The sequence below is a fragment of the Diadema antillarum genome, unplaced genomic scaffold (genome assembly GCF_040938485.1).
Source record: "Diadema antillarum isolate AM-2024a unplaced genomic scaffold, OU_Dant_1.0 seq00000049_RagTag, whole genome shotgun sequence".
NCBI lineage: Eukaryota > Metazoa > Echinodermata > Echinoidea > Diadematoida > Diadematidae > Diadema > Diadema antillarum.
The window spans coordinates 397,405-506,106 of record NW_027271158.1 but is presented as its reverse complement, the minus strand read 5'-3'; the positions used below and the strand labels follow the sequence as shown (position 1 = coordinate 506,106).

The window sequence follows — 108,702 nt, the reverse complement described above, 5'->3', positions numbered from 1 at the left end:
AGGCATGACCATACAAGTTTCATCTGTGTTTAGAGACATTGGCCGTGTGATGTTTGCATTCTCATTTAGAAAAGGGAGTCATATCTGCCATCTTTGGTACCAAATTCTGTATACACTGAATAACGAAGATACAGCAATGAATACATATGACCTTTGACCCACCTTTGCACTCCCAAGATTGCATCTGATGAAATAGTGGTTATTTTGTGAAATGATTCTCGCGACATCGTCTATACGTGTGAAAAATATGGGAAAGATAGAACAGGTATTCACTAAGATACAAGATGAAACCTTTATGACCTTTGACCCTAATTTACATACCCAAGATGTTGTACGATCTAGTAGTTGTTATTTTATGAAATAATGTACGTGACATGAACTAAACATGTGCAAAATATGGGGGTGATAAGGCGTGTTTTTCTTGAGTTATTGCAAAGAAAGTTGCAGAAAGAAAGAAATATCTCAATACATAGAAGATAAGCTTTAATTTTAACCAATTTTTCATCGTAATCCCGACATTGTATGAAAAAACGAAGGAAACAAAACGATAGCGCAAAGTCTCAGCTACAACATATTAAAATCTGGGAGAAATTCACCGAAGGGTAAGTAAGCTAGTGTTCGATAAAGACAATCATGCCAATTTTCACATTAAAGAAAATTCCCTCCCATAGAGATAACACGTCATAACGAAGATACAAAAAGAAGTACATATGACCTTTGACCTCAATTTGCACAGACAAGATGGCATCTGAGTAAAAAGTGGTTATTTTGTGAAATGATCCTTGTAACATGGCCTTTGCGTGTGCAAAATATGGGAAAGATACAACATATATTCACTAAGATACAAGGTGAAACACTTATGACCTTTGACCCTAATTTACATACCCAAGATGGTGTTCGATCAAGTAGTTGTTATTTTATGAAATAATGTTCGTGATATGAACTAAACATGTGCAAAATAATGTGGTGATAGGGTATGTTTTTCTTGGGTTATTGCACATAAAGTTGCAAAAAGAAAGAAATATTTCAATACATGGAAGATAAACATTAATTTCAAGTAAGATTTTTGACATGATCCCGACATCGTTAGAAAAAACGGAGGGCACACTTACGATAGCCCAAAATCTCAGCTACAATATATTAAAATCTGGGAGAAATTCACCGAAGCATAAGTGAGCTAGTGCTCGATAAAGATAGGAATGTCAATTTTCATTTCCATAAAAACTGCACTCCCATAGAGATTACACGTAAACTGGTCAAATTTGACAAGGTTACTTTCAATCCATTTTTACGAGGTGATGCCGTCATCGAATCAAAATTATGTTTCTACAATTATGAAAGAACAATTCATAAGCTACAACATACTGAAATTTGGGTGAAAATTGGCAAAGGATAAGTGAGATACGCTTGAGTAAACTTGAAATTTGATGACGTCATTTTGAAAATTAACTTTTTTTACTTTATTAAGAAATTTGATATCTTTTAATCATTTTGTCAGCATAGCCAACCCATGAAATGATATGTACAACTCATCAGCTTTCAGAATATGTCAAGAAATTGGGGGGTCACCGTCCATCCTGACGAGTAAAATCCGATTTAAAATTGGCGGTTTTTTGGCATAGTTGCACTGTGTATCCCCATTGACGCACGCGCGGAATTTTGATTTTGACGGGCCCGTATGACGTCATATTGAGTCGGATCGACTTGAAACTTGGTAGAAATATTCCTTGACATTTTGGACATTCGATCCGTGTGAAAAAACTGAAAATTTCTATTGCATATGAGCTGTGCATGCGAATATGTGCGCGCGCGTACGCGTCCGTCCAATTTTTTCAATTTTTCAAAAAATGCTCCAAATGGTCTGAAACGTGTGCAAAAAAATTTTGAGCTCGATTTGAGCATACAAATATTTCAACGCGCGCGTACGCGCGCGTTTTTGAGATAAAAATGAATTTTGAGAATATGAGTACAATTCACTTGACTTGAAATATATGTGACGTAAATTTCATTGAAATATTCCATTCCATTAATGAGATATGCATGAAAATGTGTTTTCATATAATGACGTCATAGTGACGTCACGGTCGACTGATCACTTTGATTTTACTTGCGTTGTCGTCTTTGTGACATGATACATATATGGTATAAGTTTGACATTGAGAGGCAATGCACTTTCTGAGCTAATCGATGCACAAATTTTGAGGAGATAGAAATAAAGAAAGAATCCGTACAGAAACAATAGGTGATCCGAGAGGATACTCGGATCACCTAATAAAGAATCAGTACAGATACAGAAGGTGATCCGAGAGGATACTCGGATCACCTAACTAGAGATTGTAATTTGTCATCACTGACAAATTAAGGTGATCCGATTTTTTTTATCAATGATTCGAGTCCTGGGCCCCGTTTCATAAAGCTGTTCGTAAAGTTACGAACATCTTACGAGCGACTGGTGATCAGTTCTTGTGCTGAATTATGGAAATTCTAATAAGTATAGCACATCAGAACTGATCACCAGTCGCTCGTAAGTTGTTCGTAACTTTACGAACAGCTTTATGAAACAGGGCCCTGATCGCAATAGGCATGACCATACAAGTTTCATCTCTGTTAAGAGACATTGTCCGTGTGATGTTTGCATTCTCATTTAGAAAAGGGAGTCATATCTGCCATCTTTGGTACCAAATTCTGCATACACTGAATAACGAAGATACAGCAATGAATACATATGACCTTTGACCCACCTTTGCAATCCCAAGATTGCATCTGATGAAATAGTGGTTATTTTGTGAAATGATTCTCGCGACATCGTCTATACGTGTGAAAAATATGGGAAAGATAGGACAGGTATTCACTAAGATACAAGATGAAACATTTATGACCTTTGACCCTAATTTACATACCCAAGATGTTGTCCGATCTAGTAGTTGTTATTTTATGAAATAATGTACGAGACATGAACTAAACATGTGCAAAATATGGGGGTGATAGGGCGTGTTTTTCTTGAGTTATTGCAAAGAAAGTTGCAGAAAGAAAGAAATATCTCAATACATAGAAGATAAGCTTTAATTTCAACCAATTTTTTATCGTCATCCCGACATCGTATGAAAAAACAAAGGAAACAAAACGATAGCGCAAAGTCTCAGCTACAACATATTAAAATCTGGGAGAAATTCACCGAAGGGTAAGTGAGCTAGTGCTCGATAAAGACAATCATGTCAATTTTCACATTAAAGAAAATTCCCTCCCATAGAGATAACACGTCATAACGAAGATACAAAAAGAAGTACATATGACCTTTGACCTCAATTTGTACAGACAAGATGGCATCTGAGTAAAAAGTTGTTATTTTGTGAAATGATCCTTGTAACATGGTCTTTGCGTATGCAAAATATGGGAAAGATAGGACATGTATTCACTAAGATACAGGGTGAAACACTTATGACCTTTGACCCTAATTTACATACCCAAGATGGTGTCCGATCAAGTAGTTGTTATTTTATGAAATAATTCACGTGACATGAACTAAACATGTGCAAAATATAGAAGTGATAGAGGCCGTTTTTCTTGAGTTATTGCAAAGAAAGTTGCAGAAAGAAAGAAATATCTCAATACATCGAAGATAAGCCTGAATTTCAACCCAATTTTTTGACGTGATTCTGACATCGTATGAAAAAACAAAGGGCACACTTACGGTAGCGTAAAGTCTCAGCTACAACATATTAAAATCTGGGAGAAATTTACCGAAGCTTAAGTGAGCTAGTGCTCGATAAAGATAGTCATGTCAATTTTCATTTCCAGAAAAACTGCACTCCCATAGAGATAACACGTAAACTGGTCAAATTTGACAAGATTACTTTCAATCCATTTTTACGAGGTGATACCGTTATCCAATCAAAATATTGTAATTTTACGTTTGAAAGAACATTAAATAAGCTACATCATACTGAAATCTGGGTGAAAATTGACAAAGGACTAGTGAGATATGCTCGAATGAACTTGAAATTTGATGACGTCATTTTGAAAATTTACTTTTTTTACTTTATTAAGAAATTTGATATCTTTTAATCATTTTGTCAGCATTGCCACCCCATGAAATGACATGTACAACTCATCAGCTTTCAAAATATGTACAGAAAATGGGGGGTCACCGTCCATTCTGACGAGTAAAATCGGATTTAAAATTGGCAGTTTTTTGGCATAGTTGCACTGTATATCGCCATTGACGCGCGCGCGGAATTTCAACTTTGACGGGCCCGTATGACGTCATATTGAGTCGGATTGATTTGAAACTTGGTATAAATATTCCTTAACATTTCAGACATCCGATCAAAGTGAAAAAACTGGAAATTTCAATTGCACATGAGCTGTGCGTGCGTATATGCGCGCGCGCGTACGCGTCCGTCCGATTTTTTCAATTTTTCAAAAAATGCTCCAAATGGTCTGAAACGTGTGCAAAAAAATTTTGAGCTCGATTGGAGCATACAAATATTTCAACGCGCGCGTACGCGCACGTTTTAAGAGAAAATATGAATTTTGAGAACATGAGTAGAATGCGCATAATTTGAAATATATGTGACGTAAATTTCATTGAAAAATTTCATTCCATTAATGAGATATGATTGAGAATGTGTTTTCATATAATGACGTCATAGTGACGTCACGGTCCACTGATCACAATGATACATTAGATTTGTCGTCTTTGGGACATGATGCATACATGGTATAATTTTGAAATTGATAGGCAGCGGACTTTCTGAGCTAACCTCTGCACAACTTTTGCGGAGAAATAAAGAAACAAAGAAGAAGAAAGAATCCGTACAGATACAGAAGGTGATCCGAAGGATACTCGGATCACCTAAAGAAGAAGAAGAAAGAATCCGTACAGATACAATAGGTGATCCGAGAGGATACTCGGATCACCTAATCAGTACAGATACAGAAGGTGATCCGAAGGATACTCGGATCACCTAATAAAGAATCCGTACAGATACAGAAGGTGATCCGAGAGGATTGTCGGATCACCTAATGAGGAATATCCACTCCTTTCGTTTAGAAGGTATAAGGAATGAAGAGAAGGATGTACCGTTATCATTACTCTCGTCTATCTATAGAGAATCATGGCAGGACACACACACACACACACACAAATATAAATATATATATATATATATATATCTTGATATATATATATATATATATATATATATATCTTGATATATATATATATATCTTGATATATATATATATATATATATATATATATCTTGATATATATATATATATATATATATATCTTGATATATATATATATATATATATATATATATATATATCCAACTTTAGGAAGACATTGTGTAGATAAGCAATGTCAGCAGTAAAGTTAACTATACACAGCCCAGTCGCTGTACGTAGGTACGTAGCGACGCCAGCGTACTTACAGCGTCTCGTCGGGCTACAGTAAAGTATGAGATTGAATGGGATATGACATGAATGATGGATACAGTAATAGGAGACACTGTAGTCTCCCCATAAGATGTGTCTCTTTAGTAAAGTAATTATGAGCACTGACATGATATGAAAAAAGTAACATTATTTCCGCTTGAAAAGGGTAACTCAGAATACCCCTACGTCAAAAGACTCACCTATCATGATAGGACCTACTCCCCCCCCCCCCCAAAAAAAAGATAAAAAATAGACTATCCCCATTTCTTTAAGTCGATCTTCACCGACATAATTGCACCAGCGTTTTGTGCAACATGCCTCAGCTATAATGATTTATGTCATTTGTATTGTCTTCTAACCTCCATTCTAATGAATTACGTGGATATGAAATTAACAGAATGGCAGTCACTTAACTCCTTTGACTTACCAATACCAATACCAATACAAAGGTATAAACCTTTAGTGAAAGCAGACAAGCCTCTCCCTTCCCTTTCTCCTTTCAACTATCCTATCTCTATGCAAGTCATCCCTCCCTCCTATTCTCCTTCCGATGTACATTATAATATTATGTTATGCTACGGGGGCTGCACGCAAATCAAGCTACGCTTATGCTGTAGCCCCTCTGTATTATTCATTGTAGTATGTTTCGTTGTACTTTTGCTGTACATTGTACACAGGCAATGAACAAGAAAATACTTATATATATTATCATATTTATGCTTGTACATGAATGTGTATATGTACAATGATGATACAGAAACCAATAAATCAAATCAAATCAAAAAAATATTCGTCGGTGTGTTAGCGCGGATCTACAGTGTAAAGCAAAGGAGTTTGAGCTCATTGAGCCAGCATGCCAGGAATGGCGTTTCAGTTAACTTACTCTCAGAGTAGACGGAGACGTCGGATACACTCTGCGAACTGCGAGTAGACTGATTGGACAGAGTAAACCCAAGGTATGGCGTCGCCTAACTGCGACGAGCCCGAACGGGTTATAACCGTACAATGGAGCGCCTCGGGTGTCGGGGTTTATACTAAAGATCGTATGGAGTGTACAATCTTTGTTTATATTACTATGCGACCCGGCACCCAGCCTTTACAATATCTCTGCCTCAGTGTATTGCGCAATATAGCTCGGCGTTACAAGGAACGGGGAATCCCCGTGAACACGGGGTAAACGAAGAACGTATTGGAAGCAGCTGTGCATGTATAATAGAGGTCATATTTCTTAATTGACTTTTTAACATCATAAATGTGTTTTTGATGATATTTGTCCCTACGTATGAGAAATTGCACATTGAAGGGTTGTAAAGCTTCTCAAAGGGACACTCTTGAAAATGATGGCCTTTGGGTTTTTTTCAAAAATACATCTTGCAGTGTTGATCAGTTCTTCATAAGATGAATACATAGATGCAGGCAGTTATTCTTGATTAAAGGGGTGTCATCATCACCTTATTGCCTACAAAGTACTTTAAAAGACTTTGTTTTGTCAAACAGATTAACTTTATGTATTTTGAGCTGTTTAAGTGGTAGCCAAAACAAAACAAAAAATACATTAAAATACCACAGTCATTCAAAGTTGTGTGATACTGATGATTGCTATGTACCAAGATCTAGTACCACAAGAACATAATAAAAAAACAAATTGTAGTCAAGCAGAGTTACGGGTAGAGGCGGAGGAGGGTAGGAGGGGGATAGAGGAGGGGGGGGGGGTATAGGAGGGGGTGGGGAGGAGAAGGGGGAGGGAGGAAGGGATCTGACACAATAGATCAACATAAACCAGCAGAGCTTGTATGGGATGAATACTTTCCATTGACTGGTGTGCGTTACGTGCATTCTCTATAGGGCTCACACGGGTAAATAATTCCCCATGGGAGACGTGTGTTAAAATTCAAAATTCAAAAAATTCTTTAAAAAAAAATAGCTGGGAGAAATGAGGTATTTCATCTTCACTAACCTGGATAAGTGAGATATACCCTTTCATCCATCAAAATTTCCAAGGGGGGTTCTTCGGCTCAAACTCTGTCTGTCTGTCCAAGGGTCAGCAAAGCCAGACTACGAGTTCTTTTCACTAAAAAAATCACCTATTTTCTGTACATGAAGCCACTGAAATATAGTCCCCTCAAATTCCAGCAGAAAAGCTTTCATCTTCCAACAAAAATACAGTTTGTAGAGGAATTCATACTCAATATTTACAGCTTTAGGAAGACATTGTGTAGATAAGCAATGTCAGCAGTAAAGTTAACTATACACAGCCCAGTCGCTGTACGTAGGTACGTAGCGACGCCAGCGTACTTACAGCGTCTGGTCGGGCTACAGTAAAGTATGAGATTGAATGGGATATGACATGAATGATGGATACAGTAATAGGAGACACTATAGTCTCCCCATAAGATGTGTCTCTTTATTTAGTAAAATGAGCACTGACATGATATGAAAAAAGTAACATTATTTACGCTTGAAAGGGGTAACTCAGAATACCCCTACGTCAAAAGACTCACCTATCATGATAGGACCTACTCCCCCCCCCCCAAAAAAAAAGATAAAAAATAGACTATCCCCATTTCTTTAAGTCGATCTTCACCGACATAATTGCACCAGCGTTTTTTGCAACATGCCTCAGCTATAATGACTTATGTCATTTGTATTGTCTTCTAACCTCCATTCTAATGAATTACGTGGATATGAAATTAACAGAATGGCAGTCACTTAACTCCTTTGACTTACGAATACCAATACCAATACAAAGGTATAAACCTTTAGTGAAAGCAGACAAGCCTCTCCCTTCCCTTTCTCCTTTCAACTATCCTATCTCTATGCAAGTCATCCCTCCCTCCTATTCTCCGTCCGATGTACATTATAATATTATGTTATGCTACGGGGGCTGCACGCAAATCAAGCTACGCTTATGCTGTAGCCCCTCTGTATTATTCATTGTAGTATGTTTTGTTGTACTTTTGCTGTACATTGTACACAGGCAATGAACAAGAAAATACTTATATATATTATCATATTTATGTTTGTACATGAATGTGTATATGTACAATGATGATACAGAAACCAATAAATCAAATCAAATCAAAAAAATATTCGTCGGTGTGTTAGCGCGGATCTACAGTGTAAAGCAAAGGAGTTTGAGCTCATTGAGCCAGCATGCCAGGAATGGCGTTTCAGTTAACTTACTCTCAGAGTAGACGGAGACGTCGGATACACTCTGCGAACTGCGAGTAGACTGATTGGACGCAGGGTAAAACCAAGGTATGGCGTCGCCTAACTGCGACGAGCCCGAACGGGTTATAACCGTACAATGGAGCGCCTCGGGTGTCGGGGTTTATACCAAAGATCGTATGGAGTGTACAATCTTTGTTTATATTACTATGCGACCCGGCACCCAGCCTTTACAATATCTCTGCCTCAGTGCATTGCGCAATATAGCTCGGCGTTACAAGGAACGGGGAATCCCCGTGAACACGGGGTAAACGAAGAACGTATTGGAAGCAGCTGTGCATGTATAATAGAGGTCATATTTCTTAATTGACTTTTTAACATCATAAATGTGTTTTTGATGATATTTGCCCCTACGTATGAGAAATTGCACATTGAAGGGTTGTAAAGCTTCTCAAAGGGACACTCTTGAAAATGATGGCCTTTGGGTTTTTTTCAAAAATAAATCTTGCAGTGTTGATCAGTTCTTCATAAGATAAATACATAGATGCAGGCAGTTATTCTTGATTAAGGGGGTGTCATCATCACCTTATTGCCTACAAAGTACTTGAAGAGACTTTGTTTTGTCAAACAGACTAACTTTATGTATTTTGAGCTGTTTAAGTGGTAGCCAAAACAAAAAAAAAAAACATTAAAATACCACAGTCATTCAAAGTTGTGTGATACTGATGATTGCTGTGTACCAAGATCTAGTACCACAAGAACATAATAAGAAAACAAATTGCAGTCAAGCAGAGTTAGGGGTAGAGGCGGAGGAGGGTAGGAGGGGCAAGGAGGGGGGGGGGGGGGGTAGAGGAGGGGGTGGGGAGGAGAAGGGGGAGGGAGGAAGGGATCTGACACAATAGATCAACATAAACCAGCAGAGCTTGTATGGGATGAATACTTTCCATTGACTGGTGTGCGTTACGTGCATTCTCTATAGGGCTCACACGGGTAAATAATTCCCCATGGGAGACGTGTGTTAAAATTCAAAATTCAAAAAATTCTGTAAAATAGCTGGGAGAAACGAGGTGTTTCATCTTCACTAACCTGGATAAGTGAGATATACCCTTTCATCCATCAAAATTTCCAAGGGGGGTTCTTCGGCTCAAACTCTGTCTGTCTGTCCAAGGGTCAGCAAAGCCAGACTACGAGTTCTTTTCACTCAAAAAAAAATCACCTATTTTCTGTACATGAAGCCACTGAAATATAGTCCCCTCAAATTCCAGCAGAAAAGCTTTCATCTTCCAACAAAAATACAGTTTGTAGAGGAATTCATACTCAATATTTGCAGCTATTCAGTTTTTTGCCAAACTGCATCATTGGTGTTTAATTAATTTTTTTTCTTCATTTATTTTGGTATCTTTGGTACAAATTTGTGATGGGGTCTGGGACGTTCCTGTTTATTTACAGGTGTGAGCCCTATAGGTGTATCTAAGAAGCAGCAAACATGTCATGTGTTTAGTTTATTTCGAGCATATTTAATTTTCAATGCACATTACGTTAGTTACTGCATTGCACACTATGAAATGAAAGACAAACAAGCACAGAATATTAAAACACCCGTCACGGCCAAACAGGAGTCGAGGGAAAACACAAAGGAAGGTGTAGTACATGAAATGCGAGATATTCTCTCAATGACCAATGGACCGTGTCTGATGTTAATGTACTCGAATTCTATGCATCTTTGTTCATATAATATTGCCTTAACAAAAACAAAGCTTGACGAAGACATGCTCTGCAATGTCTTACCTAGCAACAGCTACATTGAATGCCAAGTAAATTGCCGCTACAACAACAACAACAAAATTAATTGGAGGGAACAGGTGAAGAAGATCGGTGCAAGGCTGTGGAAAAGAAAACATTCATGAAGTTTGACATAGTTTTTTGCTGCTCATTTGGTGAATACACCAGTCAAATTGATTTTGCGTTCATTCAGTTTAGCAGGTTTTAATCATAAACAGCCGATTTGTTGTTCAAAGTCATTCTCGAGCAGTAAAATTTGTACATGTACGTTATAGCTCATATCGAAAATTTCTTCATTCAAATTGGTAGCATACTTCAACTTCGCGAAGTGGTCATTTGATTAAGCAAGAGACGGGGATGTGATTGCGTAGTGCTACTACTCCAACATTTCGAGCAATCAAATTAGCATGATAGTTGCTTCAGTTATATCTCATAATCATTGTTATCAGAGTCATGTGTTTCATCTATTCTTTTATTTTTATGCACTCTTTTCGTGCCTATGTCTTTTCTACTTATTCTTTAACTTTTGCATATAGGTACATGCATAAGTATTTACGGGTTAACAAGAAATCTTATTGAAAACATTATGTAGTGATCTGGGTTCTTCCTTTGCATAGTACGTCTTGTTGGAAAAAGTGTATAATTTGATTTTGAAAGGTGCTCGGAACACTTAGATAATTAATGATTTATTGATCAGAAAAGTTCATTTGACAGGATGAAAAGGAAACCAAAGCCCAAATCTTTAATGTCGATTGAGTGAAAGAAGTAATGTTAGTAGAACACATCCGTGAAAGTTTGGGGAAAAATCAGACGATCCGTTCAAAAATTTTAAATTTTCAAAGTATTGCTGGATAAGGAGACTACTACACTTCATGATGTCCATATAGACAACAATATCAGTAAATTGTATAGGGAAAATTCCACAAAAATTCATTTTTCATGAAAAGTACACATTCCGTCGATTTGTTTATACTGCTACAGTGTATATTAAGGGCAATAATTTATACTGCTTTCTAAAAGAGGAAAGCAAGTGTGCTTTTTCATGAAGTTAGAAAAGTGAAAACATTTTGAATTTCCTATATAAAGTAAAGTACACTATTTAGTCTCCTCATGAAGTCATTAATTGCAGTAGTCTCCTTATCCAGGGATGACGGCACGAAAACTTTAAAAATCCATGAATTTTGATTCGATTGTATGCTTTTTCTCAAACTTTCACTGATGTGTTTTATAAATATTGCTTCATCCCGTCAACCCACATCTATATTTGGGCTTTGCTTTCTTTTAATGTCGGGTGTGTCTGCCAGTAGCATGCAGGTAATCGGTTTGATGCCCCTCGACGGCGCCATAAACCTTGCTCTATCTTCGCCCGATGTACGCATGCACCTTGCGCATGGATCCAATGTGACAAGTTGGCGTAAGAGAAAGGGATATTCAATGTAACTGATACCGACCGGTTAAGAATGTTACAATGAAAAAGGCTTTCATTTTATTTCATTCTATATGAGAATTTATTTTATTTCCGACAAACAAAAATACAACTCCTGCAAAACAATCATTTAAATGTACATAAGTGGCGCAATCGCACAAAAATCAATGCAACATGGTAATACGTAAAAAATACTGTGAACTAAAGTAAAATAAAAATGGCTTTTATGATATATTTGCGAACAGAAGAATCACGTAATTTATTTCTTCCTTGTAGCTATAGCAACACAATTAAAGTCGTATGAAAAAAAAAATGTATTTCAAAATTTTCATTTATAACATTTACTTGTTACCATAGGAGTAAAGGCGTCCAATAGTGATAACTTGCAGCAGGTTATTCAGAACGCGAATGTTCACATGCAAATTTGTATGACCAAGAAGACAATTCTTTTCATTGCGACTAATCTGAATGCTCTCGACCGGCATCCTTATTTAATGATGAAAATGATAAATTCTTTAACCGAAATGGGAAGAATGAATTATTAAAACACGAATTTTTTTATGTCCAGCTGCATATCGCTATTTTTTTCCTCGTCTTTGAATGACCCTGCCCTTTGAAAGGGCGAATTCAAAAGACCTCCTACGTCAAAAGACCCATCCATTATGGTACAAACAAAAAGACTAGCTCCAACTTCTGAAAGTCTTCACCTACACCAAGTTTTTGTGCAGCATACCTTAATAGCTATAATGATTTATGTCATTTATTTTATATTGTCTTCCAATGCTATTTTTTCGGCGACTCAATGAATGACCCGACTATCAAATTCAATGACAAACGAACGGCGAAATGTCTGTAAAAACTTATACATTACCACGATTACAGCAACGGTACTGGTACAGGTGATAATGATAATTCAAAAAAAGCACCCGTTAAAAAGAACCTGCATTAGCCATTGTTAAACCCAAGCAGAATGAGCTCAAAGCACACATGGACGAACGAATAGATTCATTTAATTAATGAACATTCTTTCCTTTGCAGAAACATTTATATTTTGTTTCTGTTTAACATTTCAGCCAGGTGATACTGACTAAATAAGTTCATGATCATAATGAATAATAGCACACATTTTGAAAACATCATAAATAAACAGCATCAACCGGATGAATCCATTCCTTTTCTGTGCCTAGTTATATCTACACGTAGACTGAAATGGATCTGCTCAAGTGCCTTATTTATATGTTTACATTTCACAGTTCTTTAGAAGACGAAACTTGTTTATCAGTATATGGTCTGTTTTGTTTGTTTGTTTGTTTGTTTTTTGCTTCATATGCAGTGCGATCTACAGTCTATCGCACTAAGCAAATTACCATACCAATTAGGATGAGAGGGATTTTTTAATCTCTTTTTATTCCAATTGAATCTATGAATGCAATAGAACCAATATCAAAATAAAACGAATATAAAATGCATAGTTGCGTTTATTTGCCTTGGTATTTCAGTGTATGCTTTTTCATTCTTTTCAGTTGATATCTTTGTTATTTACTTTATAAATCATCTTGTCTCTTCCACATTTTGATTATGCTGTAATGCGCAGGTAAGCACATTCCCACAGAAATTGCACAATACTAATCTACAATCATTATCTTCATTATCATTTGGCGGAATTGGACATCCAGTACGGCGATAATGTTCTGCTACAAGCTAGCAACTGTAAATGGTGTTAAGTGACAAAAAAAAAAATGATGTGGAAGCCAGATCATGCTAAGCACTAGATTAAACATGACACGCGGAGAATCATTCAAATCTTAAATATGCTGACAGACAGTAAAACATAAATCCATGAAAGAAAGTTCGTCTAAAAAAAAAATGAGATTTGATTTTGTTGACAAAAACTTGTCTTTGAATTAGATGCTGTACAAACCCTCACTACGTAATCCTATATTGATTTATCATTGAAAATCTTCCTTTCTGCAAATGTAAGATATTCACCAGCATGATTTCAACACTATTGCCACACTGAAATTTGAGTGCTGTCAGCTTTCAAGGTCAATATTTTAGTTGGTGAAGGAATGTAATTAAACCCCCCAAATTGCGACCATCACTCCAAGTGCTGCCGAGGGTGGCATATACCAAACTGTATACAGCCAGGATCTAACACCAAAAGATGACAATGACATATTTTGTGTTACTCTGCAAAATTTGCTAAGTTTAAACGATATAATACATAACAAAGTACTAACATAATATCTATACAATTAATCTAAATATAACCATCTTCTTACACTTTGCACAATCTGAAGAAAACAATGTGTAAGTAGCTGTGTGAGTATCGTAAGGGTTTCTTGTGAGTTTCATGGGTCTTTGTTGTAAATCAGAATGTGTGTTATACTATCACACATTACATCCCGGTAGCACAAGAATGATATGAAAAAATGTACCAACATGACACAATCATTATGCGAATTTCTATAGGATTTTGAAAAGACCATGCTTGAAACCGTAGTTATAGGCACGCATCAGTTTGCATGACTTATTCTTTTGTCTGCGTGCCCTCTTATGCAGACACCAGTAGCAAGTTGAAATTTTGCCAACATCTTGCTGTTTTAATTAATAACTTCTGTATAGTTCATTTGGTTCCCCCTTTTCCTCACACATTGAAAGTGGGATATTACATGTAATATGATTGCATCCATAAAGCTTAATGTCTCTGTAAGATACGGTCTCTGTCTTTCATAGACAACGGTCTTTTTTTTTCTTTCTTCCAGCATCTCGCCATGGTACATCAAATCTTGATCATGAAATCAGAAACATGGCATTGTATCTTGGCTTTGAAGCAAATGACTGGTTTTTCCTCTATTCTTTCCTTCAAGGAATGTGTAACTTGTGGAAACCTGTGGTGATATTGAGAGCTTTTCTCAGCCGAAATTCCAGGTGTTCCTTGCGTCTGTACATGGGGAGATGTAGCACAACGTACCCCTGGCAGGTGTTCACTTCCGGGCACATGTCCTCCGGTGGTCCCCCGCGACAATCTTTTTCCCCGCCCATGGGCCACATTCGAGGACCGATCACTCCGAATCCACCAACAGGTACATGTGTGGCTCCAGTGAAGAATCCTACAGGGATATAAAAGTACCCATACGCATATGCTCATATACAGATACAATGTACATATAAACATATTAACATAATTATATATACATTTAAAAAAATATTCATCATGCTAAAAGATTCAATTCATTTGACACCTTTTTTCTATTTAAAAAAAATCCAAAATTAGGCCTATATACACATCATTTTATATAAAAGAGAATGCCTGATAATCACCTGTAATATTCTCTTGGAGAGGTGTAAAAGCAGCTTTATTTCACCAAGATGAAACTTTTTTTCACAGATGTAACAATTGTTGCTTTTAATGCAATTTCTATCCATTTACCTCATTACTCTGTATGCATTTCCGCAAAGAGAATGAAGGAAAGGAACTATAGAAGCCATAAAAGATTCTCCTTCATTCATGCCATCATTTTACAAACCATTTTATTTCAACGCTTCGACTGTAACGTTTTGTCATGGTGACTTATGATGATAATAATAATGATAATGCCTTTATATGACGCTTTATACTTGTGTTTCTAAGCGCACACGTGCTATTCATACAAAGACTATAGAAAATACAATAACATTAATTACAGTCAAAAGACGATGAACAAGAAAAACGATACGTGTGATTCAGTGGTACAAGAAATAATAACTGTGTGCACCTCCAGCAAAAAAAAAGAAAGATAATAAAATAAAAAAAAATATATATATATATGTACAACTGATTAAACAGATGAGTTTTGAGAAGGATTTAAAATGATTCAATAGATGATTTGATTTGATTTGATTTGATTTGATTTATTGATTCCTGTATTATCATTGTACATGAACATGCATGTACATGTACATATACAAATGTACATACATCGTTGGAGCCATACATATATACATAATCATCAGTTGTTAACAAAATAGTTTTTCTTCATTGCCTTTACACAATGTACAGCAGAAACATATCAGTAATACAAGCGTACAATGAATGAGGCATTTTGAATATGAAGAGGGAGTTTATTCCAAAGGGTGGAGGCAATGGAGGAGAAGGCTCGGTCACCATAATGGGTTTTTGTACGTGGGCCACGAAGTAATTTGAGAGAAGAAGATGAACGGAGGGGTCTGGCAGAAGAGTTTGAGCGAAGAGAGACTAGGTTTGGAAGATACGTCGATGCAAGATTACATATCGGGTGCTTATGGTGTTGCCCAGTGCCGAATATACAACGACGATGAAAATGATAAATTCAATTATTCGTACAGTTTTACAAAGACTCAGTTGAATGATAACCCACAGCAATAGCCAGGAAGAGAAAGGCAGACCATAAACAATCGTCTGATGTAAAGATATTAACCCTCAAGGGTCTAAATGAGGACCACAGGAAAAATTGCTTCAACCAAGCAGATGCTGGCTTTTGATTTAAAAGAACACTGTGTTGCTAACCATGGTTTTACTTTCTTAATCTGTGTACGACTGCAAACGACAAACTGAATCTTTGTACTCTATTTATTGCAGTACCTGCTTAAAGATTGAGGAATAAAACTCTGCGGAACATTTTTATTGGATTCCCAACTTGACACTGTCAGTTCCAAAGTAGTATGACATGGTATTTCACAACAGAATATTGAAAGACTTGTGCAGGGGTGTTTGGGTTTTTTTCGGGTTTTTTTTTCAGAATACATACGTGGAAGTCTTAACCTTAGCAAAGCTATTGACTGTTGTGATATGCAGGGAAAAACTAAGGATTGTTTGAAAGCTCCTTAGTAAGACCAACTTACTCAAGAATTCTCTCTTCTCTTCCTCTAGAAGACTGTGAAAGACTTCCCAGAACATCTTGATGACTCGATGTTCTCTGGTGTATCCTTGCTCGAACCGAAAGCTCTGAAACAAAGGTTTTCATGTTTGTATTTATTTTTTACTTAAAGTCGATGTATTTTGTACATTTCGACAGGTCACTTTTAGCAATAAAACAAACAGACTCTGACGACGACAATTCGTGAGAAAAAGAAATACTGGGCGTAAAATTAATATTCACTTTACTGCAACATCAGAATCACTCACACACACACACACACACACACACACACACAAACTGTGAATGATTATTGTCCATAATGATGGCTTTAACAGGTGGATGCATTTCGTATGGAGATTGAAACGTGATTCGCTCGTAAAACTATGAACATCAGTTTTGAGCCACTACAAAATCTGTCATCATTCATGTGGGTATTCCACATTTACATTAACACTGCAAGAAAAACAGTCGACATGATTACGTACAGAGGATGATGAGATCATTTTATGATTTTACATATTTTACCATTGATGTCCTCTATGTTTACGTGAGTACGTAAAATCTAACATAAATTTGCTCTATGAGCATATTGCAGGCACTTTGACAGTGTATTTCATTCTTTAAGGATACTGCATTATGTATCCAAAAAGTTTTAAATTTCTTAAATTTGGGAACTTTATTTGCAAGTTTCTTAAACTCCTTGAACCTCACTACACCATATTCTCGACAAAGACCTGTTTGAAGTCATGGTTGACCCATTTATGACTAAAAAATGATAACTGAACCGAAAACATACAAAACCATAGGGGAAAAGACCTCTTCAGAGGGGGCAAACGTGTCGGGGCAAATGACGAGAGAACATGACGAAACAGAACGTACCTCCTCAAACGTCCTCCAGTCGTATTCTCCACCGAGGAAGAGCGCTCTCATCTCCTCCCACTTAAAGAGCTCCTGGAAGCGGTTCATCAGAGTTACTTGCAGAAACCCACTTTTGAATGCCTGCACCTGCTTTTCAGCCGTGTGGTATCTGGAGTACAGCTCGATGTACTCTTTGCTGTTGGTGGGGTTAAGATCGTGGACAACTTTAGAATCACTAGTCACAAGAACATTACATCGGAGATTTAATATGTCTTAACATGAACGGGGAAGTTTCTCCAAACATAATCTGCGGATTCAGTGAATTTTGCTGGCAGATGTAGTGAAAATCCGAGAAAACTTGACGATCCGTTCAAAAAATCACCTATTTTTGAAGTTTTCTCTGGGATTATACAACCGTAAGTAATTTGAGATGTCACAATAGGACACTACATGTTTCGTATGTACGTCCACATGAAACAGTATAAATTCAAGTCACTTTCAATACGTCGAATTCTTAACAACAATTTCATGAACAGTCTGAAATGTCTGTTGCTATTTGTTTGTATGATTGAAGTTGCCTGTATCAAAAGGTTGCGCCTGAAATTACGTCGGCTGTCTGAAAAATTGAACCCAAGGTTAAAGAAACAGAACATTACTTTGCAAACCTACACATTGTCTTTTGTCACCATCACTGCTTCACCACCTTCTTTTAGCTCCTTGGTCTCTCCACTGGAGTCGTCTACAAGAAACGTCATCTCCATGGCTTTAAGGTCTTCTTCAGACAGCTGTGATAAGGACTGAATGCTCTTGGCCATATCCGGTTCTAGAAGCTGCAGGTCCTTGGTGCTGGATACTCTGTGAGACATTAATTGATTTTGTTTTATTATTACAGCTACAAAACCTAGAACTTCATCCATTCAGATAAAAACATACAGATAACAACTTACAGGTTACGGATATAGACGACACATTTCATCTTGATTCACACGTTATTTCCATAAGGGTTTCATGAGTATAGAAATTTATTTTGCTTCTTAACCTCGTACACACTGATGCTTTGTATGACATCTGTTCTTTCTAGAACAATTATTTCACTTATTGGGGTGAGTTAAACTGCAGAAAACTCCTAAGTTTTGTTGTTGTTTTTTGTAAATTTTTATGTTCTATCGCATATATCCAAATATTCTGCCTCTCATTAGTAGATCTCTCAGAAACACAAGACTTTGTAAGAAGTGGACACGCGTGAGATGAGAGGGAACCATCTCTTCATAATAATGCCGTTCTAGTATAAATTTTCCCGCACAATTTCGTCACATTTGCATTTTTGATACATAATGATTCGTGCAATTGCGAACGAATTCGAATGATCACTGAGATCAACATTCAAAAAAGATAACTAGTTCTTTCAATTCAATTTCATCAGCGTGAAATTTCATGATTTTTCTCACATAAACGCGTATCAAGCGCGTTCAAAATAAAAATGCTCGTGAGACGCATTCAAATTCGCACCATCACCGCCCTGATGAACGTTAAGGAATTCGAATTCACGAATTCTAGTCAAGCAATTTATAGCATTTGGGCAATGTTTTTGTTCCTGCTTAGATGTGCTATTTGTAGCTCTTCATTTAACGTTTTAATATACAGTTGTATTAACAGACCTTGTGATAAAACCTTTGCATTAGGCCTATAGTGAAATGTTTCATTCCTTTAATCTATAGCTTGTACATAGAACGCCACTTCAGTCATGGACCTAATAACATGGACTATTCGCGGCAGTCTTTCTTTGATGTAATGATCATCTCCGACACATGATTATGTACATCTTAATGAGTACATTCAGGTGTCTTGACAATAACGATTGTGTAATCATGTATCGTCACCAAAGAATCGTTTCCCTCATTTCAGTCTTGTTTCTCTGATGTGCCTTTTTCAAATGTCTTTGAATAAATACAGATGATGAGGAGCGGCAAAACCTGAGATCATGACAAATATTGTGTCAAAAGATGGGCAATTGTTGATTCGCACATTTTCGCACACGCATAAGACCTTGCCTAATGGCAAGATATACCTGTTCTCCACCATTACCATTATCACGCTGTCACCCCGTTCAGAGAGCTGAAAAGTGCCCGATGTGCTCCGATGTACCCCGATTCGACTGTCGATCTGCAGTCAGTCAACTTATTAGCATGCAGAACCGAAGAAATATACTGTGGACCTCGAAGAGGCTCCTAACCTCACGGTTCTTTTGCAGCAATGCATTGTTATAAAAAAAGACGTGCTGATTTTTCCAAGGCTTTTTCTTGATGTTGTTATGAGGTCTGGTGCATAGACTAGCATCATATGCAAGGTACACAGTATAGTAAGCAGTACCCAGCACTTGAATGTAGGCCTGCAATGTGGAGTACTTCTAGCATAGAAAGAGCTAACATGTTGTCTTGGAGTGGAGATCTCCGTAGCAGAATGCAATATCTGCCTCCAAAAGGAATTTTCAAGGTGGGATCAGAGAGAATTTGGATGTATGTTCGATTTGCCCGGCATGAACAATTCAACATTGCATTGTGCATGCAATCTTGTGACTGTACTGCAGCTTGTATGGTGATGAAATCGGCGGGTGTACCCAGTCACGGCAGTTCGCGCACTGAAATGCTAGTTTGAATTCGTTATTAAAGTGACTTTCCAAGCCTCAACTGCTAGAATGGCATCATATCAGATTCCCCCTCCTCCCCAAATGCAATGCAAAGGGAATACAGAGACGAATTGGCTGAATTTTGAGGAAGCATGGAATGATTATTGCATTGCCACTGAACTTGATAAAAAGGATGTCAAAATCCACGTTGCTACACTGAAGACGGTGATGGGCCAAGATTGCCGCACAGTGCTTACCGGTCTCAAATTATCCACGGAGGAAATGAAAGACATCACCAAGATTCTGAGTAGCCTCAAAGAGCATTTGTTATGAAACGAAATGTACTATATGAGAGGTACATATTTCACACAGCAGAGCAACAACCACAAGAGACTGTTACTCAATTTGTTGACAGGCTGCGTAAGCTGGCAGCTACCTGCAAGTTTGGAGAGCAACGCTTGGAAAATGAGATGATACGAGACAGACTGGTCATCGGCTGTAGGGATCAAGGGCGAGAGCAAGACTGTTTCGGGAAGATGAATGCACATTACAGAGAGCCCTTGATACCCTGAAGATCAGTGAAGCAACCACACAGCAGTTGAAAGTTATCAATAGTGGTGAACATGAGCAGCAGCGAGAACTAAACTTTGCTAAGAACAAGCAAGGACGTCAGTCAAAGAATCCAAGAAAGGAAAAAGATGACTGGAAAAAGAAACAACAGCGAGAACAACAGCTCCCGTTGGGAGGAAGTGCATGCCTGTACTGTGGAGGCAAGCATAAAAGAGGAATGAGGAACTGCCCAGCATATGGCAAAGAATGCAGCAGATGTAAGAAAACGAACCATTTTGCAAAGGCCTGCAAAGCCAGAATTGAAACTGTACATGCCGGTGACCAGGAAAGTGACACAGACGATACAGATGAGTCGAATTTCAGCCTGGAACATGTTGGATCCCTAAATGAAAAGAAAGGGCGTAAGATTGTAGTCCCTATCATGATGAAAACTCAAAAGCATGTTCAGAAAGTCATGTGTCAAGTTGATACAGGGGCCACCTGTAATGTAATGTCCTACAGAGAACTATGCAAACTTTAAAAAAGTGACAAACCATGCATGCACCCATCAGCCACAAGGATAAAATTATACGATGGAAATTACATACCGGTCAAGGGTGAGACAGATCTGATATGTAGCTATGAGGGGAGCTCGTACAACATCAACTGTAAGATTGTGGAGACATCGAGGGAGATGCTCCTACTTAGTGGACAATCCTCCATCCAGATGGGCATGATACGAATCAGCGGCGAAGTGGAGACTGTGCATCTGACACAATCAAGAGACCTGATTGCAGAATACAATGACGTCTCCGAAGGTCTTGGCTGCTTGCCTGGAGACTACAGCCTGACCTTGAACAACAATGTCATGCCTGTCAAGCATGTTGCACAAAAAGTTCCAATCAAACTACAGGACGCAAGCAGCTATCTTACCACTTTTGCTACACCATTTGGACGCTACAGGTGGAAGAGAATGCCATTTGGGATCTCACCGGCCCCAGAGGAGTTCCAAAGAAGGCAACATGAGATCATCGAAGGGCTCCATGGTGTTGAAGTCATAGCTGATGACTTCTTGGTCTTTGGAAGTGGAGATACCATGGACGAGGCAGTAGCTGACCATGATCGAAACCTAGAACAATTCCTACGTAGGGCCAGGAAGGTCAACTTGAAGCTAAACAAGGCCAAGCTGAAGTTGAGACAGACCACCGTGTCATACATTGGACATAAACTGACAGCGGATGGACTTCGACCAGATCCGGCGAAAGTCAAGGCTGTAGTTGACAAGGTCCCACCTGAAGACAAGAAAGCAGTGCAGCGTCTACTAGGCAGTGTGACATATCTAGCGAAGTTCTTGCCAAGGCTTTCTGAAGTAGCAAAACCGCTGAGGTTGACGGACGCAGGAACACACTTCGAATGGCTGGAACATCACACAGAAGTCCTGAACGAAATCAAGCTAATGCTCACACAAGCTCCAGTCTTAAAGTACTTTGATGAGGCTGCTGAAACGACCATACAGTGTGACGCATCTGAGAAAGGGTTAGAAGCTACACTCCTGCAGAATGGCCAGCCGGTGACATTTGCTTCGAGGGCTCTATCCCGAACAGAGCAGTGCTACGCACAGATAGAGAAGGAATGTCTAGCTATTGTTTGCTTGTGAGAGGTTTGATCATTACATTCAGTTTGAGTTGAGTTTGAGTTTATTTTATTTCACCACGGGTCACTCACTTCAGCCAATGGCTGTTCTTCTGTGAGTCCGTGAAGTAAAAAATCATACAATTACAAAATACAACATTTTATACATAGTATAGGAAACTTTAAAAAAAGTAACAAAAAAAAAACACAAATCAAATACAAAAATCAAACAAGCAGACACACAGACGTCACAAGGCAAACCTGTGACGGTAGAAACAGACCACAAGCCTTTAGTGCCGATTTTCACGAAGGCAATCCATGGTGCCCCCAAGAGACTACAGCGAATGCTTCTTCGGCTCCAGAAGTATCACCTGGATGTCCAGTACAAACCTGGAAAAGAAAAGATGTGCTCCTTGCTGATTGGCTGAGTCGAGCATACCTATCGGGCACATGGGGGTCTGATAAGATATACAAGGAGATAGAAGAAGATACACCTTGGTTTACGGTTCACCGTGATTCGCAAACCAAGTGTATCTAATATACCACACCATGCAAACACCTTCTCTCAAAAATCACGAGATAGAAGAAGTCAGCAAATGGACCTCCTGAAAGTTAGCGAGTCCACAGAGCACCAGATCAGAAATGGGACAACTGCTGACCAGCAACTGCAGGACCTCATGTTGATGATCCAGCAAGGATGGCCTGATACAAAGGAAGCAGTACCTGGCAGTATAAGAGAGTACTTCAACTTCAGGGATGAGATCACAGCACAGAATGGAATCCTGTTCAAAGGCCAGAAGGTGATTGTCCCCCAAATACTCCGAAGCAGAATGGTGGAGAAGGTACATAGCAGCCACCTAGGAGTCGATGCATGTGTGAGAAGGGCTCGTGACACACTCTTTTGGCCAGGCATGGCAAGCCAAATCAGAGATAAGGTGGAGCAATGCTCAGTCTGCAACGCCATGAAACCAAAGCAACAGAAAGAGACAATGATGACTGCTGAAATCCCTGCAAGACTATGGCAGTTTGTGGGTCAAGACTTGTTTCATATGAACAACAGAGAATATCTGGTGACAGTGGATTTCTACTCTGACTACTGGGAGTTGGACCAGCTAGAGAGCACCAAGGCCCAGGATATAGTAGAGTGCTCAAAACGCCACTTTGCACGACATGGCATACCTGAGCGGGTCATAACAGACAATGGACCTCAATTTGTGGCCCAGGAGTATGCCAGATTTGCAGCAGAATGGGACTTTGACCACGTTACCAGCTCCCCCCGGTAGAGTCAAAGTAATGGTAAATCTGAGTCGGCAGAGAAGATAGCCAAAACACTTGTAAAAAAAGGTTATCAACGATGGAAGTGATATTCACCTTGCCATGCTTGAGTGGAGAAACACGCCTGACCATGACAGAGCAAGTGCAGTGCAGAAACTAATGTCCAGGCGTGCTCGAACAAGGCTTCCAACGCCAGAGGTACTACTCATGCTAAACGTAGTGCTGGATGTACCAGAACAGATCAGAATGATAGATATGATAGAGGGGCCAAAGATCTACCAGAGCTGCACATAGGCCAAGGGGTACTTCTACAACCAGACATGGCTCACCTGCCATGGAGACCCGCAATTTGCAGACAAATCCTTGGTGACCGGTCATATGTGGTGGAAACGAAAGACGGACGTCAGTATCGGCAAAACCGGAGGTTCCTGAGAGAAACGGCTAACACCAAGCCAGAGTCTTTAACCACCGTAAAGGTAGCAGAACATCCAAAACAGCCAGAAGGCAGTCAACAGCAGCCAAATCATCTCGGAGATACTGCTATGAACGTCACACATAAGCAGCTGGACCAACTACCACATGGGACCGACCAGAGAACGGGACAAAGAAGGCCCAGCGAAACAGCCCAGCAAGCTCCGCTCCCATCATCTACTGCAGGCAGACCACAGCGGCAGAGAAAAATCTCAGCAAAGCTTGAGGGGATCGATATGATGTAATGATTGAGTGGGTTTGGTGCTGTTGTGTTTCGATGTACTATGAGATACCTCGAGTATTTAATGAGTGTGTGATATCAGATGAAACGTAACCAAAAGTAAAACTGATCTCTGACTTCAATAAATTCACACACACACACACACTATTCACATGAATATGTTTTAACTCTCAGTGCAGCTCAAAGTAAAAACAACTAAAAATCCAATGACTCCACATGCCCATTCACCCCCACACTTTTGATCACGGGATTCACAGGTAGGCTTAACACTAAGGTTACACAACACAAAAAGGCTTTGGAAATGATCGGTATTACTATTCAAAATCTCTGGCTTAAACCATTTTTATTTATGAGGCATCAGCCATCAAAATAAATCCAGAGAAAAACACAGCGTGTCTATACAGACCAGAGCTTTTCAATTGAGGTTGATAAGTAAGGTGTGGCGCTGTTTGTATAGCGGAAGGCCGCCGCTTAAACTGTAAACATTAACGTACATCAATGCCAATGGCCGACAAATGAGTGAGGCTAAACAGTAGACTAGATAGCCTACCCTATATATGCAAGGTGTTACAGACTGTAACGTTAAGAAGAGAGTAGGCCCTACAGTACGTATGTTAACCAGCAGGGACTGTATAAAATATATAAGTTACTGTAAGTAATCAGTTAGCTACAGGCACTGTTTCTATAGCGGGAGGCCGCCGCTGTTTACAAACATGGGTTGTAACGCATTAGTAAGTACATCGTTGTACCAGGTATAAATCTAGAACCTAATACAGTAGTAATACCAAGTATGATATAAAGCTACCTGCTAGGATAGTCCAGCACTAGCCTTGTGTAGCACGGTAGTCGGTATGTCGGTAATAGTCCGTCGACAGTTAAAATCCGACAGTATACAGGTGCTAGAAACCGTCCATAGCCTGGAAAGAAACCCTGGCGGCGCGGCTGACGATGAAACTAGGAGGGTGCCGGCATCGTCAAACAAAACGGCTGGAAACCAAGAAGGGACCAATGCGATGAAGCTCCCCACGCCACGGAGTGATACACAGCTGCTGTATGTCAATGTCCAATGAGAAGTAGACGTCTACTATGCAGCGCCTAGGCTAGGCCGATGGCATGACCGATAAAAACCTTGGCAGATTCTAGTGGTACAAATCTAACGTCACAGGAGTGCCTGCTTTTCCGGGGGTTGGAATCATTATCCAAAATGATGCTCAGTCCAAATACATATGATATAAAAACATTCTATCAGAATCAGTATGAAGGTGACTGTGCAGGAAAAACAACTCGGGGTCTACGTAGACTGTAGACCGAGTACGTGACTCTATGAAATTTGCAGCAGGACTGCCTAGATTTTGGGGCCTTCAAACTAACTCAGCAAGCTCTGAATTGCCACAAAGTCAAAACTATTTTGATTGGCTAAAGAATACTGAATATATTACGTAACTTAAAATGATTGGCTGTCATAAAGATAATTATTCATTATTACCTCATTTGCATAAAAACCAGACATCACATGACATTGCAGACAGGAAGTGACCGGGGGTCCGTTTCATGAAAGTCTTAAGAGAGACTTTCTCTCTCCTAAGTCACACTTAGGAGAGACTTTGCTAAAAACCGTTTCATGAAAAAGCTATCGCATAAAGCTATCACATAAACTCAGACTTAGGAGAGACTTTTTCTACAAACCATTTCATGAACGAAGCTAGCACATAAAGTCTCTCCTAACTTGGCAAAGCTATCACATAAATCTAGGAGTGGTCAGGAGCACTCCTAAGTTTATGTGATAGCTTTTTGAGAGTCATTGTGTCAAACTTTTTTCTCATTTTTGGAGTAATTGACCCCAAATTTGGCATGTGTGACCACTGTCAAAGGTAGATGTGCAAGACATCTTTTTCGTTAATATCGCGTAATGCTTTGCCATGGCAACGACATATTTTCATAAAAATCATACAAATTATTGTGGATTACACTACTACACTCAGTTTTAAAGCAATGCAGTTGAAATTCAGCATAGAATCAGATCAATGTAATGTGTAGTTGTGCAAGACGCTTTTTTTCCGTGTGTGGATGTGAAGAAATCTGTTGCCATGGCAACAACAGTTTTTTCTATACCAATCATACAAAGAAATATGTGGATTGATCTAACTTCGTATAGTTTTTTAGCATTTGACCTAAATTTTGGCACATGTGACCGCTACAGTATGTAGATGTGCAAAACTAATCTTTTGTTGATGTTGAACTATGCGTTGCCATGGTAACAGCATTTTTTTTTCACTTAAAAGCATCTAAAAATATTGTGAATTCAGATAAATTTGTCAGTCTTTGAGCAATGGCTTGAAATTTGGCACATGTGACCGGTATAGTACGTAGATGTGTAAACTTCATTTTTCGTCATTGTTGAACAATGCGTTGCCATGGTAACAACAGACTTTGAATAAAAAGCATACAAAACTATTGTGGATTCAGCCATCTCCCTCAGCTTTTGAGCATTTGGCTTGAAATTTGGCACATGTGACCACTATGATATGCAATTGTGCAAACTTCAATCTTTCATAGATATGGAACATTGTGTTGCCATGGTAACAGCATTTTCAATGAATATAATACAAAAAATTTGTGGATTCAGTTTACTCCTTCAGTATTTGAGCATTTTACTTGAAATTTGGCACATGAGACTGCTAAAGTACATTGACTGATGTGCGAATTTCTTCTTTGATCGTTGTCAATGTGTTGCCATGGTAACAGAGTATTTTGAATGAAAATCATATAAAAATACTGTGGATTCAGCTAACTTCCTCAGCTTTTGAGCATTTGACTTGATATTTGACACATTTGACAGTCATAATATGTTTTTGTGCAAACCTTTCTTTCAAATTTTCTTCCATTAATATTGGACAGTGTGTTGCCATGGTAACATCATTTTTTAATGAAAATCATAGGACTTACCAGTTTATTCATCCAACTTCCTCAGTTTTTGAGCACTTGATTTGCGATACGTAATTATGACACATATGACGAACAGAATTTTTTAATAAACAAAACACAACTTTATTCAATGTTGAACAATGCGTTCCCATGGTAACAACTTTTTATAAAAAATAAAACCGTATAAAGTTAGTGCTAGTTGAACGAACTCCCTCAGTTGGAGGTGGGGGTAAAAATCACAATAAGTGATAGTTCAAGTTTCTGCAGGTATTCATGGTTTCATACTTGGATTTGATTTTACTCATCAATTGCCACAATTGAAACACATTTCATTCAAAGATGCAGAATGACAAGCGCCGATAATGATTCAATTATTTAATTCATTCACCACTATCAATTTCATACACATTAACCCTATTACCCCAAGCTATTTTGACCCTTCCCAGGCCCAAGGGGGGGGGGGGGGCACATTGTGCCCCCTACATAACTTTGTTATTGTTTGATGTCTCATCGTCATATTTGGCACATGGGTAGAGCAACTCATGCTCTACATGACCGCATACTTGAGTTTTTTCAAGTTCACCCATAGAGGGCGCCATTTATCAAAATATAAAGAAATACATAGGAAATATGCTAAAAACATGATTTTTCTGTATAATTTCTTTATCCCCAGTATATATGTCTTATCATAGACCAATATTTTTCATATTTGCCACAAATGATGTGCAAGTCAAAGCTGATTATTTGTTATGGTTGAAATTTCTCAAGGTCACCACATGGGGGCGCTATTCATAACAAAACAAAGAAATACATTATGAGACCTATGATGTATTGTTTGGGATAGGTACATGCATAGTAATCATATTTCATATTCCCATAATATTGGAATTTTAAGTTTGCAGATTGATAATGTGATAAACAAATGATATTAGAGGTATAACTTGGGTGAAGGAATCAAAATGACACAAAATAGAACGTCAATCTTTGGAAAATACTGTTATTTTCAAGCATCTCTATTATATCTATTGTTTTATGCTGTTGGCACAGAAAAACAAAGGAATTAATAGGAAAAACATTTCAAGGCCATAATTTCTTCACATTCTGCTTCTTCAGCAAATTTCAGCCAAGAAACGCCCATTTCATACATTATAATATTGTAAATTTGAATTGGAACAGAAAAATACGCAAAAATCTGACTGACATGGTTGTCAGTTTATGGTTGCCATGGCAACCAGCAATATCAAATATAGCTAAAGTATATATCAAAACGTTTGGAATAACATCTTAGGAAAAGTCACCAAATTTGGTTAAAATTGGATAAAGGGCGAAGGAGTGGCGAATGAAAATCTGGTAGGGGGGCACAATGTGCCCCCCCCCCCTTGGGCTTTATAGGGTTAATATTAGTTCTACACAATTTAACTACATGTCATGTGACAGATTATGTAACTGCAGAAACTATTGAAACAGTTGTTGCTGTCAAATTTTCATATTCTGGTTGCCTGATTCATTGGAAAATCTGATCTTAAAAAACATGTATTTCATTATTCAATATTGTCTTAATCACAGCACAATTATCATAACCACAATGATGATACTGGTAAGAGTCTTTGTGAAATTATTATCACTCACAGTATTTTCTGGTATTACACTCTACTTCATTTCTACATAATAAGTTATTTTTAATTATATCTTTCTGATCAAATTATAATTACCCGCATAGATATAATTTTCTAACTTGGTTACATAAAGTTTGCCGTCACACGCCTGGAAACAATAACAAAAATAATACACTGCAACGTTCACTGATGTATTTATGTTTTGATCACTTATACCTCAACACATCTTTCATAATCATTTGAAATATTTTCATGGTTTATTAATCAAATTGTGAAAGCAGCTGAACTTCAAGCAATTCTATCATTGCAAATATTTGGTAAGCATACAATGATATGTGTTGCAATCCACTCTTTTTGCACTCTGAGGTTCCCTACATCAGAATACTAATTATGATAATAGTACTAATAATAATGACCTTGTCTATTACACAATAGCTTTTATTCATCAAAGCAATCAGAAATCAGGCTGTTATGTGCTGACAGAAATTTGCATTTGTCCATTTTAAAATGGTTTCTTCCACTTTACTATAAATCTTCTTTTCGGTTTTTTTAAATCTTTTTTTTATTTTTTTTATTTTTTATTTTTTTTAGTGTGCTTCGATTCACCCGTTTGCTTTTCACCGACTTTTTTGCATGCTTAGCTGTTCTGTTTTGTTTTGCAATGCATTTGTTTCTCTTTTCTTCTAAGGGGGATTTGTCTCATTTCTGGTTTTGGTTAATGCCTGGCAAAGCACTTATGCCATCACCTATGGACTCATCTATGACAAAACTCTGAGTGAAGTTCAGCAGTCAAACTGCAATAATCTGATTGTAGCTTCATATCTAACACTGCAATTGTGACTCTGCATCACAAAACCCCCAAAAAGTCACAAAAGGTCACCAAACATGGATTTCTGGTTAAAGGGATGGTGTAGTTTTGGTTGAGACCTGGTTTCAGATTTTTTTTGTGTGTGTGATATAATGAGAAACCTCTTCTGAAATATGAAAGGGCACATAATTCCAAGAAGAATTCAATGTTTACTTGATGAAATTGGTTTTGAAATGGCTGAAATATGCAAAATAAAGCGATTCCTAATAAAAGGTGGAACCAACCTTTCATTAAAATCGCTTTTACTTTGTTTTACTTTGTTTTTGGATGTCTCAGCCATTTCAAAATCGATTTTCATCAAATGAACTTTGAATTCCTCTGAGAATGGTATGCTCTGTAGCACTTCATTAGTGGTTTCTTAGTATCTTCCAAAAAGTTAAAAGCTCAATCCTCTTTCTGAAAGAGCAGACTCTATGATTTAAAATGATGTACAACTCAATTCAGATGGACTCTCCTAAACTATTTGTATATTAGAAAAGCACAACCTCTGCAAAATCATAATCCTTTCCATGTTAGTTCCGACTTCCAGTTGTTTTGCTGGTTGTGAAACATTGATGTGTATACTACGTAAAAGATTACAGCCGAAATAATTAATGAAATCATTGTGATGTTCATATTATTTCACACTGTATTTTACAAATGAATAATTTCATTCTTTCAGAATGGTCTGTTATAATGAGGAAGAGATAGTCGTAAAAAGGATCACGAATTCAACCATGTCGTGTACCTTTCAAGGACACATGTACAAAATGCGAAGAGATTTTGGGGAGAAAAATACAAAATGCATTTTCAACCCCTGCTGGTGCAAACATCATGGAATACAGCCTAAATGATTAATAATGTAATCATCGCGATCCCGCTGGGCGCACACAGTGTAAAATAAGTTTAATAATGCATGTTACTCTGCTTGCACCCATGTTCAGAAAAAAAGTAACAAATGTTTTTAATACAATGTGATTTTGTTTATTAAAATTTCATACTGTGTTTCACAAATGATATTTTCCTTCTTTCAGAATGGTTCAATACACGAGGAAGAGATAGGTGTAGAAAGGATTACGAATTCAACCCTGCCGTGCACTTTTCGAGAAAGCATGCACAACACACGCGAAGAGATTTTCAGAGGAAAAACAAAGAACGCATTTTCAACCCCTTCTTTTTTTAAATTCTTTTGGTATCAACTCACAAATGATTCCTTTTTATTCTTTCTCAATAATAATGATCCATTTACTTGTGTAATAACAACACAAAGACTGCTCATAAGTTTGATTGCTTGGTATATGTGACTCCATGCTTATGTTTTCTTTGTTTTTAGTGCGTACGGTTATAACGAGGAACCGGTTATAACGAGGCAATATTGGCGGTCCCATGGACCTCGTTATAACGGGGTTTCACTATATATACATTGATTTTGAAAGATTAAATTCATATAAATATATATATATATATATATATTTACAGCGGTAAAAACTATCATATGTTGCATTCAACCTGTCTGCATCACCCTCGGCAAGCTCCATGCCTTGAGAATCTATATGAAAGAAAAAAGAAATACAAATATGGAAAAACAAATATTGGTTACATACTGAAATTTTATGACACGCCATTCATCCCCTCTGCCTGACATTATACAGAGTGTTAAAATATGTGGGCTTACAGTTGAATGAATACACACACGACTGGCACACATATCATTACACAGAACTACTTTTCAGCAATTTCTTATACAGTATATTAGAAACAGTTTAACAGCATCTACGAAAAAAAACTAAGAAAATCGTCTGGGATGTCATACACAAGAATTAGTGTAGCAGATTCTTCCTGATAACAAAAAAGGTGTGACACAGACTCAAAAAGAGAATGTGATTGTGACTTTAAACACTCGTCTGACAGAACGTTATACATTCATGACTTTTTAAAAAGGATTGTAACTTATGTCAGGCAAGCTGGGGGTTCCAAAATAAACAGAAAGATGATTCAATGGGTTATGCAACAAATCAGCTGCATTGCTATGTCAGTGCGTTAATCAACTAATGTAAGCCGTACTGAATTCCCAATTGTGGCTGATATAGACATAAACATCAAATCAACTCCCAACTGGGGTGTAGAAATGCACTAATTTCTTCATTTCTCATATGGAACAGTTCACATATAGAGGTGACATTGTTTGTCCACCAAGTCTACAATAATTGCTAAAATAAGAAAGACCGAATTACCTGTAACTGATATGTCATCAACAGAGGTTGCCCTTTTTCAACTATTATTCAAGTTGTTTATTTTGTAAAATCTTTATACTTTCAAGTTTAATTTGAGAAAAGCATACCTGTGTTCTGTCGTAGATAAGATGCTGCTATACAGTTCGTAGTCCAATTGTAGTCTGACTCTGACCTGGGTGAAGTTCAGCTGCAGTTGTCTGTCCCACGGCTTGGTGAGGTTCAGCTCTCTTCAGGCCTTTTGGTGTGCAAATATAAGAACAGTTAAATACCATACAAACAGAAACATCGGATGCACAAATGGGATAGTTGGAAAATATTTGAGATGAGTGTACATCTTTATTAAAACAAGCAATAATAACAAAATGTTCATTAATGATTATCAATTTTGTAAGATATATTATGTGAACAACAAGTTGTAATTGCCAGTTTTCAAAGTTTGAATCACTATGTAATGAGCCCCTGTTAGCAAATTGTAAGAGTATGAGGTAATTTTAGTAATGAATGAGAGGGGAAATTAATAACAAGCATTCACTTTATTCAGTTGGCAGCAGAATTATTAACCCCCCTTGCACTATGGACACTATAGCAAAATAAATAACATTACAATCACTAAATCATATACAAGTGGTGAACAGATAATTTATGACAAATGCCTACCTGATCAATAGTCTTTGATTTGCATATAGTTAGAAACTCTTGATCATTCATGCATGAAGAGATAAGGTCCAGTGAGCACATTATGGTCATTTCAGACCTTTCTGTGATCACTGAAGCATGACGTGTTATGGTCTGATGATAATGATTAATTTCTTTTGTTTTTATGGAATTTTAAATAGTATCTTGCCTTTCTTTACACAACTCTTAGCATTTCATTGGGTTATATTCATTTTGACATGACTTAAACTTTGAATTATTAATATCACGGCTAAACCTCTGTACAAACTCTATGGTGGCAACTTTCACTAGAAATTAGTTCATCTAAATATTTTTGTACAATGAAAAATGCCAATTGAAATATTAAGAATCCTACATCAAATTCCATCATATTGTGTCACCTATCAAAACATTGAGTGAACAAACCATATTCAACGAAGCATTTCAGTGATCACTGAAAGGACTGAAAATGACCATAAATGTGCCCACTGGACCATATCTCTTTATACATGAATGATCAAAGTTTGTAACTATATTATGCAAATCAAAGGCTACTGATCTGTTATTTACTTGTAGCAAACTATCTTATCACCACATGTATGATTTAGAAATGATCTCAGTTATAATGTAATTCATTATGCCAGAGTGTCCAACATGCAAGAGAGGGGCTGAATAATTTTGCTGCCAACTGTAGATGATCAAGATAACATGATTTCTCAACTTGCTTCAATAGCTAAAAATAATCATTTAACACACCAAAATGAAGATGGTGGAATATCCATGACACTGTCACTTGACTTTTCCATTTGCATCTTGCCCCCAGTCCTTAACTCTGAAGTGGATGAAGTTCACATGTTGTCTGGTCCTTGGCTGTTTGGAGTTTATTCAATATACAAGAACAGTTAATATCTTACAAACAAAACAATAGTGCAGGACATGGGACATTAGAAAGTATGTTAGAGATGGGTGCTTTGCCTTTGCTATAACAAGCTATAGCAATCAAATTGAAAAGCCCTACCATTGATTTTGAAAGAATGAATTCACTAGTATCTACTGATCCATAAGCTATAAATAGGACTTTTCACAGTTTAAAATGATTAGCTATGTCGAATATTCTTGTTTCAAACATTGTAAGAGCATAAGGTGGTTTTGATACTAGGAAAGGGAGAGGGTAAATAAACAATCATAGTAGGGCCTACAATATTAAGATAACGTGACTGCTAAAGTTTGTTTCAGGAGCTTGATACATGTAGACATGCAGGTACCCCCCCCCCCCCTTCCATGAATTATCTCTTTTCAATTGGATCAGTATGTAATATTCTACAGATAGTGAAATAAAAAATGCAAAAAACAGTTGTTTCTAGAAGGGTCACTATTCACTGGATAAGAATGTTTGTTTTCAATTTCCAAGATGGACATTACAGCAAACATTGCTTTCAATATTTCCTGTCTAACACTATTCAACTAAAAATCCAGAGACAATTTGATGTCCAAATGTAAATAATGTTGCAATTGTAGTATTTGAAAATATACAGATATGTTGTCTGCTAAAATAGTATTATAAGCTAAAATACTTGCATTCTGTTGAAGGTGACCATGCTGGTAGATACATCGTAAGTCTCAACGAAGTTCAGTAGCAGTCTAGCTGTGGAGAAGATGGAAGTTCAGCAGTTTGGTTCTGTGTTCAGTGAAGTTCAGCAACTGACTCTGGGCTTTATTAGATGAAGAAGCCTGATTGTAGCAGTCTGACTGATGTTCCATATCTAACATTATAGTTAAAAATGTGAATACAAAATAGAAAATGTGTTTTCAAACTGTTGTTTGATTATACAAGATTTTACACACAATATCTAGAATCTGCATGAAATTTGAAATCAGTTCACATGTTTTTGCAGTTTAAATATATAAAGGACCTTATATTATTATTATTTTTGGGGGGATGATTAAAAGACATACTACTAGTATTTGAGTTGTCTCAATTCAACATGTGTAAGCCTATAGTTTAGGGTATTATGACTTCTTGAGGTTCTAGATCTTGTCGATAGGCATCCATGTTGCAAGGTCTACATCTACCTAAGATCTGGTAGGACCAGCTGTACTGTGATTTCACATTCGGGTTGATCACAGTTACAGCCTGAGATGCAGCCACAGTCTGACTCTGATCATCAACTGTTGTCATGTCATCATCATCAATTAAATTGCTAAAAGAAGTTGTGTAAGCGGTACTAGCATCGGAGTATGGACCTATAGAATCTACTAACTGCCTAGATAGATAGTGCCACTATTTAGAAGACCTATTAACTTCCTTACTGATGAGTGATAGGCCTACTTATGTTAATGATAATATGTTTAAGAATACCAAGGCTATAAAAGGGTCTAGTCTGGTTATACTTTTGGTATACACTGGTTAAGTAGTATCTAGGTCAGTAGGTGCTACTCAGGATCACTATACCACTGGATTCTAGATCTATAGACACCTGGTAGTATAGCAGTAGAATTCTAGAGGTTCCATGCCAATGAATTTAGGTAAACATCATTCTCTATCTTATTGTGACACATGCATTGCGATTACAGTGCTGTATGCACTTAGAATTGTTGAAGATAGCTTTCAAGTCTGAACCAAGATCTGAACCATGGTTTCCAATTCATATTCTGTGTAGACCTGGATCTACGTACTACTACTAGGCCCTACTATTACTACTAGATCTAGTTAGTCTAATCACTGTCGGACTCTCCAGATAGTACTACCGGCCCTAACCCCAGGGCACTCCCTGTTAGTTGTACACAGTGCTTCGCGTTCGGGCTGGTTGCAGTTATAACCCCTAACCCCTAGTATTTTACAAGTTTTTGTTGTAGACCTATATTAGTAACGTTAGATAGTAACATTAGGACTTGTAAACGTAACAATGACACAGGTAACGTACAGCTGGTTCTCTGTAGTGTAAATGCTAACGCTATAAGTTCACGTTAGGGCCTAAAAAACATTAGGCTTAGGCTAGGCCCATAATTCTGTGTTAGACAAAATAATCTGAGATTTTCTAGACTGAAAAAAACCCCAGATCTTTCCTGTCGATTTGACACAAAACAGAAAATTTGTATCACTTCTGAATACTATCCACACAGCTAGTGACAGTGTAATTATTCAATGTTAGACACATCTTCAAAAATATAATATTAATAATAAAATGCAGACCAATTCTTTACTTATGAAATTTCCGGTTTCTTCTTCGATCCCTTCACTATTCACGCCTTAAGTTACCTGCAATTCACCCATACATGAACAAATCGGGCAATTGCTCTCATGAAATATCTGCACGCTAAAAATCAACCCACAAACATTTCACTATTACTTGTAGAAGTTGTAGTAGCCCTAGACCCTACCATGCTAACAAACTACCTAAAAACTCAGCTGGCCATTTGGTCATTCAAACAAACGGCGATGTACCTACGTGGGACTATTGTGATAACGCTACTACCGGTAAGATTAGATCTACATCTAGCTAGCCCTTGGAGAATTGTAGAAGATTCGAACAAAAATATATCCAAATAATATCACATTATGAATCCACATGCATTACTTTTCAATTGCAGACAGCTTTAAATATACTCACTAATAGAAATATGTACTGGTAGCGGTGTAGAATGCAACTTAGCCTTCAGGATCTTGCCTCCGTCGTAGATCTGTTGCCTCTGCGCTGTATACACTGTGTGTATACGTGCTATGTCTATGTAGCGAGTGCTCACCGCATGTAGCACAATAGGGAGAATACGTTAATGATATGCTAATGATATGTTAATTAGTATTACCCTCGAACATGACGATTGAAATAATTAAAGTCTCTCCTAGCTTAGGAGAGACTTCGTGAAATGGTTTTTACTTCTCTGTGAAAGTCTCTCCTAGCTTAGGAGCGGCTTGGCCATTCTAAGATTTATGTGATAGCTTTTATGTGATAGCTTCATGAAACGGACCCCTGGGCATCCAGGGTACGTCTAGCCTGCAATGCCTGTACAATGTATACACAAAAATAAGCCACCATCTACAGTAGATGTTGAAAAGCTATGTACACTTGTAACTGTGTATGTGTGTGTTAGAAAAAAAACCTACAGCAGTGTACATATGCACACTGCATAACACACTGTATATTACAACTACAACAAAAAATATGTACTGCATGCATATCCTCTTCATGCATTATCATAATAGATACTAGTAGACAAATGTTGAGCTACTACAAGCTTAATGATTTTGTCCTTACTAAGTGATTTGTGGGAACCCAAGAGCAGCAAAGGGATAGTGATTAGTCAGCAAGAGTCATGACATCGGGCAGAATAATCCTGAGACTCTTATCTGTGGGCCAGTACCCTCGCTCTACTGGTCCAAGGTGCTTTTTGTTATTTTTTTTTTTTTGCTAGTAGATTGATATTTTGTAGCTGCACGTGAGTTGTTAGTCAGCAAGAGTCATGACATCGGGCAGAATAATCCCGAGACTCTTAGCTGTGTGCCAGTACCCTTGCTCTACTGGTCCAAGAGTGCTTTTTGTTAGTTTAGTTTAGTTTTTTAGTATTTTGCTTCCACGGTAAATTATTTGACATGGTGTTGAACTGTAAGAGTTAACAGTTAACAAGCATCCAGATTGAAACAACTCGCCTCGGACACAGAGAAGCAGCGAGACACATTTCAAGACAGATGGACCGACTTAAAGAAGCAAAAAATATATTAGGTATAATGTTGGACAGACATGTATGTTTGTTATATTGAAAGGAGCCAACTAGCTTTCCCGACACCTTCCCAACTTGGCAGATAACAATGACCTTCATGCTTCAATGAATTTACACAAACATGAAGGGAGGGGGTTAAAGGGGTTGTTAGAGACGGTTCGGTTGTGAATAGGGTCGTAGATTAGCACATGATCATGAGCTTGCCTGACCATGCAGCTAACTACAGAGCAAAGGGTGTCCATCAAGCTGTGGTCACAACTCGCCGTACTTGCAAGTGCGTGCTGTCTACTTACAAAAACGTGGGCAAAATTTGGGGATCCGTACGTAGTAAGTTCCGCCTCCGCACGAATTTTCGAGCACGCAGACACGCCGTAGCACTTTTAGGACCCGAGGAACTTTCGCTGCGTTCGGGCTACGGATTCACCCTAAGTGCGGGCAACGTACGTGCACTCTACAGCGAACGTGCGTACAACGCACTGATTCCGTGCGTTTTTTTTAATTTTCCCACCGTCACTTGCTCGGCTGACGGCACACGTAGCACGTACGTGTTGAGCACGTAATAAGTGCGCAGCCCGTGCTTATTCGACACTTCCCTGAGTTCAACTGTTCAATAGAGCACGCAGACTGTACCGAACTTGCCGAATAAGCACCTGCTCCGCACTTAAAACGTAAGTTGTGCGCAGTGATCTCTGCAAGGTACACGAACCGAGCCGACGGACGAGTATCATCATTTTCGTCTCCAAGATGTCATGATGATGGCAATTATATATTCATACTGTTCTATTTCACCTACCGGGCAGAAATTCCCTGTAAGGATTATAGGATCGAAAAAAATCGCATACAGAGTAAAATGATTGTTATATCACTTGAAAGGGCTTTCAAAACTCTTTCGAATTGTGTCACAAATCGAAATTATTATGTTATAGGACCCTTCTACATGGTAGGCGATTAGTAATATATTTATATATATACATGTATATGGGTGAGAATTTTGAACGATGTACAATTGCCAATTTTCGTACCTTATGACATTCGTTCCCTTAGAACACGCCAGGATGCTCTAAGAAACCAGATTTTTTCATGTCATCTCAAAGATTGGTAAATTTCCTTTTAGGGAATATATGGTTTGGTTGACTTTTGTCTGATATTTTTCATTTCACAAGGACTTAAAGCGTAAAATTACGGTAAAAACGCTATTTTCACAATAATTTTTGTTTTTCAAACTAATGATGTGCATTTTTAATGGTACGTGGCATCTAATATCTGACCATGTTCTGGATCTGACATATCATGAGTATGTACCACAAAATTATAAGAACTTTATGAGCACGTACAAAATTACAGAGAACAATTAAAATATCAAAGTCCTAAACAGACGAACGTCCGTGATGCTTTTATTTCTATCGCTGCTGCAAATTCTACTTTGTTGTCTCAACTGTAACGTATACGAAAATTTGGTGTTCCACCTAATGAACATATCCTGCAAAAATTGTATGTCTGCTGGCTGTACATGGGACGTAATATTCTTTTATGCAAAATTATACTCAGTTTTCGTCACGGACGTGCTTCCGCTATTTTCTAATAAAGATCGTAGCCCATGAAACGTTGTTGGCGATATTGTTCTGAGTCGTAATCAACTAAGATCTAGCAACACGATAATATGTTTGTTTTGAGTTTCTGTCCATCCTTTGTCAAATAGGAACCGAAATTGTATTTTTAGACGAACCTCCAAGAAAAAAAGAACGTCCGTTATGATTAAAACGTTTTCGAGTGGGACACCATCTTGCTTTGATGGCGAAGGTGCATTTTACCTTTGGCTCTCTTGCCGAGGAGCTGCATGCCATTTTTGGAGCGGACTGAGGTTCGTCCGCAGTTTTTGGACCATGCAATTCACCAAAAACCAAGCAAATAATTGATATTTTCTCTGAAAATTCACCTCCTGATCCCCCTCTGAGCAATACATATGTTGTAAGGATGTCAAATTTCTTATAATTTGCATTGACAATACCTTTTCAAAATTTTGAAAGAGTTAGGAAGGCTAGGTACTCTCTGCCGATTAGTTATCCGTCCTGGAACATGACCCTAGTAGTAGAACGAACGTCCGTGATAATTCCAGAGAACGTCCGTGACGTATGCAATCCCTCCGATAGGGATAACTTGTCCCGAAAGTGTCCTGTATTCTTTAAAACTTTTGGCTCGAATAGCGACAAATAAAGTTTTACAAAGTAAACAATGAGTTTAGAGCAGTAGTTTCAGAATTTTTAAGGCGTTATGTGATCATGATGAACAAACAATTGAAAATTTACTCACAATTTTGCGCTTGATTTCCCTCTAATTATACAAAAACAGCTAAACACTTAAAACAAAGTTATGGGAAAATGGAACTTTGCGTAATCTGTAATTTCTGTGCATTTAAATTTCTTTCTAATGAGGTTCTGGAGACAATTTGTACTGTTACAGGTTCTGAAAGTTTCGCTCACGGACGTTCTGTCCGAGAAAGGAAATTTCTGACAATTACAAATATATCACTGCACATAAGATTAATGTTAGTTGAAAATATTACCAAATCACCGAGCCGCTCATACCCAAAAGTGAATAGCGTTCAGCACTCAATTTACCTGTAATAACAAACGGAAAACGTTTTTTTCACGGATGTTCGTTGGTTGAATAAGTCAATGGATTACATAGTAGGAGAAAGAGGATCAGTGCCACTTTTTAGTGACAGGTGCTCTAAGTGTTTATCTTTTGAGTATGGTAGCTGCCGTCTCAAACAGAACACATCCAGTTTTGGTCTCCATAACGGACGTTCGCTGTAATTGTCATGATATTAAATGCCTTAATTCATTCTTATTTTTCTCTTCATGACGATTTTTCTCTCATTCCCTCAATAGCCTGAACATGCTGCGACCAAACAGAAAACAAAAACAAAACAAAACAAACCAAAACAAATCCGAAAAGTGCTACGCAATCACATTCAGGATAATGACGGAAGAAGTCTGTAATGAGCATGTGTTGAATAAGAAACGGAAAGGTTTCAAAAGGACGTGGAAGCAGTTGAATGAAAATGACTGAGAAACAGAGAAGGGATCGAGCTCCAACACACAGAGAAAAGAATTGCCAGTGCACTCCCGTTATACCAAATTCCTCTGGAGAAGTTTTTGTTTGTTTGTTTATGTTTTTTATTCATCGAAATGCCGTCACAAGCGAACAAAAATCATGCAGTATACAATTATTGTCTGATGAAAACACACAAATCCATCGCTTATCATCACATGGTGTTGTTTTATACTCATCAATGAAAAGCAATATTCATTTGTAATTTTTTCCAAGATCTTTTTTTTTTCATTTTACATTTAAGAGACAGAAAGATCGTCAGTTTGTTTGTGCTTTTGTTCTTACTTTGAAAACACATGTTAAAAAAGTAATGATTAAGAATAGGTTTAAGGTTGCACTTTGATACGATCGCTCTTCCAAAGATTCGTTACTCCGATGTCCAAAGGTTTGTTATTCCAAAATGTAAAAAAAAAAATGTAGTTAATTCAGGAGGTTTGTTATTAGAAATGTTCTTCGAAAAATATATATTAAGGATCATTATTCTTAGGTCCGTTCTTCTAAAAGTAGAATAGGCCTGATATTCGTTTAGGTGAAAACAGTTATTATGAGGTTTTGAAATTGGAGGATTTTAGTTGTTAACTTGTTTCTCCGCATTTGGATAAGCGAACATAAGTTTTCATGTTCCAATTAATAAGCCTTTCGGTTAACCTTCGGAGATTCCTATCATTTACCGAATAAAAAAGCTTCATAATTATACGAACTCTATCAATTTTCGTATTGACAAACTTTATGAATAACGTGCCTCCGAAATGACGCGCTACAAAAGGTTTGTTATAACAAACCATATTGTATAATATCGAAGTCACAAACATCCATCCAAGATATATGGACTTATTGTGTCTTGTTATGACGAAACTTCGCAGTGTCGAACCTATTATCATTTCTGACTAATATAATAACACAAATTTTTCTCGGTAGCAGTGTGTAACACAAGGAGCAAACACAGAGGGATTTGTTCCTAACGTATTCGTTTGCCCTCCCCAGCAGAATATAAACTTCGTATTTCTATAACGGAGCACATTTCTGTTGTTTTTCTATATTAATTCTTTGTCATAATTTTAGCTGTGACCATGTTTGTTATATAAAAAGCAAATTTTGCATTGTAGACTTTATTGAAGTTTAGGACCTGAATATTTACTTCATGATAGCGAAATTTTGATAAATATATTCGTTCTCAAGGATGGACTATACGTCAATGAGATTACACGTACGTTTGTACGTTCATTTGCGAGAGATGGAAAAATTGTTTTCTTTGATTCCTCAGTATGAGAAGATAAACAAGCTTATATAATTGAGAATTGGTAATATCTATTCAGGATTTTGCAGAGGAGTTTGTTCTCGACATGAAATTGCTGTTTGTTGTGAGTAGAATACGTTTCCAACTCAAGAGAGCTGCGTTGTTCAATATCTTGTTTGTTCCGAACGTCCGTGAGCTACATGCGAACCTCCGTGATGAAAATTATGCTATGTTTGTTGGGTTATAGAGACTGCCCAGATGAGATACATCTTAAAAAGGTATATTATTATTTGGGAGTGAGGATTAAAGTATAGGATAGTGAAATAAGAGGTAAAAATATTGTGTTTCTGTAAAATGCGCGTAAAGTGGAGAAGGTTTTTAGCGGAAGAGCAATATTTTCACAGAAATGACGAATTTAGTTAAATCACCAGTTGTCTACCATTACGTACAGGTTACGAGTACAAGCTTAATATTCTGCAATCACGTACACATGTCCCTTAAGATATTTCGTTAGGATTTTGAACTGAATCAGATCTTTGGAAACTATTTAAATGGTATTCAAATGTATGTGCAGTACTATTCCTCACGGACGTTCGCTGCTGTGGACATGGTAAACTTCAGCGGTGAATAAAAACTTGTTCCTCTGGGAAAATTCTAGTATAATTGGGTTCATATTAAAGCTTGGGTTATACTCTTTCAGATAAGATGAATGATTTGGAGAATTTCCTACTTTTTAAATTTTGCCTTGTTTTGGCTCAATTGTACATCGTTCAAAATTCTGACCCATATACACACACTTGTATACACTTGTACCATATTTTGTGGCACATAAGACAAAGTAAAAAAACTTCTTGAAGAAGCAAAACATATAGAAATCTTGGTCAATGCATGAAGTGACAGGATTTTTGGGGTTACAAAAAAAAATACATTTAAGATCTGCACAAGCGTGCTTAAAAGGCATTGATCATCATTGTATATGCAGAACAGTGATAAAGTCAGTACCATTCTCTGAAATTGAGAATGTGTATATTTTGAAATTAAGGAAGGAAGAATTTTCTATAACAGTATTACCTTATATAGGGCCTTAATTGCAAACGTGACACCTTTAGTCTCAGATGAAACTGCAAACTCATAGGCCTACATTCATTGTTCTATTAATATGCTGATGAATCTAGCTAAAAAATGCCTCCATGTCTGAAATGCCACCACCTCTGAAACTGGGTATAAAGATGGCAGACTTAATAACAGTAAATTATACGCATCTCACCTCAAGTGCCAATGTGTTAGGATGTTTTAATCCAAATAATGTTATACAATGTCATTGTATACCTGATATTGACATTAGCCTATTAGCCTACATCAGGTATACAATGCCATTTTATACGTGATGTAACCTAGGTCCTATACATAGAGCTGTACAGCTCTTTGGTCCTATACCTGATATAGCCTATTAACCCTTTCTCTGTCAATGAGTCAAATATGCACACATTTCACATATTTCACTTAGTTTATTTATTTCAATCTCATTTCTTTCAACAGAATATATAAAAACCTATAGACATGAAATGAATATGACACACAGAAGGTTAAACTACTATACATCCATGGGGAAGAAGTATGATTATACATCTGAAGAACCTTGGAAGGTGATCCTATAATTAGGCCTACCCCTAGTAGCATCTGACGGGGAGAAAAAAATCATCGCACTTGCACGCACTTACAACATGCGACAGAGTAGGGATACCTTACGTGAGCAGCACGTGTAATTACAGCCTCCGCAAGAGAACGTAGCAATCTCACGCAGATTGTAAGTTGTAAGCACGTACAACTCACTTACCACGTGCACAACGTACGATGCACGTAACCCCTCATTGCCAGGCGTGGCGTGCGGGCCACATACTTACATCCTGCGCAACCGTGCGAGTGTCGTGCGTTGACGTACTTCCTCCCTGCGCTAGTCACTTCCTCCCCACGTTTTTAGAAAAAACGTGAACGCCGTGGCCTCCGCCAAGAACGTACGGACGAAAAGCACGCACGGCGAGTTGTGACCAGGGCTTACGCGAAATGTTTGGGAAGGCGGGGTGGAAGTAACGGACCGAAAAAAAACCTTCCGAGCCCTCCCCCCCCCCCCAAAAAAAAAAAAAACAAAACAAAACAAAACAAAACAAAACAAAACAAAACAAAAAACACGACATTCTGCCCTGCACTTGCACCTTTAAAATGTTAGAAGCGCAATTTCAGTGATAAATAAAGTGATGCAAATTCTCTGTAAATACCCCACTACCCCGAACAACATTCACTGTAGCACTGCGGTTGTTTTGTGTAAATTTAATGGTGCAGATGAGCCCATTGTCTAATGCTAAGTCGGGAGAGCTGAATGCTTGTTTTTCGACTATCCGTAGAATCGATAGAAATGAAGCATGTTTTCATGCAAATTTTTCTCAAGCATGCGATATTCACATTTAATGCTTAAGGTCTCATGATAATGAAAGAAGAAAATATGAATATTTGGTTTATGAACATTGTTTTTCGAAAACGTAACGTTAACAGTCTGAAAACTCACTTAAAGTCACCATTTGCGCGTGCAAATGAAAATTTAGAAGCACCATTGTTCGTTGTTCTAACTTAGTCATGCATGAATGATGAACATTAAGTTGTACATCAAATGAAGGCAGAAAAGTTTATCTTTCCATTGATGCTTATCTCATAAAGAAAATGTATGATTTCGATAGTAAAAAGTTGCATGGAAACCCGGTTCCGTTTTTTCTGGGACACGCTGTACTATATGTTATTGAATCAAGACAGTGTATTTGAGAGAAAATTGAACGCCAGTCGTGCTGGCGCGAAATTGAATGACAATTGAATGACAATTTCGCGTCGTTAATATTAAATGAGTTGCTCTCTAAGTTGAATGAGATAGAATTGAAAAGGATTGCTATGAAACGAATGCTTAAAGAATGTAAACGAACCAGGAGAGTATAGTGTTGACGAAAATCATATGACCTCGAGCGCCTATTCTTGAATTCGAATGCAAATCTCATAAGAATAGGGCGGTAAACCTGCATAATTATCAATTTCCCTGACCCAAGAGCAAATGTAGCACAGTCAACATACAAAATTAATGCATTAGTGCGAAAATCGGTACTGACATGTCCACCACGATCTTCTTGTAGAAGAGATCCGGGAAAGGAAGAGTGATGATGACTTTGTTGTAGATCATCAGACCAAAGAGTTTCCCAATGGCCTTCAGCATGTCCAGGTCATGGAAATCCTGTATCAATGGATAAGAAATAACGTAGCGTGGTTTCATTTGACCATATACAGGTGGTCTTGCGATTACGTTTTGTTTTTTGTTTTTTGTTTCCTGCTGAGTAACACATTCAGTCACAGCTCGTTATTCCGAAGATTCGTTATTCCGAAGGTTCATTATTCCGAATTTCATTAGCGGATTATCGAATCTTCGGAATAACGAACCTTCGGAATAACGCCACAAATGTTCGGATGAACGAACCCTTTTTCATTTTCGGATTAACGAACATCTAGGTATAGGGAATTTGTGTGTTTCGGAATAGCGAACCTTCGGAATAACGAATAGCACCCAAACATTCATTTAGCTCCAGACATGGCACCAAAAGGATTGTTTTACTCTTCTTTTGTAATCGACCTTGTTGTAGCCGGGACCTTGCTAAATCGAACTCGCTTTAAGCGTGGCGATTTGTCATCATTGAACACGCACGGAAAATCGAGACTGGTAAATTCACCTCTTTTAAGCCTCGGTAACTGCATGTTGCGTATGTGGGCGAAAAACATAAGGATCATAAATGGGTGAGATTTACCTTAGAATGAATGAGAAAACAATACTACAGTATCATTACACCTTTTTGAACCCCACACATAAAACTTCTCGAAACTATTATATTTGCTGTCGAGTTCAAGCAAGTTGTGATATCCATACCCCCTGTAGAATGAATATCTTAGACTGGATATTTTTTGTAAAATCTATGGTATGGTATGGAATGGTATGGAATGGTTTATTGATCAAACTTCGCAGCCAAACGGCTGAATTGTGTCTGATTTATATCGATAAAAATACAGTGAGACAAAATAACTTACATACATTTGTATACAACACACGAACAAAATACAGCCATTACGACAACAACAAAACAAATCATCGATACATCAGTAGTGGAAGTACATTCAGTGTATAAATTACATGTATATTGGAACAAAAACAGAGTTGAGTGAAAAAAACAAACAAACCCGTTTTACATACATGTATGTTATATCCTCCATTAGTGACGTATCACAACCCTTTAAGCTAATAAAAAGGGTATAGAAGGATAAGGGAGGAGGCGTGGAATCTCACCATTTCATGTCTTTTAACAGTAGTGAGTTAGTGTAGACCTATTAAAATCCATGATTGATCTAGTATTGTATGCATCCGCTACCAAAATTTTATCAAAAGTGCATAGCTAAGCTTAAATGTGATAAAAAGTAAAAATCTACACCTTACTGAAACGAGTGCAAATATCGTGTAATCATCCAATAGTCACATCACGTTCCTCAGTTGAGTTTGTGCGCATCCTAGCTGCGCAGGTTGGCAGTGACGTAACAAAGCGCACGCACGAGTGATGAGCTGAGCTCGCTGAGCTGAGCAGCTGCTAGTAGATCGACGTTTTTACATTCCCCGTTGATGCAATTTTTCGAGATTTTTACATTTCCCGGCGATACGTTTTTACATTCTATGACACCTATCCAGCGTTCTGGGCACTTACTTGTACAGTATCTTACTGCCTGGTGAATATTCATGATGAAGCGGGACGGGTATCCAAATAGTGCTTACCGCTAGAGTGTGGTACGTTCGGATACCCGACAGCTCCCGACCGCGACCGCGCTGGGCGGCCTCGCTCGGCTCGCGTGACGACTGTACGCGTTACAATCTGTACATACTACGCAAAGTTCAGCGGTCCGAGCCGCATAGGCCCTATACATGGTCATGGTAGCACAACACTGATCGACGGAATCGGGAAGCTTGGAAGTGGAACTCCGCTGTTTCCATTTTCAATCCATAGATCTGTTTTGTGACATGCAGTTCATTATCTGTTCATCAACATGGTCAAGTGGAGTACTAAGGTACCTGGGCCTGAAGGGGATAGGCCCTACTCGGGGCTACTAGTCTACTAGTCTAGGTGTTAAAAACAACAACAACAACAACAACAACAACAAAACAAACATATGACACACATTTCATCTTTAGGTCCAACAACTAATTCAATCTGAGTATCTCTGTTAAAATCTAAATTAGATCTAAACTTGTCTTTACTAGTACAAAATACAAAGTCACGAAAGTATTATCAAGCAAGTATTTATCACTTTCACCATTCAGATATTAATTTTTGATTACCAAATCTGGTGTAACAAAAGGAGAATTAAAGAATTTTTTTCGGGGGGGGGGTACTCAAGGTACAACTCCATAGTTTACAACACGCACTTTACCAACCACTGCAACAACCAACACATGCAATCTACAATCAAGTCATTATATTAAGATTTGTTTTTTCTTTTGGAGGACCGTCAGACTAATGCCAAAACTCCCATTTCCTTATATTTATTCCTCTTCTTCCATTATCACTTTCTGCACATGGTTACAAGAAGTGGGTAAAACAAACAAACAAACAAGCATGTCAATGTGGAGTTTTCCACGCTTGCGTCCACATAATATTATTATGCTAATATGGCTGCATAAGGGAAATAATAACAAAAACGCACATGGACCTTCCTTTCTGAATATTTTTCCTCCATATCACTGCAATTGTGATACGTATTTGGCTAGTTTGTTTTAAAAAAATGGGGTTTTAAGTGACCGCATGAGATTCATGCATCCTAGCAGGGTATATCCCTGCATTGGTTCTTGACCAGATTTGGGGGGTCTTACGATGATTTCTGTCGCAGGGAGGCTCTGCTAGCATTAAAACGAGCACATGAACCCCCCTCCCCCCCCCATTTTTTTTTTCAAATGTTCTGCATTAAGTAACCCTTCTTCTACAATTTGATAAATTTTCGAATAAATGACATGGGTTTTGAATGTACAGCATGACATTAATGAACCCCACCTAATCAGGGCACCCACGATAAGTTTATAACCAGATTTTGGGGTCCTAGGATGACTTCTATCGTATGGGGATGCTGCCATCACAAAAACTAGCACATGAATCCCCACTTTTTATCGTTTTTCTGGAATAAGTAAGCCTTTGTCTACAATTTGGTCAAGTTTCGTGAAAATGACATTGGTTTTAAATGTACAGCATAAGTTTGATGAACCCAACTTGTCAGGGCATCCCTGCATGGGTTCCTGACCAGATTTTGGAGACTTACGATGATATATGTCGCATGGGGGCGCTGCTAGCACAAAAACGAGCACATGAACCCCCACTTTTTATTATTTTTCTGGAAATAGTAAGCCTTTTTCTACAATTTTGTCAAGTTTTGTGAAAATGACATGGGTTTTGAATATACAGCATAAGTTTTATGAACCTTGCCCTTTAGCTCACCCCGAACAGAAAACGTCGATGAGAAGGATTTTAGAGATTTCGGTGTTTCCTGCCGCGTGAGGGCGCTGCTTGGTCAAGAATGAGAGTGTAAACCCTAACTTTAAAACCTTTTCCTCGTTTTGGGTACCTTTTTCTGCAATTCTTGCAAATTTGGAGAAAATAACGTGGATTTTGAAAGAATTATGTAGCTTTAGGTTTGTCATTGCAGATTTTGTTGCCAATCATGGTCTTGATCCTGTAACGCTATCATTTTGGTACAGGACGGCAGATTAGTCATATTCTTCAAAGTCCCGTAGAAGAAAAACAAGCACGTGAACCTATGGTTTTATTTACATATTTGGGCTTCGGATGGGTCAAAGTTACGACATGGAAAGTTTGAAGAAAATGACATGGACTTTACTTTAGCTGAGGAACGTCCTTAAATAAAGTCGAGTGATATTATCTACACACCTTGTTGAACCAGCATGTTGTAGACATGGCACAATCCTTTATTCTCTTGAAGACAGGATACTTTCCTGGCTCGAGAAGCTCGTCAAAGATCAGCTGAAAGAACTCCTGGTAGGAAGTAATAAGTTAAAATGTTTTGGTCAATGACGTAGCAACTTCAAACCTTTTCCCTATAGGTCATTGCTTGCTTAATTTCAGTTAAGATTACGATAATAGAACACAAAGGATGCAGCAGTTCTTATTTACATTATGATAGCAAGAAAACGCAAAGATGATTCATGTGTAAGACAAGAAAAGATTGAAGAGGTGATTACATTCCCTGTTCTACTTTGTGCATACGTCTGTCACAGGGGTATGTGTGTAGATTATATTCATATATATGTATGCATAATTATATCTATATATTAGTTAGAGTAAACGTACATAATGATTCTTAACAAAGAATTAAGCTTCTAGAACAAATTTTTCTGCCTTGAGCATATTAGAAGGTCTCGTGTTTCTTCTAGGGTCTCCTTAATCCAGAACTACGTTAATATTGGTATGTCTTGTTAGAAAAGCTGAGCCCGCGAAATGAGAGCAGTGGCCACGTGATTAGTTTCATCAATTCATTCATTCATTAGAGCCTCCAACTTGAACAATACATTCCCCTACAAGAGATCGACACCAAAGAGTCATATAGCCCGCGAGTCACACATCCCCCGAGTTGGACACTACACAAATAACGCCCATGAGTTCGACAATATAACACGGGGCTTGTAATGTTGTCGGTCTCGTGGGCCTTGTTTGCTTAGTGTGGAAATCATGGACTGTATAACTCGTGGGTTGTATGATTCGAGGGAGTCGAACTCGTAACATGCACCCTACAAGGGTGTGGTTATTGATGACGGAACATTCTTATCGTTGCAGCATTCTCTATTTTATACAAATAGTCCATGGGCCAAGACCAGGTTTTTACGATATTGGTACCATTTAAAAGGACAAATTCTGCTTATGCATTTTGAAATGGTATGTATCTGTAGATGATATTTTGCTATGATAGCAATTCCAGAGAAGTAGCTTAGTCTCAGTATCAGCCGTTAACCCTCATAACTCCAAATACCTTTTTTAAGCTCGGTAAACCATGGAGGGCACAATCCGCTCCCTCTATCATTTCAATATTTTTCTATCAATTTCTCTGAAATGTGGCACAAATGTAACTCAAGACATACTCTACAAAATGGCACCATCAAAACTTTTCTTGGAAACCATAAAGAGGGAGCAATTTGTCAAAATACAAAGAAAACAAAGAGAATTCCATTAAATAATATTAAATTAACTAATTTTAAGACATATGTCGGGCAGTCAAGGCGAAATTGCAAATAGTTTTTGCTGTTGATTTCTATTTAGACATATAAAGACGCATTTGAACTTCATTTTAACCTTTTCGGAGCATTTACAGGTCCAAATCTTAAGGTTGAAGGATGGCGTGTGGTGTTTGAAGCATCGCTAAACTGAAACATCGCTAAACATCGCTAAAATATGTGATTTTTGAAGTTTCACAGAATTGTGTCTTTATGTTACTCCGCTGCAATATCTATGAAGGAAACATTCTGAAGCTTTTGGGGAATCATGTCGAGTTTTTTGAGGACCTTTTCGTCAGATTTCTGTGAGCGAAAGTGAACTGAGTCCTGGGAGTAAGGATCTGCGTAGTCCCATGTGTATACAACAACGGCCGTAGCCGATTCAACATGATGTGCGCAGATTCATCTGCGAGCAAAAACCAGAGTTACCTGTTATGTACCCATCACTCTTCATTCTAAGAAGTGAACAGGTGAGCTCATATTGTTATATACATCTTATCTCTCGGACAATGTGCAAGATGAATAATGACGCAGCTTAAAACGAACACTTGTCACGGAACTCCCGGAGAAAGTAACTTTCGATACAAACTACCAAAATACGTGACGAAGTAAGCCTTACGAAAGCAACGAATTATCTGAAAACTACAACTGAACTTCTCGGCAAGGAAACCGACACAGATAGTGTCGAATATCTAACAAATCTACTGAGGGACATTTTGCCTTATCTACACATTGATATATGCAAGCACTTCGCCTGTCTGACTGATCGAGAATCAAACGACTCTAGCGAACATGATGCTAGCCGCCATATTGTCACAATCTCAGATGACGGCATAAGCCAGTGCCCTCTTTGTAGAAGATCCCCCGCCTCCGACAACAATGGAATCGGATTATGTGAACAATGTCTCTCCCTGCCGGACATGATTAGGTCCATTCAAACCCGACTTGATCGTCTGGAATCCGTTCGACGTCCAGAATTGTACAATGGGACAAATACCCCCGATAGCTCTAAACACGATGATGTCAACAGCGAGGGTCACAATGAGGAGCAATTGGAGTGTGACGATGACCATAGTTACACGTCACCACCATCATCACCTGTCACGGAGCTCACACACCATTCCAACGATGTTCCAACGAACGACGTAAACGGGTCACTCTGTTCACAGCTGGATGAATACAGGAGGAAACACAAACAAGTGTTCACGGCTTCTTGTTCTGCTTCGGAATCGAATCATATCGATGATCCCCGCTTGAGTGTTCAGGCACCTCAGACAAATACGGAAAACAAGCCAGTGAATTCTATTACGTCAAACAACACCCTGGCCACTCAGACCGATGACGAAATCAAAATGTTTGTCAATCCATCAAACAATACTACCCAGGCATGCCAAACAGAAGTGAATGATTTTGCCTACAATGACGCATCTAGCCAACCAGACAGCGACTTCAAGGCAGATATCTTGCTAGTTGGAGACTCAATGGTCAAATACATTGATCCGAAAAAGCTATCACGAAGGAAAGTGGTATTGTGTAAATCTTTTCCCGGTGCTAGAATTGATGATGCCTTTGACATAGCCAAAGATCTAGCTGGAAAACACAAAGCATCGGAAATCATTTTCCATCTTGGCACCAATAACTTGGCCGATGACGAACCTAACGAAATCGTCGCCAAATTGGCATCACTCTGCGACTACATGCAAAAGTCTTTTGCAGAGCTCAAGTCAATCACAATCTCGACGATAATTCATCGTAGACAGGCCCCGCAGACAATTTCCTGGAAGACCCATCGCGTAAACGCTGACCTAAAACTTCTGGCCAATCAGCGAGCATGGAACATCATTGACAACGACTGCATAGATACCAATACCCAAATCGCCGTAGATGGCGTACATCTAAACGCACACGGGATAAAAGTCTTTGCGCAAAACCTTGTCCAGCACATCAGGTCAACAATCAGTGACGATGCATCGCCTTTTCGCAGACGGCAAGACTGGCATCGCAGGAAGAAGACTCCGAAGGGCAGGGTTTTTCCGCGAGATTGGATGGACTGCCTGCAGACCGCGAAAACACTGCTAGCTCAGCAGAATCAGTGAATTATGTCGCGAATGAAGAAAACGTAGAAGAGATAAAACGTAATGAAAGAGAATCTGTGGAGAACAAGAACAGCTATCACGAACTCATTGATGGTATAATTCCCAACGTTTGTTATTCTGGGTTTAAAATATGTCATGTTAACATAAACTCTCTTCCGAATAAAATAGATGAGTTGAGTTTGTTGTTAGATAATGATCCTTTTGATATTGTAGCTATTAGTGAAACTCATTGTGATGCAACAATTTCAGATACGGATTTATCGATAGACAATTTTACTGTAATACGTAAAGATCGGTCAAGATATGGGGGAGGAGTCGCACTGTATGTAAGAAAAAGCTTAAATTTCTGTGAAATAGATAATTGTGGAAATGATTTGGAGGTCATCTGGATTAAAGTTAAACTAAGACGAATAAATCCAGTGTTTGTATGTGTAATCTACCGACCTCCTAACTCATCCAACGATTTTTTGTAACATTATCAAACATGCTTCACTGTATAAGCGAAAACGAAGGAGAAATCATAATAGTTGGTGATCTAAACTGTGATCTTCTTCCCGATAATCACAACTCACAGTCTCGCAGTCTTTTGTCAGTTATGAATATTAATCTCCTACACCAGCTTATTGATGTACCAACTCGCGTAACGCCCAACTCTAAGTCATTGATCGATCACGTGTACTCATCCAACCCCGAAGGACATCAGGTGACTGGGGTCTTTGAGACACACATAAGTGACCATTATTTGACTTTTACTGTTTTTGGTACAACGAAGGTGGAGACCAAACAGTTTGATAATGTAATTGAGTATAGATGTTATAGACATTTTTCACACGAGAATTTTATCAATATGTTACGAAACTTACCTTTTTTAGATATTGTAGATGATACCGATCCGAATAACGCTATAAAAAGGTGGTATAAATTGTATATGACAGCTGTCAATGAACACGCTCCCCTGAAGAGGAAGCGCCGTAGGTCAAAGTTATGTCCGTGGGTGACTGGTGACTTAATAGACACCATGAATAAGCGTGACTGGTACTACAAGATGTCTAAAAAAGCAAGCAGCCCACAAAACTCTCATTTCTGGCTCATGTATAAATCCCTGAGGAATGAAATTTCCACTAAAATCAAGGAAGCCAAAAATGATTACATAAATACTTTATTAAGTGAAAATGGTGGTACTCCGAACGCCATGTGGAAAACATTAAAGCTTTTTTCATCATCGTAGAATGATAATCAAATTAAGCTTGAGTTAAATGGTGAAGAAGTGTCTGATGCAGAAGAAATAGCTCAGCAATTCAATGATTACTTTGTAAATTCTGTTGATATGTTGTTTAATCCAACAAACTTTGATATCTGTGAAAATAGCGGTGGTATTAATGAGTTTTATGACGAAAGGGCTGTTGGTTATGTTCCCCCTGACATCTCATTTGATCTTCCTGATGTGACAGATGAATTTATTGTTAATGAAATCAACCGTATTCCAGTTAAAAAAGCCGCTGGTCCTGACGATGTTTCTACATACTTATTGAAATATGCTTGCAATGCCCCGAATGTAATTCAAAGCTTAACGCATATTCTTAATTTATCATTGGACCAGGGTGAATTTTTGGAAGATTGGAAAATCGCACGAGTCCAACCCATACACAAAGCCGGAAGTAAATCAAATGTTGAAAATTATCGACCTGTTTCATTATTATCAATATTGTCTAAGATACTAGAAAAAAATTGTTAATGTATCATTTCAAGATTATTTGATCGGAAACGAGGTATTATCAGATAGACAGTTCGGTTTCCGACCTAATCATTCGTGCGAAACCGCCTCTCTTTGTATGGTTGATCAGTGGTCTCGGAATGTAGATCACGGATACGTAAATGGTGTTGCATTTATTGACATGAGAAAAGCTTTTGATGCAGTAAACCACGAAATATTGTTACTGAAATTGAAATTGAAGTCTGTAGGTTGCACAAATAGAAGTGTACGATGGTTTACTTCATATTTGAAAGGTAGAAGTCAATTTGTGTCTGTAAAAGGGAAAAAATCATCTATTAGAGCAATACAACACGGAGTTCCACAGGGTTCAGTGTTAGCGCCAATACTTTTTTTCCATATTCATTAATGATTTACCCATGAGTATCCACAACGGAGAAATGTTTCTTTTCGCAGACGACGCGACTTTATCTGTGCGAGGTCAGAAGCGTGGATGAAATTCAGTCAAAACTGAACCATGCTCTTGAGGAGGTTTACATAATGGACCCAAAAAAACAAACTGCTTGTGAATATTAATAAAACTAAAGTAATGGTAATTGGGTCTAGGCAAAAAGTTCAAACTTTAAATGTCAGCAGATTATATGTACAGATAAGATCAACCCCAGTTGAATGTGTTTCTCAGTATAAATGTCTTGGAATTATGATAGACGATAATTTGCAGTTCAACAAGCATGTTGATAGAGTCGCCCTGCAAGTAAAGCAGAAATTAGGTATTCTTCGAAGGCTCAAGGGAGCGTTCAACACTCACTATCTCAGTCTATTATACTGGGGTTATATCCTCCCACATGCCTTGTATTGTTGCAATGTATGGACCAACAGGTCACAACAAAACTACGAAACCATCAACAGGTTACACAAGCGAGCCGCTTACATTATAGCTGGCTGTTCATGGGAAACCCCATCCGCGCAAGTGCTCAATCAACTTAATTGGCCAACGTTACAAACATTGTATTCAAAAGCAATGGCATGCATGACATTTAAATGTGTGCACCATCTTGCACCCTTTTTACTCGCAAATAAGTTTGTTATGCATGATGCAGTAGCCCAACGCGTTACACGCAACTCGGGGCAGTGCAAACTTGAGATCCCGAGATGTAATACCGAATTTTACAGGAGATCATACAGCGGTATCTCACTGGAATAATTTGCCATTAGAGACGCGATGTTCCCCCAACTTAGGTTTGTTCAAAAGCAGATTATGATATGTGTGAATCTAGAGACACGATGTTCCCCCAACTTAGAATTGTTCAAAAGGAGCCTATGATATATTATGTGTGTTTTATTATCGAGATTTTTTTTTTCAATGACTAACACGGTCTTTCACAGTTTTATCGGTTGTTTGAATTGTGCAATAAATGCTTTTGCTGTAGTTTTTCCCAATTCATTTTTGTTCATTTAGAAACTTTGTAGTATTTACATGTCTTTGATATTGTTCTATAAGCGTTATATGTTGATTTTGATTGTATTGAATGTAAATGATATTTTTTTTCTTTTTCTATGTTTGTTAGTAAATGTAATTCTGGAATGTTTTATGTGTTGTGTTTTTAAAGGGCCCCGATGAAAACCAGCCAGTACTGACTTGGGCTACCCTTTTTAAATATGTGAAATAAATAAATAAATAAATAAATAAATAAATAAATAAGAAAAATGGTGTTTACCACAGAAAAAAATCAAGACAAAACACAAGAGGGCGCTGTAGTTTTTTTCAAACATAATTGAATACTTCCTTTAAAAGTATAAAATTGTATTATTTTATGTTGAGAATACATAAGATAATAAGTAACAAGAAGCTAACAAAGGGTCAGAATGTGAAACGGAACTTGCTTATGTTTATTTGTTGCCATGGTAACCAAAATACGTTAACACTAATTAAACATATCTTATACAACGTATGATATGCGTAATAAGTTTCGGGAAACGACATAAAATTTGGAGGTGATCAGACAATGTATCAAACTTATAGTGAGCAAAATTTAAAATTTTCAGTATCAGCCGAGCACCTCTTTCGATATCATTTTGACATAGACACCTCAACAAACAACTCCCAAGTACCAAAACGTCAATAGCGAGATATCTACATATTCAGCAAAATCACGAGCGCAAAGAGAGATAGCAAAACATCCTTGTTAATACTAATAATTCTGCAAAACGGGTGAGTTAATGTTACTAAATATACGAAACACTCTTCAGAGCAAATTTACTTCGACACCTAATGGAAAGGATAAAGTGACGGGAAATTGGATAAATAGTGCCATGATAATCATACCAAAAGATATACGAAAAACGAACATTAATTCCAATTCAAACAAACTAATGAGCAAATACAAAATAGGCACGCAGATGTATAATAAATTATGGACGTTAAACGAAAAGAGAGAGTTTTGGGGCGGCTTTGTTCTACTGTCTTGTTTTTATATACGATTTTCGATATACTGGGGAGTAGCAAATCTCCGCAAATGCAAATAGAGCTATGTCGACGGAGCAAATTAGTGCTTGTTGCAGAGTATTGTCAAAATTTTCAGTGCAATTGCATTTTGGTAGAGTTTCATAAGTCTAGAACAGGGAAGAATTATTATGACGATCCCTTCTGACACAAGGTATAAAAAAATTCCAAGTAGATACCGAGAAACAAATAGAATTGCTAAATCGAAATTACTTTGCTCCTTGCCATGCGTCATGCTAGAATAACAAAGTTGCGAGAAGCAAAATTAACAACCCCTCCCCCCCCCCCCCCCAAAAAAAAAGGATAATTTCTTCAGTTGTTGAATGACTTACTCAAAACGTGATGTACATGTTAAAAAAAAGTCTGGTTTTGGGGGTAAAAGTCTAGGAATGGGAATGGACAAAACCCTCCAATTCCCTTGCTGTATACAACCCATATGGGGTACGACCGCGGTCATTTGCTGGTATCAAGATCTGCAAATACCTTGTTTGAGGCTGTTATCTAACTTTATATATAATGGAATTTACATCTGTACTCCGCTCTTCCGCTCTGTATAATCTCATCATTTTGAACTGCCGTCTTTATTGTGATTACTCCATAATTCCAATTTTCATTGTTCTTCCAAACAGGAAATTTATTATCACTTATCTTATTATAATAACATGTAAGCCTTGATTAAGCTATGTCTTAAAATTATTCATTGATTCGATAGTAACTCATCCAGATGTAGCCCTTGAATTGGCTATAAAACTGTATGAAAACCTTAAATATTGTTAGTTCTTGCTCGCCAAAGATATGAAAATATGCACAGTCGAATGTAGCAATTTATCGTAGAAATAATTTTCCATGGGGATTTTAGCGAGAAAATGGATGGCAATGAATGATAAGAAAATACCGTTTTGCGGTAACGTCTCCCATTCCATACATTTTCCTACATAAAGAGAGGTATACCATGTAGAACAGCATTTGGATATGACCGCGGATGCCTTGAACGTAGACTATCACTCCACAGAGAGATACACCGCGTTCAAAACAGCGCGCTCCGTAGAGACCGTGCTTTATCGTTCTGTGTATAGTCTCGGTTCAGACGCGCGGGCTGATTATTAAAGCCAAGAATGCATTGATTAAAGACTACATTTTTTATGACTAAGCTACTCATTTGGAATTGCTATCATAGTTTGATACACTTATATATCCCTAACAAACAAAACGGCACCACAAAGGTTTTGTCCCTTTTGGTGGTACCAATATCTGACCTGGCCCATGGACTAAAAGGAATGATCACTCAAGCGACAAAAGATGAAACATAAATTATGACTTTTACCTTCATTGGTCCGCCGCCATTGACGCCCAAGGCCACATCATTTACAAAGTGAACTTCCAGTGGCTTTCCGCTTTCTCCTGTGGCCCTTGATCGAACATTTTCAAGTGCTGATTCCACAACCTTTTCCCTGTTGACCTCAAAGTGAATTTGCTCGGGGACAAACATCCTGTTCCCTGGGAAGAACGGGGCGAAGGGGTTGCCTGTTTTCATCATCTCTTCAACGATATCGAGAAAGCACGCTGGATATGCCAAAAGCTGAGTTGTGTAAGAAGGTAAACTCATATATTATGTTAGATAGTCTTTGGGGCCTGTTCTGTTATAGATAACAAGTAGACATTTAATTTCATGTATACACATATTGCCTGTATCGAGCTAAATGTTAATCATGGATCGCCAAGTTTGTCAACTGCCTTTGGGTCACCCAAATGCGAGGAGTGCCTACAGAGAGGTGTTGTAGTGCAGTATCTCCACGAGGATCTCATATTCAGGCGAGGCCTCTGTTGACAAGTGACTATTATGAAGCGGTGGCCACTACGGCATTGTTTATTACATTCTTTTCATTGTTTGACAGAAATTCAGTAAAAATTCAGTCAAAAATGGTCTCATCACTCCGAATACGCTTGTCTTCAAAACATTGAGACGGTGTGGATAAAATCACTCTTACTAATGATAATCATGCATGTGTTTACAAAATTGAATGCTAAGATGTAAAAATCGATGGCTCAAAAAACGAAATTGCAAGTGCTTTGAAGTGTTTATACAGTGGATCGCATTAATCTGAATTTCCCCAATTTGGAAATTTATGACCAAATACGAATTTTGTACTGTTAATTTGAGTGCCTACAAACGAATCTGAAAGCACTAAACATGAAATCATCGAACCAAAATCACTCCACTGCTTGAAAACCTAAATCTGAATGCACATGAAATCAAAATGTATCATAATTTTACAAAATTGACTGGGAACTCTGTAACAAAATGTCTCCAAATTTTCTAAATATAATATGGTCAGAAAGCACCTGCCTTTGTACCTTGGAAAAACAAACTGTTAACACATACAAATCCTTACATAGGAATGAAAATATCTTTCAACAACGTGACCATGAAGGGCTAGGTCTTCCCAAAGAGATTTTTCCCGGTGGTGGGGAGGAGAAAAATCTCTTTGGGACTTCCTGATCGTTTGCAGTGCTAGGGAAGGGTAAAGGGCAAGGGTCATCCGGGAAATATATTGCACACGTTCAGGCCTACCTGCTCGTCCGTCAAAAATTTGAATTTTAAATTCCAATTTATTTCATATTTCTCAATTGATGAAAAGAAATACATCAAATGTAGCAAAATTAAATAATATATGATATCCAGCTAGGAGGCATATTACAAGATGAAATAGGGCCAATACATAATATCCAGCTAAGAGACATACATAAAATACTGCAAACATACAAAACACAGTGGCCGATCTACAAAAGTTGGAATATGGGAATGAATGCTAAAGAAATATGAAGGAACCTACTAAAAAGCAAACTTATGGAGCGTAGGTCCCAATTAAATTCGAGCTATAGATTGAGATGAGGAGCACGGGTACAATAAATGACCAAAATATAGAGAAAAAATACCCAAAAAAATACAAATATAAAGGGATATTTCAAATTCTTCTCTCATGCAGGTCTGGGGGTCGGATAAGCCACATGCTGTCAGTGGATGAACCGTTATCATTTTGGCAGTAGTAACAGATATGAATCAATGTATAATGACAATGGTATTATACGGTTTAGACAGTTTTAGAAAATCATACATTTCGTGTCTTCAAAAGAGACGGGGAAGTATTGAGAAGAGAACACATACACCTGCAAAGCCAGACCCCCCCCCCCCCCCAAAAAAAAAAAAATACATCCAACATCCAGCTGGATAAAAGAGGGTATAAAACTCAGAGAATTCGTTGGAAAGTTGAATTTGTAGCCGCACATTTTATTCAATTCAATTCAAAATGATTTTATCATTATAACAAAAGGAAGACAATAACTATTGTATCTTCCACTAAGAGCCCCATTACCGCTAGATAGTGAGGGCTTCAAGGGAGGCTTGGTGTGTATATGCTATCACACTGGCATATAATACCTGCCAATTTGAACAAAATTTGATCATTTTTTGAAGTAAACAAACTTTTGCATTTTTAACAACAATAACAGAAATAAAATGTAATAACTGGCCCCCAATTCGATTGAGGTCCCGATGGGGCCTAAATCTGTCATAAACAAACTTGAAAGTACATCAATTTTTTGTATTTACTCAGAGTATTCCTGGCATTATAGACACTGTTCTTTCTTTTTAATATTCTCTAATTTGGGGGTTCTGGGGTCAGTGGGTGGCGGCATAGTGCCAATTTATCATGTTTATACAGATATATATCCTATCACCCTAGCTACAATAACTGCTAAGTCTGGTGACAAATTTGACAATTATTTGTTCTGGCAATAAAAATGTGAAAATTGGGCCCCAATTTGGTCCCCACACCACAGAGCCCACCCCTAGATGCGCCATAAACAAACTTACATAACATAACATAATATAATTGACAAATGTTATTCTTTGCTATCTATGTATCATTCCTTCAAACGCATGCAGAATCTATATTTTTTTGTACATTCTGTTGAAAGAAGTGAAAATAAAACCTTTGAATTGAATTTCTGGGGCAAATTATTTGTATAGGGCCCCATTTCTCTCTCTGTCTTCTTTCGTTCTTTAAAACAACAACAACAATTGAATTTGAATTGAATTGAATTGAATTATAACTTACATAATAACCATAATTTACCTTATTACTTCTGGCTCTAAAGGAAACAATTTGGTTAGATTTATTAATCTAGGAGCTTAGAATTCCCTCCACACGACCTCAAGGGGGCCACAGGGGCATTACGTCCTGTCCTTCCAAAAGGAACGATGACCATTTATACAGGTACGTGTATATTCTTATATCATATAGCGATATTACCTACCAAGTTTGATGAAAATCTGAAGATGCCTTTTTCACGGAGGTGAACATGTGAGAATTGGGCTCTCATTTTACCCCCCCCCCCCTTCTACACACACACACACACACACAGAGAGACACACAACACAGGGCCCACCTTTTGACATGCTGGATCTGCCATGAGCAAACCTGAAGCTACAGCCACCAATCTACTTACTTCAGGTTCGAGAGAAGATTTGTAAAAATTACTTAATTTTAAGACTCCGCCCGCTCCCCCCTCCCCCCTCCCCCTCCCCCCTCCCCCTCCCCCCCCCCCCCCCCCCCCCCCACCCTCCCTTTCCGGCCCCGAGTAGGGAATGGTGCCCATTTTAATGTATTCATGTTCTGTCACTCTGGCAATTATAACTGCTAAGATTTGGGAAAATCTGGTCATGGATTTTCAAGAAGATGAAAATGTAAAAATCGGACCCAATTTGATCCCCACAGGGAATCTGCTATAAACAAACTTGAAACTACAGTCAACAATCTTCTAGGTTTGATTATGGCATTTACTTAGCTCTATTTCTCCTAGATCTAGAGAAGAAGATAAAAAAAAAAAGATTCAGTAGCAAGGGAGAGGGACATTGTGCCCATTTGAGCAAATTGAGATCCCTATCCCCACATGGATGCTACCTGCCAATATGGTGAAAACACTTAATAGGGTTTTCAAGAAGAAGATGAATCAATGCGAAATGTTTACACAGGATATACGATGCAAAAGCTCATCTGAACCTTTGGTGAGTTAAAAAAAGATATATGTATATATATATATATATATATATATATATATATATATATATACATATATATATATATATATATATATGAATAATATATATACATATATTTAATATATATGTACATATTATATATTATGTAGGTGTGTGTGTGCGTGCACCGAATACATTTATTTTCGATACTGTTATTTTTTTTTCTACCCGGTAAAATCTTGATTGGAGGTCATCCGACCACCATCCCCAGTAACGTGCTACTGACAGTATTTATAATTCTGCTTCACCGCTTTTTACCGTTTTGCCGCTACTGCTCTAATTTTTTTTTAAGTTATTCAATACTTACCACCTGTTCAACGGTGAATTCCATACAAGCTATCCTCCACTTTATGGACACAGGAAGCAGGAAAGGAAAGTCCACCAAGGTAAATGGCCACTCAAACTAAGGGAGTAATTGGAAACATCAGCAGTATGAAAGAGAACTCTGCCATCACAACGTGGATATCATTTCAAATCGGCTCAAAGAATTCCTAGATGTCTTTGTAGCATGACGGTACATCGGTGTATAACCACATGGAACATTATACTGTTACACATAATCTCTCCCTTGAATTGGCATAGGAATTTTCTTCCCCATGCATAGATTAATTCTATCTCGGCCGTCGATCGCCATGAAAAGTGGCAAATACATTACCTGCGGCGCAATCTACCAAATTATAACAGAAGAAATTGAAATTTTCATTACACTAATTAATTACGCTAATATAGGCCAATGCGTAAAATCATACATTTTGCTATAAATCAGAAAATAAAACTCATAGAATACTAATTTTTGGTGATAACATTTTTGAAGCATTCCTATAGGAAGGTACTTGTAACAAATAATATGGTATCAAAACTTATTTCTTTTGTATTGTATTTTTCTATGAATTTATGTCTTTCTTTGTTTTTCGACTTTTTGTTTTATATTTTTTTCACAAAATTTATGACAGCACATATTTCAAGCATAATTGTGCTAAAAGTAATAGATTTCAGCCAATGAATGTGAAAATATTTATATCATTTTGAATAAGGTAAGAAAACTGCATTTGCATAGCCTTTATACCAAATCACGTTTTGAGCCAATTGCGGTCTGACAAGCATGTATAAAAGGTCGTGCAGCATCGTATCGGTATGGCTGATTTTCGCGAAAATGGCATCATAAGATGTGCGAGACTAGAAAGTAAAAAGTCAGCGAGCAGCGCAGTCATAATGCGTGGTTCTCCGAATAAGTCTAAAGCACAATGTCTTGACAATGTGTGATGACGGTTTCACATAACTGGCAAAATATTAAAATGACAGGTTTGTCACAAATGCATTGAATGTTCACTTTCCTTGAACTAGGTGAATTTGGATGAATGGTTATACTGTCACAGAGTGCATGTATTTGAGGGTTTGAGGATTTGTACCCAACTTTTGTTCCTTTTATAAGTTTAAAGAGGAAATGAAATTTAGCCCTTTCACTTGAACTCTGATCTTTCGACCTTTGAACTTTTGGCAAGAAACTTCCAAGAGAATCTGTATATGGTTATACATGCATACACTAAGTTTCAAGAAAAAATCCTGCAGGCTTCGCATAGATAAGAGGGAAATAATGACATTTTGATGAGTTGACCTTGACCTTTGACCCCTGACCTTTGATCCATGACCCCTAAATTCCCTTCATGATCACTGCCAGTCAGTACATGCATATATACTAAGTTCCATGAAGATACCTTGAAATATTTGTGAGATATGGAAAAAAGTGAAATTTTAACATTTTCACTTGATCTTTGACCCATGAACTTTGACCTCATGACCCGAAACTCTCTCTGGGGAATCTTTATTTGGTAGTTCATGTATACACCAAGTTTGAAGAAAATGCCTCTAGTCACTGCATAGATACAGGGGGAATAGTGAAATTTTGAGCATTTGACCTTGACCGTTTGACCTTTTTACCTTGAGCATGTGCGTCCAAAAGTTGATAGGCACAACTGCGCCCACTCATGCATAATTTTTATTATACATGCCAAGTTTCATTAGGATACCTCTAACGTTTGTTTGTTTGTTTGTTTTTTTAGATACGCTGTCCACAAAATTGATTACGAACGGAAGGACAGAAGGACGGACGGACGGACGGACAACCCGAAGACATTTAATGTCTCCGGCGACACTTCGTGGCGGAGGCATAAAAATGGCATGGTAGTTCACAGTCAACACCACGCAAGCTCGCTTTCCGACACTATTTGTATGGACCTAAATCAGCTACTTAAGAGATTTATCTGACGGAGTTCCTTTGCGATAGACAGGTACTTGAATTTGATGCACTGCTACAGTTGTACAATTATTCGTATCTTCTTATCATAATATATCACCAAAATCAAAATGATTCCACATTCTAAATGCCCCTCTTCCTATGCATTCAACTCATGGAGAAGGGGAAAAACGAAACAAAACACAATGCTGTCATACCAGTTCGTATACCCATGGTTGCCGTTGATATGTCAGCGTGGTTTGCTTGTTCTGGAAGTAGTTGTCAAGATGCTTATCCAGCACATCATCAGACTCTAAACCCTGAAGGTAGAAACTTTCGTCAGGAATGATTTTGCCGCCCGATTGGGCGCCATTCACCTGGAGAAAAAAGGACGCCATTGACAAGATGCTACTAAGCTGATGACACTGTAGGAAGGATAAGATTTGATGGTAATAACATCCTTAAAGGCAAAATATAATCATAGTTCACAAATGACCTCAGAAACTGTTAAGTTTTACTCTCAAATCGGACATAGATATGCTTAACAAATGTATGTGATAACACGATTTAACTTGACACCCCCTGCTGATCTACATTTTTTAACAAGCATGTCGGATAAAATGAAACCCGTGTGATTCGAACGTGAAACCTATTACTGCTGCTGGGCAAGATACCTGACACTACACCATCAGGCTATATCCCAGGCTTTCGGCAGTGGCACGTTGAACTTTATCGACCATCGGCACCAATATTCTCTTTCTATCACTTTATCTTGTCCGCCTTGGACTATTTAACATACCAATGTCGGAATTTTAGAGCTTGGGTATGTTGATCAAAGTTCAAATCGCGTAAGTCAGACAAGTTTCATGGTAGACCCTTTCGATGTAATAATTGCATTGCGTGACGAAACAAAATTCCAAATGGTGGAAGATGAATTTTGAACCCTTCTGAGAGCTGCTCTTTTTTAAACCTTTAAAGTGAGAATCACCTCCAGAGTCAAACTGATTTTCATGTATAGAGTTATATTACCTGAAGTAACGGAGACAGTTGCATTTAAATCGGAGGAAAAAAGTAGGAAAGCTATAAGAAATCATTCTTTAATGCCATTTTGAATAATGTCGTAGGCTCTGGTATCTCCCAATAGCTTAGAAAGAAACTATCAATAATTTCCTCTTTAAGTCACGAACTAAGGAAGAAAACGTATGTGATGCCGAGGGGGTTATAATTGCTGAGGTATATAGTGACAGTGATTTTCAAAATCTAATATGTTCGTGCCATATATGTAGGGGTATAAGTGATTAGTTCGGGTGATGATGTTATGTAATTCAAAACTCTCCTTTACTCCGAAACTCTCTCCTGACACTGGGTTTCCACGACTTAATTACCTTAAAACATCAGTATTCATTTGCACTGCGCAACAGTAAACGTTGTTTCCTATAAACCTACCGCATGAAGAATATTCAGTGTTTCCAAATATAAATCTTCTCTGTCCAGTTGCAGGTACTCCTTTGGCCCATGCTCGCATTGGAGAGTCTTGAGAAGCACCCTGACAGTCCTTGCCAAGAGTTCTGGCTCCTGGTACCACCACTCTCCTGCGAGTACCAGGACATAACAAAATCAAATCGACTATAAAAGCTCAAGAACGATTTTCAAACAAAAAATAATGATAAAGCAACACAACTTAACTGATGCACATATACCCTTGACAAAAATCAGGGCAGGTGAAAATATCAGAGACAAAAGTGCCCCCCAAAAAAGGAAAAAAATCATAAATACAAATGTCAGACGAACTTTTCTATTTGTTTGATCTCTAGCATTTTACCTATACATTATGATAACTTCAGAAATTTTTTCTTTTGACATTTTTGTTTTAATATCTAGCATCATTAGCTCTGACAGTTTTACCTCTGACATTTTCCCCCGAGACATTGTTTTCTCTTACATGTTAATATCTGATATTTTTACCAGTGGCATTTAACGTTATCGTCTTGGGGGTCCCATTAATGGTACTTTTACCCTTTTTTCCACTTTGGCATTTTAACCTGTCATAATTTTGACCTCTGACATTTTTACCTCCGGCGCTTTTCCTTATGTCATCTTTACACCTATATCAACAAATTATTCATCAACATCGCTCGACGTCTATATCAGATTTGTCCCACCCTATTTTGTGGTTGGATATTGCCTTTCCTTCACAGGCTGTGAAATCGAGATATTCTAATGTCCGCTAGCTGTCATCGTTCTATCCGGTTCATGGAGGGACTGCTTCTCTGGTCCTGAATCGGATACTGAGCTTTGTAGCCTTCAGAAGCTAATACCCAACAGCTCCTATCTTTGCTGCTATCGGTGCACTCCCATAATAACAAAAACAATTATAACGAAATTCCGGTCACAACAAAGTAAAAATTCACGCCGCAACGTTATCCGCTTTATGTTTTTTTTTTCATTGTTTATTTGTTTGGTTGTAACGAAATTTCGATATAACGAAAAAACAAAAGAAAGAAAACTGCTGGTCCCCCGAGGTCTTCGTGATGAGGGAAGTCCACTGTACTCTCAACGAACTTAGAGAGTCTTGGAGGCATGCATTCCCTATTCTGTCTTGAAGGGAGATCCTGCCATAACTCAGTCCTGCCTAGACCAACATCCTGAACAAAGCATTAATTGCTTGCAACAACCACTTCTCAACACCAACTTTCTTGATCACCCATCTCACCATTTTCCTCGAGACATGGTCAAATACCTAGTCCAGATGGACAAAGTCCAAGCCTAACTTTTTCTCAGTCTTGCGACGCACTTATTTCTCTTTCTGTTCATGCATAGCAAAATATGGCATCTATCAAGTCTGTAGTTTTTTTTTTCTGACGTGAAACCAGAGCAAAATCAGTCAGATAAAAAAAGAACAGAAAACCTGTAAAAGGAAGCAATATCAACTCCTGCATTTTGACATCTTATTGACATCAACACCTATGTTGAAGCAGCATTCTCCTAATGAAACCAGACCTGTGAGTAGTGCAATGTAACGGTATTATACTTGGTTGCTTGTAGGCATAGACATTTTGCTTTGTATTAACTTAGTTACTATCACGACTACTAGCTTACACTGTGGAACAGGATTGAAAGATCGGTAACTCCGTCCATAGCATTTACAATTGCAGGATACTTCTAAAAAATACATACGACCTACATGAATACATGAAATCAAGAGAAACACCAGGCTCATTCATTCTACTGAGCAAATATATCTTTTACAAAACAGGTCTAGCAAATAGGATATACTAACTCACTCATAATCTTAGTTTGAGTTGGAAGGAAGTCGTAGAGATACAATAATACAAGAACATTTCTATGAAGAAAACTCTCACCGAGAAGCTTGAATTTGCACTTGTCTTCCTTGTTCAATTTGAGAAGCGTCTTGGCCAGGTCCAAGACGATCTCTCTGCTCCATTCCTCTTCCACCCTATCAAAAGTGGGACACTCCAAGAGAATGGGGATCAGACGTACGTCCTTCCTGTTGGTAGATTCGCACAGAAACGTTCCCAGATCCTGGTACACTCTGTGGATTTCCTTGGCCATCTGAGCAAGATGGAAATACCGTGGGTTGCGTTATACTACGTCCAGGTAGCATGAGCTTACATAATTCGATAGGAAGAGAGTGATAAGGAATATAGATCAAATGTGGGAGGAACACTATTACAGTCTCAAAGTGACTGATATCTTGAGGTCAAAATCAAGCTATATGAGCTGTAAACTGTAGGTCAAAGCATTGATTCCATTTTAGATATATATATATATATATATATATATATATATGTCCAACGGTTTTATTATACATCATTAGCCCATTATTTTGCATGAAACGATAGAAGCTAATGATCACAGGCCAAGGACAAAGGTCATTTTCCAGTCATAACTACAGCTAAGAAGTTCCAGTTGAAATGAAATGTGGTAGAAAGAATATGAAATACCGTTAGCCGTGAAGACAGTGATTAGCATCCTATAGAAAAATGTTATGCAGTCAAATTGCTCCAGTTCCTGACCAGTTTACACAAAAACAAAAGTAGTGAAATGATATGTTCACACACTCTGAGGGGCAACAGTTCTCAATTGCAGGTATTGTGATATCTTACAGTACACTGTAAAAACATCGGTGTTAGATTTAACACCACGGGTGTTAAATCTAACACCGATCAAACTTCAATAAAGGACCACACTCACAGGTGTTAAAAATGCACTGTGATGGTGTTGAAAAGTGTTCACCTGACACTTCGTGGTGTTAATTTGACACTGTACCTGGTGTTATTTTGACACTGTACTGGTGTTAATTCGAAAATGACACCACATGGTGTTGATTTGATATTTGTTGGTGTTAATATCAATGGTTTAACACCCGTCCAGCTTCAATAAGAGACCACACCAGCTGGTGTTACTTTGGTGTAAATTTATTTTCACATTTTTTCAAAAATCCAGTATTTTAATGTAAAATTCTTGATCGTCTTGTTTAAATTAAAAATCAACAAGAAGTGCAGTTACTAAGAAACTCTTCAAAAAACAGTTTAAAATTTGGAAATGACACCCGGAGGTGTTAATTTAACACCATAAATAAGCATCGAAAATTTAACACCAGCTCGGTGTTCACTATTTAACACCGGACTTTTTGCAGTGTAGTATTGTGTTAGCATCAGTCATGAGACAGGAAAAAAATAAAAGGTTAACAAATATCACATTTATATGTATACCCTATTTCTCTATATTGTATCTAAATATATATACGTGTGTCTATATTATTCATAGGTCATACATGTATATATACATATATATATGATTATAGATAGGGTATATATACAGATTTATTTATATAATATTATCATACAGATACTTTTGGAATAAATGCCTATATGCATTAAGGGCATAAAGAAACAAACCTTCTTCAGGACATGCTCCTTGTCAGCGATGTGATGGTATGCTTCACGCAAAGCATCCAGATCTACATCAAAGTACTGATCATCATCCTCGGTGTCTGCAAAGCTATAGAGGCGAAGGCCAGAATATCCAGCTTAGAAATATAGAATAGTGTATAGTCCTCCTCATACGGTCCTGCTCCATCAACAACAAAAAAAAAAACTAAACAATTTTAATACAATGTGCATACATGTATATGTAACTGATATAAACATGATACAGCATAAAATAATCTTCATCTAAGTATAGTGTCAAACATCTAGTGTCAAGTGATGCTTAAAATAAAGTTGACTGATCCGATGATTATCAAATAATACTGGCATATAAAAGAAGGCAAAAGCTGCAAGGAATAGGAGCAATAAGAACCTGTGGCTGCTGTGGGGTAAGAGGGTAAGTATGCACCTTCTCCGCCTTTCAAAGCTGACCCTGAACATACAGTGTCACTACGATGACCTAAAAACTATCATCCTCGTCATACCATTATTATTGTGAAATATCTTACTTGTGAGAACCATTCAGTCACCTGTTAGGCTACCGCACTTAAAGGGATGACATAATTTTGGTTGAGATGGTGCTTCATTTTTCCAGCTTTATTCCTTGCGAGGTAATGAGAAACCGCTTATGAAATATGAAAGAGTGTATAATTCTAAGAGGAATTCAAAGTTTCTTTGATGAAAATTGGTTTCGGAAAAGCTGAGCTTTCACAAAAGCATCAAGCTAAACCATTTCATAAACGATTTTCATAGGACTAGACTTTGAATTCCCCTTAGAATTGTGTGTTCTTCAGTATTTCATAAAGTGGTTTCTAAGTATCTCGCAAAATAATTAAGAGCTGAATCCTCCACTCAACCAATACTATACCATCCCTTCAATCTGCAATTAATATGTGATATTTGCTGGGCGCTATAGGTTCAATTCTTTTTACATCACTCCTGCTCTAGGGATTCTATATGAAAAAAGAAAACATTTGCATTACCTTACTGTAGCGATTTTTGGGTTTGCTAGGTGCAGCATAATTTTGTATTTTGATTCAAGTGGGTAGTTACAACGTACACGTAAGCTGCGATACTGCTCAATATTATAAACACCTTTTTCATCTTTATCTATTTATGTGCCAGAACTATTCTGACGACAGGATGTTTTCTTTTTCAACTTGTTTTTTTTTCCATGATATCTTTTGTGCACTTATCATCGACTGAGAAGGGCTTTATCGCAATTGTGGAAGGATGTATTGAGCTATTGGCATTATCTTGTTTCGATCTCTTCATTATGGTGTCAATTTTAAACAACTTTCATTTCAGCAAAATTTAAAAATTTAAACCACAAGGGCGCTACTTTACCCTAAATTAGGAACAATGCCATAAATCTACGCACTTTCGATTAAATGCTTTTTTAGACGTCATGAAAATTGATTATTTCGTGCTTATTTACGCTCAAATCTTAGAATGCGAAAGCGTTGTTCTGGTTCTCAAGTGAAGTTATATTCTTTATTGAAAATTTAAAAAAAGGAAAAAAACAAACAAACACAAAAAACATAAAAATATTCATTGCAGGTCATGCTGCAAGTCATACGAGAAAATACACTCTGGATCTGCCCCCCCCCCCCCCCCCCCCGCATAAAAATAATCACAGTGTTTTTTACTTATAAATATTTTAATTGCCTATTGAAGCACAACAGCACCTCCTATTATCAACAGACTAAAGCCTATGGAATACTCACCAAGAGCTACTGCTGGAGCTACTGACACGGAAATCAGAGGATAATGAAGATGGAGAGAGTGCCTGCACCAGCTTTGAGTGAAGGTCTGCTGTCAGCTTGGTGTCATCCCGGCTTCGATGGCTTATTTTTTGCAGCACCTTCCCCAGCTTAGAGTCACTTGCCATGACTTTACTGATTCAACAGAGCAGAGCAGAAGTGGTTAGCTTAAACCCTTGACCGAAAGATCGGTCTGTCTGGTCGTCGGGAATAATAAGTTTCGCGGAGACTACGTCTGGCGTCACGGAGGAGAGCCGTAAACGTCAAACAATTCCTTGTTTTGTTTTGTTGGTTTTTTTTTCTATATATTCCTCCGGACAGACGGATTTTTTCTGTCTACTTACGCTGTTATTTACCGCTGGCAGCCTGTCTCTATACAACTTTGATGACATTATTTTCATGATGCTGGTTTTGAGAAGTTTTACACTGATGAATGAATCAGCATCTGAGATGGAATACTAGTATTGTAGATACCACGGCGGAATGTAATACGTATATATATATATATATATATATATACATTCCGCTGTGTAGGCCTATGATATATATATATATATATATATATATATGAACAAAAGCTAGATATTTTCAAATCATGTCCAGAATGATGTCAAGCATGAAGATTTCTGTCGTGGTCAACTCGCAAGACAATGGCAAAGTGAGCCAGTGTATGAGTCCATGACTATGACAGGAAAATCAATATGAGACAATTTTTAGATCATGATGAACTGGCATTCAAACTAACAACGCGATATTCAAACTAACAAGTCTTCTTTTCATTCAATGAAAGCAATATATTTGTCATAATTTCCTTTCCAAACAATTTCTCTTTGCTTTGTCGCTCATACATTAATATACTTCAACTTTGTCCTTTTTCCACAATCGTAATACCCCCACTCCACAGATATTTTCCCTCATCGGCCACTCATCAGAAGCCAAGTTCATCGCTTCCGGCCACGCACAGAAGTGCATCGGACCGCAGTCCAATGAATCCGACAATTGGTCGACTATCACTAGTATCAGGTCAGAGTCAGACATGTCGGGTGGTGATCCGAGGAAGCAAGATTGTCCGATGAGGATCATTAGACTGAGAGACATGTCTGACACTCGCCTGATACTCGACCAATCAAGTCGAATTAATCAGACTGCGATCCGATACACCTCGGTGGCCGGATGCAACAATCTTTGCTTCCGAATGAGAAAAAAAAAATCTGTGGAAAGAGGGTGTAAGTGTAAACCCCACTGAAGTACGACGTGGGGAGTAATTTTGAGCTATATACGACTGGCACTTGTTGGTGAACTTACGATCGATCTCCACCTTGATTCTGCAGCATTGTGTGGTCCTGTGGATATCACACAAATGAAGTTTAAATAATGTCAACAGCAGCTCACTTACCACTTCTCTTCACTGTATGCGTCTACGGAGATCTCCGGCAAATCACCAAAGTTCTCAGCTAACAGAAACGATCCGTCACCTTGCTGGTTACTTTGGCCAACAGTGTACTCACCTACTCACTGCACTTCCTATCATCGAAGTTACCGTATCAATGCATTTAGACGGCCACAACAATGTAGCAATGCCATATATATACTGCTGGACTGATAGAGCAATACACTTGTATTTGGGGCGAAAACCAGTGCGAGTGTCGCAACCATCTCTCGTGCTTCATTGTGATTGCGCAACAACCAACACAGCCATACGCAAGTTGTTGCTGATTTGGTTTTTAATAATAATAATAATAATAATAATAATAATAATAATAATAATAATAATAATAATAATAATAATAATAATAATAATAATAATACAGGGTACTTATAATGCGCAAGTTCCACATAGTTAACGTGCTCAAGGCGTGTATCACTCAGAATTGAGTATTTACAAGTTGTTGTTGTTGTTATTATTAACTTAATTTAAAGGCGTGTGTCATGCAGTTATGAATATTTACGCCTAATACCTACTATAATTTATACTAATATCTTTTTTTTCCTTTAAGAAACACAGATTCAAAATTTCACTGCATTATTGCCGCAATTTTGGAGATTCTAAAACAGACTGTCATCACCCATCATGGTCCGTTTTTGTGTATTTTCTGGCCAGCCCGGTGGGCTGAAGTAGCCTGGCTGAAGTAGCCTGGCTTCCAGACCGTCAGCAAGTGCCAATTTCCTTCTCAAAATATTAACGACAAAGAAGTAGGCCTACTGAATAGCAGGTTTGGCTGGATGGCTTTGACAAAAGTACAGCGGAGACTTCGTGGGCGGCAACTTCATCGCAGTGGGAGGGCGCATTTTGTAAAAGGAGTACAGCTGGCAAAGGGTCTGGAAATGAGACTAGGGCTAAAGTGGGGAATCCCCATAGTAGGAGAATTCAACATTGCGAGCAACGTGGGTCAGTGGGTTGCGAACAGACTACCATACATTCTACTTCTGTTATATTGCGTGCATCTGACACTTGGAAAGATGGAGAAGGGAAACATTCAAAGTGTGTCGTGAATAGTATCCCAAAGCTTCAAGTTTTTTTATTACATAGATTATTATAATTTATTATCGGTTTGTTTGTTTGTTTGTTTGTTTCTTATAGAATTCCACCCCCTCCCTTACATGTTTGTGAATTCCCATTTACGCGGGAAGATGTACAACTGTATGATCCCTCGACTTTTTTACAGCAAATCATGTAGAGCGTCAAGATGAGGTGTATTTTCAAGTGACTTTAGCCCCATTAGCTGGGATAAACAATATTCTTACCGAGCTTGTGCAATGGCCAGAAATAAAAATATCTCAAGGAACGATCAGGAATAGCGCACGTCCATACATTATGGCGAGACTATACTGACCCAGGGAATTAACTGACGAACTCAATGAACAATCTAAAAACATTTAGCATCAGTATATCATTTGGTGCAATGGAGCACTGCAACAGTTTCATTAGCTATTGATATATATGTAAATTATATAACAACATGTAAATTGCACTCGGATAGCTCAATTCAAAAAGAGAATTTGATTATATAACAAAAGTGACTATCTGGTGGTGCTAATAGAAAGAGATGAAAGCATTTTCTCCTTTTACTCTTTTTAATTCATCCTTTATATTTGATTGTTGCAATAGCTTTGCATTCAAACAAACAATTTTTTTTATTTCCACTTAGCCATGATATTTTAAAAACACTATTTCTACCTCAAAAGGAGTGTCACAACGAGGCCTTCTTTAGAACTGCACCAGTTTCATGGCAACTGAACATCGCGAAAACATTTAATCATAATTATAAAACTCGCAATTTTTCAATAAATATGGCGTACTTGCATATTTTCTCTTTTACACAAATTGTGAATATTTCAGAAGTAATGTGTGTATGTATAATGACATGATATAACATTTGGAAAAATAAACAGTTAAAATCATGACATATTTGTTTTTCCTTTATACCATTTTCATTACTTCAGTATTGTCTTGGATATGTCAACGTAATAGAATGTACTTTTTATGTACATCTAACCACTTGACTGCTAACCACGTCTATAGACGTGCTTTCGATTTCGCCTGCTGGTGCTGAGCACGTCTATTGCTCAGGGTATTTGTACTTTCAGGACTATAGCACCGCGTCATGCTTACCCCTAATGTGTAATTAGCACTGCAGTGATATCATTCAGATCTTGAACAGTAGATGGCGCTTTCAAAAAAAAAAATCTGGCTATTTTCAATCACTGAATGGACAATGTGTTACTGTATTGACCAGTGTACTGAATGGAAAAAAACAACTTTCAACATGGCGGCCTCCTGTTCACGTTGGCGATCTCATAATGCGGCTTATACTCTCGATGATAGAAGTGAAAGTAATTTGAGTGACTGTTCGGATATTTATGAAGGAGAAGAGGAAGACCTCATGGATCTTGAAGTGAATATCTATATTTTGATGGTGAAAGTGGAAGATCTGATGATATGATAGTGATATCTTAGTCCCACTAATGAATGTTGGCGAAAGTCCAAGCAAACATTCACCTGACACATTCACCTGACACAGACCCAAGATATCAGCAAGGACATAGCTGGGTTGGTGGAAAATTTAATAATTATGTATATTAATGGCTCCATTCAATTTTGACTTCTGTCCAATAAAAAAAATATGAAAAAAAGAAAAAATAAAGGTAAAAAACAGATATCTATGCCATGTTTACATGGATATCCTATTTTCCCCAAAATGCTGTAGCACAGGGGTATGAATGTGCGTGTTTACCCAATAGCAGTCAAGTGGTTAAAGGGATGGTATAGTATTGGTGGAGATGAGGATTGGGCTTTTAACTTTTTGCGAGATATCAAGAAACACTTGTGAAATAGTACAGAGCATACCATTCTAAGAGGAATTCAAAGTTTGTATGATAAAAATCGGTTTTGGAATGGCTGAAATATCCAAAACCAAAGTAAAACAAAGCGATCGTAATAAAAGGTGAGTCCCACCCTTAGGATTGCTCTGTTTTGGGTACCTCAGCCATTTCAAAACCAATTTTCATCAAATAAATGTTGATTTCCAATTGGAATTACATGCTCTTTCATATTTCATGAAAGGTTTCGCATTATCTCACCCAAAAATGTTAAAAACCTGAAGTTAGACCTCAACCAAAACTATACAATCCCTTAAATGTGAAGATTGTTGCAATTTAACCATTGAAATGTAAAGATGATCGAATGAACCATGAATCTGCATTTCAACGTGTATTTTCATGTATATTAATTTACTTCATTTTTTCCTACATCCTACTTTAATCACATTCCATGCCAATGGCTGTGAGATTTTTTTTCCCGAAAAGTGTGTCTGTGTGTGTGTGGGGGGGGGGGGGGGGGGAGTGGTGATGAGGAGTTGTCGTTGATTGGTCTTAGGGGTACAAATGGCTCACATTTCTGTTCCTAGAGGGAGCCCCGGGAGAAAGCAAGCAAACCATCAAATAGATAAATGAATAAGCATATAATAGCTTTACAATGGTTTTTGTTTGCGAAGACACTTTTGTGTTTGGCGGTGCTTTTTGTTTATTGAGGGAGGCTGCTGTTGTTGGTGGTTCATTTTTTCTCTCTTTATTTTCTGACCGAACATATATTTACAACAACAAAAAACACTAAGAGAACATTATAGATACACATTGCACCATGTCTCGACTGCAAAATTCTCATCAGAGATAATAATCCAACAAAATCGAAATTTTCCACCTTCACTTAATTCGCATAATTCGCGTGCATTGTGATGTCATAGGCATTAACTTGTTTCATCATTGTGTATCAAGCCTGTTTCCATCTCGAATAGTTGCGTTGGTACGGTGGTGGAAAAGAAAAAAAAGCTTGAGAAAGAGCTTTTGCTTTTGCAGATCTAATGTGAGACATTTTGTGTCCTGGAGCAGCCTTTTCTTTAGGTTAATGATTGCATAATTGAAGATGTATCGTGACGTATTATCATTTTACGAAAAAAAAAAAAAAAGATTCACATTGACAAATTTCACGATCGACAGCAAATTTCACGATTGCTTAATAAGTAATCACGTTAGCAGCATAGTTAGTAGTTGGCGACATTGGCAAGTGACATACTAAATTTTGGCCTTCGCAGTTTGACCATAAGTCACAGAGGCCGTAGGTGTCACAGATTTCACCATATTCTTTATGCAATAATCGTTCGTTCCTTGTTACGTTATGCTACCTCCCGGGCTCTAGTTTTGGTACTATTGTCACATTATCGATGACCGGAACAATTTCAGTCTGCTAATTTCCTGTTCTTTATATACTTTATTGTTGTAAAGGGAGCAATGACATTGAAACTGTAGTGAATTACTATACAAGCATTCTTTAATTACCTCTGCCACTTCTCCTTCTTTCCTTTAACTTAAAGCGTATTGATGATGGAGAAGGTTCAGGGAACTCTGAAGTGAATTTTTCCTTGAATACGTTCGTTGTGCCTGAATAAAGTCAAAGGTGACGCATGGAATGAAACAAACAACTTCACACATTTGTTTCTGTTTCTTCCAAATATTTCACGCAACATTCCGAGTTCTTCGCAAACTGACGGATTTCTTTCGCAGTCAAATTTTTAGGCATTTCTCTTGTTTGACATGTTCTTCTCTGACTCTGCAGTTGCGTAATTAATTTTTTACAGGTGTCAAGTGTCCAATGCTAGTGTTCATTGCCACTTTTCCCGCGAAAGTTGCTCTATGAGTCGCAATTATACTGATCATCGTATCAGGCAGCTCATCTGACTGCACAATTTGTGGCATTTCAAATAGTAGGAAGTCAGTTTGTAGTTCCACTTTGCTCATGCGCAGAAAAAGGTATTGTTGTGCTATGAGGCATGTCGGTTAATAGATTCATTGAGACAAATATCTGTGAAGTAAGGATTATAGAATGTAATCATTTTAAATGGTGCTTGCAAACACATCCACCTGTCAGCAACAAAGTGTTCATTGAAGTCTAGTGTTTGGCAATACAATGAAAAAACAAAATGTTGACGCATTCAATGCGAAACAATGAAATGGATCCTTCCCCAAGTCTGGTAACCGGATCTACGCAAGTTCATTCTTTGTTTGACCATGAATTCTAAAAATTGTTACGTCGGGCAAGATTATGCCTCACATCGCTTTGAAAACGAAACTTTAGTGAAGTGCCTAACTAATTGAGAAAAAAAAAAGAAAGGAAAAAAAAGTAATTTGTACAAGGCTGACCATGAGCTAATTACACATTCTCGTATTATATATACATGACGTGGGAGGCTTTTTTATGCCTTTGAACTCACATACGACATTCTAATTTAGATAAAGAGGAAAGAAAGGATGGATGGGGGAAATATCACAAAGAGACGAACAGAAAGTAAGGTAGACAAAGAAAAAGTACAACATCGTCAATAACATATGACAATTGTGTAACATACCGAAAATTTCCTTTTTGACCCATGAGATAATGTTTAATGAACAAACCTCATTTACCAGCATCAAAGTACATTTTGACACGGACAAATATGTATTCCTAGAATGATAACTTTGAGGAGTCACTTCTGTTAAAACAAAGTATTTCCCATAAAATACAGTCAAACCTGTATATAACGGCTACCCATGGGAGACGAAAAAGTGACTGATATAGATAGGTGACCGCTAAGGCAGGTTTGACTGTAAGTTTATAACCTGTGCTGTGATCTGCTTTCGAAACCCCTAAGTATAAAACATCTCTGTACAAAATAAAAGACGATGAAAGCATTACACAATGAGTAGGATCAACTTAAATGTTGCAGCATACTTTGTGGTGCTTTTACCTGGGTTCTATATGTATCTATGACCGCTATTTTCCCGTAAATAAAGTCTATTTTCATTAAGTCTGAGCGACAGCATCATCTGAAATTGTCTGCACATTTCGAGCGCTGGCAGCAAATATACAAATACACCTGGTTGTCTTACGCTAATCAGTCCAGCCCAAAATGAACTGCAGTTTATACAGTAAGGAAGGTGAAGAATTAAATATGACTATTGACTGCTCTAATATTTCAATCTCAACCCATCACTTTGCTAAAATATTGACACATGGCCCAAAAATATGCTATGATACTGTACAATGTACTATCAATGTTTAAAGGGACATTCCGGACGATTTTCATAATTTCACATCATGTAGTACATAAATCAACAGCTCCATGTATAGATTCGTGGAATTTCTTGTGGTCTTTGAGCAGAGAAACCAATAAGTTGAAAATCTTAAACGAATTACACTGAACAGTGTTGATGACATCAGAGCCTCATATATTTCAGAAATGTAGCAGTGCAATTCCATCACAATACCACTTGCTCAACAAGTTCACCTGTGAAGAATCTTTGCATGCCTTCTTCTTTTGTTCTGCTTCCTTGAACCCCAACTCATGCATTCTTATGGTGAGGTTGCCATGTCATCCTTGTTCATTGCAATTTGTTATAAATTTTGAAAACATTCTCATTCCTCATCCCAATCACTATAAATTCTTAAACTCTGTACTCACTTTAACTGATTTATAGTTGTTAAAACGATTTTTAAAACGTTGTCGAAAGGAACCACATCTATAACCACTCGCTAGGCGCGAGATTATTCCGTTAGAGCAATAGTACTGTAATCATATTGCGCTACATTGTAATCATTTCAAAATGACGAGAGGTAATCAAGATTTCAAAGATTAAATAAAATCTTCGCGAATTTCAGTGAAGTAGTGAAAGACAAGAACTACGTACATACTGTGTCATCAAGTGACAAAATGCATTGTAATATTAGAATCATTCATCACAGTAAGAGGTTTGGGTTAACTGGAGTAAATGAATCTCAACGGAGTGGCTCACTTCATCATAACTTTTCCTCGAAGGCACATAATGATACTATATAGCATAATAAATATAGGATTTGAAGACATACGAGAATACATAATTTCTGTTCATGATAACAGAAAGCAAGTGATAAAACATTTTAAAGCTATAGTCCAAGGCTGGACTATTCTCTTGTTGTTTTTGCTTGTATTTCTTTTTTTAAATCTGAACGCAGCTGAGTATTTATCAATGACACAAAGCCTTTACTAGAATAGACCGCTTCTGTAATGTATTACAATTCATGGATGTTTCTTTTCCTACAGCCTAGTGACGAAGCATTTCATTCACCTGCTCCCTCTAAGTTCAATAGGCAGGAATTCTCTTAGTTGTTGCTAGGTAGGGCAAGCCTCCGGCAAGCTTTGTGGTTGTTAAGGGCAACTTTTGTGAACAAAGCATACATAAAGTTTGAATCATTACAAAACCGGTCTTCAGAGGTTGACTGAGTGAGGGTGATTGAGCTGGATATAGAGAAGGTATTCCAGTAGTCCTACATCACTGCACTCAACGTGACATAGGAGCACCAAGTGCAGAACATTTGAACTGTATTTGACATGAAGATGCTTCTTTTCGGAGTATACAGAAACAGAACACACATACACTCAATACAAAAGAATACAATTTGGAATAATTGGCGAACAGGTTTAACTCGTGCAAAATTTTCAGTAATCTTGCTTAATATACCCTATGTTCAGACCGTGATCCTTGACTTGGAGGAAAAGCTATCTTGGGAATAATGTCTATGGGGCGCCAAGCGGTAGATTTCATAAAAGATGGTAATTTCGGCAACGACATTATTCTTTTTTAATCAATTAGTTAATTCCTTCCCTTCTTCAACATTCACGCCCATCTGTATCGCTGGATCAACGATTGCTTAACCGAAATTTGAGCTGTGTCTGCTTTTGCCAATAGCTTTCTCGATGAAGCGATATCGCTATTGGAAAAACGACGTTATCGTGACAGCAGCTGCTTTCAAAGCTGTCATCATACCAAATTTTATTGCCAGGAGTAAACTTTAAAAAGACCACTAATATATAGTGACATTTTTTGTTGTTGATCTTCGATGGATAAGTTTGAACACTATGGTAAAAAAAAAAAAAAACCTCAGCAACAACGTCATGTTGACACACTCTTCATTAATGTATTATGACCAACTTCCCACAATTTGCATAAACTGATATAAAACACAGCGATGAATACACTTGACATAGCCACGGGTAAATAATCCATTCGTAGGAGCTTTGTGTGTGTCTTGTGAGTTTCATGTAAAGTGTTATGTGTGTAGGCACATGTTTTATTATGACAAACTACATCGTTGGCATGAAAAATCTTACATTTATTTACAAATGAAATATATTCACAAAAAAAAATAAAAATTCACCATGTAGGCCTACACATCCACAAAGATTTGGAAGGAATCGTGGTGGAAACTACTTCCAATGTCTCAATACTGATTGTCTACATCTACCTTCTTGCATGCAGCAGTAGCCAATTGGAACTTTGATAAAAACACCTTTGTTGTAATAACTAATTACTTCTCTGTGTGGGTGTAATATGACTGCATCCAAAAGACTTGGTGTCTTTGTAAGATACGGTCTCTGTCTTCAGATACGTCCCCCCCCCCCCCCCCCCCCCCCCATCATTTCGTCACGGCTTATTACTAAGGTGAACACATCCTGGAAATTAGAAACATGTCACTGTTTTCTTGGTTCTGAAGAACATGGCTGTTGCTTTCCTCCACTCAGTGGGGTCGGGGCAATTTGTGGTCGGGGTTGGGGCAATTTATGGAAACCTGTGGTGATGTCGAGGACTTTCCTCAGCCGAATTTCCAGGTCTTCCTTGCATTTGTACATGGGGAGATGTAGTACAACGTAATTCTGACAGGTGTTTACTTCGGGGCACATGTCCTCCGGTGATTCCCCGCGACAATCGTTATCCTCGCCCATGGGCCACATCCGAGGGCCGATCACTTCGAATCCACCAACAGGTACATGTGTGGCTCCAGTGAAGAATCCTACGGAGATACAATTATTGTACCCATGTTATGATATAGATATACAATATTTGTACATACAGTGGACTCCCATTATAGCGAACACTGTTATAACGAAAGTCTCGTTACAACGAAGTAAAATATCCAGTTCCCAAAGTCGTCATCTAGTATAACTTTATGTAAGCCTACTTTACAGTAGGCTATAAAGAAATTTGGATATAACGAAAGTAAACCGCCGGTCCTGAGGACTTCGTTATAACGGGAGTGCACTGTATATCTATTTAATTCAACATTCTTTATCATGCTAATAAATTTAATTCATTTAACGCCTTGTACATCTCTTTTCCAACTACATTTCATCTTTCTCACCTTAAAAGAAAAAAGAAAAAACACAAGGGATACGTACATCTATAGTAAGTATGAACTTATTTACCTAAAATATTCTATTCAGTGTTGGCACAGCTCTCCCAGACGTATAAAGCAACTTCACCAAGTTGACACTTCAAATACGTTTTCACACACGTACGAAGTACTGGTTTTATGAAATATCTCTTCATTTACCTTATCAGTCAGTATGCATTTCATCAAAGGGGGAGATTGAAAGACCTTATGGGCACAAAGACCCTCCTGTCGCTATTAAATAAACCATTCAGGTTCAACGCTTTGATTGTTATGTTTTCTCGCTGTAGTTCTGTAAAAGTTGTTTAAAGGTGTTATCAAATGCGTAATGTATGACGATGAAAGTGATAAGAATAATTGTAGTACTGTCTTACAAAGACGAAGGTGAACCCACAGAAATAGCCAGGAAAAAAAAAAAGCAGACCAGAAACAGTCGTCTAATATTCAATATATTAACCCTCGAGGTTAACAATATGGACCATAAGCTGAAACTGCTTTGGTGAAAGTTTGAGGAAATTGAACAATCCGTTCAAAAGTTACGATTTTTGGTTTTTTACGAAGTTTTGGTGACAAGACCGCTGGACCAGAAGACTACTACAGCTCCCGACATCACATACGCACTACGATACAAAAAAAAAAAATCAACATATCTTTACTTTTCTCGCATAATGAAAGAACGCTAGACTTACCTCTTTCATAAAGCAGGAGGTATAATACTATCCTGGACATAATTATGTCAGTAACAAGTCAAGGGAAGGTGTACTTTTCATATGAAATGATATTTTCTTGAATTTTCTTTATATTTTCCTTATGTCGTATATATATTTTTAGTGCATAATATATCGTCATGATCAGTGTAGTATTCTTCCTTTTTAGAGATCTCATCTCCACAGTAAAAAAAAAATCACGACTTTGACCGTGTTTTCTGATTTTCCTCAAACTTTCACTGATGCGTTCTTCTAATATTGCTGCATTCAACTCAGTCCACATACTCTTGGGGTAAATTCCCTACAAGCACTTTAGCTCATCATGGTTTTACTTTCTTAAGCTGTGTACGACAAACAACAAACTGAATCCCACCCTATTTATTGCAGTACCTGTGTAAAGATTAAGGGATTAAACTCTGCAGAACCTTTTTAATATCTATAAGACTCTCAACTTGTGTTCTGTCCCAGAGTAGCATGACATTGTATCTCACAACAGAATATTGAAAGATTTGTGCAGTGTGTGTTTTTTTTTTCATATCTTTTTTTTTTTCAGAATACATCCGCGGGAGTTTTTTAGCATTCGCGAGCTATTAATCATGCCCCAGTCACACAGTGCCTTACGATGGGTTACGTCCGCCGCGGATAGATACAGGTGAGTGGACGCAGGGGGACGCAACGTGGACGTTGTTTGCTTCAGAATGGTCTCATATTCAAGTGATGTGCATGCCTGTACAGTGTCGGGGCGATAGTTAACGGGCCTTTAACGATCGCCCCGTCACTGTAAAGGCATGCTAACCTGGAAACATTGAACTGCACATTACTTGAATATCAGGCCATTCTCAAGCAAATAACTTTCACACAACAAGAGATATATAATGTACTCTTAAATGAATCCCACAAGGATTGGAACAATCATCCCCCAGCATTCCCACTGATTCCCACTGATCAGGTACTAGCCATCCCCTTAACCACTTTGCACTCCATGGAATGTGTATTACATTTCTTATTTTATATTTTGGAAATAGAGGGGTGTTCTAAAGTCCAGATGTTTATTTTTTATATCTGGAAACTTATCAAGCATTACGGTAACTTTATCATATCAGTCTCCTTAACATAACGTAGTAGGTCATGACTATCGATGCACAATTACAGCCATGACAGCTAAAGCAAAGCTTGTCTATTCCATGACTGTAATTATTTGTTCCTACTCTATTGTTTAACTTATCGATCTATATTACATTTTATTTATGGTATAATTATGCTATGTATACTGGATATCGATGATGCATATATTCATATTTGAGTTGCACAAAATCAATTCAAACTTAAAGTTCCAAATTTCATTTTTCCTCTATTGCTGTAAAACAAATTAAAGGAATGCGAAAAAGTCTTCACAAGTTGTACGTGACATAACTTCAGCTTTTCCCTAATGTACAATATAAGACAGTCCGATATGTGATAACCTTGTTGTCATAATATACTAACTGAGCAAGGATCGTCAGAGAAAACCACATTTCCATAATTATTCATAACAATCTGTAACTATGCGTAACTCTCCGCAAGTATTCAGAAGTATTCGGAAGTTTACGCAAGTCGAAAAAACAAATAAGGTGTCAATTCGTAAGATTATCCGCAAGTGGACGCAGGTGTCCGCATCTCATCGCATCTGTCCGTATCGCCTGCATTTTTTCCGTATTTTTTGTAAAAAAATTTTTGTGACGGCAAGGGATCCGCGAGAGTCCGCAGGAAAAATGACTTTTTTGGACGTAATTCCGGACGCAGAGCATTATGTGACTGGGGCCTTGCGACTCGAAAGCGAACGCGACGCAGCCTCCTGGGTTGAACAATGGAACAGCTGCTGCCTCGCACATGTGCAGAACACCATTTTTAGCCTAATAGCGTCGTCTTTAGTGTTCGCGTCGCAGATCCAAGGCTCCCTGATAGCAAAGCTGTTGACTGTTGTGATATGCAAGGAAACACTAAGGATTGTTTGAAGCTCCTTGGTAAAAGCAACTTACTCAAGAACTCTCTTTTCTCTTCCTCTTGAAGACTGTGAAAGACTTCCCAGAACATTTTGATGACTCGATGTTCTCTTGTATATCCTTGTTCGTACCGAAAGCTCTGAAACAAAGGTTTTTATGTTTGTATTTTTATTTTTTTTACTGAGCATGCTGAGAGTAGATACATTTTGTATATTTCGATCGAAGGTGACTTGCAGCAATATATCAAACATACTCTGACGACAACAATAGAAAAAAGAAAGATTTGGTGTAAAAGCCATGATCGAGACTATACTGCAACATCAGAATCACATGTTCAAAAAGCAATTGAGAAAGACGTAAGGAACTGTCCATGATTATGGTTCAGTACATCCACATGTGGATGTCTTTTGTAAGGAGATTAAAGCGTGAAAACTACACACATCATATTTGAGTCACCCTTGTAATGGGATAAAACTTTCCTAAATTAAAAAAAAAATGTCATCTTTCATGTTGGTATTCAACATTTACATTAACTCTGCAAGAAAAACAATTGACGTGATTGCGTGCAGAGGGGGATGAGACCAATTCATGATACGTGTGTACGTGACGAAGTTGCTCTATGTGCATTCTGACAGAGTATGTCTTTCATTGTTTAAGGACACTGAATTCTTACAAAATGCTTTTAAAATACTTTTTAATGCTTTTGTAATGCTTCTCATATTTGGTGATTACATTTACCTCGTTTACTCGTTTCTTAAATTCATTGTCTTTCAATGCATCATAATCTTGACATAGACCTGTGCAGTTTAAAATCATGGTTGACGTATTTTCATTCCAGTCTTCATGATTGAAAAAAAAAAAAGAAAGCTGAAAAACACGTTCTTCGGGCATGTATAAGGGGCAAACATAAGGAGAGAACAAGTTAAAAAAACTTAGGGAAAGGGGGCATCAAAACGCACCTCCTCAAACGCCATCCAGTCGTATTCTCCACCAAGGAAGAGCTCTTTCATTTCCTCCCACTTAAACAGCTTCTGGAGGCATGTCAAAGGAGTCACTTGCATGATTCCTTTCTTAAATGCTTGCACCTGCTCTTCAGCTGTGTGGTATCTTGAACAAAGCTCGATATACTCTTTGCTGTTGGTGAGGTAAAGGTTATGGGCAGCGTATAAACACTTTGGTCACAGGAAAATCGAATCGAAGATTTTGCATTGTTTAACGTGAAAAAAGAAGTTTCTCTAAACATATCTGTAAATTCAGAACGTCAGAAATGTTTGCGAAACACTGAGTGAAAGTGTGAGGAACGAACAATCTGTTCAAATTCATTAATTAGATAATGAAGTTCTGTGCTGCCCTACCCTCTCTAGATTGGAACTGTAAAGCGATGTGTGACGTCATTATTGCACAATTAAAGAAATTAAATAACTAGAAATGTCGCTATGGCGATTGGCATGCCTCGATTCTCCTAATAGGTCTATAGTACGTCTTGACAATGTGTGATGACAGTTTCATCTAATTGGCAAAATATTAAAATGACATGTTATACTATGTTGAGTGTTCACTTTCCTTGAACTAGACCTGTTTAATTGGATGAATGGCTACATTTTCTAAGAGAGCATGGGGATAAAGGACTTTTACTTGACTTTTGACTCTTTTATAAGTCTATGCATTTAGTAATTTTCAAGGTATAGAGAAAAAGTGTAATTTCTGTATTATATGGTAAATTGTTAGCATTTTGTCCTGGTCTTTGACCCTTGACCTTTGACCCTGTGACCTTAACATTCCCAAGAGACTCACTGTCAGGCAGCACATGCATAGATATTAGTTTAATGATGATACCCTGAGCCACTTCCCAGATATGGAGGAGGAAGTGAAATTTAGCACTTTCGCTTGACCTTTGGCCTTTTGACCTTCGACCTTTTTTGGTCAACAACTTCCCAGAGAATCTCTATTTGGTAATACATGTATACACCAAGTTTCAAGAAAATTCCTGCAGGCATTACATAAATATGATGGAAAAAGTAAAATTCAATGAGTTGACCTTGGCCTTTGACCCCTGATCGTTGACCTCATGACCCCAAAATACCCTAGACAATCACGGCCAGTTAGTATATGCATATGTACGATGTTCCATGAAGATACCTTGAACCATTTCTGAGATATGGAGAAAAAAGTTAAATTTTAACATTTTCACTTGACCTTTGACCTTTGACCTTTGACCTCATGACCTTAAACTCTCACTAGAGAATTCTTATTGGGTAATACATGTATACGCTAAGTTTCAAGAAAATACCTTCAGGCATTGCATAGATATGGGGGAAATAGTGAAATTTTGAGCATTTCACCTTGACCTTTGACCTTTGACCCTGAGCATCTGCACTTAAAAGTTGATAGGCACAACTTCACCCCCTCATACATATACCTGCCAAGTTTCATTACGATTCCTCAAATGGTTTTTTAGTTATGCTGTCCACAAAATTGATTACGGACGGACGGACGGAAGGACGCTCAAAAGTTGATAGGCACAACTTCACCCCCTCATACATATACCTGCCAAGTTTCATTACGATACCTCAAATGGTTTTTTAGTTATGCTGTCCACAAAATTGATTACGGACGGAAGGACGGAAGGACGGACAACCCGAAAACATAATGCCTCCGGCTTGACAAGGTTGCTTGTATCAAAGATTACTTCGGTTGTATGAAAACTTAAGCAAAACTTTGCACGAATTGAAAACCTACACATTGTCTTTTGTCACCATCACTGCATCACCACCTTCTTTTAGTTCCTTGATCTCTCCAGTGGAGTCGTTTACAACAAACGTCATCTCCATGGCTTTAAGGTCTTTTTCAGACAGCTGTGATATGGACTGAATGCTCTCGGCCAAATCTGGTTCTAGAAGCCGCAGGTCCTCCGTACTGGACACTCTGTGCATTAATAGATTTATTTTTTACTGTTATAGCTACAACATTTTCACACAGGACATAATCACTCCATATACGACATAAAGATAACAACTGACGAGTCTCAAATGTACGTGTGTATGTACAAATAGATTGAACATTTCATTAATATTTTGATGATTTCATCATAAGGAATTTTAAAGCAAATGATACTGATGCTATCATTCACTTCTGCACTGAAAAACCCAAACATTTTCTTTCTTCACCTCAAAAGACATTAATGCTTTGCATGTGATATCTATTCTCCTCAGACAGGGTTCGACATTAGCGGTGGCCCGGTGGCCCGGTGGCCCGGAGCCCCCCAAAATCGGGCAACTAAGATTCAAAATGGATGTTTTACACTTGCTTTTATTTCGGGCCACTACAAATTTCTTTCGGGCCACCAAATTCTAGTGACTGGACGGGTCACCAGAGAGAGAGAGAAAAAAAGCTAGTGGCGATAGCCCGAGCCCTGCTTTGAAGGGTGTGTACAAGTCTGGTCGAGGTGAGGATTTAGCTTATGACGTTTTGTGAGATATTCAGAAACCACTCTATGAGATGTCAAAGAGCATGCAATTCTAAGGGGTATCAAAAGTTTATTTGATGAAAATCGGGTTTGAATCGGCTGAGATATCCAAAAACAAGGTGAAACGAAGAGATCCTAATAAAAGGCGTGGCCTGTCGCCTTTTACCATCATCACTTTTTTGGATATCTCAGCCATTTGAAAACCAATTTTCATCAAATAAACGTTGAATCCTTCTTAAAACTACATGCTCTTTCATATTTCATAAGAGGTTTCTCATTATCTCACTTAGGAATGTTCAAAACATGAATCCCCACCTCAACCAGTACTGTACAGTCCCTGTAAAACCAAGTTTACTCATTCGGGTGACAGAGTCATTCCTGATGAGGCTTGGATAATGCTTATTTCTTTGTAAATTGTAAGGTCTATTATCACACGTATCCAATCATTCTGCTTCAAGTAGAACTGGGGAAGGGGGAGGTAGGGAAGAAGGAACTTGTAAGAAGTGGACACACGTGCAACGAGAGGGGGCCATCTTACCATCATAATGACATTCTAAAACTAAAACACACCAAGAGTAAACATGGTAAATTGGTAAATGCAGCATAGTCAACATAGAAATGCACTTAAATGTGAAAATCGGTACTGACAAATCAACCACGAGCTTCTTGTAGAAGAGATCAGGGAAAGGAAGGGTGATGATGACTTTGTTGTAGATCATCAGACCAAAGAGTTTCCCAATGGCCTTCAGCATGTCCAGGTCATGGAAATCCTGTGTCATAGGATAAGTAATGACAAAGCACGATTTCACAAAAGCATTATGGCACTGCGGTCACGTATTTGTACAGGGTGTTTCAATACTAACATTAAAAGAATAACTGATTGGAGGGGGCAGTTTCACCACGCTATCGGGTGAGAGATTGTTACTAATTAACAATGGGATTTTCTGTTAACATTGTGCCTTCATGGACTCCTCCCCCCCCCCCCCCCCCCCCTCAAAACATACACAAACTAAAACGATGTACAGATTGAAGTTTGGGTCTAAACGCTTTGATAATATCATCGTGCTATTTAGGCTTGCCATCTTTCCAACTAGAAGATATATGGGCCGCACGTCAGATTTTTGTTTTCTTTTCTCTGTTGCTTCACTAGTTAACTATTCTATATCCAAATCATCCAGCACAACTGTCAAGAATTACTTGGGAATCAACTTATTAGAACAACAATTTGTAGTCGTCTCTGAAACTGTAATGTGTGTTAATGATGTCAATGGAAGAAGGCTTTGCTATTGCAGCGATGCAACGTCGCTATATATATATATATATATATATATATATATATATATATATATATATATATGTGTGTGCATCTTCTTTTCCTGAATCATTACAAATATCTTGATAGACCCTTACGTTATTTGCTCTCAATTTATCCGCACCATCGCTGATGAATACCGCTTGAACTACAGATCATGCAAAAACGGGTGTGCAGGTTGACATGGACCATTTATGAAACAGTTGAGTTCCTTCTAAGCTTCATTTTACTATTGGACGTTTTTCCAGAAAGCTGATATAAATGTACACATCATTTCATATTTTTTCTCTAATTATTCATTTTTTTCTTATGCCATTATCAGGACACCTTGTACAAATGCGTACTTTATTGCTGGTATTTGATATAGATGACGTTCTTCATGCTGTCGAGCTCATGGCCCTTTAATTAACATGTTTGCCTAGTGTGGAGCTTGTGGGACTCTTTTTCGGGGGTTTTTCGGGGTTTTGTATGTATAAATATATATATTTATTTGTTTTTTTTGGAAACCAGAGTTACCGTGACAACGTCCAGACAATCCCTTTTCTTTTTTCTCTTTGTTGTTTTTTAACCCTGCCTGTTAAGACGCTCCATTCAAAATGTTGCTCCGACACTGTCGCGCCTAAATTATGCCAAATTCTACCTTAGGCTGGCTAGAGTAATTATCCCGACATTACCCTGACGTTACCGCGACGTCGAAAAACCCTTCTTAATGAGACGCTAGCGGTAAGATTCATCTGATACTCACAACACGCATGCGCATTAGTCCAGACAGAATGAACACCGCGCGCCGATCACGTGCATTCAAACACGGTTGCCTACCTGAATGTGCAGTTTAGAACAATATATATATATATATATATATATATATATATATATATATATATATATATAATACTTAAGATACTGTATGTAACTTTGTTTTAATCAATTTGACTAGCATTTCTTGAAATGCAGAATAAATATTTTCCCAAAAAATGACAAGAGCTGCGCGAGGTTGCTTTGGCGAATTGATAACATTGATCTAGTTCCTATCAGATATCAGTATGACAAGCGTTTCGCATGTGGCGCTGAGCTGGATATTGAGACCAGTGGTTGTTATGGTAACCTACCCGGAAAAGGTTTTCGATGTGTGTCTGTTAAGACGGCACCCCTCGTTCTCTCCTTTTATTATCATTTACTGGTCGAGACGAGGAAATTTGTTATCCGGTCGTTGTCCCGACGTTTTCGGGGTAAGGTCTGTTAAAACACGGCATCAGTGATATTGTTTTTGTATGTATTGATTTGTTTGTTGTGTTGTATTTCAGGGCGAGTTGGCTTGGGTTTCAGTTTATTACGGCCTGACATGGGGAGGGGGGGGGGGCTGAGATTGGGACGTAACAACAGGGAAGGTTTCTGAAGTTTTTAACATCATGCCAATGGAGACCGTTTTTATGCCACGTTTTTATACGATTGTTCTTTTCAGTTTAGCTTTGCATACATGTCCGGTTATTTATCTATCTGTCAAGTACTATTCCGTGTTGTTCTCTCTCTATGTATATAGTGTCTTTGTTATGCTTTGTCATTTATATGTAAAAATCCCGCAATGAGTTTCCTGTAGTTTTTTTTTTTTTTTTTGACGAATAAAAATGAATTGAATTGAATTGAGCTCATGGGCCTTATTTGCCTATAGTGTCGAGCTGGTGGACCGTATAGCTCGTGGGTCTTTTTCACCTGATCTCGAGCTCATGGGCCTTTAATTGTTCACTTAGTGTCTAGCTCATGGGCTGTATGACTTGTGGGCTGCATGACTCGTATGTGTCGAGTTTGTGACGTGCACCGAGATTATAGCCCACTTCCATAAACACTTACGAAAAGAAGATATAAACTCCTCAAAAAAGTTCTGCAAGTCCAATTTGACGTATGATATTTCTCTCAAAACTATATCATTTCATTCAAATGAAAGCCTGATTACTTATCTTTAAAATGATACCTCACTTGCTATGATTGGGTATTCCTGGAATGCGCAGTATGACTGAGTATGAGGAAAGGCCAAATGTGAAATGTTGCAAAACAGAGCAAACATGTTATGTCAAACAGTGTAATTCCCATTTGCTTTGTCGTTTCAGGGAAGGAATGTGCTTGAAAAGAATGCATTGTGAGATTATCATTAGATTCCAGGCTTCATCCATGAATTAAAAATGCAGTAGTATCTGCAGATTGAAATTAAACATAAAGGTTGACCAAACAGTCATCTAATGTCTAGGAAATGGGAGTTTTTGAAAGTGCCGTCATTTCAGCATTGCTTATTCCAGTGACCTTTTTTCATCAAAACTGTACCTTATCAATAGCAGAATTGTTGCGACTTTTCACTTTTGATCTGTCCCCATACTCAGCTGTTTTGCACATTCCAAGAACACCCAATCATAACAAGTGAGGTGTCATTTTAAAGATAAGTAATCAGGCTTTCTTATGATGTCCCATTTGAATGAAATGACATAGTTTTGAGATAAGTATGATACGTCAAATTGGACTTGCAGAACCTTTTTGAGGAGTTTAGATAAGTGCTTTATACGGGAATTTGTGATAAATTACATCAATGACATGGGATCAGAGAGTCTTTTTATCAAGATATTCTTTAGCTTCTTTGATATCAAACGATATTCTCCGTTTAATTTTGAATGATATGTTGTGTATATGGGAGAAACGCATGAAGAAATTACAGATGTATTGGATTAACTTTAACGTGAATCATTACGTCAGTCATTATTCAAGTACCACTACACAATGTTGGACCACTCATAAACATTCACTGCTAAAATTACAGAATGATTAAACCGATTGATGACTACAATCAAGTTACTAGGTCTACACTCCTTGTTGAACTAGTATATCTTTTGTAGATTCTTGAAAAAACACACACCAAAAAACAAACAAACCTCACAACAAGAAAAATAACACAAAAACAAATCCTCAGCAGATTACGTCTTCAGTTTAGCTGTTAGAATATTGAAACATATTAATAGTCAACAAACTATTGTCTACACATCAGGTGAGTTGTTTGAATTTTTTTTTGAAAATAATCTTGTAACGAAATCGTCACGTATTCTGCACTTAAATTAAATCAAATGCTAGAATCCACACACCTTATTGAACCAGCTTGTTGTAGATGAGGCAGGATCCCCGATTCGTTTGAAAACAGTATGTTTTCCTGGCTCGAGAAGCTCGTCAAAGAACATCTGAAATAGCTCCTAGTATGCGATGATATAAGCAGACATTTAATGGCACTGTATAGTATGTCCCCCCAAACAATTACAATCGGATTTTGCATCAATAACTTTTAAAATGATTAAAATAATCGTAATGCTACTATGTATTTCAGATTATGAAACTATACCTTCTTCCCTACATCTTGCAGAAATTCCCATTCAATTTAGTTAAGTGGTCACAGAGAAATTTGAATAATTGTAAAGCATGTTATGGGTCTGTTCCTTCCAAGTTTAGCATTTGGATGCTCTTGGCATCCATACACTATATGGACTGAACTTAAAGGGAAGGGATTCTTGACATGCTTGACAGTGATCCCCATTTCTCTGTGACCACTGAAGCAAATTGAATGGGGTTATCTGTACGTTGTCGGATAGCAGTTATAGTTTCATACCTTGAAATTGCATTTTGATTGATTCACTATTTTTAAGATTATCGTGGCAGAAAGTCTCATTGTATTTTGGGGGGGCATAGGTATAGCAACCTTACAGTGCTAAAATACTTTCCCACAATTGTTTAATCTTAATTGGCAATTTCTCAGCATGTGCAGGTTGACCATTATAAATATAAAGTAGAGTAAATCAGATGAACAAAGTGTAGAAGTAACATGAAAGTCAGTCATACTCCTGAAACCAAGAAACGACGAAAACTGAAATTTTCTCATACATTGTATATTATAGTTTGTCATATGTGCATTTAACTGAAGTAAGGATGTCATAAATTTCTCTCATAGGTTAGTGCACAAATTTGATTATAAAAATCACGTTTTCGATTGATGACAAGACAAGTGTAACACCTTTCCCTTAAGTCATCTGTCTTACCAGCTATTATAAGACTTAAATCATTTTTGTGAGAGATATACTATCTAACCTCATTCACATTATGTCACAATTCAATTCATTTCATTTCCATTCTTTTTTCAACAAAACATAACACAGAATTATTCAGGAATTAGTCTAAAAGTCCAAGTCTTAAAAATTCTAAGTGCTTACCTTCATGGGTCCTCCGCCGTTGACACCCAAGGCAACATCATTGATGAAATGAACCACCAGACCCTCTGTTATTTCTCCCCTGGCCCTTGTCCGAACATTTTCAAATACCGATTCTACAACATTTTCCCTGTCGATCTCAAAACGAATTTCATCAGGGACATGGACGAGGACAGGACGCAGGATAAACCGAACAGTTCCAACTGCCGATTCCACGACGTTCTCCCGGTCGATCTCAGAACGATTGTTACTGGGAGCAGGTAGAGGGACAGGTTGGAAATATGCAGGACCCTGGATAAAACACATCCTTAACCGCCCCTTAGACTTGATAAAAAAGGAGAAAATGTCAGAAATACATTAAAAATTCTTTGGAGCATGTTTGATACAAATACTTCAACACTGCAAGGGTATACATCACGTAAAAACACAGTTTTTATCGAGCTCAGGGTTAACCATGATACAGCCAAATTGGTCTTCAATCGATACCTTAATGACATGCAAACAGTGTACCTTACTGACTGTCAGCTGAAAGATATATCAGGCGCCTTAGGACATCATAGGTCTCAACGAGAAACTAAGTTAGAAACCACAAAATTGACCGATGACTGCTATTGAGAGGTGACCATACAGGGTTGACCGGAATTTTTTTTTTTTATAAACATCATGGTAAGAGTTCAATTGACAAAATCAGAGTATGATCAGTCAGACTGTCTGATGTAGTGTATCATGTTACCACGGATCCAAATGAAATTTTCTATATAGGCTGCATGTAATTGGAAAAAAAAGCCTATTTTTGCCGTACCCAATAAAAGGCCGAGAAAATCAACTTAGAAGCTTGGCATATTCTTTCCACTGAATACTGATATTGATTGGTGACAAAATATGCAAATTAGCCGCGCTGACAATGCCATCAACTCAGCTCACAACTTCCACATTGGTTTCAACAGGGGTTGGTAATTTTGACAGCGGCAACCTTTCATCCCCCTGAAATCATCACTACCAGATTAAGATTTTGATACGAACGATACACGTTTCTCTTTAATTCTGTGTCGACAATGCAATTAGGTGAAGATTCCTTTTTTGTGTGCATCGAAGGGACACTTGCGAGGTCATGACATCATCAACTCATCTAATTTGCGTATGGTTTCTGGTAATATCACTTGAACACAGTGTGGAATTGCACGTGGAGGAAATTCAAACTTCTGTGACCAACAGGCCAAATTCAATAAAAAAAAATGTTAACTACCTTTTAATGCTTAGTTGGGTCTTAATATACATGTATCAAAATGGAAGACCCTTTGACAAAGGCATGCTCTATGCAACTGAATCCCGTTAAATCAGGGAAGTGGGGTAGGGACATCCTGGTCATGCTGCCACGCTACTTTTACCACAAAATGCACGAAATCTTAAAAATACACATCACTTACTATCTGGGCAGTGGTAAAATCTTCACAAGCTATCTTCCACTTTATGGATACAGGTAGCAAGAAAGGATAATCAGCCAGGAAAAACGGCTTCACCTGCAGAATTATTTAAGGATACAGTAACACGAAGAAAGAAAATCCCTGGCATTATCAACTCACTAATACGAAGTGAGGGCACCTCTTGACTTCAGTTGCACATATTTCAAACTAAGTCAACATAAACATGATTTCTGCAAGAATTCGTCCAAGGATAATCAGTGTATAGCCACATGAATCGTTATTTCATTCTTAATTACATTTATCTAATTTCATTTTAAAAATAAATACAGGTGTACAAAACATATCAAACCAAAACAAAAAGATATGGATTCAACAATATCGAAATAAACACACAACAGATTGTTAAGTCTATATGAATGAAATTTACTGAATAATGTCGAAAATGTTGAAACTGGAGAGTAAGACAAAATGCAATGCTTGTAATATGTATTCCCCTCAAAGCCATAATTAATAAAGGTACAGAATTATGTTAACGTGACAAACGTATATATAAAGTGACAACAACACGCACATGCGCAATCATGAAAACAATGACCGACATGTAACTCTTTCCGGGATTGTCTTTGGTATTAGACAGTTTACAAATGCGATAAACACAATTATATATATATATATATATATATATATATATATATATATATATATATAGTACCTATATAATTTATACATACATATATATATATATATACATATATATATATATATATATATATATATATGTATACGTACCTATATAATTTATACATATATATATATATATACAGGGCTCGACACTAACGGTGGCCCGGTGGCCCGGGGCCACCAAAAATGAAAGTCGGGCCACCAAATATCAAAAAAGGGCAAATTCGGGCCACCAAATTTTTTGAAAAGTATGTCAATAAATTCGTAACTTTTTGCGACGGAAATTAGCAGTTAAATTTGTTTAAAGGATGGATAAAAAGGACTGAATGAGTGCCTGAGAGTGAGTGTTGCAAGTTTGTTGAAGTTTATTTATGAGTAGATAATTATGTCCAACTTCTAATTCTTACTATCATAAAACTTAAATATTTGACTCATTAAAAAAAAAAGGACTTTTTATGTCTTTTATTGTGTTTTTTTTTCGGGACACCAAATTTTTCTCTCGGGCCACCAAAAATTTGAAATTTAGGATTTTGGTGGCCCCATCGGGCCACCAAACAAAACAGTTAGTGTCGAGCCATGATATATATATATACGTACCTATATAATTTATACATATATATATATATATATATATATATATATATGTATATTCTTTTTTTTTACTAATTCCGGTATTTGTCATTGCAAATGATCCTATGATAAAAATACCCCTTCTTCCTACCACACAAAAGAAGGAAAAAGAGTGATACCGGTGCTGGATGTTCTGACGCGGTCGATTTACATCTTGACACGTTCCTGACATAGATGTCAATATGCTTATCCGCTACACTATCCTGAAGATCCTGAAGATAGAAGTTCTTGGCAGTGATGATTCCTTCACTCGAAGAAGCGAAATTGATCTACACAGAAGATAATCATGATATGCAAAGCACTTAATGCATCATTTTTAGATCTCATCAGTTCAAGGAGGATGACATTAGCGGTGACTCTGATTCAGATCTTTTACTTATCGCAACCAATGATTTTTGATACCATACCAGTTATGAAATGTTTATGCTACAGTAACACACAGCCGTGTCACAAACGGATTTGATCCGGATGAAAATGAGCCGGATTAGTCCCGGAATGGAGGGTAATTTATGCTACAGTCACACATAGCCGGATTTCGAACCGGGTCCATAAGGAACTAAAACCGTATCGACCCTGTTCGAGCCGTAAAGACCCGTATTAACCCGTATCGTATCGTATAAAATCCTCTTTAAATCCCAAACTGAATCCTTTTCGAACCCTATATCGACCCGTGTCAACCCGCTTCGACCCATACCGACCCGGATGTAAACCTTGTCATCATCCGTTGCATGAAGGCAATGTATGTAAGGCAATATATACGGCAAGGGACCATACGGTTTTACGCTGCGGGTTGCAGCGGGTCAATTTGGATATCAATACGGAATTGAAATCCGTGAGAAAATTTTGCACATGACCAATTTTTTTTTTTTTTTTCACTGCCGTATCGTAGCCCCCGGAATCCATCAGGAATTGACACGAGTTACGAGTAACGAGTAACACGAGTTACGGGTCAATGCGGGTCTCTACGGCTCGAACAGGGTCGATACGGGTTTAATTCCTTACGGGCCCGGTCCGAAATGCGGCCGCGTGTGACTGTAGCATTACAATTTGCCCCTTGAGATTCGTCAACTTTAAGAAATAGACCATGAAGGTTACATCAAAAGTCAGCAAAAAATGAGTACTAGTAGGCCTACATATGAGAGTGAGGGCGAGATGCGTTTTCATTTTGCACTAACCTCTTTACTTATATTTTTGCGCCTTCAGCAAAGCACGGGCAATATCTTTTTATATTGTACACATGTCTTCATAAGAAATATTTTTTTATAAAAGACAAATATGTATGATAATCAGTGATAAGCACCAGTAAGATCTTAAAATCTATGTTGGGACTTCACAGTTATATCTACTACGGGATGTGCAATGGCAGTCCCCACATAGAATCCATAAATTTGGAATACAGCGTATATGCCTGTTTGGGAATGGTAAACGTGTTATTGGTTATGTGTTATTATCAATCATTCTGAGAAGTTGCTTCCGCTTGTTAATACCCAGATTCTACAACTTGTGTACATAAATCGTCTTATCATTTCACTCTTCACTCATCTGCACTCTGTTTGTTTGTTTGTTTGTTTGTTTGTTTGTTTGTTTGTTTGTTTGTTTGTTTGAGGGGGGTTCTGCAGAGACATACCTCATAAAGAAGATGCAGTGTCTTCAAATATAAGTCTTCGGGGGAAATGTTCAAGTACGCGTCTGGCCCATGCCTGCATTGGAGAGCTTTGAGAAACACCCTGACAATTCTTTCAAACAGCTCTGGCTTCTGGTACCACCACGCCCCTGTGAGGAAAGGGAAATACCCAAGAATATGTAAGCAAAATGATGAAATGATACAAGTTTGAAAGAGCAAGTTTTAAAGAACGTCTGTCACAACTATGTCAACAGAACATTGTAATTGATGCGCATAATATATCACACCCACAAAATGTGGCTTGGTAAAACTGCCGGAGTTGAAAAATGGTCAGAGGTCTAGGTAGCCATGGAAAACTGAAGATACTTTTCCATTGCATATATTACACTGAACCACAAATGTACAATCACTATCCTTTCCATCTATAACTTTCTGTTCTTTTTCCCACTTTGTGGGGTTGGGTTGATAATTTTCTTTCTGTATGGCCTTTCTCCAAAGTCTGTGATATCCCCGGAATTAAGGGGGACCAGGTATGGTAGGTGCCTCTTTTTCCGGGTATTGCTGACCATGATCATACCACCTCAGTCTGCCCTCTATTATTTTTTTTTGTCTCTGCAAACAAACTTGAAAGAACCATTGTCAGCATTTGTATGTGAAGATATATATATATATATATATATATGCAATTCCCTTTTTTGACAGCATTTCTATACACTTGTGCAACCCTTTTTTTAACAACAGTTATATTTAGGTGATTATCATTATAAATTCTATATCAATAGATAAGATACTGATTAATGTTAATACATAATATTTTCCCCCATATATTATGTTATCTCACCTATTATAGATTAATAAATTGTAAGCAGATTATCTGTGTTTAAGGGCACTACCATAGTATAATTGCAAAAATAAATAAATGTTAAGTGTATGTGTTGTTTCCGAGAAAGATGTATTTTACATCATTCTGATAAATGTACAATAGTTCATATATTACAAGATGTGAAATTTTAAAAAAAAGGAGATATGCAATGTATACATGTCCTGTAATCTAAACATTTGATATATATATATATATATATATATATATATATATATCAGGGCTCGACGCTAACTTTATTTTTCGGTGGCCCGATGGGGCCACCAAAATCATCAATTTCAAATTTTTGGTGGCCCGAGAGAAAAATTTGGTGGCCCGGAAAAAAAAAAATGATAAAAGTCCATTTTTTTTAAATAAGTCGCACACTCACTGCATGTATTTATGCATTTCCGGCGCAAAAAGTTACGAACTTATTGACACACTTTTCAAAAAAATTTGCCCTTTTCTGAAATTTGGTGGCCCGACTTTCATTTTTGGTGGCCCCGGGCCACCGGGCCACCGTTAGTGTCGAGCCCTGTATATATATATATATATAACAGCAATAGGTTTCTGCTCGGAGTCCAAGAAAGTATAGATTCAAAACAGTAGTTCGAGATGAAAACTCCGTGAGAGATGTAGTTTTGACGAATTTTCACCCAAAGGACTTTGTCAGGTCACTGACTTGACAAAGCCCTGTGGGCGAAAATTCGTCAAAACTACGTCTCTCACGGAGTTTTCATATTGAACTACTGTTGTGATATATATGATGTTGTTTGTTGTCCGCGTTTTGGAACCAGTACAGAAAAGATGACGAAGTAGGGTAGTAATGCATTTCAGTCCAGCAGTGCTATTTATTCGGACCAAATTTTCGACGAATACATACGTCTTCCTCAGGGTCGACAATGACAATTATGAAAATAAATATGATGACTCTATTCTCTATAGTTGTAATATATAGTATATAAGTGGTAGTCACTTATGTATTATTACATAGAGAATAGAGTCATCTTGTTCATTTTCATAATTGTCATTGTCGACCCTGCATGTATCTTCTGTCCTCGTTATTTTCTCGATTATATATATATATATATATATATATATATATATATATATATATATACCTATACCTATATTGAGATCCCATTATATCACTTCTCAGTGAACTGCAGTGTTAAAGGTGAAGTTATTTATGTATTTTCTACCTCCGCAATACTCAACTACCTGGCCATAAGTGAACCGTATTTGTATATTATGTTATTTTACTTTAATATGTTTTACAATGTGTGTATTTTGTGATGCAAAGTATTGTATGTGTAGGGCCTCTGAGAATAACAGTGTGTGTTTGTAGCCACTGACAGAGCTACGATACTGAAACAAAGCAAATAGATAAATAAGATATGATAAGAAGCAAAAAAATATATATACAGACAGGATTGAATATCACTGATTCTACTCAAAGTAAAGGAGTTATGGCCGAATCATCTTGAACAGATACGTACAATTTCAAATTTGAGTTAAACCTTAATAAAACTATAGATTTGAGTTGTAGAAAAAGAACTAACTAAGAATATCAAACTTAGGCTTGTCTTCCTCGTTCAATTTGAGAAGCGCCCTCGCCAGGTCCAAAACGATCTCTCTGCTCCATTCCTCTTCCACCCTATCAAAAGTGGGGCACTCCAAGAGAATAGGGATCAGACGTACGTCCTTCCTGTTGGTAGATTGGCACAGAAACTTTCCCAGATCCTGGTACACTCTGTGGATTTCCTTGGCCATCTGAGCAAGATTGAAATATCGTCATGATCGTGGGTTTGTGTTTTACTTCGTCTAATATGAACAGGCTTGTGGAGGTGGTAGCTGAGCATAAATAACTTGATGAAAAGAAGGTAATACGGGACATAGCGAATATCAAGATGAAATCACTCTAAAATCTTACATAAGTCCAAGGGTAAAAATTTGACCGAAATCGGATGAAAAATAAGAAAGCTATGAAATTTTACTAATTTCTGTAAAACAGTTCTCGTACAGTTGATATGAATATGCAAATGAGTGAGCTGACCATGTCATAACGTCACAATTATCCATTGATTGTGTACAAAATATGACACAAAAAAATCTCAATGTTTCTGTCATTGAAGTCTGAAACATAATGTTATTCCTGGTTAAATAACTTCAGAATAGTGATCAGTTAGATATATCAGGATTTGAGCCTCGGGCATAATTGGGTTTGAATGAAAAACTGGTAATTTCACAATTTTATATACAAACTATTTGGCAAGTTATGAGGGGATGACATGCTGACTTTGCTATTTGTGCATGCATATTCATATTGACCGCTCAAGAAGTGTTTCCTCAAAAACAAGCGAAACTTCAAAATGTCATAATTTCCTTATATTTCATCCAATTTCGATTAATATTTTACCTTTGAACTCGTGATATTCTACTCTTTCTTATCAGACTAACTTATATTTGGACTGGATTTCCCCTTTAATAAGTTTGGGGGCATCGATACCATTTCACATATAGCTATGTCCATTGGTAATACTATACAATTCGGTAGTAACGAGTGTAAAGATAGACAAGTATTTACATGGAATGATAGGTGTTAAAGGTCAAAGCAATAGATCAAAGTCACTGTGGTGTGTGTATGAAAAAAAAGCTTATACATTTAGACTACAGCTAACTATAACTAGGAATCACCAGTGGCAATGGAATATTATAAGATAGATAGATATGAAACAATACAATTATTTGTATAGCTAATTGGGCCAGTGGTCACTATAGGTTTGTCGTTTTTCAGCCAAACCGTAAGCTATTAATATCATTTGGTAACACGCTTTTTGTAGGAAGGATAAAATACAGTCACTTTATTGGATGAGATTACAGGGATAAAAGGTCATAGGTCAGGGTTAAAGTGTAAATATGCACTGATTACTTCCGTTGTGGAAACAGAGTTAGAAGTAAGCCTTCAAGGGTAATTGTCATGATATTTGTTTATCGTTAGTAAATATAGTGATATATTACTTTTGCATTGTATCTGCAATATAGGCTTACATATATATATATATATAATATATATATATACAATACCTGTGTATGTATGTATGTATGTATACTTATTAAAACATGTCTATCTATACAAAAAGATACAAACAAACAAACCTGCTTCAGGACATGCTCCTTGTCAGCGATGTGATGGTATGCTTCACGCAAAGCATCCAGATCTATATCAAAGTACTGGTCATCATCACCAGTGTCCACGTACTGGTCATCATTCTCAGTGTCCACATAGCTGTGATCAAAGTCAGAATTCCGAATATCCAGCAAAGAAATATAAAAATACTAGTAATTGTAGTCTCCTCATATATATGATGGTCATTTTAAAGCAACAAAGAGGAAACAGTTGAAAAAAAAAATGATGTGGATATAGTCTGACGGAAATGGTACATTAATTTGAGGTTGATGTACTAAATCAATGACCTGGTTGGTTTACAAATTTGGCCCCAGTATTTATAGAAATAATAACATTTAACAATCTTGCTCTGGCGATGAAATTACCTTGGAGCAGGAATTTTGTTCTCAAATACTGCATACAACGAGAATTGCGTGAGTAAAGTGAAGTGTTCCCTGTATTTGCTGCATTCAACTAGCACCAATACACATAGCAGTGACAAATGCAAATGTGGGCATCGCTGCTTGGTTAGATCAAGAGTATGACAATTTTATGCAAAGGTTACATCGTATTTTCATTGATTTTGTGTCACAAAGGAAATTAGTTAAGATTTGCGTACATTTAAACATATATTGTGAGGAATTATAATAATAATCACAATAATGACAATATTGATATAAGAAAAAGAGAAATGTTGGAAGGGAGAAATAAAGGACGGATGGAAAGAGGAAAGTGGAGGGGGGAAAGAAATTAGTAGCGAAAAGAATGGGAAGACGAAACTACTCACTGGAGGTTACTGCTGGAGCTACTGACACGGAAATCAGTGGACAATGAAGACGGAGAGAGTGCCTGTACCAGCTTTGAGTGAAGGTCTGCTGTCAGTTCGGTGCCATCCCTGCTTCGCTGGCTTATCTCCTGCAGCACCTTCCCCAGCCTAGAGTCACTTGCCATGACTGCTAGTATACTGCTTCAAAAGAGAAATGACTGACTTGTAGTGTTTTTGTTTGTTGGTTGGTTGCTTTATTTATCAATTAATTATGTTTCACAATCGTGCATACAGACACTATAGAGCACATCATGCAATCGCAGCTGTTATAACTCTTTTTGTGCACAATGATGATGCGAAAAAACACGTGAAATGATACAACTTGACCAGAATGGGTGCAGCTGACGACAATGATTGCACCTCTAATTGCAAATAAATACAGTTTATATCTTTGAAATGACGTGCTTCGGGATATAAGATGAAAAATAATGAGGAATATCCATTCCTTTCGTTTAGAAGGTATAAAGAATGAAGAGAAGGATGTACCGTTGTCATTACTCTCGTCTATCTATAGAGAATCATGGCAGGACACACACACACACACACATATATATATATATATATATATATATATATATCTTGATATATATATATATATATATATATATATATATATATATCTTGATCCAACTTTAGGAAGACATTATGTAGATAAGCAATGTCAGCAGTAAAGTTAACTATACACAGCCCAGTCGCTGTACGTAGGTACGTAGCGACGCCAGCGTACTTACAGCGTCTCGTCGGGCTACAGTAAAGTATGAGATTGAATGGGATATGACATGAATGATGGATACAGTAATAGGAGACACTATAGTCTCCCCATAAGATGTGTCTCTTTAGTAAAGTAATTATGAGCACTGACATGATATGAAAAAAGTAACAATATTTCCGCTTGAAAAGGGTAACTCAGAATACCCCTACGTCAAAAGACTCACCTATCATGGTAGGACCTACTCCCCCCCCCAAAAAAAAAGACTATCCCCATTTTTTTAAGTCGATCTTCACCGACGTAATTGCACCAGCGTTTTGTGCAACATGCCTCAGCTATAATAATTTATGTCATTTGTATTGTCTTCTAACCTCCATTCTAATGAATTACGTGGATATGAAATTAACAGAATGGCAGTCACTTAACTCCTTTGACTTACCAATATTCGTCGGTGTGTTAGCGCGGATCTACAGTGTAAAGCAAGGGAGTTTGAGCTCATTGAGCCAGCCTGCCAGGAATGGCGTTTCAGTTAACTTACTCTCGGAGCAGACGGAGACGTCGGATACACTCTGCGAACTGCGAGTAGACTGATTGGACACAGGGTAAAACCAAGGTATGGCGTCGCCTAACTGCGACGAGCCCGAACGGGTTATAACCGTACAATGGAGCGCCTCGGGTGTCGGGGTTTATACCAAAGATCGTATGGAGTGTACAATCTTTGTTTATATTACTATGCGACCCGGCATCCAGCCTTTACGATATCTCTGCCTCAGTGTATTGCGCAATATAGCACGGCGTTACAAGGAACGGGGAATCCCCGTGAACACGGGGTACGAAGAACGTATTGGAAGCAGCTGTGCATGTATAATAGAGGTCATATTTCTTAATTGACTTTTTAACATCATAAATGTGTTTTTGATGATATTTGCCCCTACGTATGAGAAATTGCACATTGAAGGGTTGTAAAGCTTCTCAAAGGGACACTCTTGAAAATGATGCCCTTTGGGGTTTTTTCAAAAATAAATCTTGCAGTGTTGATCAGTTCTTCATAAGATAAATACATAGATGCAGGCAGTTATTCTTGATTAAGGGGGTGTCATCATCACCTTATTGCCTACAAAGTACTTTAAAAGACTTTGTTTTGTCAAACAGATTAACTTTATGTATTTTGAGCTGTTTAAGTGGTAGCCTAAACAAAAACAAAAAATACATTAAAATACCACAGTCATTCAAAGTTGTGTGATACTGATGATTGCTATGTACCAAGATCTAGTACCACAAGAACATAATAAGAAAACAAATTGCAGTCAAGCAGAGTTACGGGTAGAGGCGGAGGAGGGTAGGAGGGGCAAGGGGGGGGGGGGTAGAGGAGGGGGTGGGGAGGAGAAGGGGGAGGGAGGAAGGGATCTGACACAATAGATCAACATAAACCAGCAGAGCTTGTATGGGATGAATACTTTCCATTGACTGGTGTGCGTTACGTGCATTCTCTATAGGGCTCACACGGGTAAATAATTCCCCATGGGAGACGTGTGTTAAAATTCAAAATTCAAAAAATTCTGTAAAATAGCTGGGAGAAATGAGGTGTTTCATCTTCACTAACCTGGATAAGTGAGATATACCCTTTCATCCATCAAAATTTCCAAGGGGGGTTCTTCGGCTCAAACTCTGTCTGTCTGTCCAAGGGTCAGCAAAGCCAGACTATGAGTTCTTTTCACTTAAAAAAAAAATCACCTATTTTCTGTACATGAAGCCACTGAAATATAGTCCCCTCAAATTCCAGCAGAAAAGCTTTCATCTTCCAACAAAAATACAGTTTGTAGAGGAATTCATACTCAATATTTGCAGCTATTCAGTTTTTTTTTGCCAAACTGCATCATTGGTGTTTAATTATTTTTTTTTCTTCATTTATTTTGGTATCTTTGGTACGAATTTGTGATGGGGTCTGGGACGTTCCTGTTTATTTACAGGTGTGAGCCCTATAGGTGTATCTAAGAAGCAGCAAACATGTCATATGTTTAGTTTATTTCGAGCATATTTAATTTTCAATGCACATTACGTTAGTTACTGCATTGCACACTATGAAATGAAAGACAAACAAGCACAGAATATTTATTAAAACACCCGTCACGGCCAAACAGGAGTCGAGGGAAAACACAAAGGAAGGTGTAGTACATGAAATGCGAGATATTCTCTCAATGACCAATGGACCGTGCCTGATGTTAATGTACTCGAATTCTATGCATCTTTGTTCATATAATATTGCCTTAACAAAAACAAAGCTTGACGAAGACATGCTCTGCAATGTCTTACCTATAGCAACAGCTGCATTGAATGCCAAGTAAATTGCCGCTACAACAACAACAACAAAATTAATTGGAGGGAACAGGTGAAGAAGATCGGTGCAAGGCTGTGGAAAAGAAAACATTCATGAAGTTTGACATAGTTTTTTGCTGTTCATTTGGTGAATACACCAGTCAAATTGATTTTGCGTTCATTCAGTTTAGCAGGTTTTAATCATACACAGCCGATTTGTTGTTCAAAGTCATCCTCGAGCAGTAAAATTTGTACATGTACGTTATAGCTCATATCGAAAATTTCTTCATTCAAATTGGTAGCATACTTCAACTTCGCGAAGTGGTCATTTGATTAAGCAAGAGACGGGGATGTGATTGCGTAGTGCTACTACTCCAACATTTCGAGCAATCAAAATAGCACGATAGTTGCTTCAGTTATATCTCATAATCATTGTTATCAGAGTCATGTGTTTCATCTATTCTTTTATTTTTATGCACTCTTTTCGTGCCTATGTCTTTTCTACTTATTCTTTAACTTTGCATATAGGTACATGTATAAGTATTTACGGGTTAACAAGAAATCTTATTGAAAACATCATGTAGTGATCTGGGCTCTTCCTTTGCATAGTACGTCTTGTTGGAAAAAGTGTATAATTTGATTTTGCTTCTTCTTTCTTTTTCATTGGGAAAAAGGTGCTCGGAACACTTAGATAATGAATGATTTATTGATCAGAAAAGTTCATTTGACAGGATGAAAAGGAAACCAAAGCCCAAATCTTTAATGTCGATTGAGTGAAAGAAGTAATGTTAGTAGAACACATCCGTGAAAGTTTGGGGGAAAATCAGACGATCCGTTCAAAAGTTTTAAATTTTCAAAGTATTGCTGGATAAGGATAAGGAGACTACTACACTTCATGATGTCCATATTGACAACAATATAAAGAAAGTATGGGTCTGTATAAGGAAAATTCCACAAAAATTAATTTTTAATGAAAAGTACACATTCCGTCGATTTGTTTATACTGCTATATCAACGGTAATATTCTACTGCTTTCTGAAAGAAGTAACCAAGTGTGCTGAAGTGTGTCATGAAGTTAGAAAAGTGAAAATATTTTGAATTTTCTATATGAAGTGCGGTAGTCTCCTCATGAAGGCATGAATTGCAGTAGTCTCCTAATCCAGGGATGATGGCACCGAAACTTTAAAAATCCATAACTTTTGATTCGATTATATACTTCTCCTAAAACTTTCACTGATGTTTTCTACAAATATTGCTTCACCCATCAACCCATATCTATATTTGGGCTTTGGTTTAATTTAATGTCGGGTGTGTCTGCCATAAGCATGCAGGTTAATCGGTTTGACGCCTCTCGACGGCGCCATCAACCTTGCTCTATCTTCGTCCGATGTACGCATGCACCTTGCGCATGGATCCAATGTGACAAGTTGGCGTGAGAGAAAGGGATATTCAATGTAACTGATACCGACCGGTTAAGAATGTTACATCGAAAAAGGCTTTCATTTCATTTCATTCTATATGAGAATTTCTTTTATTTCCGACAAACAAAAATACAATTCCTGCAAAACAATCATTTAAATGTACATAAGTGGCGCAATCGCACAAAAATCAATGCAACATAGTAATACGTAAAAAATACTGTGAACTACAGTAAAATAAAAATGGCTTTTATGATATATTTGCGAACAGAAGAATCACGTAATTTATTTCTTCCTTGTAGCTATAGCAACACAATGAAAGTCGTATGAAAAAAAAATGTATTTCAAAAATTTCATTTTTAACATTTACTTGTTACCATAGGAGTAAAAACTAACGTCCAATAGTGATAACTTGCAGCAAGTTATTCAGAACGCGAATGTTCACATGCAAATTTGTATGACCGAGAAGACAATTCTTTTCATTGCGACTAATCTGAATGCTCTCGACCGGCATCCTTATTTAATGATGAAAATGATAAATTCTTTAACCGAAATGGGAAAAATGAATTATTAAAACACGAATTTTTTAATGTCCAGCTGCATATCGCTATTTTTTTCCTCGTCTTTGAATGACCCTGCCCTTTGAAAGGGCGAATTCAAAAGACCTCCTACGTCAAAAGACCCATCCATTATGGTACAAACAAAAAGACTAGCTCCAACTTCTGAAAGTCTTCACCTACACCAAGTTTTTGTGCAGCATACCTTAATAGCTATAATGATTTATGTCATTTATATTGTCTTCCAATGCTATTTTTTTCGGCGACTCAATGAATGACCCGACTATCAAATTCAATGACAAACGAACGGCGAAATGTCTGTAAAAACTTATACATTACAGCAACGGTACTGGTACAGGTGATAATGATAATTCAAAAAAAGCACCCGTTAAAAAGAACCTGCATTAGCCATTGTTAAACCCAAGCAGAATGAGCTCAAAGCACACATGGACGAACGAATAGATTCATTTAATTAATGTACATTCTTTCCTTTGCAGAAACAGTTATATTTTGTTTCTGTTTAACATTTAACCAGGTGATACTGACCAAATAAGTTCATGATTATAATGAATAATAGCACACATTTTGAAAACATCATAGATAAACAGCATCAACCGGATGAATTCATTCCTTTTCTGTGCCCAGTTATGTCTACACGTAGACTGAAATGGATCTGCTCAAGTGCCTGTATCTATATGTTTACATTTCACAGTTCTTTAGAAGACGAAACTTGTTTATCAGTATATGGTCTGTTTTGTTTGTTCGTTTTTTACTCATATGCAGTGCGATCTACAGTCTATCGCACTAAGCAAATTACCATACCAATTAGGATGAGAGGGATTTTTTTAATCTCTTTTATTCCAATTGAATCTATGAATGCAATAGAACCAATATTGAATAAACCGAATATAAAATGCATAGTTGCGTTTATTTGCCTTGGTATTTCAGTGTATGCATTCTTTTCAAAGGTTGTTTATCACTATCACCCTTCAAATGCAAATTAAGACAGTATTTACTGAATAATTACGTTAATTCAGCTCATTGAAATTCTGTTTTGTGCTGTCCAGGACTATCCCGCTATATAGTCCATGGGCCAAGAGCCGAAAAATGGGTTGTTGGTACCATCCGAGGTGGCAAAACCTTTTTGGTGTCATTTTGTTTGTCGGACATAGATATGCTTATCAAGCTATGATAGCATTTCCAAATGAGTAGCTTAGTCATAATAAATGAATTTTTAACCAATTTGGTCTCGTTTTTATATCCCTATACTTCTGAATCGAAACTAACCGCTATACAAATACGAGCACTGCCTTCTGCATGTCCACAGGTGTTCTGCTGTAAACGCGGTGCGCTTAGTCTTTATTCAAGGCAGCGAAGGGAATATCCAAAGGGTTACGATGTCCACAGCTGTCACGCGGTGCGCTTAGTCTTTATCTAGAACAATGTACCGTTAATCATATCTAAAGTTCCTAATAAAAGGGATTATCTATACTGTTTTTATACCACCCTCTCAACAAATACATCAGTTTTAAACAAAAATCACTCTGTTCATTTACAACATTATTAATTATAATGTATTGTAGTGTACCGGTACATTGTTTTTGCATAATCTTTCATTGTTGGATGGAAATAAAGCGACATTGGCGTGGTATTAGC

General features: G+C 37.6%; 2 protein-coding genes across 2 annotated transcripts; both read right to left on the bottom strand.

Moving 5' to 3' along the window:
• Positions 1 to 14,645: 14,645 nt before the first annotated feature.
• LOC139725559 (ubiquitin-protein ligase E3A-like) lies at positions 14,646 to 45,847 on the bottom strand. The gene is made up of 6 exons (XM_071636650.1): positions 45,842 to 45,847; positions 44,846 to 44,967; positions 18,226 to 18,411; positions 17,578 to 17,752; positions 16,682 to 16,784; positions 14,646 to 14,931 (listed from the first exon to the last, which is right to left on the bottom strand). Exons 1-6 carry the CDS (start codon positions 45,845 to 45,847, stop codon positions 14,684 to 14,686), a joined length of 840 nt encoding a protein of 279 aa, XP_071492751.1. The 3' UTR covers positions 14,646 to 14,683.
• A 2,819-nt stretch (positions 45,848 to 48,666) lies between these two features.
• On the bottom strand, positions 48,667 to 103,459 carry LOC139725529 (probable E3 ubiquitin-protein ligase HERC4). The gene is made up of 9 exons (XM_071636613.1): positions 103,294 to 103,459; positions 102,008 to 102,184; positions 101,211 to 101,340; positions 67,044 to 67,254; positions 65,128 to 65,273; positions 63,900 to 64,058; positions 61,756 to 61,851; positions 57,672 to 57,926; positions 48,667 to 48,805 (listed from the first exon to the last, which is right to left on the bottom strand). Exons 2-9 carry the CDS (start codon positions 102,169 to 102,171, stop codon positions 48,689 to 48,691), a joined length of 1,278 nt encoding a protein of 425 aa, XP_071492714.1. The 5' UTR covers positions 102,172 to 102,184; positions 103,294 to 103,459; the 3' UTR covers positions 48,667 to 48,688.
• Positions 103,460 to 108,702: the final 5,243 nt, after the last annotated feature.

Excerpts from the sequence above, each read along its gene's own strand:
- LOC139725559 (XM_071636650.1), bottom strand. Across the intron at positions 17,753-18,225 it reads ATGGTGACAAAAGACAATGT|CAAAGAGTACATCGAGCTGT; the intron begins GTAGGTTTGCAA and ends CCCCACCAACAG. Across the intron at positions 14,932-16,681 it reads AGAGAAGAGAGAATTCTTGA|GATTCTTCACTGGAGCCACA; the intron begins GTAAGTTGGTCT and ends ATATCCCTGTAG.
- LOC139725529 (XM_071636613.1), bottom strand. The coding sequence starts at position 102,171 with ATGGCAAGTGACTCTAGGCTGGGGAAGGTGCTGCAGGAGATAAGCCAG. Across the intron at positions 67,255-101,210 it reads AGGAGCATGTCCTGAAGCAG|ATGGCCAAGGAAATCCACAG; the intron begins GTTTGTTTGTTT and ends CATCTTGCTCAG. Across the intron at positions 65,274-67,043 it reads GTGCAAATTCAAGCTTCTCG|GAGAGTGGTGGTACCAGGAG; the intron begins GTGAGAGTTTTC and ends TGGTACTCGCAG.